At 46.0% G+C, this 141,591-nt stretch overlaps 6 protein-coding genes across 14 annotated transcripts in view; 3 read left to right on the top strand and 3 right to left on the bottom strand.

Annotated features, from left to right (window-relative positions):
* CSF2RB (colony stimulating factor 2 receptor subunit beta) overlaps positions 1-25,196 on the top strand; it is a 25,568-nt gene extending 372 nt beyond the window's left edge. Inside the window, exons 2-15 of one of the 4 annotated variants that reach the window (XM_082240223.1) lie at positions 1,784-1,893; positions 3,125-3,299; positions 5,078-5,204; positions 7,854-8,020; positions 14,801-14,958; positions 15,513-15,693; positions 17,280-17,418; positions 17,518-17,678; positions 18,264-18,406; positions 18,495-18,657; positions 19,770-19,860; positions 21,421-21,490; positions 22,331-22,410; positions 23,395-25,196. In XM_082240223.1, the coding sequence (XP_082096349.1) occupies positions 3,239-3,299; positions 5,078-5,204; positions 7,854-8,020; positions 14,801-14,958; positions 15,513-15,693; positions 17,280-17,418; positions 17,518-17,678; positions 18,264-18,406; positions 18,495-18,657; positions 19,770-19,860; positions 21,421-21,490; positions 22,331-22,410; positions 23,395-24,478 (2,625 nt within the window). In that variant the 5' untranslated portion in view covers positions 1,784-1,893; positions 3,125-3,238 and the 3' untranslated portion in view covers positions 24,479-25,196. Of the gene's footprint in view, positions 1-1,783; positions 1,894-3,124; positions 3,300-4,515; positions 5,205-7,853; positions 8,021-14,800; positions 14,959-15,512; positions 15,694-17,279; positions 17,419-17,517; positions 17,679-18,263; positions 18,407-18,494; positions 18,658-19,769; positions 19,861-21,420; positions 21,491-22,330; positions 22,411-23,394 lie in introns of those variants that run through there. The other 3 variants (XM_082240224.1, XM_082240222.1, XM_082240221.1) reach the window with 3 other exon arrangements.
* A 15,719-nt stretch (positions 25,197-40,915) lies between these two features.
* Positions 40,916-49,638, bottom strand: CIMIP4 (ciliary microtubule inner protein 4). 4 transcript variants are annotated; one of them, XM_082241376.1, is made up of 6 exons: positions 49,494-49,638; positions 46,236-46,311; positions 44,198-44,853; positions 42,753-42,903; positions 41,672-41,782; positions 40,916-41,089 (listed from the first exon to the last, which is right to left on the bottom strand). In XM_082241376.1, the coding sequence occupies exons 1-6, from the start codon at positions 49,500-49,502 to the stop codon at positions 40,998-41,000; spliced, it is 1,095 nt and encodes a 364-aa protein (XP_082097502.1). In that variant the 5' UTR covers positions 49,503-49,638; the 3' UTR covers positions 40,916-40,997. The 4 variants fall into 4 exon arrangements, with proteins under 4 accessions (XP_082097502.1, XP_082097503.1, XP_082097501.1 ...); XM_082241377.1 differs by having other exon boundaries at positions 44,198-44,850; XM_082241375.1 differs by lacking the exon at positions 49,494-49,638 and adding an exon at positions 48,775-49,485 and having other exon boundaries at positions 44,198-44,850.
* A 2,316-nt stretch (positions 49,639-51,954) lies between these two features.
* TST (thiosulfate sulfurtransferase) lies at positions 51,955-59,123 on the bottom strand (the record flags this gene model as incomplete). The annotated part of the gene is made up of 2 exons (XM_082241431.1): positions 51,955-52,451; positions 58,526-59,123. 2 exons carry the CDS (start codon positions 59,121-59,123, stop codon positions 52,153-52,155), a joined length of 897 nt encoding a protein of 298 aa, XP_082097557.1. The 3' UTR covers positions 51,955-52,152.
* Positions 59,124-59,370: 247 nt separating this feature from the next.
* Positions 59,371-66,148, top strand: MPST (mercaptopyruvate sulfurtransferase). Of its 2 annotated transcripts, none has more exons than XM_082241427.1 (3): positions 59,371-59,486; positions 63,995-64,647; positions 65,407-66,148. In XM_082241427.1, the coding sequence occupies exons 1-3, from the start codon at positions 59,470-59,472 to the stop codon at positions 65,703-65,705; spliced, it is 969 nt and encodes a 322-aa protein (XP_082097553.1). In that variant the 5' UTR covers positions 59,371-59,469; the 3' UTR covers positions 65,706-66,148. The 2 variants fall into 2 exon arrangements, with proteins under 2 accessions (XP_082097553.1, XP_082097554.1); XM_082241428.1 differs by lacking the exon at positions 59,371-59,486 and adding an exon at positions 60,309-60,692.
* Positions 66,149-71,019: 4,871 nt separating this feature from the next.
* KCTD17 (potassium channel tetramerization domain containing 17) lies at positions 71,020-103,991 on the top strand. 2 transcript variants are annotated; one of them, XM_082241433.1, is made up of 6 exons: positions 71,020-71,264; positions 74,261-74,369; positions 83,044-83,135; positions 84,986-85,081; positions 85,749-85,874; positions 103,890-103,991. In XM_082241433.1, the coding sequence occupies exons 1-6, from the start codon at positions 71,049-71,051 to the stop codon at positions 103,953-103,955; spliced, it is 705 nt and encodes a 234-aa protein (XP_082097559.1). In that variant the 5' UTR covers positions 71,020-71,048; the 3' UTR covers positions 103,956-103,991. The 2 variants fall into 2 exon arrangements, with proteins under 2 accessions (XP_082097559.1, XP_082097558.1); XM_082241432.1 differs by lacking the exon at positions 103,890-103,991 and adding an exon at positions 87,998-89,003 and having other exon boundaries at positions 71,024-71,264.
* On the bottom strand, positions 92,345-134,658 carry TMPRSS6 (transmembrane serine protease 6). Its single transcript, XM_082241419.1, has 18 exons — positions 134,616-134,658; positions 132,539-132,699; positions 128,719-128,855; positions 122,963-123,030; positions 114,317-114,501; positions 107,158-107,199; positions 105,176-105,380; positions 103,912-104,048; positions 101,945-102,057; positions 101,198-101,307; positions 99,063-99,208; positions 98,435-98,533; positions 97,322-97,435; positions 96,151-96,267; positions 95,159-95,327; positions 94,267-94,538; positions 93,615-93,751; positions 92,345-93,438 (listed from the first exon to the last, which is right to left on the bottom strand). Exons 2-18 carry the CDS (start codon positions 132,687-132,689, stop codon positions 93,277-93,279), a joined length of 2,364 nt encoding a protein of 787 aa, XP_082097545.1. The 5' UTR covers positions 132,690-132,699; positions 134,616-134,658; the 3' UTR covers positions 92,345-93,276.
* Positions 134,659-141,591: the final 6,933 nt, after the last annotated feature.

Genomic DNA, 141,591 nt, shown 5'->3' with positions numbered 1-141,591 from the left:
GATGTTTTGGACTACAACTCTCATCAGTGCCAATTGGGGAAGGCTAGGATAGCAGATCATTATACTCAGGAAAATGGAAGCTCCCTGCTTTGCTCTTTCAGGTACAGGAGACAGGGGAGGAAAAGCAGGAGAAAAACACTCTTTCCTGAGATAAAGCACAGTCTTCCTCTCTCTGAAATGGAAGCCGGAGCCTTTCATAGAAGCAACCAGCATACTTGGTCCCATTTGTTCCACCCTGAAGCCTTTCCCTTGAGCTGATGATCAGAGGCACCTGCCTGGCAGTTCTTTGCCCTTGAGAAGTGCTCCTCAGTGGGCTGCTGGTGCGGTCAGGCACAATGCACACTTTTTCAACCTTTTGTTGTGCCCTAATCTGGCAGATAGGGACGCGGGTAGCACTGTGGTCTAAAGCACTGAACCTAGGGCTTGCTGATCGAAGGTCAGCGGTTTGAATCCCCATGATGGGGTGAGCTCCCGTTGCTTGGTCCCTGCTCCTGCCAACCTAGCAGTTCGAAAGCATCTCAAAGTGCAAGTAGATAAATAGGTACCACTCTGGCGGGAAGGTAAATGGCTCTGGTTTTGGCAGAAGTGGCTTAATCATGTTGGCCACATGACCCAGAAAAACTGTCTGCAGAAGCAGACAAACGCTGGCTCCCTTGGCCTATAAAGTGAAATGAGTGCTGCAACCCCAGAGTCGTTTGCGACTGGACTTAACTGTCAGGGGTCCTTTACCTTTACCTTTATTTAATCTGGCAGATGGAAAAAGGTGTCTTTCAAAAATTATTCTTAACCCCCCCCCAAAAAAAAACACCCTTGGCTATTTTGTCTACCATGAAACATTCTTGAAACATTGCCTCTGGTTGAAGCTTGCTCTTGCACAATTCCATAGACTTTTTTTTTAAAAAAGACGCATGTGCACAGGTGAAAAATACCTGCGTACATGCCCACAATGAACCTCAAGTTTCTGGAACTCACGAAGGGGTGGGGAAGTACTAACTGAAGGTGGGGGCAACAACACGTAGTACAAATGCACCCCCTCAAGCCCTGCCTGCTAATGTGAATGTGAAGCCATGAAATTGAAAGCACTCATATGTGTACAATGGGGGGGAAATGATACACACATGCATTCCTGTGGACACAGCTATAGTCAATGGCCAGTGAATTGGTACCCTGCCCTAAAAAGAAAGGGATGGAGAAGAGACATAAAACAGCAGGGGGATGAGGCAGATGGACCAGAAGGTAGGCAGGTGGTGGTGTGTAATGTTGTGAATCCATTCATGTCATGCAGATTGCTGCAACCTTTTCCTAATAAAAGTATCATTCGCCGAATAAGGCCCATTTTACACTCCTATGGAGCATATTAGAGAAGTGTCTCTTTCCTGGTCCCTCTTTCCTTGGAACGTAACTGTGTTTTCAGAGCAATAAGCATTCATCCTGATAAGCTTGTGGGTTGTTTACATGTCTTCTCATTAGCCATTTGTTGATGCCACAACCTTGATGCACCTTCCAAGCAGCAAGAAGTCCAGTTTTCATTTGTTGTGCTAGGATGACAGAGAACTTTAATCTACTTTAATCATGCAAACTAAAATTCCTGCATGCCTTTGAATCCCCACCCCCATGCAAAATGCTGCAGACTGGAAGCATCCAGAGTTTGGAAAGTGAAGTCAAGGGTAACAAATCTCCATAAACTCACAGTTAAACTGTAGGTCTGAGACAGTAAGTCAAACAAGCCAATTGCTTGAGTTCTGAGAATGGTTTAACAAATGATCCCTCTCCCTCATCCCAGGGAACACTGGGAATTGTAGTTCCATGTGGGGAAATGGTCCCCCCCCCAACTCTGAGCACTCTTAACCAGCTACAGTTCCCGTGATTCTTCGGGGAAGCTGCTAAAGTGGTGTAAGTGTGCTTTAAATGTATGGTGCAGATACAGCTAGGCAAATAAAATGTCAGCAGGAGATGTGATCATGGGTCACCCACATCATGACTAATGTGATCTTGAGTGATCACAGGATTCTTTCCTCTCATCCCCACACATAGAAGTTTCTCCATGAGATGCGGCGAGAGTGAGAGTCCTTGTTTTAGCTCTGTAGACCAGTTTCGGTCTGACCTGAAAAGAAACTGGAGCAGTTTTTTCTGGAGGTCATAATGATGAATCAGAGCAGTTGGGGCCCAAGACATTTCAGCACCTGAGGTAAAATGCCCTGCTGCCTCCGTGATGGGGGTGCAAACTCCATAAGCAGTTCCCCCTGCCAGGCAGGCGGTACCTGCTTCCAGATCTACCCCCCACCGGTGGCAAAGCTGGGTGGCAGAATGGGGGTGATATCATTTGGGGCATGCCTCCTGAGGCAGCTGCCTCATCCAGCCTCATGGGTGAGCCGGCTCTGAATCAGTCTTACATTAGAATGTAAGAATAGCATTGCTGGACCAGGCCAGTGGCTCATCTAATCCAGCTAGCTGTTCATACAGTGGCCAACCAGGGCCTGTGGTTTCCAGCAACTGATAATGCCTCTGATAGCAGAGGAAGAACATAGGCATCATGCTTAGTAGCCCTTGATGAATGTGGTTATTGTGCCCTTTATTTGTGCTGACTTCGCTAGACGGTTTTAAAAGTCAGCGGTGGTTTGGCACCAGGGGGTTTCAGAGTGTCTTCTGGGGAATCCTAGCATTCCTTGAAAGCTGATCATGGTTTCTTGATTGAGAAGAGCAGATGAGCTTCCCTGACAGGTAACTTTCCTACCGCTTTCAAGCTTCACCTATCATACAATTACAGCAGAGGGTTCTCTGTTTGCTCAGAGAGGGCAAAACGGATGGCAAGTGCTCTACTTGGACTGGGCTGTTTGCTTATTCCAGCAGCCCTTCTCAACCTGGTGCCCTCTAAATATTTGTGAGACTACAACTCCCTTCTCTCCTGGTCATTGGCCATGCTGGCTGAGGTTGATGGGAGTTGTTGACCAAGATGCCTAGAGAGCAGCAGGTTGGTGAAGTCTGCCCCAAAACAAATAAGAGTTTGGGGCAGATATCAGACAAGGCAATGTAGGTGAGTGGGGGGTTCATTGAACATAACAGATTTGGAGTTCAGTGGGAAGAGAGAAGTATCCTTGATTTACACTTTTACTCCCACCTTCAGCAGGTAACCCAGGAAGAGCTGCAACGTGAACAGGTAGCAAGAAGTTGGGCATCAGACAGCGCTCAGCCCAAGGAGCGGGACAATTATTTAAGGATAAACAGAGACAAGAGGAACATGAGATTCTGCAGGGTGGCTTTGGCTTTGAGCCTCTTGTCTTATGTTGTTGAAGCTCAGCGTGAGTTTTGTATTCATTGTCTCACTCTTCCCTCTCTCTTTTTTCTATTCTCCTTTAATTTATTTTCTTTTTCCATGCTCCTCTGATGCCGAGTGTTCTGTTACACCCTAGTGCAAAGGTTGCAAACCTTTGGAGGCCTCTGAGAACATCTGGAATTTTGAGAGCAAAAGCTGTGAGCACCATCAACTCTGGTTGATTCTTTCCCCTTCCCATCCCCCACCAACAGATTGAAAAAGAGAAAGCACACACATAGAGAGAAAGAGAAAGAGAAAGAGAAAGAGAAAGAGAAAGAGAAGACAGAGAGAGAGAGAGAGAGAGAGAGAGAGAGAGAGAGAGAGAGAGAGAGAGAAAGTCTTTACCTTTCCATGAGATCTAGGTAAAAGTTGAAGCCAGTAGAATTAAAATGGATCTTTGTGAATTTGCATGATTTTACATAATATCCCACTGACCAACACATCAAATTTAAGCAGGGGTCACCAACTTTTGGGGGTCTTCTGGGAACATTTTCAAGCCAGAGAACCCATTGTGGTTACCACAAAACAAAGCACGTCCTCTGTAGGCACATGCACATCTGCAAGCACCATGTTGGCAACCACTGTGTTACACCAGGAGATGGAACCAGGGTGGACAAGGCTATGAAAATGAAGGGGTGGGTTTACTGAGAAAGCAGATGACGCAGTGGCTCCAATAGACTTCAGTAGACATAGGGGGCTTCTATCTGGTAGAGAGAGGAGGGAGGAGGCAAAACCCAAATCATATCTAGAGACATGGGAATCACCATGAGGAGATTTAGCTTGGACTCCTCATGTCATTCAAAGCATGCCCCTTTTTTTCTCCCATACAAGGGAATGGATGGGATTTCCTACAGAGTAGAAATATAAATCACTGAACTGAGAGAAAATTTTGCAATTAGGAAGGGAGCAGAAATTCAATGTAGCCCACATTTAAGGTCGAACCTACCAAACCCACATTTTTTGAAACAACACGCAAACTGAAACACAGCCATTCTTCAAAATCTATACTTCTCCAAATTCTGCAATTGCAATTCTCCAGGAAAGTAATGTGCACAAAAAGTGGTAAAATATGTTCAGAGACAGCTATGTGTAGGTTCTCTTCAAGGATTTCTCTGAATCAACATGCAACATGATAAGAATCCACAGTCCTGAATCAAACCTAAGATGAAAGAAATGAATTTTCTAATAAAGTGAAATTAATGGTTTTATGTTGGAGTCTCCCCTCCAGAGTTCTTGCTTTCGAAGAGGATCATCTTAAGGACAGTTACAGAGTGACCTGATACCAGGGAGATTTCTAAAAACAATCCAGGAATCCAAGTTGATTACCCATGGTCTGAATCAAGATTATGAATTTTCATCATATGGCATGTGTTAAATAGTGTACCAATGTCCAGTTGTTTGTGTTCTCAGCAGTAAAAGATCTGCTAGTCACCAATGAAACTATTTTGCTAGCCAGTTCTTCCTCCTGCTTCTCTCCATCTCTACAATCATTTAGGAATTTAGGATTATACTTCATACTTTACATGAAATTGACTCTAGTCCCTGAAAGCTCATGCCACAATAAATGTGTTGTACTTTCAAAGTGCCACAAGACCCTCCATTCTCAAGACTATGAGGCTAAGAGGAACATTTATGTTCCTTAAATCCATGAACAACCACCAAGAGATTACAGAATGTATTATTCATTAACCGTTTGTTCCCTGCTTCTTTGGTTCTTCCCCAATACCAGTTTATATTCTTATGAATTTTTCCTTTCCTTTGCAGAGAAGTCACCTATGGAAACTCTTGACTGCTTCAGTGACTATGTGTCACACACAGCCTGCACCTGGAATGAAAGCCGGGATGCAAGGAACTTTGTCAAGATGAAGCTTCTTCATAGCGACATATATCAGTGAGTGCCTAACCTCGAATCCCTGAGGATAGGGAACCTGCAGCCCTCCAGTTATTGCTGTACTCCAACTCCCATCAGCCTCAGTCAGCATGGCCAATGGCCAGGGATGATGGCAGTTGGTCCAAAAGCACCTGGGGTGGGGAACAGGTACCCACCCTTGTCTTATCCATTGCAGAATAATGAAAAAATAATGCTGGAGGCTGCTGGGCCTAAGGGTGGAGATGCTTGAGGAGCTGGATCTTTGCAAATCCCAATATGAACAGGCCTGATCTCTGCCTCCCAGACTCCCAGGTGTATGGATTCATTCACTTAGTTATCAACCAGTTGTTTTTTTTTGCACTTTCCAAGTGCTCCTGTGCAGTTCTCGGCTCAAAAACTCTTTTCAAAAATTCTATTTTGAGAGAGAAGGAGAAAGAAAGAAAGAAAGAAAGAAAGAAAGAAAGAAAGAAAGGAAGAAAGAAAGAAAGGAAGGAAGGAAGGAAGGTTTCAAAATGCGCATTTTAGATAAATCCAAACTAATGGGTTCAAATTGCAAGAAATGGGGCTGAAACTAAACACTGAGAAGGGATTTCCTTGTGGTGCTCACAGTGGAACTCCTTAGGAGTTCTAAAGGAGTGGCTGGCTGGATGCTGTGTAGCAGCAAATTCCCTGCATCAGCTGGCAGTTGGACTTGACTCCTTGAGTCCTCTTCCAACTGCAGGCTTCCAAAATACATTTTAAAATGTGTAATTCAATACATATTCTTCAAGGAAGGAAGGAAATAAGGTGTGGATGAATGCAGAATTGGGATAGGGCAGACCGATGGGTAAATACATGTGAAAATGGCATGGACCAGAAGTAGACAGATTCAACCATCCCTCAGGTTGCTTTCACAGAAAGAGCGCCTCCTCCTTGCCACAGTCTCCTGCCCTGTACCTCATTAAACAAATTGTCTGTTTAATGAGCATGCCTTTTAATGAACATGCTGAGGATGGGAGGAGAGGCAGCACATGCAATCATGCTCCCCTCTGCACATTCTTTGTAATGTGTGGAAAAGGGCTACGGTCACTTTATGGGAGAGGAAAAAATAACAAGGGGATGGTTTTGTTAGGTGTGGGGGGCACTTCTCCAGAAGATGAAGTGGTGATGTTTCTTTCCATTTTCCATCTTCCTCTTCTGTGTTCCTTTGAAAGAGGAACTGAACCTTAACTTAGCCTGACAAAGGGGAAAAAAGGAAGGAGTGGTTAAGTGTAAGAGGAGGTGGAGGCCAGCAGGATACAGAGGCATGAAAATGACAGTCAGTGTGGTGTGGTGGTTAGAGGAAAGGACTGGGACCTGGGAGACCAGAGCTCAAATCTCCACTCACCCACAAAGCTCACTGAGTGGCATGGGCGTAGCCAGGATTTATTTGGGGGAGGGGGCAGGCTTTATGCTGTAGGGGCAGAACTGAGTTATCTGTGATGCAATTGGTCAGTTAGTTAAATATTATTTACTTGATTTGGAGGGGCAGCTGCTTTCCTGCACCCCCTGGCTACATCCATGCTGAGTGCCCTTGGTTCCAGTCATTGTTGCTCAGCCTAACCTACCTCTCAAGATGGTTGGGAGGATAAAACAGGGAGGTGATGAGAGCAATGCATGACACCTTGAACTCCTTGGGCAGGCACCTTCAGTGTACTCTCTTACCAACCTTTCCCAGCTAAACAATGTTTTTCTGGCCAGATCTCACAAGCAGAGAATTGTGCCCCATGTTAATTAAGGACAGCAGCAGAGGTGTAGCGATCTGGAGTCACAGGGGTTTGAAGAACCATTACTATTTCTGCAGCAGGGGCCCTGAAAGCTCCTTGCCTTCAGGGTCCCAGAGCCACCCTATCAGCATGAAAGGGGAAGTTTTTAGTCACTGAGAAGATGTCTTCTTGTCCTTTGTGCTGATTGGAGCCAATAAGAGTGAAAGGAGGTGAATCTGCCATTGAGGATTGGCTCCTAAGGTCACTCTGGAGAAGGCGAGTAGTAGCTCTGTATGTTCGAAATACCAGTATAAAGTAAGCGGCACATAAGCGGCACACAAAACACTGGTCTACTACGAGAATTGGCAGCATAGGTTCATTTTTTCAGTACCTGTATGTTTGAAAGTCAAGGATTTAGAAACACGAAAAGCACACCATCCCTTAGTTTCAAGAGAAAGGTGTGCAAGTTTTGTTACACACAACGGAACTTCAAGCAGAACAAAACTTAAGTCTCTCTGAAATAAGATATTGGAACACTCAAAATCATTTGTAGATCTAGCTGAAAGGCAGCACATGGAGATCTGCATTGATCATTATAATGCATCCGTAATTATTATTATTATTATTGTATAATTATAAAATTGTATATCTTAGAAGGTTATATCACCTTAGAATGGGGCATGGCTGTGACTATCATGAAGGAACACTGTTCTGGGCAGGAGGAAATGCCTTTTCTATGTTTGAAACATTGGGGCAGGATGTCTATAGTCCCAAGATCCTCCCTCAGTCCTGTTAGCTTACATGGCTCGTCTTTTTTATAGAGCTGTAACAAGCATTGTGTATCATCAGACTCATTCTCTGGGACTCTGGGTTGTGAATGAATGCTTGTAGAATTAACAACTTTGCCGTTACCAGTAAATAAAATGAGGCTTTCTGGTGCTTATAGGAATAACCTCACACAGATGACATGTCATTCCAAAGAAGAAGAATCACAGATACATTGGAGCTGCCGCAAAAACCAGACAATTTTCAATGTCTGGTTGAATAATATCTTCATTTTCAAACCAGATCAGGAACTGAAAGTCCAGGTGAATGTCAGCCTCTTTGATAATGGTATGTACTCACATCTCCCAGAAATGTGAAAGGTCGACTCATGCAATTTGTCTAACAACAACAACAACAACAATTTATTTCTACCCCACCCATCTGGCTGGGTTTCCTCAGCCACTCTGGGCAGCTCTCAACAGAATATTAAAAACATGATAAAACATCAAACATTATGGTACCACTGAAAAGCACAGGGTGTAGCAACCTTGCTGAAACTAAATAGATCTGTGCCTTGATGGGAGACCACCCAAGAGCTCTGTGTATCAGGCTTAAATCCCATGGAATAAAGGTGGGAGTGCGAAATAGCATTACAACAACATTTGTTGAGCTTTTTAAAGAATTGCTCCCCACAGAAATTGTTGGGTTTAACTTACATTTACACTTAGGTGTTGAGGACACATGAGAGAACAGTGACTGTGGCCAAACGTCAAAGAAACAAGTTCTCCATTATTATTGGCATCTCCTTTCCTGGGCTGTCAACCTGTTGCCCCAGATGACCGAGACTACAACATGCAGCAGCAGCAACAACAACAGATAGCATGAGAGCTAAGGCATGATTTGATGAAGTGAACATGCATGAGGCCCGACCATTTTGCCTGGCATTCTTAGAATCATTAAAATTAAATGCAAATTTTATGCAACGATTTTATGCAAAGTTTATTGCAAATGGCATACTTTTCATTTCGTCACATGGATGACAAATCTATACAGGTGTTAAATCACTCTGCCTTTCATATCTGAAGGCCAGATGAAAAATAAATCCAGAAAGCTGAAATATATGTCAGGGACATTGTAAAGTAAGTTACAAAGCAATAAAGGTTGTCTGCCAACTTTTAAGTTCACAACATATGAACAGGAACATAACACCAGGTAGACTTGTTGTGTCCAAATATATTTATACCTGATTTAGACCACCTGGGCAGCTCCCAACAGGCCTGGGCAGGCCGGGTCTTCCTGTCATATACCTGCTGGGGTTGACAAGGCATCTGACCCTCACCTGAATCTCATAGCTCTCCTGACGAGTGCTTTGGTCTGCCCACCAGATACTAGGCACTCTACTATTCAAATTGGGCCCCAGTGTTTTTATTACAGTCCCCTTCTCAATTAAGCAATCAATTTTAATCTAGAATTTAAATTCTCAAAACGTTCTTCTTTGTTAATTCGAGCAAGTAAACTACTACTCTCACTTCATTACAAACAGTATTTCTACCTGCAACACACTTGAGCAAACCTGCTCCTCTTCCTTTCATAGATATTTTGTTGCCATTTGCAGCTGTAGCTGACTCTGATTAGTTATCATTTAACTCTTGGGGGAAATAATTAGCATCACACGTCATGTGCATGGAAGTTGCTGAACCAATTAACCAACTAGAAGGATTACTGTTAATAGCACCAGTTTTCCTATAACTTGATATTGCTGGATAGTTTTGATGGAACTTTTCTTTATTAGTGCCACTTTGTGTTGTACGATTCCTTGCAAATGAAGGAAAACAACTTTTCTGCTTGTATATGTTGATAATATAATTTTGGTTACTGAGGACAAACAAGATTGTACAAAAACGAGGTTGGGTGCAGGCCTGGCCAGGACATAGGTGTCCTGACTGTGACAAAGGTGACCTGTGTGCTTGCTTGATTAACAGCTGTTGGGAATTTCAAGGTCCCTGCTCTCCCTTCTTATGGTCTTTGTAGTGGACCTGGAGACTCCAATAGAGAGCATTCCATGTCAACAAGGAGGGCAAGTGGGCACCCTATCAAATGACAGGGTAGGAGCTACACAGCACAGGGCCTTTTCACTGGTGGTGCCCATTGTATGCCTTGCTCTTGTCAGACCTGCTCTCTTTGGGCCTGTATTTTGGAGCCTTATAATTTAGGAAGACTTTAGAAGAACTGGTTGACAAGTCTCATCAGTCACTGATGTATGAGCGGATTTTATTTGTTGCTATTCTGGGCTTCTGGTGCACCAGTGTTTACACCAGCATAATAGAGTTGGCCAGGATGCCAGAAGGGATACAATTTACGAGCTTTCTCCATTATCTGCACAGCAGGGGGGTGTTCAGTCAACAGTACAAAGGCTGAGCTGAAGCATTCCCTATTGGTTACCTGCTTTCAGCAATAGGGGTCACTGTTTGGTAGTACCCAATTGGTTAGCTGTCAGATTCTAGAGCTCCCTATTGGTTGCTCTTAGGTAACTCACAATGTACAGAGTCCATTCTTAAAACATAGTGTTAATTCATAAAGCAGTAACATAAATCTCTATTGCTACATATTTGGTGTATATTTCAGTGGTTGAATGTACAGGTTTACGGCCATGCTGTAGTGTAGTGCTTAAGCAACTGTGAATAAAAGGTGGCTGGGCTCATTGTCTCGGGGTTGGGGGGGGGGAAGAGGTGACAAAACTTATTTCCAATAAGTGTCCCCCTTTTATTTCCATAACAAGTCCTTGAGTCTGTACTCTGAATAGCGACACCAGGGACCTAGAAGGTGCAGGGCTTGTCAGTCCAACCCATGCACAGTCTCATCAGGGCTGACCTTAAGGCAGTTGGAGCAATTTGGCCAAATTGAGCCCCATGTGCCGCTCCTAAGGGGGCCCCTGCACCAGGGCAATCTAGATGGATTTTATTTATATCTATAAGATTTTGCAGACTTTGGCTGTGAACTGGGGCCCTACACACACACACACACACACACACACACACACACACACACAATCAAGTTGCACCCCACTGCTTCAAATTGGGCCCCACTGGCTAGCCCCGAGTCTCATAGTTGCTGGGCCTGAGTTGCCTTGCCTTTGCATGAAGTCTTGGGTTTACAATTTTGGGAGGGGGAGAGTGTTGCACTGGGGAGAGGGCAGGCTGGTGAAGCCCCCTAGACTTAGAGGCCCGAGTTGCCCTGCCCTTGCATGAAGTCATGGGTTTGCAATTTTTGGAGTGGGGAGACTGCCCACTGGAGAGTGGACTGGCTGGTGAGGCCCCCTAGATTTAGAGGCCTTAGGCTTCAGCCTACCTAGCCTATACATAAATATGGCACTGGGTCAAGGCGGCCGCCACCCCTCTGCCACCGCCATTGCTGCAGCATCAACACCCTGAACATGTACTGTAGTATTTATTTATTTATTTAGCCCCCCCCCCCCGCTGACCAAATTAGGCAACCCAAGGAGTGACGCAGCCCCCGGACAGGACTTTGGACATGCCTGGTCTAGGTTAATGTATGTAATGTAACCCCTCTAGCCCCACCGTAACATTCCCACATCACCATCAGGATGAAACAAAAATAGATTTGGGGGGGCTCATTTTAAATCTGAATGTGCTGAGAGCCCAAGTAGACTTTTGATGAAGACATGGCATTCTGAGTCTGTGATGAACATTGAAATCAGGGATGGAGAACCTTTAGTGGCAAGGATGTTATTGGACTCCAACTCCCATCAGCCTCAGCCAGCAAGAAAGGGGAGCTTAAATATTTCCATCCTTCTGATTCTTCTCACCCTGAATTATTTTCTCTCAGTTGTTAAGAATCCACTTCTTCCCTCTAAGTCATGCCCTCGCACTGTTTTGGAGATGTTCAGTAGAGATGCATGCTCCTAGAAGTTGATGTCAGTCTTCCCCTAAATATCCTGTACTGCAGTGTGCCAAATCTCATATGGAGGATGCGGTAGTGGGCTTAATTTAGTCCAATCTTGGTGGTCTAGGGCAGCCACTGATGGTGATGTGGAAAGGTTAGGATGGGGTCTAGAGGGGTCAGAACAAGCAGTGTCCCATCTAGGCCACAGGTAGCCAACGTAGTGCCATCCAGATGTTAGACTCCAGCTCCCATCATCCCTAGCCATTGGCTATGCTGGCTGAGGCTGATGAGACTTGGAGTCCAACAACATCTGGCAGTCACCACGTTGGCAACCTCTGAAGCAAGTGGAGTCACTTTCAGGAAATCATTTGGTTCAGGAAAGTGCAGCAGAGGGCATTCAGGTTCATGTACGGCATGTGCCCAGCCTCCCTCCCCAAACCAATAACAGGCCCACTTAGGCACAAACTCAGTGGCTTGGAAAGAGCAGAATCCAGGCCAGGTGCTATTACAAGGAAAAGGATTAGCAACAATCAGTCCAGTCCAAGAGCAAGGACCAAAGTTCAAGAGTTTGAGATTAGCAGTAGGAATTCCAAGGCTGCACGGGAGTTGCAAAGTTGTTGATAACTGAGGCAGCCTGACATTGGGAAACCAATTAATGCACATAATGTGCTAGAACATCTATGTCTTCGTTCATTATACAGGAGATAGCATTGAACCTCTCAATTTTTTTGTAATTTAGCAGTTTCACATTGTCATCTCTTTGCGATGCAAAAAATATTTGAAATATTATTAAGTTAGACTTCTATTTTTTTTTAAAACATATTTATTAAAATTTCCAATAATAACAGAATAGGAAAATAAGAAAGATAAAGGAAAGAAAGAAAAAGAGAAACTAACTTAGACCCTTCTTTTCATAACCTTCTTTCTGGGACTTCCTCCTTCCCCTCCCGATTGTATTCCCCTTTATCCAAGTTGGTTCCACAAGTTCTCATCCCCAATTAAACCTAATATATTATACTCATAAACCAATTTAAATTTACACCATCTTAGCATCACTCCTCGTCTTATAATAGAACAAAATTTTCCCCAAGATCCGCTCTCATTTCTTCCACGAGTTCCCCCTTTCTAAAAAAAAAAGAAAAAACAGAAACGTAAAGTATCAAAGTTATAAAGAATATAAGATAGAAAGTATAGAGAAATTCAAAAAGTTGGTTACAAAGCCTTTGGATTCTAAGGTTCCCCCTTCCTTCCCCGGTTTTGATTCCCCATGTCCATTTGTCTGTATGTTGTCGGCCTGGAGATCTTAAGTCCACAGCCAAATTTATCTCAGTCCATCATGCTGTTTTCTTCGGATTTGATTGTCTTAATGATGTTTAACGTCGAAAATCCAATCTAATAGAGGCCTTTAATTTTCTTTAATCTTTTGTTGCTCCTCCCATTATTCTTTCCGTGTCGTATTCAGTCATCTACTCTTTTATTTCTTGGTTTCTCAGGTTTCTGTCTTGTTCAGCTGTCAAAACATTCTTGTTCCAAAATTTAACGTCTCTACAGAGGTTTGTTATTCAGGGACACAGACTTACGTCCAGTTCCTTTCTTGCTTCAATGGAAGATTCTATTGTGTTATAGTCACCTCTGTAGACAAAATAATATTTCAGTTCTGCAGCTTTCCCAGGAGATAAGACCTTTACACATCCCAGAGTAGTTTTCCACATACGACACTTGTAATGTCCCGAATCCCCTCTAGAGGGATTACAATAACTTTGTATCCTCTAATCCAAAAGTCAATTTGTTGTTTCTTTTTCCCGACAGTTTATATCCATATTTATATCAAATTGTAACAAAATTAACCAGCAAAGAACTTGTAGCAAAGTCCTCTTTATAATTTCCAGTTTTGACAGCTCCTTTGACAGCTGTCAAAATCTCCATCTCTCTTCGCCAGGCTGTCCGAATCGCCCCGGTTCCCAGGGGGGGGGTTGCTTTTTCCTCACCCTCGACTCCTCTCCTCCAGCACAGTTCTTATAATTCACATCGTGGAGTTGGTAATTTTTATCATCAATAAGCTTCTGAATAGATCTTGGTTTCTCAGTCCTTGTTTTAGCATGTTTACAATCAGGGAGGGGACTGACTTCCTTTTTTGGATCCCCTCCCGCTCGTGCCAAATCCGGAAAAATTTTTCTTTTTTCCTCCTTTTAAACCCGGTTGCCCAATTACTCACGGGTTGTTGATCAATTGTCCGAATTTCCTTTGGAAGAAGCCAGCGCTCTCCGCCGAATGGCATGCGGCTGCGCCCGGCAGGGGAAGCGGAGGACTCAAAGCACCACGCTACTCCCCGGCGCCCGATCCGTAGCCTTTAAAAAGGCTCTTTCACAAGCCGGGAGAGCGATAACGGTGCCAGCCGAGTCACCATGTCCACGGGATCCGTTCCCGTGGTTTCTAAGGGTCCCCGCGTCGCCGGCGCGGTAGGACCCAGCCCCTGCCGAGCAGACTCCCTCCGGAGCTCGGAGGGAGTCCGCCATTCGGCGATGGCGCCAACCCGGAAGTCCAAGTTAGACTTCTAAAGCTGACACAATCAGTGTTTTGTTGGTGAAGACATCGGATCAATAGACCTTGGGCCTTGACTGAATGTCAACTAAACCATCTTTATTGCTTTCTTGAATTGATCCACAAGCTGCAATCTTAAGCACACCTCCAGGGTGGGAAATTCCACTGAAACCAATTGCCTCCTGTTCCAGTTAAGAGTGGATAGGTCCAAGGTGCAAGAAATGAAGATTTATTTGTTATACTTTGTTAGATGCTTTATAAAGCAACTTGTCTAAGCATTGTACGGATCAGTTAAAACACCTGTACAATGCTTGTAGGACAATTGCACAGTAAATCTTAAAACTCCAAGAGCCAAGCAGAAGACAGGGAATAAAATCAGGTGGTCTTAAAAGACTTGGGGAGAAGGAAAGGTTTTTAGCCTGACACTGAAAAAGTAACAACATAGATGGTAAGTGACTTTCCCTATGGGGAGTGTTCCATAGCCAGAGGGCCGCCACCAAAAAGGCCCCCCTCTGAACTTCAGATTGAAGGAATGCATAGAGAAAGACATTCTTAGATACAGTTAGCAGGAGGTAGATACAAGAAGAGGCCTTCTGTCATGTACCATGCAGGTACCATAGGCAGATCTGTACCTTTCCACCTGAGCAAAGATTAACCTGTATTTTTCTTTATTCACTCTTCCAGTACGACCTCCTACACCCCAGGTTCAAGATGTTGTTGTCACAGAGGATGGTGACTACCTATTGGCTTGGGAAGCAGGGGGTGGAACAAATAAAAGACATTGGTTGGATGGAGCCCTGGATTTTGAAGTGACCTACAAAAGACACTGGGAACTCTGGGAGGTATCTATGATCAACATAGGCATCACGTCAACATTTCTGCCTGCACTTAGTCATGCAATGAATATTATTATTATTATTAGAAAAAACCACCACAAAATATTATTCTACACAAGAAGTGTATTCGATACCATTACTAGAAGTGCTGACTGATCTTCAAAAATTAAGAGTTTTAAATGGAGTACAGAAGGTAGCACTATAGAATTCACTACCCCAAGATATAATGACCGCCACCTTGGATGGCCTTAAAATGAGTTTAAACAATTTCAAAGAGGATAAAGCTATTAGTAGCTGCTAGGCATGATGTCTCTATACTCTCTCCAGTATCAGAGGTGATAGACCTCTGAATACCAGTTGCTGGAGAGAACAAGCGTTGGGAGTGCTGCTGTGATTAGCTTCCACTTTTGGCTTCCTATAGGCCCCAAAGCTGGCCCCTGTGAGAACGGGTGGCTGGAGTATATAGAGTATATGAGATATGGTGTCCCCCCGCTCGACTATGGAAATGTATTTATCTTTCTTTCGACCCTCTATGCAAATTTCTCTCTCTCCCTTGCTAGGATTCCACCTCTATCTTGGTGCCAAACACCTCCAGATGCCTTTTCTTCCACGATGACCTTATGCCTGGGAGCCCCTATGTTGCTCGCGTTCGAAGCAAACCAAGACAAGGCAGTGGTCTTGTTGGTCATTACAGTAAATGGAGCCATGAAGTCTATTGGGAGACACCGAAAACATGGAAAGGTAATACTGCAAAGAGATGGTTTTTCCTTATGGTTATGGCTGTATGTTCTAAGGTGCTGGAAGAGCTGCATGCCAGTTGGATAAGATTTATGCTGGAAGATTAGCTCTGGATGAGTTGCACTCTGGATGCTCTTGCACATGCATATCTCATCGCTGTTCTTCTGTAGACACCCGTGGTGTTGGGCAGCCTTTCCCAACTTGGTGCCCACCATCAGCTTTGTGTTTGTGATGGCATTAAGCAGCTTGTGAAGAAGCTTCAAGTTTTTCACTGAGATGAAGCGAAGATTTGAGACACACCCAGACATTTTGATCACTCTTGGAAAGAACTCCATGATGCTGGTGATTCACCTCTAAACATGATGGGACGTCTGTTGGAGTTAATCTGTACCTGTCATGACCCCAGAGTCCAGCAGCAATCAAGACTCAAGGTCATGGGCTGCAAAGTCTACAGCTAAGGAGTCTGACCAAGTGCAGAACTCTGAATCTGCTGCTGGAGATCAGGAGATACCTGAGCCAGAAGATCATAAGTCTCCAGAAGATGCTTATAATGACTCGGTCTGCTCTCAACCTTTCTTGGAGCATGTCAGAAGCTGTAAACTCTGATCTGCCTTGTCCATGACATCCAGTATTGGACCAGGAGGTGATGGTACCTTCAGCTGCACTCATTCTAAATAGACTTAAGCCTATTGGATACAAGGCTTCCCTCACATTTACTAACCCACTTCCCATCTTATTGTTCCATGCCCCTTAATTCAACAAGTGGTGAGGACTCCAGGGATGCACTGTGTACATAGTTTCTGTTTCCGTTGGAATTAATTCATTGGTTGCTCCCTAACCTTTCGCCTTGATATCTGCGTCTGGTCTAGCAATATTTGGAGGACCCAGGCTCCCCATTTCTGATCTACTCATTGGTGGCTTCCACAACACTAATGACAGTTACCGTATTTTTCGCTTTATAACACGCACCTGACCATAACACGCACATAGTTTTGAGAGGAGGAAAACAAGAAAAAAAATATTCTAAACGAAACAGTGGATGTATGATTTTTGTGGTTCATGCTGCAGCCATAGACATGTGATCTGACGGTGAGTTTGGGGTGGCCCGATGCAAAAATCCTGAGGATCCATGTGGATCCATGCTTTGTAACCATGTTTTTTCACCATTGTGGCCCCAGGCAACAGTGGGTGTGTGATTTTTTTGGTGCAGGCTGTAGCCATGGATCCTCTGCTCATGACTGCAGCAGATCCCCCTGTCATCCGTAGGCATTCGCTCCGTAACACGCACAGACATTTCCCCTTACTTTCTAGGAGGAAGAAAGTGAGTGTTATGGTGCAAAAAATACGGTAATTTGCACTGGTGTCTTCTCTGCAGGACAACCCCTATTTCTGTTTTGATCAATAAAGTGTTTTGTGTTATATAGTTTGGTTTGTCTTCTTTGAGAAGCCTGATATTTAATGGATCCTCTTTTTCATTTCTAGTTGCACTTCTTACCAAATCCCTCCGCAATGTTCCTTCCCTGTGTTAGATTTTGCCGAGCTCTGCATGACCCTAGACAGGGCTTATTCTTTCTGGTTTCTCCCATTAGATGATGCAGAAGCTCAGCCCAAGAACCTCCGCTGTCTATTTAATGGCATTGATCAGCTAAATTGCAGCTGGGAGGTGCGTCAAGAGGTCACCAGTTCAGTCTCATTCACACTCTTCTACAAAGCCAGCCCAGAAACAGGGTGAGATGTTCTGTATGAAGCAAAAATACCTCCAAATATCCTTGCCTTTTAAAAAACGACAACCTTAACTTCCTCTTGTTGTATCTTCCTTGTTCCTAGAGAGAAGGAATGCTCTCCAGTCCTTCAAATGGAACTGCCTTCCACCCGATATGTCCTGCAAAGTTGTTTGATCAATGTCACCAACCCCAAGAGGATAAGCCAATATCTCGTGACTGTGCAGCCAAAAGAGGAAGAGAAAGTGATGGAGGCAGCAAAACACAGTAAGGCCCATTTAGAGTCCACAAAGCTTAATTCTATGGGGCACATGCAGGCTCCTATGACTTTGCTTTGATTTGTGACTTACCTGGGCAATGTCACCTGTATGCAGTCATGAAGAAGCAAATGTGAGGATAAGATAAAATCGCATGGCCGAACCCAGTGCCAGTGCCTCTTACAGGCAGACCAAGTGAGGGCCAAGACTCTGAAGGGAAAAGGTACAACAAACTTGTGGGAGCTGAGCAAGTCTAGATCTGGTCCATAGCTGAATGGAAGACCCTTGTCCCGTTACGGAGGGAACAAGGGTTATAATGACATAAAATGAACTAGCAGCCACTTGGGGTAGCACAATTCAAGAGACACTCCATAAGGAAAGAAGCACATCAGTCTGAGACTCTGAGGATGCTTTTGGTGTTGCCACTTTTCCAAGGAAGCTGGCAATGCATCCTAGTCCCTCAGTAAAGTCCTAGGGGCTCCTGGGGGTAAACTCCTGCTTTGCTTGGGCTCACCCTGACCTTACCCTCGCAAATACTCTTTAACAGGTTAACAAGAGATAGGTTTCTGTTCTTGATGCATCCTTTGTTTTCCAGTCAAGGCAGGCCCACCTTTCAAGCTGTCTGTGTCAACCCAGGCCAACCAGGAGTACAGCCTCAAATGGGAAGTTAGAAATTCGACTCTGCGAATTCCAGAGACATATCAAATCTCATACTGGAAAACCGGAAAGCCTTCGGAGGTGAGCAGTAAATAAATTGCTCCCCCATAGTTTGAGAAAAGCAAAGTGTTATCTCCTCCCTCGTTTTTCTCCTCTTATCTCTTCTCAGGACCATTTGGGCAACAGTGATGACACATGGTTCACCTTCCCCTCAGAGTTGCTGGAACAGGACACAAGTTACACAGCAAAGGCGCGGGCAAAAGTCCGTGGTTACTCATATGATGGTCCGTGGAGTGAATGGAGCAAGGAAATTGACTGGACAACACACAGGGGTAAGCCACAAATGGAGTTTCCAAACAAGGGCTCTAGTCCACCTTTCTTCTCTAGGGGAAAAGGTTCTATTGCTGTCTTCAGAAGGCGATATGATGAAGGGGTGGTATGGGCAGGCATGTGCTGAGCAGAGGCGTAGGAAAGGGGGGTGAAGTGGGTGTGGTCTGCCCCAGGTGTCATGACAAAATGGCAGGCGAGTGGGCGGCACACCTCGTGCCTGGCGGCAGCAGCTCTTCTGACCCGGCGGCAGAGAGCAGCCCTCCTCAGCCGTGGCGAGGTGCACCTGGCCGCAGTAGCTCCTGTGGAGAGCAGGAGAAAAGTGAGCAGCAGCTTCCCTGCCTCTCTCCTGTTAGAATTCCTGCTCCATGATTGCAGTCATGGGATTTTTGTCTATCACATGACTGTATATGTTTTGACTCCACAGATTGGGAAGTGACGGAAACAGGATGTTTGTGTTATTGTGTTCCGTGAAGTGGGAATATTGTCCTTTGTTCTTTTTCTCTTTGCTGTCTGATGCTAGAGAGAGAGGGAGTCATGTTGCAGTGCTCCGTGTGTGTTTATATGTAAATAAGGTAGATTAGCCAAAATGCTGAGTTGCTGAGGTCTGTTACGCAAACTGCGCAAACTCTGCAGATCCCTAAGTGTGCCAGTGTCAGTTAGCATCGGTCGCTGTGATGTTCGGGCTGCAGAAAGCTTTTGAAGCTCCCGAACAATCAACCAAAAGGCAGAAAACATGCCAGTTGAGCATGTGTCTCTGCCAGGGTCCTACTCAAGTGTATGCCGAGCTCCTGACATCTCCTACCCTTAACTGCGGCATGTGGGAGGGCACCCTCCACACCACGCCCCGCTCGGAAGCACACCCCGCCCTGGGCAGTGCATGCATATGCTCTGCCACTGATGCTGAGGGCACATTACAGTAGCTCAGTCCGGAAGTCTGCTTGGCATGCATCTAATGTTTTCCCAGGGTGTGACATCTTAAGAACACTTGAAGCAAAGGCAACGCTGCTTTGATTTCAAAGTCAGTTTTCAAATTTGAAGTGCAATTTGCTTTAACTTTCCTTTCAATTGATCTCTCAGCATTCTGATGATGTTGCAATCTTCTGTTTGGTTTCAGTTGTGCCTCCTTGGAGCATTATACTGATTGCAGCAGTCTCTGTCATTGTGATGATGGCAGGCATGTGCTTTTGCCATAGTTATCTTCTCAGGTAAGCATGTGTTGCAAATGGGTTGGGCATCTGGATACATTGGCACACAATAGTGAAGTGGAGGGTGGGAACTGGCTGCAAGGGGTTGCAGAGCTCTCAAGTGGTGGCTGTTGCCATATAGTCCATGCCACAGTCCATGGCATACAGCTGCTCGTCATGTGGACTGGGTATTGTCTTTTTACCCACACCTCTATAAATATTCCAGAACATACATTCGCATTGGTGATGCATTGCACATGGACAGCTTACAATTTGTTAACATCCACAAAGAGGAGTGTTCTGCACCCTTTCTGCATCTGAAATATGTATATACATGCAGGCTACGCTGGGTGGCATAGTGTCATGGCAGTGTTATTATTTGTCATGTACAAAGTGCATAGAATTTATTCTGTGCTGTGTGCAGATTAAAAGCATTGTGGTTCCTGCCCACAAGCATACAATCCAAAGGCATGACACAAAAGGGTTAAGGGGTGAGGAGGGAAGAGGCAAACAAGGAAACTCGGGGGTCAGTTCTAAAAGTGATATACTCATTTTTATAAGGGTTGAAGGGGGTGAGGTTATTCCAAAAATCCTTACCCTCTTTGTGCATGACAAAATGTGTGTGTGTGCGTGTGTGTTGGGGTGTTGTTGCTGCTGAACAGTCTCTGGCTAGGGTGGAATTCTCCAGCAGTTTTGGAGAAGGCTGCAAAAGAAACTTTCAGAACCTTTCTCATAAATTTCTCGTCTGTTAATGCCACTGTTTGAAGGGAGCAGTAAGCTGAAAGACAAGAAGTGGAAGGTGCAGAGGCCAAGCCCACTGTTTCTTTCGACAATATTAAAATAGCATGAAACAAAATTAAAAGTGGATCTGCAAATTGTGCCCCAAATTCTCTCTCCTATTCCCAGGATGCAAAATTGGGAGTGGGGAAGTTGGCTGACCTAAAGAAAATTTGGGTTTTCTGAGAATTTTCTTACCTCCCCCCCCCCATCAACGTAGTATTGTGGACAATTTCAGTCTCCTGTTGAAGAATGTTCAGCCAAATTTCAGTCCACATCTAATGTGCAAAATGAGTAGCTTGAATGGAAACTGTTGTGGGGAGCCAAATTGACTTGGTCTCTAACCCAAGCTAATTGAGAGGTCCTGGCTATCTCACCTCTCATTCTGCTGCTTCCAGGTGAAATGGAGGCTTTAAATGACTAAGAATCTGCTGACCACATGCTCTCAGCACTGCCAGATTTGCCTAGTTGCTTAGCTGGCAGCAACCAAATGTCATCTATTATTTTAGACATCCTCTCAACATCTGGAATAAAGACCATGCATCACCGTGGTTGAAACAGCATGTGGAAAACACTTGAAAACACTTTGGGTGGCAACAGCAGTAATGTGGAGATCCTTCTAACGTGGTGGTGCTGGTTCAAGCAGTGAACAATCCTATGGATGCCACATTGAGCAGCTTCCATTCAGAAGCTGTTTCATGTGGCATTTGTTGAAGTATAGATGGACTGATGTTTGCCAACGACAGAGAGCAAGTGGAAACTCTTCTTGGTCTGACTGACATTGCTTTAATGTCTTCATTACAGGAAGAGCAAGAATTGGAAGGAAGCCATCCCACACCCTCCCAAGACGCTTCTTCTCCCAAACCTTTTCCCGGTGAGAGAGATTTCCTTTAGACTGGAATTAGCATCTCTGCTTCTGCCTTGCAAAAGTGTACTGGGCTTCTTTGTTTGAAGGAATTCCTTCTGATACTTTTTTGTATTAAACCATCTTCCATGAGATACTTCAGCACTGTGTGTTTGGCCTTGGTCATGGTCCAAGGACATTAAGGCTCTCCCATGTGGGTGACCAATTTCAGGTCCATGTCACTTCTGACTGATTCACCCCAAGTCTGCTTCATTCCATTTCCACATAAAAAAAAATATCCACATAAACAACTGCATTTAAATCCATATTTTCAAAACCATGCATTTAAAACTCTCTTATACTACTTTAAACAGTCATGGCTTACCTCAAAGAATCTTGGGAACTCTAGTTTGATAAGGGTGCTTATAATTCTTAGGAGAAATCTCTCAGAGCTATAATTCCCAGCACCTTGAACTAACTACAGTTCCCAGGAGTCTTTGGGGGAAACCATGACTGTTAAAGTGATATATAAAAGTGCTTTCAATGTATGGTGTACATGTTGTTTTGAAAAAGGAAAGATATCTTGATTTTTTTTGAGCCAAGATCTGCACTGGAACAGTCTGGAAATGTGAAACGTAGGAAATTCCCTTCTATTAGAGTCAAACCATTGATCCACCTAACTGATATACAAGGTAGGATCTGAATGAAGATGAGACCAGCTGTGTATGGGCATTAAACCGGCACACAGGTGCCCATGAGAAAGCAGGAATATGCAGATGCCCTGTATTACTAACGCACTTGGGACATGGTCTCAGCCGCAAACACCCTGTGCTTAACTTGTATCCTCACACTGCCCTTGTATCCTTTCAGAGACTAGAGTTGCTAAATGGCTCAGAGGACAGTAGTAGCCAGAGCTCTAGGGAGGAAGTGAACAGCTGTATGTTGGAAAGGTGAGTACATCTAAAGGAAGGACACACTGCTTGTCCAAGGCATTCTCAGAAAACTAGCTGGTATGTTTCCAGGCCATGTATACACTAAGGCAGCAATCCTATACACATTTATCTGCGAGTAAGCGCTGTTTAACTCAGCGGGGTTTCCTCTGAGCAGGGGGCAAAGAATTGTACTGGTTTCTGTCACTCTAATTAGCTGCTTCCTGTTCACTAGCAAGCCAACAATGGCTCGGAAAGTGGGCACATAGAAAGAAGCCGCAGACCATTGGTCCATCTAGTTCAGTATTGTCTACACTAATTGTCAAGCAGCCCCCACCCACTTCGTTTCAGGCAGGGGACAATCTCAGCCCTACCTGGAGATGTTGGGGGCAGGGGTGGCTGCTGAGCCAAGGGGGCAAAATCTCAAAGCCTAGTAAGCAAGGTGCTAGGCTGTGGGAAGGAGGTGTTGGGCTCTGACAGGGTCTTAGAGTCTTCCCAGCTCCTTCTGAAAGCCTAGTTGGTGCTTTCCCAGCTTTGGGAAGGAGGTAGGAGGGCTCTAGGACCATGCCAGAGCCCTTACACTTCTTTCCAGAGCCACGCACTGCCTTACCCACTTTTGGGAAGACAATGCGAGGACTGGGTGTTTGTACACCAATTTTTGGTCTCGCATGGAGTGCCATAGTACCCAAGTCAGCCACTAGCTGGGGATTGAACTTGGGACCTTCTGCATGCAAAACAGATGCTCTGGCTCTGAGCTATGGCCTGATAAGACAGGTTTCCTGATCCCAGCATCTTCAGATGAATTCCTCCTCAGACTTCCCTCTCAACAGAGTTGGTGCATGGGAGGACGCTGAAGTGGGACTTGCATGTATGCCCACTCCCCACAGTTAGCCTTCACACACTCAGGCAAATGCTTGAGTAGGGGTATTGTCTTGGAGTAACCTGTTTTGGTGGGAAGATCTCTCTTTACTGACTAACATTCTCCACTTATTTCCTCTGCTGCAGCCAGAGGCTGGTTAGTCACCCAGAGCATCTTGAAGCCTCCAGTTCAGGGAAAACAACACCACATTCCACTGCCTTCCAGCATGTGAAAGGAACAGAACTTCCTGTGGCCAATGCCGGACAATTTTTGGATCAGCCTGACAAGCCTCTCTGTAGCCACAAGGCTCGGAAGTTTGATTTTGATGGCCCATACTTACTCTTCCCACCAGAGCCCTCTTCTCCTGAGAACCAGAAGGACTTGGAAGTTGCCTCTTTGGAAAAGAAGGAGACGCCTGTGGCTCTGCAATTTGTGGGACTGCCTCATTGCTCTAGTTTCCAGCAGCTTCTACCTGTGGGGAAAGAGGAAGAGCCGCCAGCGTCTCCTGTCCTTGTCCAAGAGCAGGAGAAGCAACAACTTCTTCAAAGGCAAGAAAGCCGAGTGGCAAGTGACAGGTTGGAGAAGGAGGCAAATGAAGGTTTGAGGTCACAAAGGCTTACTAGCACGAAAAACCACGGTCAAAATGAGTCCTTAGACTACATTGCCACAGAAGATCTATCACTAAGTAAAGAGAGGGACTTCTTGCTCCCCTCACCTCTGTTGACTTCAAAGGATGGAAGCCTTCTCTGTTCTGGGATGGCCACAGCTGCCTCTCAATTGACCCCAACCAGGGATGATATATCAAGCTCACAGCTGGACCAGAAGAAGGAAGCAGGTCCTGTGCACCCAGCTAATGCTCCAGTCGTGTCCCAGGACTCATTTAGTGACTATGTCACCAGCATGCCCCAAACCCCAAGATCTGTGCCAAAGGAAGGGCTTCCTTTCTCCCCAGATGAGCCTAAACACAAGGGCTTCCTTTTATTCCAACCTGGTGGCAACAGTAGCCCAGTTTTATTAAGCCAGATAGGTGAATACTGTTTCTTCCCTGGCTCCAAGACCATGGCGGAAGCCTCTAAGAGTCAAGCAGGATCTGTACACCAGCAACTATCAGAAGTTATTCAGAAAGGCACCAAGCCTCTCTGTGAGGACAAACATCTTGGGAACAAGCTGCAGACCACCCCTGCCCTCTGCCAAGACTTGAGAGTGGACATGCCTCACGGACATACATGAACACCATTCTGTTGTCTTTCCTTTTGTCACTAGTATTGAGCTTTCTTCCCATTGTGAAAAGCAGAGGGGTGTGTGCTTGTGTGTGGTCCCTTCCAAGTCTACAATTCTTTGGTTCTGTAGGAATGGCAGCAGGGACAAGAGCCCCCTCCTCTCAGAACACAGACCTGTTTGCCCTAAAAAGGGATAAATCTGTCTGTTTCAGTGTCTGCCCAGTTCTCATTTTTCCCCAGTCTTCAGTTCTCCACAGCTTCATATCAACATGTGATTTATTTAGGTATTTTTTAAATGTCATCAGGAAAATTCACCAGCATACAAATTCTCTCTCCCCCCCCAATACAGTATACACATTTTTATGCCATTTTCCCTAATACACACATTTTTGCAGAGCATTCTGTTTGTTATTTTCAGATAGATAGATAGATAGATAGATAGATAGATAGATAGATAGACAGACAGACAGACAGACAGACAGAAGGATAGCTGTATTTCAGTTTTCGTATTGTTCTGGAAAGTGTGGATTAAGTACATTTGCTTTTAAAGGTGAATTGAATTTCTCTCTTCCCCCCGCCCTGCTGCCCCATCTCCCTCTCCTTTCATGTCAGCTATTTATGTATTTATTTTTAAAAAGCAAGCCTGTCAAGGCTAAATATTAATAGTGCCATATCTAGTTTGGCGAAATATTATTGTGTGTCAGAAAATGTATAGCAGAACAAATAGTGAAGATGTCAGGGAACTGACATCGGAGGAAAGGGAGGTGGAAGGGCTCACAGAGGCTGGGAGGGAGTCAGCAGCGAAAGCAGGGACCAGCAGGGGGAGTGAGGGTACTCTGGAGGAGGGTCTCAGGAATGCTGAGAGAGACACAGCAGCCAAAGCAGGAACTAGCAGGGAAGAGGGAGGGATGAGGGACACGTCCAGCGAGAACAGCGGGGAGGTGTCAGAAGCTCCCATAGGGAGACCCATGCTTCGCCGGAAGCTGCCACGTCGTGAGTCCAGAAGACGCGTTTCCGTTAAGGAGCTTCTTTGCTGGAAGCGCTTCCGCAGACAGCCACTGTCGGAATCTACGAGTGACTAGAGCAGACATGTTTGAGGAGCTCTGTCACACACAGAGGTTTGTGGAGCTGCACAAACTCTGAGGGAGCACGATTTTACGCACAAGCAGCTAATCATCCCATCATAGCATTCCGACAGTCTCTGTACGCTGCCTGTGCAGGAGAAAGCATCATGAGCGACCCAGCCGGAACCGAAGGAGCAGGGGTTGGAGCTGGTCCAAGCTTGGAAGAAAGATACCGAGCGTTGGAAATCCAACTTGCGCTGCAGACGGCGAGGCTTGAGGAGAGAAGGGCTCAGGATGCAGACAAGAAGGGGAGAGCCACCCAGTTCCCCAGAAAGGTACCAGGATTGGTGCAGAAGTTTGGGGGGGACCCCAAGGACTACCATGCCTTTAGGACAGAGATGCAATATGCCCTTAATGTGCAGTTTGATGAGTTCCCTGATGAGGAATCGCGAGTTGCGTTCGTGATTGGGCATCTTGAGAGGGGGGCGAGGGACTGGGTTAGACCCCTGATGGCAACGCACAATGACGTCCTAAAGGACACTATGAAGTTCTTTCGTGCAATGGATATCATGTTTTCCAGCGATATTGAGGAAGGGGTGGTGCGCAGACAGCTAATGGCTTGCAAGCAGGGAAGCAGATCTGTCCGTGAGTACTGGACTGAGTTTACCATGCTGGTTCACAGATTGGGGTGGGATTTATCGGCGGCACCCATTCAGATGCTATTTGAAGAAGGTCTTTCTTCGGCTGTGAAAGACGAACTGTCCCGGAGCCCCAGGGCGGTGTCTATGGATCAGCTGACCAAATCTGCGCTGACCATAGGAGCGCGCCAGGAGGCAAGAGCCTTGGAGAGGCGGGAAGGGAAAGGGGAACGTTGGAAGGAGTTCCGCATTCCAGACATTCCTGAGCCAGCTTTCCCGCCGGCAGAGCCGATGGAAATCGGAACAGCGCGCGCGCGCGCAGTTTCAAAGCCCAGTGAGGGGGGAAAGAAGGAGGGAAAAGGCGCCCGGAAGTGCTATCTCTGCCAACAGCCAGGCCACTTTGCCAGAGTCTGCCCCCAGAGGAAGGAATGGCAAGGGATGGTGGGAGCTGTTGAGGGAGGAGAGCAGGGAGAAACGGAGCAGGTAAAAGCCAACGCCTGGTTGCCACAGTCTGGGCACAGCAGCCAGGCCAAAGAGCAGTGAAAGTGCCCGTGCCAGAAGCTCCTCAACCTGCTCTAGTGATTGAAGTGTCGCTAGAGCTGCAAAATGGACACCCCCTAAAAATAAAGGCGCTGTTGGACTCAGGCAGCTCCTGCAATTTTATGAGCAAGGAGTTTGCTGCTGAACACCAGATACAGACGATCCCTTTAAGCAACCCCCTGCAGGTGACCACGATCGATGGCAGGGAGTTGTTGGGAGGAGGAGTCAGCTTGCAGACCGTCCCAATGAGAATGAGGGTGGCAAGGCACACAGAACTGATAGCGTTTAATGTGGCCACCTTGGGAGGCGCTCCCATTATTTTGGGAATGAGCTGGCTAGCGCTACATGATCCGCTGGTGGGCTGGCATCAAAGAGTGGTTTCCTTTGGTTCAGCACATTGCTTAGAACACTGCAAAGGGGAAAAGGGTTCAGCAGGGGCTCAAGCCACCCTAGCAGGGACTGAAGTAATGGAGAAGGCGAAGGTACCACCACAGTATGCAGATCTCAGCGACGTGTTCAGCGAGAAGGAAGCCGACCAACTACCCCCGCATAGGCCCTTTGACTGTCAGATCAATTTACTCCCTGGAGCACAGCTTCCTGTAGGCAAGTTGTATGCCATGTCAGACAGAGAAATGCAGGAGTTGCGAGAGTTCATTGACAAGAACCTGAAGAGAGGCTTCATCAGAGAGTCCAAAGCAGCGGGGGGTAGCCCAGTGTTTTTTGTGGATAAAAAGCACACGGACAAGCCGAGACTTGTATGTGATTTCAGGCGGTTAAATGCAGTGACAGAACCAGTGGCTTTCCCTATGCCCAGGATTGATGATATTTTGACCAGGGTGCGGAAGGGAAAGATTTTTACAAAGCTGGATCTAAGGGGGGCGTACAACCTGATACGTATAAGGAAAGGGGATGAATGGAAAACCACCATGTTCACCCCTTTGGGGGCATTTGAATATCTCGTTATGCCTTTTGGATTACAAGCAGGCTCAGCGTGCTTTCAATCGTTTATGAACCACGTACTGGGGCCTTTGCTCTACAAGAATTGCGTGGCCTTCCTAGATGATGTGTTGGTGTATTCGGAGAATGAGGAGCAACATGTGAGAGACGTCAGAGAAGTGTTGAGCAGGCTGCAAGCCAACAGGCTGTGGGTGAAACTGGAGAAGTGTCAGTTTCATACCAAGGAGGTGGAATTCCTGGGGTACCGCCTGTCAGACAAGGGATTGGCCATGGACCCCGGCAAGGTCCAGGCAGTGCTGGAATGGAAAACACCCAAAACCAAGAAGGATGTGCAGAGGTTCCTAGGGTTTGGAAACTTTTATCGTAAGTTCATCCGAAACTTTGCCCACCTGACGGCGCCCATTACGGACTGTCTCAGCAGTAAAAAGAAGTTTGTTTGGACTGCGGAGGCGGAGCGAGCGTTTGAGGAACTGAAAAGGGCCTTCGCCTCTGAAGGACAACTTCTGCATGTGGATTTACAAAAAAAGCTGAGGGTCGAAACAGACGCATCTGACAGAGCCATAGGGGCGGTGCTTCTTCTTCTGCAGCCAGGGAAGGAGGGGTCAGAGTGGCGACCGTGTGCCTTCTTTTCGCGAAAGCTGAACAAATCCGAGAGGAACTACACGGTGTACGACCGGGAACTTCTGGCTATTCATGAGGCTTTCCGGAGATGGAGGCACCTGCTAATTGGTGCACAACATAAGGTGCAAGTGTGCACGGACCATAAGAATCTAGAGTATTGGAGAACTGCGCGAGTGCTCAACCAACGGCAGTTGAGATGGGCCCAGGAGTTTTCCAAATTTAACTTTGAGATTTGTTACGTGCCAGGCCCAGAGAACGTTAGGACGGACGCTCTCTCACGCAAACCTGAATATTTGGAGGGGGAGGGAGCACCTGAAGAGACCCATGTCATTCCAGAGGACCGCTGAGTGTGTGGGGCGGCATTGGTGGGGCAAAGGGAACTGGTAGAGGGAACGGTGCATGATGAATACGCCCAGGACAAACTCAGGGGTCTCAGGAGGGAGGGAGACAAACCCGGGGGTTTTGAGGAGAGAAACGGGGCGTTGTACTACAAGGGAGCGTTATATATACCTGAAGGTGAATTGAGGGAGAAGGTACTCAAGCAACTGCACGATAGCCCTACAGCAGGGCATTTTGGGCAACACAAAACCATGTGGCTGGTTACCAGGGAATTTTGGTGGCCCAAGGTCAGGGAAGATGTGCGGGAGTATGTGAGAGGGTGTGACCAATGCCAACGAGCCAAGGGGGAGAGGCGGGCACCGGCAGGGTTATTAGAACCACTACCCACACCTGAAAGACCATGGGAAACAGTGGCAATAGATTTCATGACTGATCTGTGGAATTTGTTTGATCTGGCGCGACCCCCGCTAATTGATTTACGATCCTCAATTAGCTCTTTACTGCCCGGCACACTTCTCCTGCCGCACGCTCTGCTCCGATCTCTCAGTCACGCCGTAGCAGAGATTACACAGCGGTGTAAAACTGTCATGTAGCTTGGCTTCCAGACAAACACACACAGTCCAGGTTTGTCTATTTACAGCTTTTATTCCAACCTTTCTCAGGAATTTCCAGGACTATTTGCAGCCATGACAAAACTGCATCCTTTCCCCACAAAGTACCGAGTGGGACTGGCATACTCTTCCCAAGCTCCTCCCAAGCTTCCAAAATTGACGTCAGAATGGTGTGGCATCATGGGAAGAACTTAACCCGTTAAGTTCCAACCTCAACACCCCCCCTTGCTGCACCTTCTGACAAGACCTTTTTTGAGCTCAACACCTTACCCTTTGCCTTGTGCTCCTTCCCAGCATCTTTCCCAGGCACCTGTTGAACCCTTTCAACACTCCCAGAATCACACTGTGCGAATCTCGCCCACGCACATGTTGCCTGGTATCTTTCAGGTGGAATGCCCTTTGTTGTGCGACTAGACCTTCTGGGCATAAACTCAGATGTTACCTCTGACTCACTGCCACCAGGAAATGTGTCCTCAGCATCACGGGATTCCCCCTCTGACTTAAAACGTTTTCGAATCCTCTCCATTACACTCACAGGAGAACTAGGCTCGCTTTTGGCCTCCCTTTTTACAACTTGTGGAGAAACTACCGATACCTCCTCCTGTTCCTGACTTTGGTCAGTTACCTGATCGTCATCATCAGACTCAGCTTCTTCTTCCTCCCCCTCATAATCTTCCTGTTCTGAATCAGAGAGACACTCTGAAAGAACATCACGCTTGACAGCAGCTTGTGTCTTTTTATCCTGCTCATAGAACTCAGCGTGTTTACTGATCAGTAACTTACTCTGATCACCTGATGGAAATGCAAATCTCCATGCACTCGCTGTTGGCTCATACCCACAGAAGATCATTTTTCGGAACTTGGATCCGTCTGGCCCCTGCAAAGCAGCAGGTACCGGCACAGACGCACGTGACCCGAACATACGCAAAAAATGAATCTGGGGTTTCCTGCCATGCAACAACCCAAACGGTGTGTCCCCTACCATGGAATTGTAGGTGCGATTCCAGGTGAAGCTTACATACTTGATTGCCTCCAGCCAAAACCTTGGAGGTAACCCAGAGTCTTCCAGCAACACCTGTGCAGTTTTAACCAGAGCCTGACACTTCAGCTCTGCCGCCCCCCACTGATTGGGTGAAGTCACTGTGTGACGTATCCCTTTCTTGCGAAAGTACTTCTGCAAAGCAGAACCTGTAAACTCAGCTCCTCTGTCACTTGTGACAGCTTGCACTTTGGTGGAAAACCTTTGTTCCACCCCCTCAATCCACCCTTTGATCAGCTGTGCTGCATCATCCTTGGATTTGAGGCCATGTATCCAGGAATTCTGAGTAAAATCCTCCTGCATCGAGAGCAGAAACCTTGACCCTCCCAGACTTGGTTCCTTTACAGGACCCCACAAATCTATGTGAATCAGTTCAAAAGGCCTTGTTGTTATCCTTTCAACCTTTGGATAACTGCATCCTTTTACCTTTGCCAGTTTGCAAGTTTCACAACTTACAGCATGTCCGCATTCTGAGATATTACAACCTTTGGAAACTTCTGGCAGCACCTGTAGTTCTTCAAGAGAACTATGAGCTGTACGTGTATGCCAAGCATGTACGCATGAATCATGATTGGGAATTGTAGCACGCAGTGCTTGTGCTTTCTCAACCTTCCCACCACCCTCCAGAGACGTTTTAAGAATGAAGAGATCATTCTGCCCCTTTTTAACCTTGGCAAGCATCCTCCCTCCTTTGGAGATTGTGCACACATCACCCTGAAAACAAACCGTAAATCCCTTTTTCAGTAAATAAGGCACAGATAAAAGACAGTGTTGCATCCCAGGAACAGTACAACACTCCAACGTTTCCTGTAAAATACAAAAATGCAAATTTACAGCATTAGTCATATTTCTTTTCTGTCCATTTGCAAACAGTACAGTTTTCCCGGCAGGAATTGCCGTGCAGTTCCACCTCTCGACAGCAGGTGTCTCTGGAATCAAATTGCGATTAGCTGCAGAGTCAATAACAAAACTTAGCTCTTGGCTTGTCCCACGGCTGTCTTCAGCCAACGCCAGACTAGCCGTGATTTGATAAGTCTCCTGACGTTGTTTTCCTCGTCCTTCTCTTGCGTTCTCACGCTGACCTCCCCTTCCAGACTGGTTCCCATGGAAACCCGACTGATTTCCATGGAAGGTGTCCTTGAAGCCTTCCTGTGCAGCTGCTCTCTGTGGGCAGTCTCTTTTGAAATGACTGTGAGATCCACACACGTAGCACCGACGAAACCCAGTGGAAAAACACTGCCTGGTGCGCCTCCCAGCTGGCCTCCTTCTCCTTCTTCCGGAAAAGCACTCCTTGCCAGATCCGCCCCCCCTGAACTGCCGCTCCATTCCAGCAGGTTCAGTGGAAAACTTTTCAAACTTGCCTTTGGAACTTTCCGCCCCCCCGACTTGCTCACTAGCACTCCTTGAGGCTAAATCATCAGGAACAGGGGCTCCAGCCATCTCTAGGCTATCAGCTTCCATCTGCTCTTGGCCTCCTGCTGAGCCTTCACACAGACGTTTCAGCACACTCCAGGCCTCACACGCAGATTCAACGCCATCCAGGTGATGTTGCAAATTAGCATGAACACCTGCTCGCAACATGCAGACCTCAGCTCTCATAGCTTTCTCCCTCTGCATTTTCTCCTCCAGAGAAACAGACTTCAGCTTTCCTGCATCTCTGTCCACCAATTGCACTGGTTCCCTCTGGGAAATGTCCCAAACTTCCGTGGCCATGGGAGGCAGTAGCAATAGATTTCATGACTGATCTGCCAAGGTCCAGAGGGAAAACAGCCATCATGGTTGTGGTAGACCTGTTAACCAAAATGGCCCACTTTATAGCCTGCTCACATGCGGTCACGGCAGAAGAAACTGCTAAATTGTTTGTAGAAAATGTGTTTAGGTTGCATGGCGCCCCCTTGAGGGTGGTTTCAGACCAAGGGAAACAATTTACTTCCAGGTTCTGGAGGAAGCTCATGAGCTTACTGCATGTAGAGGTTAATTTCTCTACTGCCCGGCATCCGGAAACCAACGGGCAAGCGGAAAGAGCTAATGGTGTCCTCCAGCAATATTTGAGGTGTTATGTGAATGACAGAGAGAATGATTGGGTGGAGAAGCTGGCGTTGGCAGAATTTGCCTACAACAATGCAGAGAACGTGTCCACGGGGATGAGCCCCTTTTTGGCTAATCACGGGTGTCATCCCCGAGCCTTCCCAGGGGGGGAAGGGGAGAACTGGAGCGTTCCAGCTGCAGAACAGTTCGTTGAAGAAATGGAAGCGATCCATCGCCAGCTCCAACTTAACTTAAACAGGGCTAAGGAGGAATATAAGAGGCAGGCAGACAAAAACAGAAGGGAAGGTGAAAGCATTAGGGTGGGGGACCAGGTGTGGCTGTCAACCCAAGGGTTACCATTCAAAGGGGGTTGTAAGAAGTTAAGACCCAAAAGGCTGGGCCCATTTGAAGTCACGCAGCAGGTCAACCCAGTGGCTTTCAGACTCCGGTTACCGAACCACATGAAGCTGCACCCAGTTTTTCACAGGTCGTTGCTGTCACCGTATAAAGGGGACAGAGAAGGGAGGGTCAATAGGGGACCAGCAATGGAGGAGAAGGAACACAGCTACCATGTAGCGGAGATCCTCGATTCCAGGTGGAAGGGAGATCAAGTAGAGTATTTGGTAATGTGGGAAGGGGAGCCGGAGTCGGAAAACACCTGGGTCATGGCAGAGGATGTAGATGACGAGGTTTTAATAGAAACTTTTCATCAGAGATTCCCACGTAAACCTCAGCCAGTGGCGAGGTTCCGGAGGGAATACTTTGCCACCACCGACGAAGAAGAAGAGTTGGAGGGGTTCTCAGATTCCGAGGAGGAGGAGGATTCAGCGAGCCGGAACGAAGACCGATGGAGGGAAATGTTCGAGACGTCTGAAGATGAAGAGGATTCTTTTCGGGGTTTTATCTCCTCACCGCCCAGAGGAGAGAGTATGGGCGGGGGGGAAGGGGGCCCTGGAGGGGAGGTGGATGTCAGGGAACTGACATCGGAGGAAAGGGAGGTGGAAGGGCTCACAGAGGCTGGGAGGGAGTCAGCAGCGAAAGCAGGGACCAGCAGGGGGAGTGAGGGTACTCTGGAGGAGGGTCTCAGGAATGCTGAGAGAGACGCAGCAGCCAAAGCAGGAACTAGCAGGGAAGAGGGAGGGATGAGGGACACGTCCAGCGAGAACAGCGGGGAGGTGTCAGAAGCTCCCATAGGGAGACCCATGCTTCGCCGGAAGCTGCCACGTCGTGAGTCCAGAAGACGCGTTTCCGTTAAGGAGCTTCTTTGCTGGAAGCGCTTCCGCAGACAGCCACTGTCGGAATCTACGAGTGACTAGAGCAGACATGTTTGAGGAGCTCTGTCACACACAGAGGTTTGTGGAGCTGCACAAACTCTGAGGGAGCACGATTTTACGCACAAGCAGCTAATCATCCCATCATAGAAGATAAACTTTCAGGGACTCGTCCTGCCCACTGAATTCCCAAACATACAAATCCCGTAGGATAGAAAATATAAAAAGTTTCTTTCTCTCTCTTCCTACCACAAACTGGAGCCTCTCTGGGGGAAATTTTTGTCTTTAATTCTGGCCGCTCGGCTTTATGTTGTTGCATGCCACCTCAACCTCTGAGTGGTGAGAGATTCCAGGGGTTCCAGGCACTATATACCCAGGGCTCAGTCTCTTTGGAATGAGGAACAGTGGAGACTGCAGTGTCTTTAGGATATATGGTTTATTTATAAATATATACAGTGCTCTCTTTTTTCAGAAAATAAGGTGCCAGTCCTCATCTGTAGGAGCATTGCTGGTTGTTCCCCAAGATGGCAAGTTAGAGCTGGCATTGCAGGACATTGGACCAGATGGGGTCTCTTCCAACTTTACAATTCTATGATCCTATGAGGCTCATTTGCCAAAAGCAAGAAACTAAGCATGTAGTGTCTTCGGCTCAGTATTGTGGCATATCTGCCCATAGAGATTCCAAAGGTGTCTACTGTTTCAACTTTTAAACACCTCCTGAAAACTTTTCTATTTCTTCTGGATTATGCAGGCAGTTAAAAGTACATCTTTCCATAATAGGGATCTGATTTCTGATTTCAATATTTTTCTGTCATTTTTATTGTATGGTTTTATGTATAATTGTTGTAAACCACTCAGGGTTTTTTTAATGAATAGTTGTATATAAATATTTTTATGAATAAATAATAAATGCTGGGCTAATTCTCTGTCATCTGCCAGAGCTAACCCTCAGTGTTACCAAACAGAACAATTAAAAGGTCCTTTGGTAAGATTGATCATGTTATTATTTCTGCCCCAAACTTCTTAATTTGGGGGGAACACCCATAAGATGTGTTGCATCCCATTACTTTCTCTCAACTTTTCTGGGGAAAATGTTGATGTCTTTCACTCGAGGGCTTCAATTTTCTTTAAAGTATTTACAAATCTAAATATGTTCAGACATACATTGCCCATCATTATAATGCTTTTTGTAATATTATTTTTAATTTGGAAGATGTAAATCATCTCCAAAGTAAAGCTTTGGAGAGATTATATCTATATCTATCTCTCTCTATATCTCTATAACAGAAATTAAATGATGCCATATTAACCATGGAATGCTTAGATAAACATTAAACCAAACATTTACTTACCCAGCTATATCAGCTATTAAATGATGCAATATGTGATTAAGCTATTAAGTGATTGAATGATCACTAATTAATCATATTTAAGTGAACATTCTGGGAAAGCAAAATAATAATCTATATTTGCTTGTAATATTTTTTGAAACAGATTACAATTTGAAAAGAAGGTTATGACTTTTGAATAAACATTCACAAACTTTTTATTGATAATAATTAGCTAAATAGTTTTAGGATCTATACAACTTTGTAACATGCAGAAAACAGCAGTCTCCAAAGACTGGAACTGAGGGAAGTCGGGGGTGGGGACGGGTGGGTTTCGTGTGGGAGGGGGGAGGGAGGAAAAATTGGGAGGGGAACAAGGATAATATGTTTTTGGATAATATGTCTTGTTTTAATTTTGAATAAAAATATTTAAAAAAAGAAAAGAAGGTTATGTGCCTGCCATAGTTAAGCACTTTAAACACATATTGAATAGACTTAAATGTGCTTCATTTTGGCTAGGTCATTTTCTGAAGCCAAGGAATATTAAGGGTTATAACAGAGGATTCTGACGGAAGCAATGTGTTGTCTTTATTGAATCCTACAATGAATCCTGGCCATCAATTTAGGTCTGGGACAGTTTTTCATACACAATCCAAGTGTTATGACCCCAATAAAGAGTATAGGAATGAGATTCCAGTATGACTCTATAAAGATGTTACACAGGGCTTTTTTCAGCCGGAAATCAATGGAACTCAGTTCTGGCACCTCTCAGGTGGATGCCATTGCCATTACGTATAAGACAACAAGGGAGGCATTCATGGTAAGTTCCAGCACCTCCCCCCCCCTAGAAAAATAGCACCAATGTTAAATATTTAAAAAAGCTCATATGGTAGATCAAACAGAAAACCCAGAATTGCCTTTCAACAGTTGTCAGAATTTACCTCAAAACACTGTGCATTTATTCTTCAAATTTTGAAACTGTTTAAAAGCAGAAGAGCTTTAGGTTCCAGTCAGTAGGACTTTCCCTTTTTATAAGGATCACATAATGATAAACATCTGTACCTTCTGATGAACGGAAATTATTTATTGACCAGTTTCATCTACTGGCAAAAGTCATCTTGGTGCTGTGAATGCAGACATGGCTGCTCATTTATTTGCTCATGTGGATATTCTGTAGATATGGTAACAACAACAACACTATTCTGTATAGTGCGGAGGTCAGCGAGAGCCAGTGTGGTGTAATGGTTAAGAGTGGTGGACTCGTAATCTGGTGAACCGGGTTCACTTCCCTGCTCCTCCACATGCAGCTGCTGGGTGACCTTGGGCCAGTCACACTTCTCTGAAGTCTCTCAGCCTCACTCACCTCATAGAGTGTTTGTTGTGGGGGAGAAGGGAAAGGAGATTGTTAGCTGCTTTCAGACTCCTTAAGGGGAGTGAAAGGCGAGATATCAAGTCCAAACTCCTCCTCCTCTTCTTCACAGGCCAGATTTGGCCTGGCAAGCCACAGGAAGTAGCCCACCAGTTCCCACAGTTATTTCCTGATGTCAGCACTGAGCTTCCTCTGCTAATACCATAGCCTCCTAAAGCTTTAGTTTGCATGCTGCACTCAGCCTCATGGAATCAAATGACTTGGCTGAGCCATAACTGGCAAGCTCTATCTAATTCAGGAATTGTAAACCTGTCCCGTCCCCCCCCAGATGCTGTTGGATTACAAGTCCCACCACCCTGATCATTGGCCATGCTGGCTGGGGTTGATGGGCCCTAGAGTCCAGCACTCTGAAAATATGCAAATAGCCAACCCGGCTAAGCACCATTGGACACTATTCAAATCACTTATGTGCCTCATTCCATGACATCCATACTTATACTCAACATAACTTTTTTTTAAATAAAATAATATTTATTAATAGTTTCAAAATTACAGAAAAAACAAAACAAAAAACAAAAAACAACACTACAATACATAAAAAAGAAAAAACGCAAAACATAAAAACCAATACAACAATTCAATAAAAAATATATATAAAAGGAATAAAAAAGGGCACAAATCCCATATAACTTCCATTTGCTTGTTTCATTGACCTCCTCACGCCTCCCTTTTTGTATTCTAGTTTAGTTAGTTATTTCAGCAAATTCTTTCCATCTTTCTCAATTTTTATTAAATAATTTATCTTAACAGTTTAACCTATTAATTAACTCGACAGATCCTTTCCATCTTTCCCCATATTCTGTTATTCAAATTACCTTAATTTATTTAACCTTATCTTACCATAAAATACCTTAAAGCTTAAAACTTAATACTCAGTTATACATAACCCCTAATATCATTTCTGCTAGAATCATATAGTTTCATTCCAACATTTTCCCTAATATTCATTAATTTTAAACTAATTCCCTAAATAAAAAGTTTTCTTTATAAATTTTTTCCAATCTTCATCCAACGTCTCTTCTTCCTGGTCTCGGGTCGTGTCAGTCTTTACTGTCCATTCCATCTAGTCCATCAACCTGGAAGCCTTATGTCCGAGGCCCTTAAGTCTCTTCCATGTCCCTTCTGCAGATCTTCTTCTTCTTGTTTATACTTGCACATTTCCTTGTCTTTTGTTGGTCTCTTTCTTAATTTCTTTCCTTTCTCATTGAGGAGTAGGTCTCTGGGGGGTTCCAACCCAAAGTTATCTCCGTCTCCATTCATCAAATCAGCCCATTCCCCACAGTCCCACTCCCCACAGTCATCAATATAATCCAAAAAATATTTACGAGCATATTTCAAAGTCTCTCCCAAGTTAAAAGCCTCCTCAGCTCCAGACTCCCCCTGGCCCACTCCAACTTCAATCTTCAAAAACAACGACTTATGCTCCTGTGGGGCCTTGGGCCTCTCCATTTGTATTATTTGAGGTGCAACCGCAGCCTCCTCCATTATCTTCTGCACTTGCCCAATCAATACAGGTTCCTGAGTTGGACCTTGGATGGTTTCTGTATCACTATTCACTAATTGTCCACAGTTATTGGTTACAACAGTCATCAAATCCATTTTCTCATTCATCAAATCCATCTTCTCATGCATCTGTTCCAACAAAGCACTTGTCTTGCATAGAGCAAGCACCAAAACTTCCTTCCAGCTCATATTTAGTCAAGGTCAAAAGGACTAATCCCACGATCTGAATCTCACAGCTGTGGCTGCAGCAACAAATTAGCAAGCTCCCTCTAGAGGAGACAATTTCTATTTGTATCCATCTTTTTAAGGCAAGTCCAACAAAGGAAAATTACTTTCATTTTTTCAAATATTTTGTTTCTTTAGAATTCAAAAGGCAACACTGGAATCAGTTTATTTCTCTTCTTTAGCTATCTGTCAAAGTATTCCATTCACAGTCAATGAACCTCTCCAACAATTTCTGTCTCTGACACCCCATTCCCAGGTTAGAAACTTATCTTTCTTCACTCCCTCTCCTGCAGGCGTTACACAAAGTCCCCCCCCTTTTCTCCTGCTTCCAAGGGGGTTTCAGTAGTTGTAAATGAAGGAAATTTAGGCTTCTTTAACGACTTTCCAGGCTTTAGTTTACAAGGTTTTTGCTTCAGTCTATATACAAAAAGCGGAAGGCGGACTTCCTGTTTTGAACCTTCCTGCTTCGATGTCAAATTAAGATATTTCTTGATCCAATTTTCCGTTTCTACTCACGGGTACTTGTTTTAGATCCAATTGTCCACAGGAAAAAGTCAGCGCTCTCCAGCGATGCCTATGCGGCTTCACTCCGTGAAAGTAGCAGTCAGTTCGCAGCACCGCGCCGCTCACCCCACTTCACTCCGGAATCCCAAAAAGGGGTTCCCCGTGAGTAGGGGGCGCTCCAGGTGCCCTGACGAACCCCACGTTCCCTGGCTTCCTCCGCCTGGGATTTCTAGCGGGTCCCCACCTTCACCGCGGCGGGAAGACCCAGTTTCCACGGAGCTAGTTCCTCCAGTCAGAGGAACTCCGCCATTCGCCGATGGCGCTAACCCGGAAGTCTATACTCAACATAACTTCACCATTACAACTCGGGTCCATCAACTGCAATCTAACATATTTGACTGCACAGCCTGCAACCTGACATATTTTACTGTTTGGGACAGTTATTCAGAAGAGGGAGGTGGCACAGCTAGTTTATTATCTAGAAGGTATTACTTGACCTAGAATCAGCAACCTTGGTCAATGGCTGCCATTGCAGACAACTCACGCTGGTGGCCAAGTGACTCCTTAATGTTCGCCATGTAATGTTGCAACTGGCATGATAGGGTGGTCCTAAATTCCCTTTTCTAGACACCTATTAAAGGTGCAGGAGCTCTGTGTTCTTTTTTCCAGCTCGAAAAGCTTGACCTGGGCTACTTCCACCACAATGCTGTAAGCAATCACCCTGAGAATCTAGAGATACTTGAAATACCAACATTTTACATGTGAATGAGGTTGCAGTCCACAAAGCACATACTTATGCCAAGATTATCCATTTATGTTAATCATTCCTGGAGAGGTTTGTTTAAACAAACAAGGTGCAATGATTATCTCAGGTTTATTGTCCTAGAACAGCAGCCACAATCTACACAAACTAGGAAGTCCAGCCTGGGTTCTTCAAGTTTAAAGGGGATCCAGGGCTGGGGAGTCAGACTCTTTGAATCTGAGTGAAAAGTCCAGGTTTGGCAAAGTTTGCTGACAGACCTGATTCTTTTGTGAAGCAGCTGATGCTCTGCTCTGAGTTCTCTACTGTGTGTGTGTGTTTACTCTGTAAGAGTACTAGGAATCAGGATATCTGCAAGGAAATGGAAGCCTTACAAGCTTGCTTCCAGTATTATGAAAACCTGTCCTCCTTCTGAAGTATTATTCTTGAGCTGACTAGTCCAAGAAAGACAGCTTAGTCATTGGCTTAATGGCATGTTTGTTGAATAGGATTCTGTAGCACCCAGATTCATCGGGAGTTATGCATGGTTGCCCATAAAACTTCCCCTGCATCCTGCTAGTCCAGAGAAGCACCGGTAATGTCCTTAGGGCACTCTTTATTCATTCAAGGTGATGGATGAGGGACCCAAAGACCTCCCCAATGCCCCACAGAACATGATAGCATTGCTCACAAATTTTAGGGTAGAGAGACACAAGTGTTTCACAGCTGATAGATGGATGCGGTAAAAGTTATATGACTATAGGAATGCAATTGGCTTAGTACATTTTATCTGCAGAACAGGGGAAAGAGACATTTTCATACCTATTCTGTCTCCATGCATCAATACTTCTCTGGTAGCCCTCCCCACTATACACAGCAAAGGTAAAGGGACCCCTGACCATTAGGTCCAGCGGTGGACGACTCTGGGGTTGCAGCACTCATCTCGCTTTATTGGCCGAGGGAGCCGGCCTACAGCTTCCGGATCATGTGGTCAGCATAACAAAGCCGCTTCTGGAGAACCAGAGCAGTGCACAGAAATGCTGCTTACCTCCCCGCCGGAGCGGTACCTATTTATCTACTTGCACTTTGACGTGCTTTCGAACTGCTAGGTTGGCAGGAGCAGGGACCGAACAACAGGAGCTCACCCCGTCGCGGGGATTCGAACCGCCAACCTTCTGATCGGCAAGTCCTAGGCTCTGTGGTTTAACCCACAGCACCACCCACGTCCCAATACACAGTAAGGTATTCCATATCCCTCCTTACTGCATTTCTGCAAAACTATTCACTTTCCTAATTTATGGTTGCTATTGTTTGAAATGGACCCATAGGAAGCTGCCTCATACCTAGCTGGACAATTGGTCTATTTAGCTTAGTATTGTTTGCAGCGTGGACTCAACACTAATTGGTGGTGGCAGCTCTCCAGAGTTTCAGGTCTTTTCCCAGCACCCTGTGGAGATGTTGGGGGATCGTGCTTTGTTCCATTCTTTGAAAAGCTGCACCTGCTCATTTCAAGTGACTATTAAAGATACACAATCAGGCCAGGCTGACTATTCCCAGGCCAGTCAGATAACCCAACGTTCTGCTTTATCTATATGCAGAGCACATCAAAAATAGAGGCTAGATGGAGGTTTATTCCACTGCTAGGGAGAGCCAGATATTTTTGCAGAAGGTCTTCATCCCTCTTCTATGCCTCTTAGGATTTGCCGCCTTTGTTCTTGTCCCCGTATTTTTGTTCCAAAGCTTTTTGAAGGTTAAGGTTTAGCGCATTTTTCTGGAACCACCTCCCTGTTGAGAAACAAATAAATACACACAGTTTGCATGTACATATCTTGTACCTTTTAGCAGGCACCAGGATTAAAGGGCTATCTTTGGGAGGGGCTGGAAAAGGGCCAGTAAAGGCAAGAGCTCATGAGGGCATGGAAAGGCTGAGGTGTCTGTGTGCAGCTGATGTACAGTATGAGCAAGCTTTCTCTACTTCTCTCCCCTCCCCTCTGTGTGTTATGTGGGTATGGACACTATGATGCTAACTAGCCACAGACATGCCCAAAGTGGCAGAGCCTTTATCACTGACAGTAATGAGAACAAGATGCCAAAAGATTCTTAGAATATGTGCTCAGTCTTGCAATGTGTGATTTGCAAGCTGTCAACTGGGGGGAAGCCAAATATTTAGATTATAATAATACTTTAGGTATTTATATATAGCTCTTTTTCTAAGTGCTCCACTAGCATAATCTCTGTAATCCTCACAAGAACCCTGTAAAACAGGCTGGCACTATTATCCCCCATATTGCAGATCTGATGGGAGATGCCTGAGGCAAGTCCTTTGTTTCTCAGCCATCTTTTCCTTAAAACCCTGGGGATTCTTACCTAGATCATCAGTTTTTCTTCCATGCCAATGTTTGGGGTCCCGAACTGCCCTCTTTATTACATCTGGGGTATAGGAATCCTTCATCAGGCTTCTGCTTTCCAATGGTCCTCCTGCAAGAAAGGAGATTCACAGAACTCTTACGCCACTTGGACCAGAGTCATCTAGGAGCTGGGTCATAGGCTAGGGGGAGCTGGCCCCTACAGGAGACAACAAAGCAGTTTTATGACTTGGGTACCTCAAATTGTGAGAGCTGTCCTGAATTAACAGTCCCATGTTTATACAGAAAGAGGTTCCCAAGGGATTTTAGCCACGCATGCCTTGCCTGAGTAGGATGGATTTGGTAGCCTGAACTGTCCAGAAAGCAGAGTGTGGGGGAAAGCCTGACTTGAACCCTTCTTGTGCTTTTAGCAGTTTTCCCCATTTTGGTGATAATACAATCACCTGCAATTTGCTGCAGATCAAAGGTAGTAGGTAATGGAGACAATAGGAAAATGGGCAATCTTACACAAAAACAAAAACCTCAAAGTGATGGAAGTTACTGACTGGATCTGTCCAAAGAATGTGAGGAAACAGCCTGGAGTTTTCCTCTGTCAAAGGTAGGTTGGGTTGGGTTGTAGTTGCGTGATGGTGTTGTGAGAACTTTGGAATAGGCTCCTTTAGCTGTGCCTTAATAGCCCTTAATCTGCAGTGATTAGCGAGTGATAATATTTATCTACCATACCATAAAGCTTTGCCTGCTGGTATCTGAATATCAGAGTTCTGTTAAAGGCACAAGAGAGACATTACTAGGTAGGTTGGGTTTCTCTCCCTGCCCGCTTCCAAGTGTTCCTCCCTCCAAGTCTTCTATGTTCTTGCTGTGCCTTCTCCTAATATCTTTCCTATTTCACGCACATACACACAAAGACTTTTCTAAGGAAACTGACCCCACAAAAGATTTGTTCGATTTTCACTGCTCATAAGTAGCACGTAAAAGTGGTGTCAACTGTGGGGGAACTGTGAACTCAGCAATCCAAAATCAGTAAATGTCATAACTGGAGTCAGAACAGGCAGTGTGGAGGTAGAGCTAGGATGCTCCTTTACCTTGGAAAATGTTGGACCTCAAGTTGTATCCTAGTTCATAATAATCAGCATAAGGTGACGATGCCATAGGATTCTCTAGAGTCTTATATGGCCAGTCACTGAGGCGCTTCTGCCCCTGGATCAGCCCAGCCTCACAGAGAGCACGACGTGCCTGGAAAATACAAGATGATGGAGTCAAATTCCACTTAAGCTTCTGAGGTATTGGCTCCACCAGCTACTGGTGGAACTTTCCCCACTCAGAGTGAGTCCTCTAATCAGGTATAAACTTGGCTAGAACTAAGGTTACCACCCATACATTTTTTTAATGGATTGCCCATACCGTGTGCTGCTCTGGTTTGCCAGAAGTGGCTTAGTCATGCTGGCCACATGACCCGGAAGCTGTACCGGCTCCCTCAGCCAATAAAGCAAGATGAGTGCCGCAATCCCAGAGTCTGACACAACGGGACCTAATGGTCAGGAGTCCCTTTACCTTTACCTTTACCATACCCTGAACCCCTTTCCATATTAAGTAGAAGATTAATTCAGGGTCTGCTATTGTCTTATGATCTTCATGTCATGATTTTTTTCCTTCATAAAAATGAAATCTCAATAAAGCACAGTCATTTTTTCCTAAATGATGAGCCACAGGTGATGCATTTGTCACTTTGACAGATTACTCTGCGGATTAATCAATATGTCCCCTGATCTATGGCATCAACCCTTGTATCTTTTAAGAAGTAGGGACAGAAGTTTTCCAAAGCTATAATTGTCACTGCGTAACCATGTTCTGTTTTTTAATTTATTGGTTAATGACTGAAATAATATCATGCATTATACTATCATTAGAATAATTCCTTTACAGCACAACCGTATTCATTTCAATTCAAGAAGTAAGCCCTATGGTCAATGGTTCTTACTCCTGGATAATTGTTTACTGAATGGCAGCTTTATATATTTTGCATTGCTGCTTATAGCTACCATGCTACTAGTAGCATTCCAATTTAGAACCATGTTACTAATAGTGCTTCTCAGGGCGTTTTTTTCAGCTGGAACTCGGTTCTGGCACCTCTCAGGTGGGTGCCATTGCTATTATAAGAGAACAAGGGACATGGTGAGTTCTGACACCTCTTTTTCTAGAGAAATAGCATTGCTGCTACTTCTCTACTGCTGAACTTACTATAGCTGCTGATATGAGAGTTACAAGTCTAATGAGTAGCATTGCTGCTGCTACTGCTACTACTGCTAATACAATGTATTACTCAACCTGTAGGTCCCCAGATGTTGTTGGACTACAACTCCCATCATCCCTGAGCTCTGGCCTTGCTAGCTAGGGGTGATGGGAGTTGTAGTTCAACAACATCTGGGGACCCACAGGTTGAGAAAGGCTGACAGATATTTCCCGTTTAAAAAAGTGTTAGGCATTCCTAGCTAACCCTCTTCAAAGACAAGACCATTGCCTTCTTTACCTGCTCCTCAGAGACCAGCTTCTCCACCATAGATGTGCCAAACTTGGCCTTGATATTAGGAGGTATTATTAGGCTGTTTTTCTTCTCCTGGAGGGCCTTTCCCTCTGCTTTGACATCTTGCCCACTTGATGCTAATGACTCTTTGGCACTCATGACATCCTGGGCTTCTTTCATGTCTTCACAGCTGCCCTTTATGTTCTTTCGGGGAGATGCGTGCAGTCGGGTCACTATAGGCCGGTACTGCCTACCTGTTAGTTCATCTGAATTACCGTGGCCATCTTCCATTTCTTCTTGGCTAGACTTAGCTGACAGCCTGGAACCTCCAGGTTTCCCCTTTGGGTGATGATGATTCCCCATTCCCTTGGAAGTGGTACCGTCCAGGCTGTCTTTTCTCCCTGCAGCCGTGTGAATGCAGAGGGCAGAGGGAGTTTTAGACCTGAGGGTCTGTTTGTTGTGGTTTCTGGTCTGGATATGCTGTGTGGATGGTGATGCCTCAGGCAGGACTGGGGGTTCGCCCATAGCTGTTCTGTTCTCAGGGTTCTTGGAGTTCATTGAGGAGGTCCTGCTGGAGCATCTTGAGGGGGGTCTTTTGTTGTTGGACTGTTCCCCAGTCAAGTTGTAGGTGGCCTGTTCCTTGTTTCCATATCCAGGCACTTCTAGAAGACAGCAAGAAAAGTATAAACCACAGCAAAATGTTGTAGCATAACCTCAGCTTCTCACAGAAGTGCTTCTCTTCTGGTTGCCAGGCAACCAGCTATGTTCTCCCCTCCCCCATTTTTATGGTTTTCCTTCCCAGCTGACACTCCACATTCTGTGACTATTCAGCATGCTCAGGTCCCATAGGGCTCGGCGGGGGTGGACTTAATCTTGGGTTTGTGTGTTCAAACCCCACATTGGGTGAAAGACTCCTGCATTGGAGGGGGTTGGACTACATGACCCTTGTGGTCCTTTCCAGCTCTACAATTCTATAATTCATATTGGTCTCTATAGCCACAGCAGGCGTTGAAACCTTCCAACAGTTTGACTTCACCCCCAAAGGTGCACTCCTCCATTGTCTCCCAAGACAGATGGTTGCCAACAAAGCCTCTCCTCCTCCAGGAGGGGAGGGGTTGTGAGCGGGAGATGATTCCCGCGTCATGCAGGGGGCTTCAACTCCAGGTCTGGCGTGCCACGCCCCTCCCCGGTTGGGCACCCAATAGGGAAGCTTGGCGGGGGCGTGGCTTGCTGCTCAAATGCGGCCGCGCCAGCCATCCCCGCCATTGCACACACATTTTCTTCTTGTGTCCATGTGTCTTTATTCCCCAAGCGGGGATCAGGTCCTCGAATCACAACAAAGTATAACAGATATAAAAGATATATAAAAAAGAGATCTGTTGGAACTAAACATAAAGGGGGGTGATTTCCATAACACAGTTGAAGATAATAAATGAATAATTATCCTGTACTTTATTACTCTAGTACATTATTAAAAGACTCCATTTCTCAATAAACACACTATCTTCTTGTCTGCCCTCTCTGGTTCTTACACCATATATGTAAGCTTAACCATGTAGACTATGTTACAGATTTTAGTTATCCGTTCTCTCAAGGATGGTATTCTCACCCCCCCCCCCATTCTGACAAATAATAATTCTGGCAGCAGTTAAGGAAAACATGAGAGCAGTGCAGAATAAAAAATACCTAGAGCAAGGACAGATAAGTTTTGGCCCTCCAGATGTTGTGGGACTCCAGTTCCCATCGGCGCCAGTTAAGGGTGATGGAACTTGTAGTCTAGCAACATTTATAAGGCCAAAGGTTCCCCATACCTGACCTAGAATCTTGCATCAGCAAAGCATCGTCCTCTAAAGGCCTGAAAACATAGGTAAGTTTTAACTTGGAAATGGAATCCCAGACCCGTGGCTGCCATATTTAGGTCCAGGAGGAGAGAATTCCTCAGGCAAGGTGTCACAATGCAGGAGGATGTGAGCCAAGCCCGTATAACAAGTTATCTATAATAGCTTGCATAAGGCATTAGAGAAGATTTCAAAGTATCTTCTACCTGTTGGACCACCGGCCATTCTGGTTTCATGGTATGCGGCGGCAGGAATTGGGAAGGCCGTCGTGTCCATGGGCACCTGTTCCAAAGAGAAGTAAAGAGTGGATTATCTCAGTAGTCTTTGCAGCAGCCTGTAATATATAATCTGTCCAGCACAAAGGGGAAATGGAGAGGGAAAGTGGATTTGGTGAAATCATGGCTAAATTGACACTAGAACAACAACATCCAACTCAATTCATTCTCTTGATCGCTACACTTTATCTGCTGTCCTGTAGATGTCTCCAGATGTACACATTGGATGTACAAATTGGATGTAACTCTAATATAATTATATCTTATGAAAATAATAGACTGTGTATAATCTGCTTCATTACATTGGCATTGTGTCTTGTTATTACATTAAATAATAATACACTGTACAAAGCTTCAGGTTTGAAAGTGGATAGAATTTGGGGTTTAGAGTTTCTTAGCCAATCTCTGTAGCTCTGCCTTTAAGGGCAGCTTGAGCTAGGGATCGATGAATTTGAATTTCCCTCTGCTTTTTTGTTTTTATAGACTTATTTTCAGTTCTCCACATTTCCAAATCAGTTTTCAGGTTTTTTTAAAAGTCCTTACAAAAATTCATCAGCATTCTAGTGCAAATTTCTCCCAATATTCACATTTTTATATGTAGCTTTGCCTTATACATGCACACATACAGTATATGTAAATAATTTCCCCAATATAATGCATTTTTGTCTATCTAGTGTATGCATTTTTTTGCGCATTACTTGGCCGGAGAACTGCACTACAAAATTCAGACAAGTGCAACTTTCAAAGGATGGCTGTGTTTTGGCTCATATAGTGTTCCGGGAAATGTAAATATGGTAGGTTTGTCTTTAAATGCAAATTGAGCCAAGTTTGTTTCTCATTCCTTGATCTGGTATTAATTTTATAGTTTAGTATTTGTTGCTCATTCCATGCTATTTGCTTCCAGTAATAATCCATTTGCAAATAACATTGAGATGTGCTCTAACCTTGTGTTATATTCTGCTATATTTTGGGAATTGGCTTTTACATCTGAAAGCTTAAATATAATGCGGAAACTCACAGTTAAGGGGAACACCAGGGAAATGGAATAAACTGCCATGTGAATGCAGCCATGGTTGCTTTGACAATTTTTAAATTTGAAAAAAGAGAGAGAGGAAATATTTGAATTTAGAAATTCTCAAGAATCTGTCAGGTATTCTTTAGCTGTAATTTGAGCACTGTAGGGGAGATTGGACTAGATGACCCTCTGGGTCCCTTCTAACTCCACAGTTCTGATGGAAGGCACTTCGCACCACTGAGGCCACCTGAGCCTCAAGCGACAGCAGAGTGTAACCCTATCAAGAGCAGGCAACCTCCCATCCATCTGCTCTAGGGAACCGCCCACTAACAGTGCCACAGTCATATCTGGCTTGAGCTTCAGTTTGTTGGCTCTCATCCAGTCCATTACAAAGGCAAGACAACTTCTACACAACTTCTTCACACTTCTCTAGGTGTGTTTATATATATGCTAGCTGCTGGTCAAAATCAGAACGTACTTATGACCTTGTCCGCAGCATCACAATCTAAAATACAATAATGTCACAAAAAGACAGGGAAACTGAAAGGGAAGAAGAAAGTGTTTGAGCAGATTTGGAAAGGAAAAATAAATTACAGAATAGAATTATTAACCTAGGAATAGAAAGAAATAGAAATTATATAGCACAGCAATACTGGAAGACATGAGATAAAAGGCTTGCTTTTAAAAATTTCTTAAGCCTGAGGCAACAAGGAGGGCAGGGAATATTTAAAGGGAGTGATTTCCCCACACATAAGTCATGAGAGGGAAAGCACAAAGATGAAATATTATACATAGAAATGGAAGTTTAATAATACCTGTTGATTTGAGATTATGAGTTTCACGTATTTGTTGCACATATATAAAGGTATTTAGTCACCTTAGTTGGCCACAAGACAGCTCTCCACAGTTCTTAACACCTTTATTGTTACCTTCATAATAATGACAGTATGATATGAAAATTAGCTGTGGCCCTCCAGCTCCTGGCTTTCCTCTGGGACTGGCAGATCCCTTGTCTCGGTGCTTAATAGATGCATCCCATTTTAAATGGTTGCATAGACCAGACTTTCTCTCCATTTTTGTTGACCTTTGGCTTCCACAACTGAACCTGTCGCAGATTCTGGACACCTAATTTTGCTGTCTGCTTTACTAGAGCATTAAACACCAAGAGTAGCAAGGCCCACAATGCTGCTTTCTGGGCCTGGAGCAAAACCCTTCTATTCCCAGTCAATCCTGAGGCTGGTCTGATTCGTTCTCTGCTCAGGTATGTACTTGCCACATTCCAATCTGATGGCATCGGAAGGTGGCAAGAGACAGCTGTGGTCCTTGAACATCCCAACCCTCCTTTCTCTCTCTCCAAATCACCACCTAGACTTCCAGAGTCATTCTTGGTTCCCAATAAAGATCCTGAGAAAGTTGTGTTAGATGAGCCTGACCAGCCCCCACATTATTTTTCACCTGAGTCACATCCTCCATTTTGCTGGCATTTCTTGGGCAGGAAGACATGAGGCTGCTGTCCCGTTGGAGCAGGTTAGTACCAATCTCCTCCAGCTGTTGTAGATACTGGAGTACAGGGCTAACTTCTTTCGACTGGTGGACTGAGGGATCAACCTTTTCCTCAAGCTGCGGAAGTTGGTGGTGCATGGCAGCAAACTCTTCAGGATGCTGTAGGTATCGTAGCACAGGGCTAACCTCCTCAGGCTCGTGTATGTAATGGAGCAAGGGACTAGCCATCTTTGGCTCCGGTTGACGCTGGAGCAAGGGGCTAACCTCCTCGAGCTCCTTCTGGCACCGTAGCAAGCCACTAGGCTCCTGAGGCTGGAGATATTGCCTGGCCAGTTTCACGAAACCTCTGGCTGGGAACAGCACAACTATTAGAATAAATGAGCTATATATGTGCCAAGCATGTCCCAGTGTGGCCAACCAGATATGGCTCCAAATCAGTTGCCAGAAGTGGCCAAGGACAGCCTCACATGCCTGCCACATGTGGCCTGGACTGGTATCAAGAAAACAGCAAGGCTCACTGCATTGACTGGTGCTTAAATACCCAAGACTCTTTGTGTAGGTCATAGGGCATCTGAACAGTGTGTGTCTCCCTGCCTGCCTGCCTGGGAGGGGTTATTGTTGTCTCTGAGGGTGCCCAGAAGTTAAGTCCTCCTCATAAACGTGTGCCTCACCTCTTCCATGATCTCAACTGAGGTGCCAAAGTAGTTCTGGTGAATCAAGCAGATCCTTGCCAAGTCTAGAAGTGTCGACAAAGAGGTGGAACTATGAGAAGTCGCCAAGGACAGTTGCTAAGAAACCATCCCCATCTGTGAGCTGTAGTTGTCATGGGAACCAAGTAAACACAGGGACCAGCTGAGAGTTATCTTCAATGCCTTAACTTACTAAGTGGGTTTGGGCCACGGTTTCTTAGCCCTTGCCATAAAATGATAACTTCTAGGAGATAATTTTGGCCTGTCTTTCCAAGGGTGGCAAGTTATTTCATGTACCTCAGTTAGCTCCTCAGGACACATCCAGATGCAATACAGACAATTGATGAATGGCTCTCATGACTTTTTGTGTGTGTGTGTGTGTGTGTGTGTATGTAAAGCAGCCATGCCAGATTGCATTAGAGCAGTGGTGTTTGGGAGAGACTTAACCTTCTCCCCACTTGAAATTGTCCCTTGCTTCTGAAGCTACCATGAGATTCCCTAAGGACAAAACATGTACAGTTATTGAGCCTGCCTTTATTCTGCAATGAGGCTTACACCAGTTTTTAGGGGAGGGGTGCTTTTCATCTGGGTTATATCCCCTGGCCCTGCCTCCCTGATCCAATTCATGAATGCTTGAAAAGGAAAGCATTAGAAGATTCAGTCACATGGGGTTTGCCCCCAATCTCAAACACACTATATCGAAGTCAAATACAGCTCCAAATCTGGTCTTCACTGGGCTGTTTTGAAGAGTTCCTTCAAGCATTCTGGTACCTCTCGAGTGTGCATGCATGGTGTCAGAATTGTGCCATTCTGGCTACATAAGCTACAGTACTGACACAGCTGAATATCAGAAATAGCCTGATATTTGATAAATCTTGAATAGATTGGACTATGGGCAACTTTATATAACTGAGATGCGTGTGTCAGATGGCCGTTGCAGTTGCCTGAGAGTAGCCAGGCAGGACTCCAACCTGTCTTTTACAGGCTTTATTTTGGTGCAACTATTTACAGTGAAGAGCCCCAAAGCTCATGTCTGGCTCAGTCACTAGCAGAATCTAGGAGTGGTCGTCTTTTGGACCTCCCCCAACGTAAGAGTTTCATTACTCCCAGTCTTCTCCTTCCCTCTTTGCGCCTTAGACTACTGCAGAGGATGGGCGATGGCAAGGGCGTGTTTCCCTCCTGTCCGGCTTGCCCAGGAGCGGTGTTAAGGCCCCCACCAGCATCCTCTGGTCCTTGCACCTCTTCCCCACTGGAGGCAGGGTTTTCCTCCTTCCCGGAAGAGGAACTGCTGCGCAAGATTTTCGGAGGCTCCCTGTAACACAACTGCCCTTCTATTTCTTGCCTCTGAGGCAATGGCAGTTCCCTGACAGCGTGTTTTTGTATCTGGAGGGGTTAGCACATATTCATTGCACTGCATGTTCACATGATGAAAAACTGCACCCTATTACAGCTCTCTGCCTCAAATATATGACAAAAGTCTATTGTAGCTCTTGAAATGTGACATTGCACATATGCAATCCTATGCATCATGCTTGGCGGCAAGTCCCACTGTTGAATTCAATAGGAATAACATGTGTGGGTTAAGAAATCCCCATTTCTCTGGCTTTTTTTAAAAAACCAACAACAACAAAGTCTTTTTATGTAGGATTATCAGTGCAATCTTCACTGAGGGAAAAAAAGTCCTGTTTAATTAGTCCATCTTGCCATTTGTATGTCTGATGCAAGATTGCATCAAGGTCTGTGTAGAAATCCACTGAACAGCTGCATTGTCTTCCAGCACGTACACTCTCTATTGCTGGCGAAATATGTACCTAGGCCCTGATTGGCTGAAGCAAAATCACCTCTCCTGTACACAACCTACTCTTCTTATAGTATAAAAACTGGTCTTTGACCTGGGTCTAACTGCCCCCATTCAGATGAAGGATTGTGAACTGCAATAGCCACATATGTATGCCTGGATGAAGCTTGCTGGTGGGGGTCTGTGCCTCTTAATAGTGTGTATTAGGGTGAGGCAAGCTAGCTTTGTTATCTTATAGACTGCACTCAAATTGCCCAAGGTGTCTTTACTTTGTTAGCCTTCCTTAACTGTCTTTATTGGTGAATGGTTCTAATGTTTACAATTTCGTTCACTTCGGTGTGGCTTATTGAAGTAAGCTTGGCTCCTTGATCGCACACTACAGTGGTACCTCGGGTTAAGTACTTAATTCGTTCTGGAGGTCCGTTCTTAAGCTGAAACTGTTCTTAACCTGAAGCACCACTTTACCTAATGGGGCCTCCTGCTGCTGCTGCACCGCCACCACGCGATTTCTGCTCTCATCCTGAAGCAAAGTTCTTAACACAAGGTGCTATTTCTGGGTTAGCGGAGTCTGTAACCTGAAGCGTCTGTAACCCGAGGTACCACTGTTCTGAGAAATAACAAAAATTCACAAAGGTAAAAGGCCACTTGACCTGAGATTCTGTTTTATTCCATTACCAATAACAAAAAAGAAATAGGAAAAAAACATAGCGTTCAATTAGAAAACTAAAAAATTTATAAAAGAATACGAACTTCACATTTCCCCAGCCCTTGATCTTTGTCAGGAATAATTAAGAACCCAAACCTCGGTGCATGAATGACCGCGGCAGACTGCTATTGCTTTGCTTATGCCTTATGGCGTTTCCACTCTGAAATTTTAAGCTCTGGCGGGGCACGCCGAAACCACTCTGACCAAGATCCATCGTAGATGGCCACATCTGGTGTGCCACACAGGTACGCCGCCAGAGCAATGTGGCAGGCCGTGACCCCCTTGCGGCATGTGGCAATCAGCGGCTTTGAGAGATCCACTTTCTTCTCCTGGAACATGCTCCGGATCTCTTCTGTGCTCTTCTCAAATCCTTCTTCAGTCAAGAAATTGAAAAAAGGCATGTTCAGAGTTTGGGGGATGTGGCCTGGTTCAAGCCCTAGAATAGAAGGAAGAGAGAAAAGAGCCTCCATTTAGATATGGTGGCAAAATAAACCAATGCAGACATCTTGATGCTTCAAAAAACTATGGAGGCAAAGTATCTCAAGAAAAGGTATGGGAATATGCTGTTAGAAAGGGTTTAAAAAGGCTATTCCGGAAGGAAGGAAGGAAGGAAGGAAGGAAGCTACCTGCAATTATATAAAATGAATTCAGTTTAAAGATCAAATGATGATGATGTAAATTAAATTAAATTATGTAAAATGAATTCAGTTTAAAGACAACAACAAGCAACAACAACAATTTATTATTTATATCCCGCCCATCTGGCTGGGTATAAACTACTTCTGATACAAAACAGTTATAACCTGGGACACATCTACAAAACTTGCATTAAGTGATGGATCAAGGTATTTAGCCAGAAATATTCACAAACAACACTGACTCAGTAAAACTGAACTGGGAGATCAAGAAAGGATCTTCAATTATTTTGTTTGGTCTAAGTGAACCAGCCTGATCTGCACTTCCTAGACTAATATGTGAACTGGAACGTTGTTACCCTTTGGTTTTTGCACTTCTCTGAATTTTGCAATGTAATTCTCAAGCAACATTGCCAAAATTGTACTTTTCTTTAATCAGTACTTGAATCAACATAAGCTACTTTGGGTTGCTTTAGGTCGCCCTGGGCAAAATAAAGGGACTAAAAATTTCAATAAATAATAATAGTAATAATAGTAATAATGATAATATCATGGACAGGACAAATTGATAACGCTAGATATTTTGAGTATGAGAAAACTGTTTTTCTCGTATTTATATTTAGAATGGAAACCACTGGTATGCAAATTTTGATAGTATGGAAATAATTTAAAAGAAAGGATATTCAGAGTTCAGAGTTTGGGTTTGCAACACTCCAGCTGTACTGGAAGTGCTCACTGTCTCACAAATTCCACACGTGTCATGGCTGGTTTTGATTACCTGATGGTAAGGAACAGGCACTCCGCACATGATCAAATGCAATGTCTTAATTGTTGTGTGAAATATCCAGTAACATAAATGTTTGTAGGCTAAGCTTCACTAAACTCTGGCTGGGATGACTGCCCAATTGCCACAGATTTAGGATGAGTTCATATGAAAAATCTGAAGAAATCACTAGGGCGGTCTGCTCATTTTGTGTATTTTTGTACGTATGATGGATAATTTATTTGACATATCCTAGGCAACCTAATTACCAAGTAGCTCACAGGCCATTTACAGGTGCTTCCACTGAGGTGATAAGCCACAATCTTGCTGTTTGGGTAGAATTATATTTCTCAAATTTGCCTTAAATAACATGCATATACTGAGCACATGTGAGGATGGTGGTTGGTAGAGAAAGCAAATTCCCTTGATTGACTCATATTGAAAAGGAGGGCTTCCTCCGTAGCATATTGAAAGTCACTGCAGGTAGAAGACACATTTGGAAACGATGTATCATGTCCCACCAAATGAAGAAAAACCCACCAGCCAAGGATGTCAACCACCATTGATCAAGCTTATTGGCTTTGCTGCCTGTCTGGGCCTGCCAGAGCCATGAGACAAGTCACACAAAATACACAGTTTGGGGTGAACTGTGTTTGGCAGGTCAGCTCAGGACATTTAACCAAGTAATCAAAACATTCACTCAATCCAGGCTTCCTTGCCACAGCTGTTCATCCGAATCTCCCCCCCCCCACTTTTGAGAAAGTTTAAATCTCATGGGTCAGGGCTTTGTGTTGTCAGTGTTGATCATGACTCAAGTGTCTTACGATGAGACAGCATTTTAGAATCCATTTGCACTCACGTAGCACCATAATGTGAAGTTGCAATAAACATTGACGTGCTTAAGGGACATGGGTGGCGCTGTGGGTTAAACCACAGAGCCTAGGACTTGCCAATCAGAAGGTCAGCAGTTCAAATCCCTGTGACAGGGTGAGCTCCCGTTGCTCGGTCCCTGCTCCTGCCAACCTAGTAGTTCAAAAGCACCTCAAAGTACAAGTAGATAAATAGGTACCGCTCCGGCGGGAAGGTAAATGGTGTTTCTGTGTGCTGCTCTGGTTCGCCAGAAGTGGCTTCCCTGCTGGCCACATGACCCAGAAGCTGTACTCTGGCTCTCTTGGCCAATAAAGTGAGATGAGCACCGCAACCCCAGAGTCGGTCACGACTGGACCTAATGGTCAGGGGTCCCTTTACCTATGGCGTACTTGGCTCCCCTCCACCCAGAAAAGCACACACACAAAGTGGAGTAGTTTAGTAATTTTAGACCCTAGATATCATGGTCTTACAGGGGGCCCACTTTTGACTCTGATTGTAATGGTCTTGTGGGGATCCTACTCTTTAGATCAGGCTTCCTCAACCTCGGCCCTCCAGATGTTTTTGGCCTACAACTCCCATGATCCCTAGATAGCAGGACCAGTGGTCAGGGATGATGGGAATTGTAGTCTCAAAACATCTGGAGGGCTGAGGTTGAGGAAGCTTGCTTTAGATTGTAATATGTGTTGCTTCAAAATGTGGTAGGCCAGATCTACTGTATTTGGGGGCCCTCCTGCTGAGCTGGTCCCTGGATTTCTGCCCTCCCTCCACCTGCCCCTGATGGCGCCACTGCATTTCTGTCCATGTGCACACACATAGCACACACACACATAGCGCGTGCACACACACTGTACACAAAGAGGAGCGACTGGAACACTGAACCTGCAGCAATTCTTTTGGAATCGTGCCACAGTTGGTCTCTCTCCACAATTCCAGATGGACATTTTTCGTCTCATTTGATTCTTGATTTGTCTCTTCTGTGCTCTGCAGGAATTGGCTCTGGAGCTCATGGCTTCCCCTGGACATTATCTCAACATTAAAGAGCTAAAAAAATATTGAACTGAGTTTTTAATAACCCACCCCCCATCTTTCCCTTTTGACTGCTATGTTTTGATTTTATAGCACATCCAATAGCTTCCTGCTACTCCATCTGCCCAAGCTTTGAAGAAAACCAGAAAAGCTACAAAATATAATAGTAAACAGATGCTCAATGTTTACTTTCTCAGTAGTATCACATAAAAGTTAGGTCCCTGGGACTCTCAGTTGGCCATGCCCCCTGCCCAGACCATAACCCTGGCTACCTCTGCTCCATGCCCTTCTCAAGTGCTTTTGCTTGGCTGAAAGGTGTCAGATGGCCAAAATGTAGCTTACTGTACATCCATCGCCCTGCACACCTTGTCTCTGGCCCACCACCAACATGTGGCCTCTGGAAGGTTGCTCCCATTTGACCTGGTGTAAGTGAAGAGTATGCAGAAAGAATCTGGGGCTCCTATCTTTACTAAATGTCCTTCATACAAGTTGCAAGAAGCATGTGTGGGATAAGAACTTCTTACAGTGAAGGATCAGGACTCGGAAAGCCAAAAAAATGTGTACTTGTCTCCCACAGAGGCTACCCCTATCCGAAATGTTGCATTTTTCAGGTCATGCAGCTGCAGTTAGTATATAAAAGGGCTTTAGCACGCAAATAGTGAGCTGCCAGAGTAAAACTTGCAAACTGACCCTTAATCTGTTCCAAGAAAGATAATAGCTGTGTGAACATAGTCATGTGATATTTTAGAGGCACTTATGTGTGTGTGGCTCTCTGAAGCAGGTTGCCTCCCATTGACGAAACACTGCATGAACCTCCAACCCCACATGCAGCTTGTCACACATCCATGCCTATGTGTACTTTACCACATGTTGTTGGCATCCGTCTGTCTTGAAAGACAATGGAGTGTGCCTCTGGGGGTGGAGTCAAACTGTTGCAATTGCAGCACCAAAGTGACCTCCCTGGGGCGCAAGCCTGGACAGTGTATATGGAGGTCCTGGGCTGCCCAGACAACAAGACCCCCCTCTTGGCCTCATTGTTGTGGTCCAAAGGAAAGCAGAACAATACATTTGGCACCAACTTGGCTGCAGGAGTTGCCAGAAAAAGGTGTACAAGGCCCCATCCAACCATCTTAGGGACTCTACTCTGGATTTGTGTAGAGTTTGCTCCTTAGCCTTTTCTTCTCCTGCAGATGTCCCACAAGGCAGTAGAGGTCTAGGATGAGAGTTTTCCTTCTCCTTGAGAAGCAACCTTCCCCAGGTGGATGAGCCCCATCTGCCCCTCACTTCCCTCTACAGAACATGCAAAAACCGACTTATGGCCGTTGGACCCACTACTGGTCTCGTCCGTTCAATCTGCTGGAGCCTGTCTTCACATGCAGGGGAAGTCCCGAACTCACCGAGGGATTGGGATCCATTGGCTACTCTCACTTGGTTTAGCCGGCCAATGGAAGCCATTTCCCAGGGTGTGGCTGCTGTCACGTGCCAACAGCTTCTAGGAGCCACAGGTGATTGCTAACTGCAGGGTGGCGACCAAAGGTTTGACAAACTGCCCCGTAAGGAGCACAAAACACATGTATGTACAGCTAAATTGTCACATGCATATTCATCTGTATTCAAAGCCAACCACAATGCTGAAGATTATGTGAGGAAAACCATCTAGCATGAAACTAATATAAGTAGATTGTGTGTAATCATAGGCTGGGCAGAAGGACTTAGTTATCACTCAACAAAACAAACCAGGGTTAGGGTCACCACCTGAAATCCCTGGACAGCCACCAAGGCCCCAGAATCTAGGAGGGGCCACCAGTGCTGATCCTCTCACTCAGTTAGCCCCCCCCATCATTCCCCATCTTGGTTTTATTTAAGGATGGGCTGTTGTGTGCTGCATGCCCACACTTTTAAATGAAAATGTCCTGGGACATTGTAGAGAATTCAAAATGGCGGGTGGATCTGAGCGGTGCCAGTACAAATGCAAGATATTACACAGTGCATAAATAAAAGGGAGGAAAAATCTAAAGAAACTGGCCGTCACCAAGTAGATTACAGGAATGAATGCAAATTCTCTTATCTATATCACCAACCTTCAATTTAAATACTCTCTTATCTTTTTTGTTGGTGCTTTTGATATATATATTTTCTTACACGGAAATGTTGCCTCTATTAGAAAAGGTGTTAAGAGCGGAGAGATCAGTCCTATAATTTTTCCGTTGGGGATAAAATGCTGGAGTGGCTGGGCATGGCGACCCTGGGGAATAAATGGTTAACTTGGTGTTTATCTCAGGATTCTGTACCATGAGGCTGCCATTCCTCTCTGACATATGCACAGATGCACACAACATTCTGCCACTCCCACCCTTTTGGCTTTTGCCCTTTGTCCAGGCTGATCAAAAGTAACAGCTCAGCAGTCTCCCATGCATTTCCAGGGAGGGGGAAGAGTATACAAGAATGTGAGCCAGTCATTTCAGACTTTTTGTTTGAACAGGCTGGTATTTGGACAATTAAGAGGCAAATACTAGTCAAGCTGGTTCTCTGAAATATATAAGGAAGAGCTGCATTTCTTGAAAGAGCTGCAGAATCATCAAGTTACCGGAGAACCTGTTTTAACTTAACATGCTTCTTATTACGTTCATGCCTCACTTTCCTCCAAGGAGATTGTGGTGCTCCCCCTCCCCATTCTATACTCGCAAAATTCTTGGAAACTGTCGGTGGCAAACATAAATGTCAAGAGTACAGCTGCTACCAATAGAGATTGTTGGAAATAGACCCAGAGCACAAAAATAAGTTCATCTGCTGCTTTTCTGGCTACCCATAGTCAATATAACTAACTGCTTTTGCCATATATAGGGGGAGGAGAGGGAATCAGAACTAAAGATATGCCAATGGACTATTTTCCGATCATTCCACTCTTCTAATAGATTGTTGGTGGGGAATCCTAAGTCTAATTGTGTCCAGACTTTTAAGGATATAAGGTTCTGCCAATATGGACTCCCTATTAGACACCCACCACGGCCCTGTGCAGGTTTACTCATAAATATCCCACTTTGTTTTTGCTTTTATGCATGCATGCATGGACAGGATTGTAGCCCAAGTGTGCAAAGGGGACTAAAGGAATGGATCTACATTAGTGGGAAATGAGTGTGGAGAGCGGGTCACATCAGAATGAACGCCAGAAAATAATCCTTTGCAGCTGAAGGTGGTTCCAGATACCGTTCCTACCTTGTGTCCCTGGCTCAGGTTCTGTTCCCCGATATCTCCCTTCAGATCTGGAATCCACCACTTGGAACCGCTTGGATTCTAGGTTCTCCAGCATATCCTCATAGGTCTTCAGGAGTGATCTGTTCAGGCTGGCTTTAAAAACGGCCGGCTCTGGTCTGGTGCTCTCTGATGTCACAGGGTGACCTTCTTTCACCCAGTTCTTGAATCCCCCATTCAGCACGGAGACAGTTCGGTGCCCAAAGACACGGAACATCCACCAGGCCCGCGGTGCGTAGAAAGTGCCCAGGTTGTCTCCATCGTACACAACAACGTGGGTCTGGTTGCTGATGCCTAGGCGGCCGACGTAGTCCGCAAAGTGCTTCTCGCTGGGAAGCATGACCTCGTAAGGGGATGACTTGTCTTTGCATTCCTCGATGTCGAAAAAGGAGGCTCCGGGGATGTGCCGCTCCCTGAATTCTTTCTGGGCATCTCTCTTGCCACCGGGTTCATACCAGGAGGCGTCCAGCACCCGCAGCTCAGGCCCAATCTTATTGGCCCGCACAGCTTCTGCTAGCCATTTGGTGGAGACCAGAGCTCTATACAGCACTTGTTGCACCATGTCAGCTAAGGTGCTTTTGGGTGGATGAAGACAGAACTCGCAAGCAGAAGGGAATATGCAGGAGAAAGGGGAGGGTCTCAAACTCACAAGCTCTGGTGTCTGGTTCCCCACCAATAAAGGAACAAGAGGCGGAGAAACTAGGACGAACTATGTCCATTTGTATGCAGACCCGTCCTTTGAGTGAACACAGGCCCTCCCCCACAACAGCTGCCAATCCCAGAAGACCTTTTCTCCCTAAACGTTTATGTTTCAAGTACCTCGAACAAGTCCTAGCAGAGAACAAAAAACCTCTCCCAGTTCCCTTCTACACCAGCTGTTACGGGACGTGCTGTAACCAGAAAAAGATATGTTTGAAGTGCTACAGTAAGTGAGGGTGCAAGAGTGTGGTGTGATTGGCTGAACCGGCAGTGGGGCAAAGGGCTAACCTGAAAGGGGAAACTTACCAATAAGCGTCCCAAGAAGGCTGAGAATGTGGGGTCGCAAAGGGCAAAGAGGAAAAGTTGAGAGAGAACTCAGGCTATGGATCTGAAACACCCTCCAGCTGTTCAGAACTCTACCCAGATCCGTTACAGGTTCACAGGCAGGCAGCCCACTGGAAACTTTTGCTGCCTATGCAGGACAAGCCTTTGGTGCGTATATAGTTGTTCCCAACGAATTTGAGAATTAACCCAGAAGTGAGAGGCAGAGCAAAAAATTAAAAATAGCAATGGGTTCCATGCAGTTCAGAGCTTGTGAGAACCCCGATTCCTTTTAAGAACAGGGTGTTGTTTACAGCAGCACACAGTAACGCTGCAAAACTCGCCCAAGTTTACAAAGGAAGCATGTGAACGAAATCCACGCGCCCAGGACCTTTAACAAGCAGAAGTGACTAATAACTATCTTTGTTCCTTCGCACGGCCTATCCCTCCGCCTTCCACGTGTTCCTCCTTCCTCCTGTCCTTGCCAATGAGAGCGAGGTAACAGGGATTACTCCCCGTTATTGGGTTTCCACAAACGCCGCTTTGTCTGCTTTCAGGAAAAGGGGTTCGATGGGGAGACAGGAGACTTTGATCCCTGGAAGATCCCTGGAACACTCCCTGCATGCTGCTTACCCCCCTTGGCCGCGCTTTAAGAAACTTGGGGCACCCCCAAAAAACATATACACGCCTCTTTCTTTTAGGTTCAGCGGCCTGTTGCTGCAGGGAGCCGGCGGGGGGAGCGCGGAGCCTGCTCTAGAGCCGAAAGAGGCTCCCGAGAGCTTCGCACTTCGCCCAGTCTCCCTCCTCTCTTTTGCCAGGGAAGGAAAGCGAGGCCGCCTCCGCGGTTCGGTCCCGAAGGGGACCCGGTCTGCTCATTGGGGCCGGAGACGTCGCGCCGGTTTCCCCTCCTTCCGTGCCCCGACTTGGTTTGCCCCGGCAAACCCCTTTCTGCTACTGGTTGGCAAAGTGGGACGTGGCCCTTGTCTCCACCCAAAATGCACGTAACGGCCTAATGGACGGGGAAGGAGGCAGCCCCGGCGGGCGGTAGCGGTGTGGGGCCCTCGGAGCGAGCGCGATCGCCCTCGGCGGGATCTGTCGGAAGGACGAAGAGGTACCTTGGTCGGGGGGAGGCGGATCCTGTCGAGGGTGGGTGGCTGAATGGGGCGTGAAGCCGTAAAGGCTTTTGCAGAGAGGGGAGGCCCGCACCATGTGCTCGGGAGACCGTCGGATTCTGCAAGCATTTCGCCTGCTCAGGAAGAGACGGGATCCGAGGAGATCGTAGATTTGTAGAGTTGGAATGGGGCCACGACGGTCATCTAGTCCAACCCCTTGCAATGAAGGACTCATTTTCCCAACGTGGGACTCGAACCCACAACCCTGAGCTTAAGAGACTCATGCTTTCCCTACCAGAGGTGCCAATTTGAATAAAATATTGGGGAGGCACACACCAGGTAAGCCCCGCCCCACATCAACAATCACATGACACGAGGCACATGATGCACACTGTTTGAATGGCACTGCCCATCAACCCTAGGAGTTGGCTTCTATGCTACCTACTGAGGTACCCCAGCTGACATCACCAGCACTATTTTGCAGCTCTTTAAGGGTGACCTTGGGCCAGGCGCATGACTTCCAGCCTACCCAGCCTCATAGGATTGTTGTCCAGTGTCAAATAGAAGAACTGTTTCTGCTGCATAAAGAGCTCTGCTGGATCAGGCGAAATCAAGGCCCACAGCCCGGCAGCCTGTTCTCGGATGCTTCTGCGGAAAGCCTGAAAGCAGAACCTTAGTGCAAGCAGTGCTCTCCCCTTGTGGATCTCCAACAACTGGTCCTCAGAGGCCTGTTGCCCTTGGCTATCTATGTAGAACACAGCCCGTGTGAGCTTCTCTTCCATTGACTTGTCTAATCCTCTTTTAAAGCTCGACCAAGTAGGTAGTCATCATTGCCTCCTGCGGGAGAGAGTTTCATAGTTGGAATATGTGTGTGTAAAGTGCTTTATTTTGCCTGCCCTGAGTCTTCCAACATTCAGAGATGGGGAAAACTCACACTTACACTTCCTCTCACCTGTTGTGCCTGGGCACACACACACACACTCATCTCATTTACCGTCTTTTCTAAGCTGCTTGAAAGAAAGGTGGGGCAGAAATAAAAGCAAACTGTTAAAGGCAGAGGGCAGTTGCTGTCTTATCACTTCCTTGTCTCATGGAAGTCAGAAGTTTCCATGTCTGCAAAAAGAGGAGCTGGGGCTCTTTCGGAAGTCAGACCTGCCCCTGCCCACATACTCTTGCCTCTAATTCTGCAAAGTCTCATGCAGCTCATTCTCTTATACAACTGTCAGTGATCAGCCACAGAGCATGCGGCTCTGAGCAAGTGCAGAGTGCATTCGTGCTGACAGCTGTAATTAGTCAGTTTCCACAGAGCTAGGAATTATGGGAGAGGGGATTGCTAGTCTGATTAGAGTTGAGTTTAGGGCTGCAAAAATATAATCAATTAGATGAATCCATTAAAAAAACACATGCCTTCTCAATTTAGGCAGTAGTTATAAAAAAAGACATACACAAATTTGATTTCACAAATTGATATGTAGATATATATAAAACCACATACATAAGAATTTTTAAAACTTGCAGTTGTTAGCAGCGGACTATAGACATACTATAGCAGCAGACTATAGACATCTTTCCACCATTGTGTGTGATGCCACTCAAAAAACTGAACAGCAGCGTAACACAAACTCCTTTAAATCAATAGTGCCTTCATAAAAAAAATATATTAATTTATACTGGGACCAAATGTGGCTTTTCTGCAATGACGGAAGGCACTCCAATCACTGTTTTTTTTTAAAAAAAAATCGATTCACATGTGCCAGATGTGAGCCCCGGTATTTGAAGTTGGTTCAATGACTAAACCCTTCTGAGCTGTGTCTCAGGTTATGCATTGGTTATTAGCAACTTGTGCCATGGGAAAACCTGGCTGTCCTAAGTCAGGAAATTGGCTTTTAATGGGGAAGATTGTACGGAGGTGTTTTTTTTTGAGCACCAGGAGAGAGAGTGTGTGTGTGTATGCGGTCACATGGCCACTTAAACTTCTGTTCAAAGCTTACAGCTTGCTGTGTTGAGGTGGATTTGTGCAACTCAACATGGTCTGCTCTCTGATAGCAACATTGAGTGTGAGACCATTCATGGTTCCTAAAAACTTAATAAACAAATAGGAAGTAGGTTAGTGAGTGTCTACTGCTGTGAACATTACCACAAGTGACAATGTTTACAGCACCAACGTAAGTTGCACACACTAAGAGTAGAAGTGTGAAACACACATACTCATTCACCTCTGACAAATAGTCTTTCTGTCTCCTGTATAAAAAACTTCCGGAGGAGAAGATGGATATGTTTTCCCTGGGCTGCATGCTCTTTTATATCAAAGAAGATGTTCAGCTTTCCCTTCCCAGCAAACCTAAATCTGCTCCCTTTCTCCTTGAACTTAATTCTTATTGACTTCCCTCTCCCAGCATATCTTGCAGACAGCAGTTCACCTAATTCTTTGAGACAACATTTTAGACTGAGCAGATAACTGAAGACTGTTGTAGTGGTCCTGAATCTTTATTTGCTCCCTGCAGCTAAACAGGGAAACATTCCCATTATTTGAGAGAGAGTCCTTTCGGTTGTCCAATCTAGCGCAAGCTTCTAACCATATTTAATCTACAAAAGAAACAATAGCTCTCTGATTCCGGTAAACACACAAGACAGTGTGCACACAAACTCATTCACCCCCTTGCCATTTTTGTTGCTTTCCACAAGTTGGCAAGTTTGTTGGATCAAGAACATTGCATCTAACTCAACCACATAATAGGCTAAATTTATCTTTCTATTTGTCTACATTGAGGCTAGGCAGCTTTTAGGCCCAATGGGCCAGTTTTTCTATCTCCACCCACCCCATGGACCCAACTTTGATAGGTGGGTGGGCCGTGCACCTGTCAATCATCTGGAGTCATGATAACATCAGGTGACTGATAGGTGGGTAGTCCCACCCACCTGTCAAAGGTTGACCCATGGAGGTGCGGCAGACATCTGTTTTGCCAGCATGTTCTCCACAGAAGCAGCACCCAGCAGGATTGAACTCAAGTGGTGGGTTCAGTTCTGCCCTCTGCAGGGATCTGCTTCCCCTGTTGGGAACATGCTGGCAAAGCAGCACCTAGAAGCATTGACACCCTACCGATCAGCTGACATCACCCAGAACTGATGGACAGGTGGGCAAGGTTTGGAGGAAAATGACTTTTTTGGCCAAATTGGAACTTCACTTGGCCCAAGATTGGCTCACGAGCTGGAGCTTCCCCACCCCTTCTCTGCATCACGGCAGGTGAACTCCTTCCTGTGGGGATGACAATGTTTGTTGCATCATCTTCTTTCACCATAGTGCGGACAGTCCAGCAGAGTCCCAGATACCTCCTGAACCCGAACAGGACTTGAGCACCATGTCTCAGCAGCTTCTCTACCGGGCTCTGGTGTCGGCCAAATGGGTCTCGGAAGCCATCAAGACCCCTCAAGCTGGGCTGGCTGTGCGGCTCCTGGACGCCTCCTGGTACCTCCCCAAAATGAAGCGCAACCCCCGGAGCGAGTTTGAGGAGCGCCACATCCCCGGAGCGTCTTTCTTCGACATCGATCAGTGCAGCGACCGCACTTCGCCATACGACCACATGCTCCCCAGCCCGGCTGCTTTTGCAGAGTACGTGAGCAAACTGGGGGTTGGCAGCGACTCCCATGTCGTGGTCTACGACGCAAGTGACCAGGGCTCTTTCTCTGCCCCTCGCGTCTGGTGGATGTTCCGGGCCTTTGGGCATGACGCCGTTTCCGTCCTAGATGGCGGGCTGAAGAACTGGCTGCGCGAGGGGCACCCCGTCAGCTCCGGGAAGAGCCGCCCTGTCCCTGCGGAATTCCATGCCTCTCTGGACAGATTGCTAGTGAAAGCCCACGAGGATGTTAAGGAGAACATTGAGGCCCAACGCTTCCAGGTGGTGGATGCTCGGTCAGCTGGGAGGTTCACTGGGACGGAGGCAGAACCTCGGGAAGGTAACACATCTCAGTAGGCCTTGAGGGCAGAAGAGTTGGCTTTCTTTAGCTCAGCAGCTGAGAAGGAAAGAAGCAAGGGAGAGGCACCAGCGCAGGATATGAAGCCTCTAGATCAGGAATAATAATAATAATAATAATAATAATAATAATAATAATAATAATAATTTTTATTTACTGTATTTTTCGCTCTATAAGACGCACCTTTTCCCCTCCAAAAATTAAGGGGAAATGTGTGTGCGTCTTATGGAGCGAATGCAGGCTTCATGGCTTCAGCGATAACAATGCAAAGCCTCCAAAGCGCAGTGGGAGCGTTCCCGCTGCGCTCCAGAGGCTTTGCGTTGCTTTTGCTGAAGCCTGGAGAGGGAGAGGGGTCGGTGCGCACTGATCGCTCTTGCTCTCCTGGCTTTGCTTCGCTGGAGAGGCACTGTGCAGCTTTCCCTCTCTGCACAGAGCCCCTTCAGTGAAGCGGGAGGAGAAATGGAAGGGGCTCCGTTTCTCCTGCCGCTTCGCTGAAGGGGCGCTGTTCAGAGAGGGAGATATTTTTTTTCCTTGTTCTCCCCCTCTAAAACAAGGTGCGTCCCAAAGTGTAGTCCCAAAACACTTGGAGGGCCGAGTCTGGGGATATCTGATTTAATGAAGGCAGTTTGAATTGCAAGGAAGAAGAAAATGAACATTGTAAATGTTCTTGAGCGTGTGGGTGTCCTAAGCGGTTGGTATAACTGTTTTTTATACTTTTTATTTTGTTTTAACTTTCTCCAGGAATTGAACCTGGTCACATCCCTGGCTCGGTGAACATCCCTTTCACTGACTTCCTGACCGAGTCTGGCCTGGAGAAGAGTCCAGAGGACATCCGCAGCTTGTTTCAGGAGAAGAAAGTGGATCTCTCCAAGCCCCTGGTGGCCACTTGTGGTTCAGGTGTCACAGCCTGCCACGTGGCTCTGGGGGCGTATCTGTGTGGCAAGGCTGACGTGGCCATTTATGATGGCGCTTGGGTGGAGTGGTTCATGCGGGCACGGCCTGAACACATCATCTCAGAAGGGAAGGGGAAGAGCCTGTGAGTTTTTGGGCCTCTCGCCTCAACAAGGGGCAGAAACATTGCCTTGTACAAGGGAAGGGCCTCCCATTCAAAAATCCTGTCTTAAGATGTTCTCGCCAATGCGTGAAGCATTTCAACAGCAAATATGAGGTTCTGCTGTCCCTTTGTTGGGCATGAATGATGTCCTTTGTTCACTGCTGCTTGTCTGGGTAGAAGAATGCACTGATCATGGTATGGCAAAATAAGGGTTTCAGGTTGCACAAAGGAGTTGTGGTGGTCCAGTCACATGGGCCAAACCACAGGAAAGGGTTACGTACGGAATCAAATTAGCACTTTGACCGTGGCATATTATCTCATCTGACTACAAAGTACCAATTGTTTCCCCCTTGTGAATTGAAATCTGGTTTACTTTTTTTAAAAAAGTGAATTCTGATTTTTTTTTTTAATTAAAAGCATCTTAAGGTACTTTAATTGTTCAGTGTGTTTGTTTGTCCTGATGTAGTGGGTTCTAAAGCATTTTGTTCAGTACATCATATGTTGTAGATCACAACTTGAGTTAACACAGTTCTGCACTTGACCACAGCAGCATAAATATCAGAAGGGCATCGCCACCCATTGAATGAAACTGTACCCGGGGAAATGCACAAGCTTCCTGGCTACACAGAGCTCTTAAATCAGGCATAGGCAAACTCTGCCCGCCAGATGTTTTGGAACTACAATTCCCATCATCCCTGACCACTGGTTCTGTTAGCTAGGGATCATGGGAGTTGTAGTCCCAAAACATCTCGGGGGTCGAGTTTGCCTATGCCTGTCTTAGATCTTTCTGTGGCCAAGGTGGGAAGGTGGTTCTTAATCGTCCATGGAAGATGTTACAGAAGGGCAGGAGCATCTTATGGTGAGGAAAAACCCTGTATGTTTCGGGTAACTTTGGATATGATCGTTAAAAGTCAATTTCCTAGTTCCACTTTTTGATGAATAATTACAGGTAAGCATGCCAAAGCCACAAATTCCTTCCCTTTAAAAAGTGGTGTACTGTTGCCCAAGGCAACAGTCTCAGTTGGGGAATGGGGTTCTGGCTCAAACGCGGGGTTAGGTTGGACACAAAGTTCAGGGATGCTGGTGTTGGCATGGAGAGGGCCAGGAGCCCAGCTGGCTAGCCCCAGCTGGGCCGTCTCCTTCCAGCCGTCCTGCTGCGAAGACCATCACCTCTGCTCCGACATAGCCAGGGCACACTCAGCAGATCGAACTGCACACACAGAATAGGCATGAGGCTTGTGGAAGCATACTACAACTACAGATTTATTAATCATAAATCAGGACAAAGAAACATGTCTCTCTCTCTTTCGTCTCAGAGAGAACATAGAAAAACAAAAACTATACACAATGGAAGTTCCCAGCAAGCTGTGCTGGAATGTAAACAGACATGTGACACGCAACAATTCCATATGTCTGCTCCTTAAGTTGGAATGGAAATGTCAACAGCTGGGGCACATATTGCTAGCACCATTCCCAGATCCAGGAAGCAAAGTTGGTCAAGTGTAGGCCAAGTCCAAGCAAGGCAAGCTCAGCCAAAGCAGAGGTTCAGTCCAGATAAACAAGGTCAGGCAAAGCAGAGATCAAAGTCCAAAAAGCAAACAACCAAGGTGGGTAGCACCCTGGATATCTCCATGTGAAGTTAGTCTGGACTCAGACAAGGCAGGGGTGAATACTTCATATAGTTATATTGCATTAAACAGGACTGCTGCTTCCTTTAAGCAGCTGGCTCTAGCCTCCAATGAGGGCCAAGCCTATTCTCTAAAAGGAGCCCAGACTATTTTAGTTGCTGTGGATTCTGGTGATGTGGAGGAGACTGTGGTTGTGCTGTTGCCTCCAACATCACAGACGGTAATGTGACAGCTTTAGGCAGGAGATGTGCAGGCATCACGGGCCCTTCTGGTCCTGGAACTTCTTATGAGGTAGGGATGTCACAGGCCAGCTCAGAGGGCAAATCTTCCCTGTCAAATATGTCCTCTGAATCCAAGAGGTTTTCCTCTGAGGATGAACAGTCGGAGCCCTTGGTCATGACACTGTTTGACTCCCCTTGATAACAGTGCTATAGCTATTATGACATATAAAAAGTAACAATTGCAAATGCGCTTTAAAAGTCATTGCTCTTTTTTGCAGTTTAATCTTTGATATATTCAAACACAGGCATTTATTAACTGCAGAGTCACTCCCCTCCACCCCCAAAAAACTGGCAAAAGAATAGATGTGAATTATACATCGGCAGCAGAAGCATATATGAGAAAATGGATTGTGCTCCTGTTAAGCTGGCAGAGTGTTGATATGATGTGCTTTTAAAATGCGAAAGCCCTTTTGGCTGATAGAAGTAGCTCAGATGTATGTATCTGAGAGCCACTCTTATCAGCATATCTCCCCTTCCAGCTCTTGTTTTCTTCAGCTGCATTGGAGGGTTTGGGTTTTTTTGATAAAGGCTTCTTCACTGAAAAGCAACAAGCCTGGAAGAAATATATAAAATGATATTTGAATTTGGCTAATTCGCTGTACTGCTGTTCAGATATGGAACTTGGATAGGAAGGTTTGAAGTGCAATATACAGGGATATTTCACAGGTAGTAATTTATGTGGCTATCCCCTCCCCGCCACCCAGCTTTCATTCTAAAACCATTGCAAAGGGTGGATGAAAGCCCATTTAACTCCCAAAGCCCTATGCCACCTGATATAAAAGGTAAAGGGAACCCTGATCGTTAAGTCCAGTCGCAGATGACTCTGGGGTTGCAGTGCTCATCTCGTTTGAGCCGGCGTTTGTCCGCAGACAGCTTCCAGGTCATGTGGCCAGCATGACTAAGCCGCTTTTGGTGAACCAGAGCAGCGCACGGAAACGCTGTTTACCTTCCCGCCGGAGCGGTACCTATTTATCTACTTGCACTTGACGTGCTTTCGAATTGCTAGGTGGGCAAGAACTGGGACCGAGCAACAGGAGCTCACCCTGTCGCGGGGATTCAAACCGCCGACCTTCCGATCAGCAAGCCCTAGGCTCAGTGGTTTAGACCACAGCGCCACCCACACCACCTGATATACATGGAGCTAAAAGCTGGGGTTAGTGTCTTGACCCTCTAACACAAGAACTTCCACCTGCAAACACTGATCACACAAATGCACTTTATATGCACACCTGAACAAATTTAAGGCTGTACACCTTTGCATGAGGCTGCACACCTGGAAATAGATCCACTGAATATAGAGCAATGCAAGGTGTGCCCATGGCAAGTGTGTTCATTTACAATGAAGTCATTCAGCATGCAAATAAGTAGCAATCAGGATCCCAGAGGATCTACTTTGTGGGGAGCACTGTAAGAGATGTCGATCTGACTGAGTGCTTGTTGAGCTAGGAACAATCATAACCATGTTCTGTATGCATTCCTCATTCAAAGGAGCTGTTAGCACAGGTGGGTGGAGGCAGGCTAGCACCTTCTGGGATCTATGATGCTTTTTAAATAGAATCCTGATTCAATTAACCAGCTGGAGCCAGGTGCAAAAATAGTGACTGGGGTGGGTGGACATTTAATGATGCTTGAAGATGTGCTCGCCGACAAATTTGTTTCCAGCACCAGAACTGGGCCGCCTTCACACCGTATATTTAAAGCACTGTGATGCCACTTTAAACAGTTGTGGCTTCCCCCAAAGAATTCTGGGAGTTGTAGTTTAAGGGCACTTACTTCTCTCACAGAGCTACAGTTCAGTTTCCTGTGAAGAGGAAGACTGATTGTTAAACTACTCTGGCTGTGAATGTGTCCTGTGGATGAGCCACCCTGGCCTCATTATCCTTTCTTAGGAAAACAGCCCTGGTTCCCTGCCCAGCCTTTGTCTCAGCAGCCTAATTTTCATTCTGGGGGTGAGCAATGGTGGTGATGGGGAAGGCTTTCATCATTCTCAGCCAGTGGTCAAGAGTGACTGGGGTTGGAATCCTAGAACATCTGGGAACCCAAGGCTGAAGAACACTGTGTTTGGCAATTGCTGAGAGTCCAGAACCTTGCTGTAAATCACCCAGAGCCTCTCCAGTGGATCTAGACCAGTGGTTTCCTGCAGCCAATCAGAAGCTGTGTTTTGGTTTTCAAACGTTTTGGAAGTCAAACGGACTTCTGGAACGGTTCTGTTTGACTTCCAAAGTACGACTCTAATTCAAGTTTGCATAAATGTGCAATTAACTGTTATTGTTTTGATTTTTGTGTGTTACTATCTTCCTTAGTGGGTCACACAAATGGCTATTCTGAATAATGCACTGGGGATAAGAGTTATAGAACCAAGGGGGCAGCGAATTGAAAAAGATTAGGAACCACTGATCTAAATTGACCTTCTGCCAACTCTTGTCCTAGTTTCTGATAACCTATTAACAACGAAAGACACGCACACAGCTCCTCCTTCAAACTGAGGCTACATATATACCATACATTTAAAGCATATCACCCCACACCAAGAATCTTGTGAGCTGTGGCTTGTTAAGGGTGCAGGGAATTGCAGCTCTGTTGGGGGGGAGCTACAGTTCCCAGGAATATTCCAGGGGGAAATGTGTGGGATAACCAGCCTCATAAAACCAACATGTATAAATCTAATTAATTCATGAAGGGGTTAATATCATGGAGTTAGCTGTCCTACTAGGCTTAGTTATGTCCACTTAAGGTAAAGAACCTTAGGAGGAACTAGTCTATCAGGCCTATCATTCTCTCTCAGTCCACCAGAGCTCAGCATGTAAAGAGCATTGAGCTGGTTGCTCCAGCTCAGACCACGTGGCTCTCATCAGCCACTCTTGAATTCCTATACTGTACCAATAATCTAGGAAGCTTCACCACTTTGTAGCTAAGCCAATTTTTATGCTTAGTGGCTAACTTTTCAGAATGGTGTATGGAAAAGCACATGAATCTGACCTTGGGCGTGTTTGTAAGTAAACCATTTCTAATGTACTAAATGTGTGGTCTTTTCTTGTGCTGGAGGAAGAGGAAAACTTTGGAAAGAACTTAGAAGTGCACCTTTTTAAAGGTCTAATAGCTTCTATTTCCATGCTTGACGTGGCTTGATAGTTTGTGATTTTGAATCTCTCACCCAGTACTTCGCCAAAACCTGGATCTTGGCATCCAGGGGATCTCCTTTTTCAAGCATACCTATTGTTTTTCCTTGAACCCATGAAACGCGCTTCGAATGCGCTCTAACTGCGCGTTGCGCTGCTCCAGCCCACTGGGAAAGCCTCCTTTGTGGTGGCGCTGCACCCGAGGAGAACTACAAGCCCCAGAATCCTCCAGGCGCTCCCACCTGCCTCCGGAGCCCCGCCTCCCCGTGGAAGTAGGAGGGAACGGCGGCGAGGAAGGGAGATGAGGATGGACCGAGGGGAGGTAACGCGAGGCGTGCGGAGGGCTCCTTGCGCGTGGGAGAGCTCCCAGCAGCCTCTGCCCCCCAGCAGCCGAGGCAAGTGGGTGAGGCTCAACGTCGGCGGCACCATCTTCCTCACCACCCGGCAAACGCTGTGCCGCGAGCAGAAATCCTTCCTCTGCCGCCTGTGCCAGGGAGAGGAGCTGCAGTCGGATCGGGTAAGAGAGCGAGCCCGGCGTGCCAGCGCAAAGGATCGCGGTGTTTTCGCGGGACACGTGCGCTCCGTGCTCCTGCCGGGGGGATCGGTTGCGCCTTCGGCCCGGGAGAACAAAGGAGACACCGGAGGAAGCGCCCTCCGCCGCTCCTGTGTCCCTCGCTCAGCCGCGCACTTTGCAAGGCGCGCTCGCTGGAAGGAGTCGGGCTTGGCTTCTTATTTTATTTTTATTTTGCAAAGTCATAAGGCTTGCATTGCAAATGTTGCTGGGCCGCTCGCTGGATTTCCATGCATGCACCCACCCCCGGTCAGTTATATACAATCCTCTCTCGCCTCCTTTCTGGCATCTGGGAGATTTGGAAGAGGCGTGCCGACGAAACGCAGCCGCTGAAGGAATCAAGTCCTGGAGGAGGAGCCTGATTGGGGAAGGAGCCTAGTCCTGAGCATACAGTACTCGCAGAATTAAAATAAAATGAAACGACGCCTGTTTACTCAGTAGCGTTTTCCCTCTGCGCGCCCGGGCAACTGCAGCACCGCCTCCCGCTTAGTTTACTTGTGTGATGATCAGTTTCCCCGGGGAGGCAATTGGGGTGTTTGGGCGCGCGCTCTGGATCTCAGATGCGCCTAATTTACAGACCGCACCCTCAGAAATACGAGCGCCCAAAGCGATGTAAGCGCCGCGTTTGCCTCTCCTCTCCCGCGTTGCTGGATTGCCCCGCCAAGCCCTCACTGGACGCTGGTCGTCAGCACAGGGAGGCGCGCCATGAAGGCTCTTTTTGGCCAGCCTTCCGGGCGGCGAATCAAAGGAGGTGTCCCAGAGTCCAAGGTGGGGCGTTCCGGCTGCAATCTGGACTCGCTTATCTGGGAGTCGTTTCCGTTGAATCCAGTGGGGAGTATTTGTGTAGAGATGAGTAGGATGTGTCCGTGTTGAAGACCAAGAGTTGATCTTGGCTCTTGATTGCTCTTGCAGTGATATAAATACTTAAAGTATCGGAGAGAGAAAGCGAATTTTTGAAGTACTGTATGTAATTTCAAGGTTTCAGCTTCCCAGTTTTAAAAGTCATAGTTGCTGAGAGCAGATGGAAGAAAGAAGTAACTCCAAACCTGCAAATTTGGCTTACAATAGCCAACATTTTCTGCCTTCCCAATCTCTCCCGATTCCTTCCTCTCAACAGCATCATCCTGTTCTGAGGTTTCCTGCCACCTTGGCTCCTGTTCTTGGCCTCCTGCCTTCCAGCCTTGCACTTTCTGGCCTCTGCATTCTGTTGCATTCAACTTCCCATATCCTTAAGCAGTTTGCGAGAAGCTTCTTTCCCATTCAAGCCAATGTTTCACTTCCTTCACAGTAGTAATGCTGACTTAAGAGTCCAGGACACCCTCTTCCTCAGTACAGTGGTATCTTGGGTTACATACGCTTCAGGTTACAGACTCCACTAACCCAGAAATAGTGCTTCAGGTTAAGAACTTTGCTTCAGGATAAGAACAGAAATCATGCTCTGGTGGCGCGGCGGCAGCAGGAGGCCCCATTAGCTAAAATGGTGCTTCAGGTTAAGAACAGTTTCAGGTTAAGAACGGACCTTCGGAACGAATTAAGTACTTAACCTGAGGTACCACTGTAGTTAGATTTATGAGCATTCTGTAACATCACAGCAACAGAGGGGACATACCATGGACTATTGACAGCTAGCCATCAGGCAGATGACTGTTGACAAATTGGATGCTGTGTTTGGACACAAGCGTCTTTGGACACTTACTACCTTTGAGATTTGGTGACCAGAGCTGTACAATATATTCCAAGGTTTGTCCAAAGTAGGGGGTGAAGAAACTCTGGCACATGGGCCTAATAAGGCCCACTAGGCACCTTCATTTTACCCACAAAGCCATTTTGGTCAAGCCATGCCCACCTGCCCTATACCTAATATAAGGTATGTGGCAGGTCATAATTATCTGGCTCAGCCAAAACTGGCCGTGCAAGACGGTGTTTTGCAAGCGTCTTCTGAAGTCCCTTGCAAAGTGCCCTGCAAGTCCCACACATGCCTAAAAAGACTCACTTGACATTGCAGTGCTGTCAGGTGACTATCAGGTGGGCAGACCTGCCCACCTATAAAACTTGGCCTATAAAGAGTGGGTGTGGAGAAGATAATGATCAAGTCCACCAGCCACTTCCAGTTCCCTACCTGTAGGCTAAAGGCATTATGCTGCTAGCAGTTTTATTTCCATCTGGTTGGTTGGTTGGATGGCCGTCGGTCCTGGTTGCTTTTGTTGAGATCCATGCATTGGTGGGGGGCTTGGGTTAGACTAGGTGACCCTTGTGGTGGCTTCCAATTCTACGATTCTATAGTGACTTGAGCTGTACTCATTATATTCCACACCATAGGTTTGTTTAAAACCATTTTAGTATTGACACTTTTGTTTTAGAGCACAAACAATCCCTAGCACATTGTTTCCACAACTTCTGCACACTGGATCAACATTTTCTTTAAGCTCTTCACCATGACTCCCAAGATCCAATTCTTGGTTGGTTACTCCCAGCTTGCCCTTCCACCTGTATAAATGCGGTTAGGATTTTCCTTCAGTGCCTCACTTTGCACTTGCTTACATTGAACTGCATTTGTCATTGTATGGCCCACTCTCCCAGTTTTGGACTGCTTTACAAACACTTCTTGTACATCCTGAATAATTTGGTATGTCGCCAGCAAACTTTGCCACCTTGCTCCACACCCCTAACTCTTGGTCCTATGCAAAACAATTAGAAAGCACCAGTCTCTATACAGATCATTGGAGGAGCCCACCTCTTCTATTGTGAGATCTGCCCATTTATTCCTCCTCTCCTTTAGTCAGGTTCTGACCCATAAGATGATCCCCCCCTTTATTTCATGAATGCTAAGTCTACACAACAATGTATATTGGATCACCCCTATCCAGATGCTTATTAACACTCTCAAGGGTGGTTCATGAGACAAGATTTATGCTTGTTTGTTGTCTGCTTCTTTTGTTTAGGATGAGACGGGTGCATATCTCATTGATCGGGATCCCACTTATTTTGGACCCATTCTGAATTTCCTCCGGCATGGGAAGCTAGTACTGGATAAAGATATGGCAGAGGAAGGTAAGTTTTCAGACCTGTGCAGTTATCACACCCAAGTACAGGACTGCCTGATGTTGCTTGGCATGGCCAGTGGAACAAACAGAGTGCATCAAGGCATGACTTAAGCTGACTGTAAGAAGTGGATGAACTAGCCTATAAACCAGTGGTAGGGAGCTTCTGATCCACGGGCCTCCCCATTTGGCCCATGAGATGCTTTGGGGGGAAAGGCTTAAACTGCAAAGTAACAGTCTTCAAGGAAATGCTTTGTTTACAGTGCTGCTAACATCCACTGTAAATAGAGTGCTGGTGCCATGGCTCTTGTTGTGCTATGACAGATCCTCTCTCTCAACTTTTTGTCCCTGCATCCATGACGTGTGTGTGAAAGGAATGTCAACATTTAACGTAGTTCCATTTACAGAGTACAGGGAATGGAGCTAATATATTGTCCTGTGTTGATAAAGTTTTGATCCTTGAGAATACACTTGTGCTTTTGTGTCCTCAATGTTTCAAGTTTTGTCCTCTTGGTACAAAGAGAGAATTTAAAGCAAAACACTTTGTTCCAGGGCCATGAAGAATAAGGTGCCAGCTCCAGGTTTAATGGGGAGGGGACCTTGGGCAGGAAGCCCTCACTGGGAGGGGGGTCCATCCCTCAGTGAGTCTGTGCCCCCATTGCCCTTGCTTTTACAGGTTGTTGCTCCTCTGCCGCCTCATTATTACCACTTGCATGCTTGCCAGACATAGTCAATAAACAAGCAGGCACTGAGAACTTCACCATCACTTGCTTTCCCTCCCTCCCTTCTGAGCCAGAGGCAAGCAGAACAGATTGCCTAAGGGATCGCATAGCACTATATATACCTGCCAGGCAACTGTGCTCCTTAGATGGTGCACTGCTAAGAGCACTATGTGTTCCAGAGGTGCACTTAGTATGCACTAGAAACCAGGCGTTTACGTTTTGCAGCTCCATTCCTTTGGAATCAGTTGGCAGCTGAAGTGAGACTTCTTATTCCAATTGCATCTCTTACTTCAATTGCATCTGTGCTATGTAAATCTTTGTGTTCCTTGCCTTGTTTTTGATTCTGGACTTGGCTTATCCACACGCTTCCATTCTTTCTATATTAATTTATGTCGTCTTCTGTGTATGTATCTAGGCAATTTACAAACATCATAGAAACAGCTAAAATAGTTTTAAAAACCATACTGAACATAACTGAAGAGAGGTTTAAAAACAATACAAAAAGAAAATCTAAGGCGGACAACTTTTCATCCGGCTGGAAAAGCCTGTTTGAACAAAAATATCTTCCACTGTTTCTGGAAAGTTCAGATAGTGGGTGCCTATCCTATCTTGACAGGAATGATGTTCCACAGAACAGCGGCAACCACATTGAAAGCCCTGTTCCAAGTTACTGTGGAGTGGGCTTCTGATATTTTAGGAACTTGAAGAGGTCGCTTTGCTGTAGAATGCTGTGGCCTACTGGGTACATAAGGAATAAGGAGGCCTCTCAAGTAACCTGGTCCTTAGTGGTATATAGGGCCCAGACCTTGAACTTGGCATAGTAGCAGATTGGCAGGTAGTGCACATCCCACAAACAAAGGTGTTGTATGCTGATGGTGCTTGGCTCCTACAGAAAAAGAATCTAGCCGCTGACCTGCCCTTCCAAACCAACTTATATTGAGTACATTGCAGTAAATCCAACTTGGAGGTTACCAGTGTGTGGGCAATTGCAGCCAAGCTGTCTTGACTAGGGCTGGGCAATGTCAGGTTTTCAACATTGTGATGTATCACCAGCCAAACATAGCGATCTGGCAGCACATTGTGATGTTAAAAGGGAGGTAGGTACAAGCTGCATTGGCCCTGGCAAGAAACCGCTGCCCCCCCCCCCATGCTGAGGAAGTTTGCGGTGGTTTCACCCCAGTAACTCGTGGGGTGGGGAAGAGGCAGCTGGATCCAGGCACCAGGAGGAAGAGGCTGCCTGCCCATGCGAAGATCGCTCTGTGGATGGAGCTTGTCAGGATTTGTCCGCAGGGCTCCCTTGCCACCTTCGCATAGGGGACGGCTTCTTTAAACTGCTCCACTGAGGGGTGCACAGCTGTCGGGGCCTCAGCGGAGAGGTTTAACGAAGCCCCCATCCTGTGCGGTGGCAGAGTGACTTGGGAGCAGTGGTGATTTCAGCCGTGATACATCTCCCAGGCTTAATCTTGAACCTGGAGCAGGTGTAGCTATCTTACCAGCTTAAGCTATATCCTAATAAACCACCTCTTTCTCAGGGGAATGGGGGTAGACAAGTCAAGAGCAAGAGTTGTCTTTGAGCTGCTCCACTTTCATTTTCTGCATCGCAAGCCAGGAGTAAACACAGTGGAAGAAATGCTTGCTCTGACAAGCAGTTATGGATGACCCTGACTGGTGGCGTGGTGCAATTTTGGTATTCTGCTTTTATCCTCACCCCATCTCTGGGGCATGGGCAGGAATCAGAAAGCTCATCAAGGTCCTCTTAAACATTGATGACTAGAACGTCTGTGGTCATGTCAAAAAAGGAAGGTCCTCTCCCTCATCTCCCACTGCCCCCTGGGATTGAAGCTTTCAGTGGCCATAGTCCTTTATTCATCTGCTTCTGCGGAAGGAAACAAAGATATTGAAAGGTCAGGGTTTGAAATAAGATGGTGTGTCTGAGCGGGTTCTGGGTAATAACAGAATGCTGGTTCCTAAGCATCCTTCTGTTTCCACTGTGGATTCATTAAGTGCCTATTGCTATTGCTAACTAGGCAGCGGAGGAGGTTGTGCATGCCTCTGGGGAGGTGATGGATGCAAATAACCAGAGATTAGCATAGCAGATGACAAATGCTTATTTGCCTATGTTGCAAGAAGCAGCATCTCATGTTAACGATCGAAAGCCAATATATATCCCTATATCTCTTACTGAGGTCACTAATTTGTCTTTCTGGAGAGGGTAGCCTTCTTCATGGGTTCAAAACTTGTTGATTAGTTGATTCTCCTTGGTTGACTAAAAGGGGTTCATTGTACAGAGACTTTATTTCCTTGAAGCTGACCTCATTTGCACCTCCCATCGTTCCATGTCCCATTTCTCTTCTGCGATAGAACATAATTTAGGAGGGGGGGGATAGTCTTTGCTCCAGCAGGGCATCAGAGAGCTCAATAATTATTTTCCATTTTTCATGATGCACAGCTTGCCCTTCTGTTTAGTACTATTCACGAGAGGCTGTTCCAGAACCCTGCTCAGGGGCGTGGAAACCATTTCACCTGCATTAATCCCAAACTGAATAATGGGACAGTTGATTTATTCCCTCCTCTCTGCTTAACCTAAATGGGTCGCCTTCATTTGAGTACCAACTCCATGTATTCATGGATTATCGTCTCCTCTATCTTTGGCACTCTGTGCTTGTATTCATTTAAAGTGTTCTCCGTACTTATTGATTTATTCATATATTTCTTCATCACCCTTAAGAGTATGCAATAGGTACAGAATTCCATCCTTATGTGAAACTGCTATCCACACACGAGGGCACAGGGCTGCCAACAGGATTGCTGGGCCCTGGTAAAGGTGTGGATTGGGCCCTCAGCTCCATTCGCAAAAGAGGAGACAAATCTGTACCACATTTTGCATATGCTCTGTGTCACATGCAAACTTGTACTATCTTTTGTGGGTGGAGTGGAGGGCCAAAAAAACAAATCTCTCTGTGTGTGCACACCCATGTAGGAAGATATCTGACTGACAAAAGGAGCTACTCCCATAATTGTGCTTTCATGCTAGGGAAGGTTTAACCTGTTGTCACACAAGTAGGATGCATCTATACTATACATTTAAAGCACTTTTCGTATCACTTTAAGCAGTCATGGCTCCACCCCCCAAAAAGAAAAGAATCCTGGGAACTGTAGTTTGTTAAGGGTGTAGCGAGTTAGGAGACACCTATTCTCCTCAAAGTGACACAATTCCCAGAGTTCTCTGGGAAGAGGGATTGATTGTTAAAGCTCACCGGAAATTGTTAGGCTATCGATACTACATTCTGTGTAATGGTAGGCGTGGCATTTTGGATTGCAGGTGGAGAAAGTTGTCAGAAGATATTTATGTCAACCAAAGTCTGGGAGCCCATGCGTTGATAATTCAAAAAGCAGTGCATTTTAATAATGCTTTTTGTTATTTAATAATTTTAATAATTTATACCTCCCTAGTAATAGATTCAGCATTTTTTTTTGTTACAGGTCGAAACAGCCACTCTCCTCCCTTGCAACTCCATCTCTATTGAGCAAAAGGATTTGAGCCTTTGGTAGGCAAATATATACCCATCTAAGTGTTTATATTTGCAGCAACAGCACATTTCCAATAATCATTCTGACCTCTGGCCAGTTGCGGCCTCTTAGCCTTCTCTACCTCACAGGGTCGGTATGTGGATTAAATGAGGAGAGAACCATGCTGGCCACCTTGAGCTGCTCGGAGAGAGGAAAAAAAGTAGGAAATAAATGCAATACGTAAATAAATAAAAACTCCCCTTCTCCCCCTATGCTGCTGCTGCTGCAGTTAACTTACTAGCTTTTTCCAGTGGCATTTCCCTAAAGCACCCTGGATAGCAACACTGCAGGATTGTCATACACAACTCTCTCAACTCTCTCTCTGAGCCCCTCTCCCAAGTGTTAGTATAGCAATATGTGAGCTATGCTTTTTCAGGCACAATGCCCCCCCCCCTGCAATATGGATAGACTAATCATAGCATTTTTTTCAGTGTTTACATAGGGGGAAATACATTCTTGCACAAAATTAATTTTGTTACAGTTTTCACCCCCAAAGACCTTTGAAATCCAGCTTTCGCATTATTAAAGGTAAATTTGCTCTAAAGGTGTTCCAGGACCTAGACTGGTATTGTCCTGAATATATGTGGACATGCTGTTTGTTTTTCAAGTGCTAGGTTCTGCTTCCAATTTAACAACTCAGATTTACAACTTCTGTCGTATGTGCCACCCAGCTTCTCGCTCTCTGTGGCTGTGCATGTGTACACTTCCCACATTTGTATACGTGTGTGTGTGTGTGTGTATATAGCGGCCATTTGCCGTTTTAGTTTTGAGCACTGTTAAAAGAGTGCTGGATTGCATTTTCAACATTAGCTGCAGCATTTTCCTTCCTTTGCTCTCATTTACGTCAAGTGCCCCTCTGGGGTTGCCATCCTTAAGGTCAACTGGGACATCTTTATAACTGTGGCATCTCTGCAAAGTCTTTTTACTTTGCAGAGGGCATAAATACCAATGGTAGAAATAAATACTATAATAAAATGATGGGCCTTTTCTGGAGTGGTTCCCCATTTGTGGGATGCTTTCCCCAAGGAGCCGCACCTGGCGCCTTTATAACATATCTGTAGGCACCAGTAAAAACATTCCTCTTCTCCCAGGCCAGGCATCCCCAAACTCGGCCCTCCAGCTGTTTTGGGACTACAGTTCCTATCATCCTTGACCACTGGTCCTGTTAGGGCTGATGGGAGTTGTAGTCCCAAAACAGCTGGAGGGCTGAGTTTGGGGATGACTGTCCCAGTCCTTTGGCTAATGAAATAACCTGACCTTTTAAACTGGGGGGGGGGGGCATAGTTTTTGTTCGTTACTACATTATGAATTTTTGTGTTTTTATATTGTAAACTGCTCTGTGATCCACAAATGAAGGGTATATAATAGTAATAATTTTTAGCATTTATTTAAACATTAGCAATAATAACATTCCCTCCCCCCCCCGCCCCTGTAGCTTTCTTTTCTCTCCGTATTTTCTTGTTAGCTTTGAATTTCCTTTCTGGTGTCCATTGTATAGCCAGAATCAACTCTGTCCGGCATTCATTAAGCCAATAGCTGTTCCTCACTACACACCCTTTGAAAAACCCCTACTTTGAACATAGTTATCAACTTATTTAGGTTTGGAATCTTTTTCTCTTGCAAGTTGTATCTTGGTGCTTGGTATGTAGACTGCAGTTACTTGTATTCTCCCTGCCTCTAGGAAATTTAGACTCATTTGACTCCACAGTGCTGTGGAAGTCTTGGCTTCAGGCAGTGTGCACAGAAACAAGCTCTAAAACTAAAAGTGTTTTCTTCATCTTCTCTTAAGAGTTCTGCCCAGCCACAATTGAACCACTATCATTTTTGAAAGAAGAGCCAGCAATCCTTTGCTTATGTTATGAAAGGTTTCTTTTCATTGCCCATTACTTTAGCTATCAGTTTAGTTCCTCTTCGCCAACCCAGTGCCCTCCGGATATTGTTGTACTACAACTCCCATCTGCCCCACTGAGCACACTGGGTGGCCTTGAGATTAATTGCTCTCAAGCCTAACAACCTGTCTCACGGGTGTGAGGATTTAAAAATAGAAGGGGTGGAGGGCAGCTTTGTATGGTGCATTGAACTTGCAGGAAACATGGGATGGCCATGTACATAACAGGATGCTTCACCCACAAAGGAAGAATGGCAAATGAAATTGATGGGGTATGCAGAATTAGCAAATCTAACAAGTAGCGTTAGAGAACAAGAAGAGGCTAGATTTAAAGAAGATTGGAAAGCATTTGTAGATTATTTGAAAAACTATTGTAAAAATGTTAAGGCACCAGTCGGTTTGGAGTAAGCTCAGCTGTTTAAAATTATGTGGAGGGAAATAATATAAATTTATTTATTTGGTTTTTCAAAGTAACATTTTACAGAGATATATCAAACAAAATTAATAAAAACAAGATCCCAAGGAATCTCCTGAACTTCCATTCTCCCCTTTGTGGGTCCTATTATTAATCATTTCCTCCCGCATCTTTTATGATAATCCAAATCTTTTACATTTCCATTGTGTCCAGAATTCAGTCTTAAACTACAAGTAATATTCCAATCCTACTAACTATATGGAGGGAAATATAGAGGTAAAATGGCTTTGCTTAAAATAGAATATGCAGCAGTAAAGCCTCTCCTCCTACAAGAGGGGAAGTGTTGTGGGCGGAACGTGATCTCTGCATCACACAGGGGGCGTTATGCCCCACTCACCTGGCTGGCGCACCACGCCCACAGGTAAGCACCCAACTGGGCAGTTTGGAGGGGGCGTGGTTTGCAGTTTAAGTTACTGCTGCGCCAGCCATTCTGCCTTATTTTCACCGTCTCGTTGTGGCAGTTAGCCACTGGAATGTGTTGTTGGTGTGTGGAAGGGCTAGGTGTGGCCATCGCCTACCCCTTCAAATTAGGGTATTCCGTTAAAGGAATCTGGTGGTCGTGGATCTTGTCCGATGCCTGTGTGGCGGGGGGCCATGGCACGACCCTCGGTGACATCAGGGGAGAGCTTATAGTTGTATTAGCATCAACAGGCTCCACCTTCTGGTGAATAAACCCCCTTTGGGCTCACCCCCTCTCTGAGTGGGTGGAGTCAATCTGTTGTGGTCCAGTGCCTAAGCCAATACCTTCTCACTTGCTGTAATCAATAAATTTGTGGCCTTTTCTTGCCCATTAACCTTATATGCTGTGTCTGTGTGCCTTCATTCCACAAAGCGGGGATCGGGTCCTCAAACCACAACTGTTAATTTAAGGAAACCATGGAAGATGGATGGGAAGTCAATTGTATTTTTTCTTTCTTTCCTGTTTTTATTTCTCTATTTGTCATGCTTGTATTTTGAAAAAATATATATAATAGGATGGCCTTGCTAGTTGGTTCTGATGTGTTTGGAGTACACATGTGATTCAGCCTACCTATGGGATCAAAGCATCCCTATGGAGCCAGCAACAAAGGAGCACATAAGAAAATAAGAACCTGCTATATCAGAGTCCATCTAGTGGAGCATCCTGTTCTCACAGTGGCAAAGCAGATGCCCATGGGAAGCCCCAAAGTAAGACCTGGGTGCAATAACACTCTCCCTTCCTGTGGTTTTGAGCAACTGGTATTCAAAAGCACGTTGCCTCAAATAATGGCGGCAGACCATACCCATCATGGCTAGTAGCCATTGAAAGCCTTTAGCTCCATGATCAAGGTAAGTATTCGATTGAGGTTGGAGAGAGACTGAGTTGAGAAATAAGACCAAGAGTACATATTGATACAGGAATGTATTAGATAAAATGTAAAGAAATATACAATAATAAGAGTACATTCATTTGAAAAAAAGGAATATACAACGGGATAGACAGGAAGTCCAAAGTGTTGGTATATATATGATTTTGGAATAGTTTTTTGCCCTTGTTTCCCCCCCATTTCTTTTAATATATAAACTTTGTATACAAGTTGAAAATTATAGTACAATAAGCCTTGTCATGTAATATAGTAATGTTTACCGATGTAACATAAGAACTTTAATAAATAAATAAAATTCAAAAAATAATAATAATGAAAGCCTGTAGCTCCACAAGGTGTGTATGTCACAATAAATCTGCTTGTCTTTCAAGTGCCCAGTTAGCTCAAGCGCCCAGTGAATTCACCCTTCCTCGCTGTACATGGACTTAGGGTATGAGCCCTGCTTCCCAGAGTCACTGTTAATAGCAGGCTGCTTTTCAAAATTTCATCTGTGTAATCTTTAAACTTCTGCGGCAATATAACTCTGGCTCAGGATCCAGAATTAACCAGCTGTCTGGTTATAGAATGACTAGATGATGGTAACAAAGGATGAGTATTTTTATCGAGAGCTGCTTGACAATGAGTCAGCTCAGTGGCTCGGTGCTCATTATTTTATCTCTTGCGCTCTCTGCCTTTATTTCTAGGGGTTCTGGAAGAAGCCGAATTCTACAACATCGGGTCTCTAATCAGGCTAATCAAGGACAGGCTGGAAGAAAAGGACTACACTATAACACAGGTGTGAACTGAATGGCCCCAGAAGGCCTTTGGCAAGAAAAGAAAAATACTAACAATAACAGGGAGCCTTCATGTATGAGATGAAAACCCGGGGGCTTTGCACCTCCCCAGAACGGCAGAAAATCTTAAATTCTACCTTCTGAGGATGCGCAAGCAGGAAATCTTGCAGAACTGGTAGAAGAAAGAAGGCCAATCTTTCATCCCCCCCAGAGGAGGAAGTGAATGAATCTGGTTGTTTTAATTTCTGAGCACTCCCTAGCCTGGATCTCAGATTACAGTTTTAATTGCAAAGTAGAAAAGGGTGGTGAATCATTGCTGGGAGGGAGACTCCTGAGATTCTGCTTCTCTGCATGGTTTGGAGATACGGGGAGGCAGGAATAGAGAGAAAATTGGAGAAAATAAATTGTTTGAGAAGCAGAGGGAGATCTGTGGATGCTCAATGGAATGGGGGCGTTCCAGACTCCTGGGCTCTTGTCCCTCATGGTAGCAGAAGGACAAGAAGCCAGCACACTTTTCAAGCAGTGTAAGAAACTCAGATATATAAGGTAATTGCCAAATGGCACCTAGAACCTAGGTTACGGTCGCCACAGCAGGACAGCTAGGCTCCATTCCCTCCACCCAATGAAATATATTATTATTTTGTTTCGTTTCCATACCACTTTACATTTTAAAGGGGGGGGGGGAATCTCAAAAGCAGTTTACAACACATTAAAACATTCAACAGAACAAATTCAGGCTCCAAGGGAAATCTCTCTGACCCTTCTCTAAGTGAAATTTTGCTTCCTCCATATTTTTTACCTGCTTAATTTATATAGCTGCTGCATAGCAGAAGCCAGTGTAGTGTAGTTGTTGGAGTGGAGGACTAGGACCTGTCCGGATTTTCACTTTTTGAAATATGGCAACCCCATCTTAACCTACTTCACAGGGTCGTTGTTGTAATTAACTGAGGAGAGGGATAAACCATGTATTCCTTGGAGGAAAAGGTGGGATATAAATAAGTGCTTCTGGTTACCTACTTAAGAAAGCTGGAGAGGAGAGGCCAGCCAGGTGGAGATGTCTGTCACCAGCTTGGCATGCAGAGGTCTCCATGTGGTTGCCATTGGACCTGCACCAGTTGCAAAATGTGTCGGGGGAATTTCTAGCACGGCTTTCAAGGAAAGGCTCTAGCAACCTGCCTTAGGGCAGGCCAGGCACTCTGCTCATCTTGCTCAGTGGTGTCTGTTTTGATTGGCAGTGGCTGGAAGGCTGAAGTCTTTTCACGTCATGGGCTGCTGAATCCTTTTAACTGGAGATGCCAGGCTTGAAACCTGGGACCTTCTGTTTGCGAACTGTGGTCTGTCTCATCCCTGTTCTGAACGCATCCAGTCTACTGACTGTTTCCCTGCCATGTGAGAGGGGCAGAGGAGGCCTTTGAGTCAGGAGCTGGCAGCCAATTGAATTGATGAGGAACGCCTCAAAGAATTATTTGCATAGGTGCATCAGAAGGGGCCTTATACCAAGCCAGTCTATTATTGGTCCAACCACCTCAGTTTTGTCTCCGCTGACCAGCAGTGGATGTCCACAGTTTTCCCCTGCTGTACCTGGAGATACCAGGGCTTGAACCTGGGCCCTTTCACAGGTAGATCATTTGATCTACTACTGAGCTTACAGCTGCTCCCCAGATGTAAATGCTCACAGCCACCAGTTGCCCCTCGCTTTGATTTTCTGCAACAAGTAGATAGTGCAGGCAAAACTATCTGATGCCCAGTGATGTTGATAGCCCCATCTGGCTTGGTCTCCTAATGAGAATCTGCATGGACAAAGGGGTCTGCTTTTACATCTCAATACTGGTGTTCCCTGCTTTTTTCCTAGGTGCCTCCGAAACACGTGTACAGGGTTCTGCAGTGTCAGGAGGAAGAACTCACACAAATGGTTTCTACTATGTCAGATGGATGGCGTTTTGAACAGGTATGCAGGAAGAGGTGGGGTTATATAAAAAGGAAATTGATTTTGCCAGGGTTTAGCTTCTGCAGAGTCTCAGACACCCAAACAAGCGCCACTTGGCTGCAACAGAGGGGAATATGGGAAGCAGATCTTACCCACTGAGAGACCAGGTATGTTGGGCTTCTCTCCCTCAACTGTTTCCATTCATGCTGGTCCTTAGCAAAGCCTTGTAACTTAAGAATTGGTGTCTATTACCCCCAACTCTCCCCATTACTTGTTTGTTTGTGTTGTGTCCTTTCTCTGTATTTAAGGGATGGGAAACCTGTGGCTATGCAGGGAGTGTTGGACCACCTCTCCCACTCCCACCCTCTGGCCATTAGCTTTGCTGTCTGGGACTGTTGGGAGTTAGACTTCAACAGCTTCCCCATCCCTGCTCTTTTTGATCATGTGTGCTTTTAAAGTGGCCACATGCCCAAATCTTTACCAACCAACAAAGACAGGAAGTGTACACATTTACTGCTTCATTTTTAGCATTTCTTCACTGCTTCTTTCAAAAACAGTTTGCTCAGAGGTGGCCTACAGAGCCTCGGAGCGTCCCATTTTTACCGAATTTTGTTTCAGAGGAGTACTGAATGTTCCTCACTTGGCTTACTTTGCAGTAAAAGTCATTCTCTCCTTTTCCACTTCTCAGCTGGTGAATATTGGGTCATCCTATAATTATGGGAATGAGGACCAGTCGGAGTTCCTGTGCGTGGTCTCCAAAGAGCTCCTCAGCTCGCCCAGTGGCCTGTGCACTGAACCCAGCCGGAAAGCCAAGGTGAGGGCAAATCACTAGCATCTCGAATTTTCACCAGTCCCATGTTTTCAGATACAGAATTATAGAATTGTAGAGTTGGGAAACAGACCCTGAGGATCATCTAATCCAACCCCCTGTAATGCAGAAATATGCAGCTGTCCCATACGGGGATCAAACCTGCAACCCTGATGTTATCAGCCCCACACTCTAACCAGCTGAGCTGCGAAGAATCTAAATGACAAGCTGGTTAAGACTACACTACTTTGGGCCATGAAACACCCTTTCACATCAGATGGAACGCACAGGGGCATCTTTCACAATGGCCAACTAGATCCCATGGGAAACTTGCAAGTAGGACATGAGCTCAGTCATCTTCTTCCACTCAAGATCCTCAGCATCTGGTACTTGGAGACCTGCATCCTCTGATACTGGAGGTAACATCTAGCCATTGTGGCTAGTGGCCGTTGATGGACGCATTGTCCATGAATTTGCCTGATTCCCCTTTAAAGCTATCTAAGTTTATGGCCATCACCACATCCCATGGCCACAAGTTCCATAGTTTTAACTATGTGCTATGTCCTTTGGTCTGTCCTGAATCTTGGACTGTTTAGCTTCATTGGGTGATGACCCTCAAATTCTTATGAGAAGGGGAGGGGAAATCAAACCAAACATAATTTCATACCCACTTTCTTTGCTGAACATGGAAATGTGGCAGATAGTGTGTCCAAAAACCCCCCACCAGAGAGCAAGCATCTCATACCTGCCTTATGTGGTCCTTTGCTTGCTATTCCAGAGCAAGTTGAATTTCCCAGCAGGCCTGACTTGAGGAATATAAGAATCCCTCATGTTTGTGTAGTGCTGTCAAGTGTCCAGAGCTTTTTGCAGGCATTACTTGTTGCAATCCTTATAGTACTCTTGTCAGGAAAATCAATATTATCCCCAATATTCCCCTTGCGAGGTTTGAAGCTGAGAGACTGTGGTTTGCTTAGGTCCATCTCATGCAGTGGTGGGAAAGCCCAGGGCTTGGGGGGGGGGCAAATACAGCCCTCCAAAGCCCTTTTACCTGGCCCTTGATTCTTAGGCCACAGCCCATCTCCCAAGTCACACCATTCCCATGTCAGTTCCAGATTTACCTCAAAAGCCTTTGCCATTCTGGTTCTGTGAAAATGCCTCTTGCTGCCTGTGTGCACAAGGGAGAGATGGCACATCTGTGCAGAATCCTGAATTTTGCATGGCAGGTTTGTGCCTAATGAATACAGACAGGAACTGGGTCTGTTGCTCAGCAACCCTAAACGTTCTCGGCCCAGTATACCTGAAGGAGCATCTCCCTCCCCCCCCCCCATTCAGCCCGGATGCTGAGGTCCAGCGCCAAGGGCCTTCTGGTGGTTCCCTCACTGCGAGAAGTGAGATTACAGAGAACCAGGCAGAGGGCCTTCTCGGTAGTGGCGCCCGCCCTGTGGAACGCCTTCTCATCAGATGTCAAAGAAATAAACAAATATCTGACTTTTAGAAGACATCTGAAGGCAGCCCTGTCTAGGGAAGTTTTTAATGTTTGATGTTTTATTGTGTTTTTAATATTCTGTTGGAAGCTGCCCAGAGTGGCTGGGGAAAACCCAGCAGATGGGCAGGGTATAAATAATGAATTATTATTATTTATTTTATTATCCAGGTTAGTAGCCATTGGTCCCTTCATCCTCTTTTACAGCCACCAGTGTTGGTGGCCTTCACTGCCTACTGTGGGAGTGAGTTCCATAGTTTAACTAGTTTCTTTTATCTGTCCCGAATCTTCCAACATTTGGCTTCTTTAGATGTCCACGTGGGTTAGGAAAAAGTGAGAAAAACTATTCTTTATCTGCTTTCTCCATGCCATGCTTAAGTTTTTTTTTATAAACTTCTATCATGCCCCCTCTTACTTGCCTGTTCTCTAAACTGAAAAGTCCCAAAGACTTCAGTCATTCCCCATAGGAGAGTCGCTCCACCCCCTTGATAATTTTGGCCGCCCTTTCCTGAACCTCTTGAGAACCCAAATCCTCTCCTACAGAGCATCTGCCTTGTGTGCAGAAAGTCACAGGTTCAATCTAGTAGCTAGACTTGCAAGTATTTGTGCTCCACCTTCCTTTTTTGTACTGCATGCTGGGATACAGAGCACAGAGGAGGACCTAGAGGAGGAAGAGCAGAAGGAAGCGGAGCTGCAGGAGGAAGAGGAAGAGGAGAAGGTGGTGGAGCAGGAGCGAGAGGAAGCCGGAGTGGAAGAAGAGGAGAAAGGTGCAGCCAACCTCTGAAGACAGCCAGGAACAAAACCAATACCGGACCTTAAAGCCGCATGCTCCCTTTTCTGGCGGGAGCAGGTGGGGGGAAGCACGGAAGGGGTGCTTCTGCAGGTGATGCTTATGCAGGGAGGAAGCAATACCTGGTGGCCAAAGGCTCAGGGAGGGAGGGGGGAGATCAGTTCATTTTGGAAGCTGCTGCATTTAGGTCTAAACCACGTGTGTGTAGTGGTGTTTTTCTTTTTCTTACTTCTGAATTTGTTGCAGATTGGAATTGTGTCTACCCCAGGATTCCTCCAATTCCCTCCCTGCCTTCTTCCCTTTTGGGTTCCTCTTCACTTTGGCTTTTTCAACTTGTGCACATTTCCCCCTGCCTTGCCAATCCTTCTTTCCTCACCTTCTTTCTTCTCTCCCTGAGCCAACAAAGATCTTTTAATATTTCCCAGCCTAGATCTCTTCCTCCTCCTCTGCCAGCCCAGCCCTGGTCTGCACTGCCAGACTTGGACGAGTGACTCCCACTCCCTTCCCTTTGCTCGGACATTTGGGTGGGCTTAGTGCACCCTTGTCCTGAATTTGTCTTCCAGGGTAGCCCTTGCAGCCCCGGAGTGGGATGAAGAAACTTGGGGCAGAAGAAAAATGCAATTCGGCCAGGGAGCAGGGGAGAGATAGCTGCCGGCAGTGAACCTCTGAAGCTGCCTTTATAGCAAGAATGTGAAACCTGTTGCCCTCCTAGCTGTTGTTAGACTCCATCATCCTGGATGATTGGCTATGCCAGCTGGGGCTGATGGGAGATGGAGTCCAATAACAGTGGGAGATTCACAGGTTCCCCACACTGCTCTGTGGTAGAGTAGGCCAATAGCCTACCCAGTCTACTGCTGTCTATTTTTTGATGGACAACAGTTCCCCAAGGTCTCTGTCTGGAGTCCAAGCGCTATTCCTTGACCCTCATAGCTGGAGAAGCCCGAGATTGAGCCTGGAGCCTTCTGTGTGCAAAACATGCTTCTCTCCATTCAGCAGCAGGGCAGGCACTTGGTGCTAAACCAGAGAAACCCACATCCTGTACTGCAGGAATCCATGTATCTGTGCTCAGAATAAATCCTTATTTCTCGTTATGGTGCTTAAGAACTATTGCGGAGGGCAAGCAGCGTGGTCTGGGAAAACTAGCAGGAGGAGAAATCAGGGCCTAGGTGCAGGATGGGGAGGGGCAGGAATTGATGCAACACATAGCAGATCTGCTCCATGTCCTCCTCCCTTCCCCTAATAGTCTTGGTTACTCGTTTTCCACAGGGGCTGCTCATTTTGGCCCATCCTCTCTCCTAGCGCATCCGCCTCCCTTCAACAAGCTCACAACCTTGAAGCCTAGAAACTGAAAATTTGGATTCGCAAGAAGCCAGATTCTGTGGCCAGGCATTGTCCACAATCCAATACAGAGTTAAGTGCTCTTAAGGATACTGATTTCAACTGAAGGTGGAAACAGAAGAGTGTAGCAATCATTTTCAGTATCTTCGTACAAGTTCTATTCCTAGAAGCAGCTATCTAATCCTTTGGAAGGGAGGTGTGGATCTTGCTGGTACTTTGCTTGCAAGTTCCCACATCTGCCTTCCTGCCGATAATTGTAAAAACTTACGTTTTCTTGGCAGGAAAAGATATTGCACTGTAGCTCCTGGTCCATGAGAAGCGTTCCCTCTTCCTCAGAATTAGAACTCAGGATTTAGCAGAAGGGCTGTCTTTTCCATTACGAAGAAGCCCTCATTGTCCTCTGCAATGAGAGCTGGAGAATTTGGTTCTAGGAGTGCAGGCTTCTCCTTTCTCCTTCTGTGCAGGAACCTCTGCAATCCACTGTGGCCTGAATATGAATATCACATCGCCCTTCAGGCTACTAGTGCTTTTATGTGCATGACCCCTGCCCTCCCTCTCCCTCTCTCTCTCCTTCCCTCCTTCCACTTGCCCCTCTTCTGCCGCCTCCTTCCTCTGTCTTAATCCAGCTTTCTCCCGTTCACTTGGCTTCTCTGGCTTTGCTTGTTCTTGTCACTTTAAGCTGTTACAAACCAGATGTCTCAGGATATGATGCTGATCAATGTTGTTGTTTTTTTAATGTTAATTTTAAAGTCTTTATTTTTGTACTGTACTTTTTTCAAAATAAAAAAAAACACAGCCGGGGGGTGCGGTGCGGGTGGAGTTAGAATAATATTGCATTGTGGACCTTTTTACACAGCATTTTACGTTTGTCACAAATTATGAGCCACTCTTACACGGATGGAAGAGGTGTGTGTTTTGCCTTCAGCAGATCTCTCCGCTCCCCTGCCCCACAAGCCCTAGGGTTGGCATTTCCTGCTGACCTGGTTCACAGCCCCCACCCCCAGCCAAACCATGGCTTAGTGCAGATGGGCGAGCACCTGGCCTCCAGGAGAGGATGCTGCTGCTGCTTCCGCTGCTTTACATTCCCCCTTTTTGTTCTGAGCTGTGCCAAGCCTAGATTTAAAGTACAGTCGTACCTTGGATCCCAAATGCCGCAAAACCGGAAGTGAGCGTTCTGGTTTGCAAACGTTCTTTGGAACCCAAACGTCCGACGGGGCTTCCGCAGCTTCCAATTGGCTGCAAATCAGAAGACACACTTTGGTTTCCAGACGTTTTGGAAGTCAAACGGATTCCGTTCGACTTTCAAAGTACAACTGTAATTTGAACCCAGGCTCATGGTTTAACATTTGCAGAGACACCATGAGCCATAAGCCACAAATCTTGGTGAGAGTTCATGGTTAGTCTGGAGAGAGGTAAATCACAAGTGTAGGTTTGGATGATAGGCTAGGCAAAGTCATGGCTTGTATCAGTGGAGCAACTGGTGAGCAAAGCAGTCACAGTCCCCTCTCCTGGAGTCTGGACCCTCATGGCTTCACTCAGCCATGGTTTGACTTAGTGTGGCATGTGAACTGGACCACAGTCACAGCGACCCCTATGGGGAACAGCAGAGCACAGCCTTACAGCTTTTTTGTCTCCCATTCCAAATTCCCATGTTTGCTCTGTAGGGAGGCAGTTTCTTGATAGGCTTGAACTCACAAATACACTCACCCCTGAATAGAACACTATATCAGAGACAGGGGATCTGTGGTCCTCCAAGGTGGTGTTGGACTCTTAACTCCCATCATTCCAGGCCACTGACCCTGCGGGCTGGGATTGATGCGAGTTGGGAGTCCCAACAACAACAACTGTAGGGCCACTGGTTCTGCTTTATTTCAATAAATGGGAATGACAGGAGGATACTTCCTGGAGTGTTAGGTCAGGAAGAGAACACCTCTAACAGAAAGCCAGTCCCATTTTACTACAGCAGGCTCTGCCGCTAATTCTGTTAAGATTGGATGGTAGCCACAAAACTGTGCCTGAGATTGCTGTGTAATAACTCCTGAATAAATTCTTGCGTCATCTCACCGTATGTGAGCTGGGTGCTCTTTTATGTATAGAACCGTTTTCTCTATAAAGGCATTTGAACTCTGCCAGCTGTCTTACGTTTTTTTTCCCTCCAGGAGGCAAAACTCCACACTCGGTTTGTGTGTTTTGGAATAGGAGTGGCTGCAGTCCTTCAGCCCAAACATGTTTATATCTTCAGGAGCATGTCACCAGTTTCTGCTTGTCATAGTATTTGAAAATGGTCATAGGATAGATAATTTCCATCGGGCTTAAAAGACAAAGGAATAGAACCTAGAGATGAAATCTAGGGCAATAAAACTTTTGTTATGAAACTTGGGACTTAACCTTCTCTGATGGGTTAAGGCAGGTATGGGTCCCCAACTCCCATCAGCCCCAGCCAGTATGGCCAACAGTCAAGGATGATGAGAGTTGTCCTCCAATGGCATATGGAGGGCTACAGGTTCTCTCATCCCTGATGTGCTGCTGTCGAGAGAGAAGCATACAGGGTCTTCATTGCTTGTTAATTGCTGCTTGCTGTCTTCTGGCAACCTTTTGGAGATACCAGAAGCAAACACCCTGCTGCTTCTGTTGTTTTCAGCTGGTCCTACCTTCTGGTTAACCTTTCTATCTCCAGCCTCGGATAACACACTGCTGCAAACTAGGAAACAAGGCACTTGCCATCTTGCCTTACTGGAGGATCAAAAGGTTTGGATGGGAACAGAATCCTGACAAAGACCCAGAAAACGAAATAGGCCACAATTGGCTACATTTGCAATATTGCTTGTACAAAGCTAAGGCATTGATCATTTCAAATTTCATAAATATGTCAAATGCTACAATTTTATATTTAAGTTATAAGATGCTGGATGCTGGTAAAGCAGTAAAAATGGGTTTGATAAGAAGCTTAGTATTGCATATATTTGGTTTCTTTTTCTCTCCCTCCACCCCCCGCCCTGCCCCAGTCCTCAAGATTTCTAGAAAGTGTACATCTCTTGTTACGGATGGTGGCAGACTGAGTCCAGCAGCAACTGGGGGCCCTCAGATTATCCCCCCCCCACTGCATTTATGTCTTTCCACAAACTCTTCGGCCACCCCCACTGATTTTTCTTTGTGGGGGGTTGCGTCCCACTCTCAGCAGAGTTCCACAGAGTTCTAGTCTTGTGAGCAGCTCCAATATGCTTTCTGCTGTTCGCTTGCTTTACTCTGGCCAAATTTAATGTTTGAAATGTAGCTAGTTAGTAATTGAGCATGTGTTGGATCAGTGCCCAAGTTTTTGGGGTGCTTAAGGTGAAGGCTTAAGCATTTCTCCAGTTCCCATCAGCTGCAGCCAACAGGAAGGATGGGAGTTGGAATCTAGCAACTGCCGAAGAGCCAAAGGTTCCCCATTCTTGTTCTTAGATTACCCATCCCTGGTTATCGTAGAAAACAAACCAATGACAGACACTGCCTTTGGTAGCACCAAAGACGCAACTGACCAAAAGGCAGGGGAGCATAACTTGCAGTTCCTCATAAGTCAGGGACACCTCACATTTTGGGTTTCATATCAGTCCCACCTCACTTGTGGTCCTTGCAGATGCTTTCTGCTACCCAGCACTGTATCTTTGACTATCAACAGTTGAATATTAAGTGGGACATGAGCTGATGTGGGATGTCCCAACAAATATAGGACATGGGAGAGAGAGGGGTGAGGCCTGCAGGTGGCTCCTCCACGCAGCCTGCATTGCCTCGAAAGAGAAAACGGGTTGGGCATTTGCTCAGCTCTTCGTGGCTTGCTTAATCCATTCCATTACACTGGTGATCCTGGTGTAGACCCCGTAGTAATTCGGACGTGCACATCCCATTCCCCAGCTCACCAGGCCAGCTAGAAACCACCTGCCGCTCGGCTCCTGACAGGCAAGGGGTCCCCCAGAGTCGCCCTAGGAAGAGAGGAGAAGGAAAAAACACCAGTCAGGTCAGGGGGAAAAAGTGGAAGAGAAGGAGACAAATGTGCTTTGAAACTGGCCATGCAATGAGTTGCATGGAAACAAGAAAGTTTGTTGACAAGGGCCTGAGAAGACCTTTCTGTGCTGTGGGATGTGGTGCACCCAGTTACCTGGCAAGAGTCCTTCTTTCCATCGTGGTAGCCAGCGCAGAGCATCTTGGACGTAACCTGGTAGTGATAGGCTTCATTGCACATGTCCTGCTGCACTAGCGGCACACTCACCCTTTGCAAAATCTTACTGCTGGGACCTGCATGTCGGGTACAAAGGTCAGCAAGATTGACTGAAGGAAAAAGAAATCCTACCTCCTCATGAAATTCTCCACAACACATATTTTATTCCACATTTGCATTTCCTGCCCATTCAGTAGGTCTTAGGCAGGAGAAGCAGTGAAAACCTCCCCATATATCCACCCCCCCCAAACAAGCTTATTGGCAAACCCGATACTTTGAAATACCATCCATACGCTTGCATGATTTTCTGGAAAGATTCGCTAGGGGGAGCTTGGGAGCATCTTGCTGCAAAGCAGGTTGCAGCGATGACATTCTGCCTTAGCTTGTCATACTACTTTATGATGGTGAGTTGGGTTTTTGACAGGACAGGACACACCTAAGCATTGTACATGCACCGTTTCTGCAAAACTCAAGAGGTGTTCTCGCAAGGTTGCTGCCAATTGCATGGCTTCGGTTAGATTCTTATTTTAAAAAGCTGCAGAAAGGGGACTCTTGGAAAGGATGTGATATATATATACATACTGCGGATTACCTCCTTCCTTAGTTGCACCCCATCCTGTGATCCAGCACAGGAGCCCTGCCTCAAAGAGATGGGAGCTGGCAGGCAGACATATAGGCTGGATGAAGGCTGAATAGATGACTGGGTGGTCGAGCTGCAGCAGCGCCACATCGTAGTCATGGCTGTCCTCTTCGTAGTACGGGTGCTGCAGGATACGAATCACCTTGAAGGAGACCTCGTTTGGGCTGCTGACATTCAGAAGCTGCTTGCCAAGGTAGACTGTCCAGACAGTGGGGGAAGCCTGCCTGGAAAGGAAAAGGACAGGGAAGGGTTTTGGCAAGATCTTTGCACGCACGCCACTCCTGTTCTCCAGCACCCAAAAGACTGCTCACGGGGACAGGGTCAAGGATCTTGCCTCACACCAGGTCACACTATTATCTACCTAGCTCAGCATTGTTACTGAGAACATAAGATGAGCCTGTTGGATCACACCAATGGCCCATCTAGTCTGGGATCCAGTTCTCACAGTGTGGACGACCAGTTCTGACTGGCAGCAGTTGATTCAAGACCATTCCCCTTACTTGCTACCTGAGCCTTTCACCTGGAGATGCCCTGGATCGAACCTGTGAACTTTGGGTCCCTTTGGGCTGCGGCCTCCTCCCTTTTCCATTAACAGTGTGCCCCCAATCTGCAGAGGTCTGCAATTACAATTCCTTAGCTGGAGAATTCTGTTGCATTCTGAACTGACTGGTTCACCCTAGGGGACGTTGGAGTCAAATAAAGGAGGCCCGGAATAACATAGTAGACGTGGACCCAAACGTCATCAGGTAGTGATGGGAGGCTTATCTGAGTGGTGGCTAATGGACTACTTGAATTGTATCATTTCTAGAGATTCCAGCTGTCCTTCCCCATCACCCCAAATCACCTGTCATCCAGGAAGCAGTGAGCGGCGGTGATCACCCAGCGATCTGCAATCAGTGTCCCACCACAAACATGATGACCCCGCACCTGGAGACTAGCTTGCCATGGCCACTCCCCTTCCACAGAATGGGCACCACCCACAATGCGGTTCAGTGCAGGTTGCAATCCACAGTCTGAGGAAAGAGGGAAACAACTTAAAACCAAGTCCTTAAAAAACAAGGACTGGAGCTCTCTGTGTTGAGCCATCCCCATCTTTTTTGGCACCTCCTGTAAATCATCACCTCAGAAGACAGACAAACATGTTCGCCTTGTGCTTATTATAAACAAATACTATTGATTCAGAAAGCCAAGGATGGTTCCTCAGCATAATGTGAACCAAGCATTTTGGATCATCTCCAAGCTGAGCATTTAACTGCAGTGCATCTGCCGCATCCCTGAAGGCCCACCCTGACAGCGCTATTAGCAAGACATCATTATTACCATCTGAGATGCTAACAGGGATGGGAAAGCTGTGTCCCTCCAGGTGTTGCTGGACTCCAGCTCTCATCAGGCCCAGTCAGCATGGCCACTGGTCAGAGATAGCGAGAGTCCTGGCACATCAACATCTGGAGGGACACAGGCTCGTCATACTTGCGTTAACAGCATAGTCCTAAGCATGTCTATTCAAATGTAAGTCCTGTTACAGGGGTGGGGGAACCTCTAGAGATAATTGGACTACAACTCCTATCAACCCCAGCCACCATGGTCAGTTGTCAGGAATGATGGGAGCTGTAGTCCAACAGTACCTGGAGAACAACAGGTTCCCCATCCCTGTCCAATTAAGTTCAATAGGACTTATTTGCAGGTTAGTGTGTATGGGCAGAGGCCCCATAGACTCAGCTCATGACAGAATCATCTTTAGAGCCCCTCTGCCAATACCACTATAAATAGAAGGGTCTCCTCTGATTTGGCTGCCCACACTAAACTAGAGCAGATCTTCTCCTATTAACATCTCACCACAGTGCATCTCATCAGAGCGATCCTTGCAGTCAGGGACTGAGTCACACTGAGGGTTGGGTTTCTTCACGCAGCTCCCATCGGCACACAGGTAAGTGAAAAGTCCACAGGGAACTCCTGGAAGGAGAGATTTGTGGAAGTAGAAAGGAATGGGAAGTGTTATTTCTACTGGGTTGTATTCAACTAAGTTTAAAACAGAGTAGACCCATTAAAATTAACGGATCTAAGTTGTGTATATAAATGCCATGGGTCTACTTTGAGTAGGCCTAGCACTGAATACCACCCACTGCTAAAACTACTTTATGCCCAAAATGCTTGCCTGGTACCAGCAGTGTGCTATACAGACTGTAGTGATTAGTATGCAGCACCACTTGCCTGACCTCCCGTCACTGCCATCATTAGGAAGGATGAAATGGTGAGGTTATGTTGGTGGAGCCTATATGGTGCTCCTGCTGCTCTGCTTACGCCATGCTGACCTCACTGCTACCTTACCCCTCCTCTTCACAACACACCATGGTAACAGCAGTGACATGAGGTCAGATAAACAGCATTGCCCCAGGCCCCTGACTGATTCTGGAAATTACATGGTCAATTGGCCCATAATATTAAATAGTGAAGTAGCCTATATTTTAGGGGGGGATGGGGTACAGCCCTCCTTGACCTTAGGCACAGGCTAACATGCCTGACTCCCCCCCCAATTTGCCCAATAAAAAATTCTCTGGCCAGAATGGGTAGCTGTAGGGGAGGGGGAGCAAAATGATGGGTGGTGTAAATACTGGAGTTGATGGGGTTGGACAAGCGATATGATGGAGACACTACAGAGACATTATGGACAATGTATGATCAAACTATATGTTATGTTATAAACTTTTTTTTTTAAAAAGCAAAACAATAAAATGCTTAGAAGTGGCTAAGCAGCTGGGAGGATCCCCCAATCCAGGAGGGAAGGGGTTAACTTGTTATCCTCATGTCATCTTCCCACTGAAACTGCTATTTATCCCAGAAGAAGCTATTTGCTGCAGAAGGATCACTATTGGCAATGCAGTGACATTGACATAACATTCAGAAGGATAAATAAAGTATCCTGTGTTAACCAGAAAGCAGTACACTCTGCCCTGTTGATGCCAAAGTTCTGGAATGGTATTTTAATGTAGGTGCCTGACTCCATTACCTTCATCGCACTGTTGCTCATCACTCCCATTGATGCAGTCCAGGTGTTTATCACAGACCTTGGAGAACTCGATACACGTGCTGTCCTCCTGACACTGGAATTTTGCAGGGCATACTGGCAAATTTCAAAACACAGGAAGAGAAGAGGGACTGAGATGGGCGTTGGGAGTCTTCAAGCTGAAGAAGGGCAGAGGTGGGGCGGACTATTATTTTATTTTGGGGCCCTCCTGTTGTGCTTTTTGTTGTGCATTCATGGTGATTTGTGCTCATGATGGCAGTTATACATGATCCCACTTTGAATACTGCTTGTGCCTGCAAAAATTCCAGCTTGGACATACGGCTACTTTTACAATCAGTGCATGTCTCATAACTTCCTGCCGAAATTCTGTAACTTTTTTATATCACAAATGTTCTTGTTTATTTTTTGTCCTGCTTTTGTTGCTCTATGGTGAAATAATGTAGTAAGTTTGGGGAAGCCTTGCAGAACAACTAATAAAGCAGAATGATGCATGGACGGTCCAGAATAAACCCACCACTATGCCACTTTGATTGCATCAATAACACATTGCAGAAACCCCAGTCTGGAGGGGCCCTTTATTAGTGTTACAATGGTTACTTGCTGTTTTTAATAATGTTCCTCCTGCTGCTCTCTGCTTCAGCTTGTATATTTTTGTGTGTGTTTTTTATTATCCGTTTTTGAAATCACTTTGCACTAGTGCTCATAGCCCCACTGAGAAGCTGAAAGTCAGGGTACTTTAGCAAGAAATAAATATTCCCCTCAAACAATAGAATGTTACACAATGAAGATTCAAGGGAATATCTCTAATGCTGATCGAATCTATGGATGAGAACAAATGACAAACAGAGGCTTTCTGAACAGAGCAGCTTAACTCATTAGAACAAATTCCTTGTGCTGACTAGGGCAGATGGAAGTTTGAGTGCAAAAGAACTGGTGAATACCAGGTTCAGGAAGGCTGCCTTAGAAACTTTCTTCCCTCCTCCAGTATTCCATCTTGGGTTTAGCTGACCAAGCATGGATTGGAGGGGCGTTTGCTAAGGAAGGGCAGCTAACAGTGTGAATGAAGGAGAATGGAAAAAGTAAATAGCCACGCACCACAGTTTCTCTCATCTAATCCATTGGGGCAATCGTTGATCCCGTCACAAGCTGGCACACAAAGCCCATTCACGGAACAAAGGAACTCTCTGGGGCATGCTTTTTAAAGCAAAATAAATGAATAAAATAAAATAATGTTAGTTCATTCAGTCTACAATACCCTACACACTTACCTGGGAAGTAAGTCAGCCCCACTGATCTTAATGGGACTACCTTCTGAGTAGAGATGCATAGGACTGTGCTGTCAGCATGCTAAGTCAGAGGTCAGTTCAAATATTTCATGCATTATTTTTCTATTTTACTGCTCCTAACCCACCTCAAGTTCCATTTGGAGGCAGGCAGAGTATAGGTTTTCAAAATCAATGTTATAAAGTTCTGGGACATGAGAAGGAAAGGTAGGATTGCAGCCTTTCTGAATTCTATCTGCATTGCGTGTTTATAGCAACAGGGTGCTCACCAAATCCTCAAAGTTGAATTATTTGTGTACCCAGCCTGGTACACAGATTGCAACACTCATTGAGCGTAAGGCATGCACACCCCTCAAGACAGCAAAGATCTAACAGCAGGGTATGATGGGATTTCTCCCTAATACTTTGATCAGTTGCTAAACTGCGTGTTTTGAACTCACGGTCTGACTGATTGTATAGGCTGTAAGCTGCTTGCACTCCAGGCCCTGTTAGGGAGTTCTGAGAAGTGAAGTTGATGGTGACCCCAGCACTGGACACAACAGGGATCCTTTCAGCATAGGCCTGCAAAGTCCGCAAGCCACACAACCTGGTTAAAATGAAAAGAAGAAGAGCAGGCAGGAGAATATCCTAAAGTCCATGGTGCTGCCTTATGACATTGGCAAAGTGGTCATTCAAGGCTGAGTTCATGTTTGAGCCTCCCACCCCAGTTAAGTTTGCTGGTCAGCAGTGGACACTGCAATGGGATGGCAGTGCTCATCTGCAGTGCTGCTGCTTACCAGGAGGTAGAGGGGAAGGGACAAAGTAGCAGCTAGGTGTCAGGGACCATGCTGAAGATGGCAGCACTGAGGGAAAATGGTGGGAGCCACCCCCTCCCCCTGATCCTGATCTTCCCAGGAGCAGGAGAACAGTATAGATTTGGAACAGTGGTTTGCAGAGGGGCATAGTTCAGAAGGCAGAAGCTGGGACGTACCAGATGGGGAACAGCTAGCAGAAGAAACACTAGAAAAGAGAACTAACAGATTCACAGTCTCTGGGTAGTATCCACCCCTCTTCTCCAAAATCACGGAGAGCTCAGAAAGTTTCAGAACAGAAAGCGCAGAGGCTACAAACTCAGATTACAGGACATAGGAATGATGTAGATTAATAGGGACGGAGAGGGGGTGACTCTTAATTGGGAGCACTGCCATTCCTGGAGATGTGTCCTTTGTTCTCTCACTGTGATTATTAAAGATTCTAACTGCTAAGGCATTCCTTTTGATTACAGTGGTACCTCAGGTTACATACGCTTCAGGTTAGACTCCACTAACCCAGAAATAGTACCTCAGGTTAAGAACTTTTCTTCAGGATGAAAACAGAAATCATGCTCCGGTGGCGTGGCGGCAGCAGGAGGCCCCATTAGCTAAAGTGGTGCTTCAGGTTAAGAACAGTTTCAGGTTAAGAACGGACCTCTAGAATGAATTAAGTTATTAACCCGAGGTACCACTGTACCTCTAATACCCAGCCACCCAGCTGGTGCAGGAGGGCAGGATGAGGTAAGGCATTAGCAGTGTTCTCTGCCAAGGCACTTGAACCCTGATTACAAGCCAAGGATGCCAGATACTGGTTGTGGCCAGTTTAACAAAAACAGGAGGTGGGTTTGAAACAAGCCCTGAAAAAAGGAGTGCCCTATGGATATTCATTGTGATGATACCTCTGAAAATATAGAAGGAAGGAATTACATGCTGGGGAGTCTAAACTCAAGTTTGGATAAAATGTCAAGCCTGGGTAACTTTTAGGACTGATCCACATGGAAGGAGTCCTCAAGTTACTTTATGCACCTACCAAAGCAAGGGAACTGGAAATGCTTGGGGTAAGTGCATCTCCTTTTTCCAGCTATGACTGCAAGTAAATTAGTAATGCAACCTTTTCTTCTGACACTTCCAGGCTCTCACACTTTTGCAAAGGCTAGTTGCTAGTATGTGCTCTTTGCACAATAAGAATGTGCCTTTATAACCCACCACAAAGAAAGCAAATACACTGCAATAGATAGCAACTGCTAAACAACGTTCTCTTGCACAACAAATCCTCTCCCACCCATCCCTTAAAAATAACTTTTTACTGTAAGAAAAGTGACCGGAAACTACAGTGGAAAATTCAAGATAACAGCCCCTTGATGGTGATTGCGTATGACTGCCATGCAAACTTTGTGAAAACAAATCAGGACGGTTGTTCAATATGCACTTCATATAGAAGCAACCAGAGGACCAGGGCTCTTAAAAGCCACACTATGGCAGAAATGCAACAAGTGATATGGAGATATTGTGGGGAAAAAGGGGGGGAGCTGCACCTCTTGAATTTCTGCCTGTCAGGTGGGTGTTCAAAGCGAAGAGCTAGAAGAAGTGAAAGCACAGAGGATATGATGTCGCAGGAGCAAGTGGAGAGAACCTTTCCCAGCAGATTCCTCTTTGAATGATGGGCAGCAGGAAGAACAAAAGCACAAGTCCGGGAGATAGCTCCAACCCAATAAAAAGTGAGCTGGAGCGTCCATGAAGAAAGGGACATAAATAGCCATACCAAAGTGTCACAATCTCCTTACTTTCTGTTCTGGATGGTCCATTGCCCTTGGGTACATGGGAGGTCATGCTTCTGTCTCCTCAGAGTGTAAGCATCAAACCAAAGGACGACTCCATATTCCAGAGATGGGACCTGCAAAGATGGAGATGTTGTCCATGTTAACCAGGGATGGGAAACTTGTTGGACTACAACTCCCATCATCCCCTACCATTTGCCATGCTGGCTGGAGCTGATGGGAGTCCAGCAGTATCTGTAGGGCCACAGCTTCCCCGTCTCTGTTGTTAACTATCGTATTTGCATAATGCTAGGTAAAGGGGCTTTGAATACAGAAATGAAAGCAGCAAAGCATGAGGGGAAGAAGGGGAGAGAGATGAGCACATGCAGACATAGTATCCTCAACAAGAGGCGCAGTAATGTGTTGTTGTTTTAAAAAGTGTGCAAAATAAGAGAACACATTAGGGTTGCAACCAGGGAGATCTGGGTTCAGATCTACATTTACCTGATGACCTTTGGCCAGCCACACTAGTTCTCAGCCTAAACAACCTCACAGGATTGTTGTGAGAATGAAATTGAGGCTGCAGGAAGAGAGCCATGCACACTCCCCTGAGTGTGATCCTTCAAGACAGGGACCCGGGTGTAAATGTAACAACAACATCAACAACAATAAGTGCATAATGCAATTCTTTTGGTACAGAATTTAAGTGATTGCTTTGGTGCAGAAGGACACACACAGCCCATCTTCATCTGGCAAAGGACAAAGAGACCTCACCGTCATGTGCCAAGTGCACTGCGTATTGGGCGCATAGTAACTGGGGTAATACGGAGTCCTGATGTTCCCTTGTATTTCCTGGCTTCCCCGTAGCGTTAGATTCATCTGGCAGGCTGAAAAGACAGAAATATTCTGAACACCAGCTGAACCACTCAAAAAATGTTGCTCATGTTTATACTTTTGACTCAGAGGAAGGGGCTGCTCACAGAAACACTGTAAAACTAGACAGTCCTTTATCTCAGGGAGAAATGAGTTATAGTTCTTCTGTTGATGCAATGATTTAACCGTTGCTAGCAAATCTGCAGTTGTGCATGGCAGACTGATCTCAGAGATGTCAAGGAGCTTCCTCATGTTTACATTGAATATATACCAAGGAAATATATGCTTGATTGTGTTTTTAGACTGCCTATAGGCACCTTGTCAATTTCCAGACCCTGATGTCCAATCCAATGAACAAGAGGAAGTGGTGAAGATTCAGACCCTGGCATCTCCTGGTAGCCCTGGGGGAAGACTCTTGTCTGATACTCTTGAGAGCCACTGCCAGTTTGTGAAGACAGTATTGAGGAACTTGGATCATTGGTTTGGACATGGTAGAAGGGAATTCTTTGGCTAACACAGTCCTTTCTGTATAGCCAGTGTGTGTGTGGTGGGGGGGAGCATGCCTGTGCATTCAACTGAGGCATTTTCACTTCCTTGCAAATCAGAAGCTATGGACCTTCAAGTCCATTTACTTTCTTTTTAGCAAATAGAGAACCACTCAGAGCAGTTTTACTTAGAACAGCCATGGACAACACCTGGCTCTCATACTGGTTGGGGCTGGTGGGAATTGGGAGTTCAACAACACCTGGAGAGCCACAAGTTCCCCACTCCATAATTTAAGAGGTTGCTGTTTGGATATCCTAATCCTAACTGTCAGGGAACTGACATCAGAGGAAAGGGAGGTGGTAAGGCTCCCAGAGGCTGGGAGGGAGTCAGCAGCTGAAGCAGGGACCAGCAGGGGGAGAGAGGGTACTCTGGAGGAGGATCTCAGGAATGCTGAGAGAGACGCAGCAGCCAAGGCAGGAACTAGCAGGGGAGAGGGAGGGGTGAGAGACACGTCCAGCGAGAACAGTGGGGAGGTGTCAGAAGCAACCATAGGGAGACCCATGCTTCGCCGGAAGCTGCCACGTCGTGAGTCCAGGAGACGCGTTTCCGTTAAGGAGCTTCTTTGCTGGAAGCGCTTCTGCAGACAGCCACTGTCAGACTCTACTAGTGACTAGAGCAGACATGTTTGAGGAGCTCTGTCACACACAGAGGTTTGTGGAGCCGCACAAACTCTGAGGGAGCACGATTTTACACACAAGCAGCTAATCATCCCATCACACTAACTTTGATAGAGAATCCCTGTGGTGATGGCGTAAACACCCAAAGCTGCCTTATGCAGAGTCAGATCACTGGGTCATGTAGCCTTGTATTGTCTATAATGACTGGCTCCTCACACAGAGACCTTCCCCAGCCCTAAAGTGAAATCACTTTAACTGGAAATGCCAGGAGATGAACCTGGAATATTTTTGCATGCGAAGGAGAAATGCTTTTCTGTGGCTCACCTGTGCTAGAACTATGTAGATGCGGTGCTAAGTATTAAGCTTTCTCCTGTCCAGAGGCCAGCATGGATAATTACTGCGCAATCTTCTGTCCCAGATTCTGGCTTTAGTATAAGGTGGAAATTTGTGTTACATCTTCTTATATAAAGGTTGCTCTTATCTTAGTGTCTAAGTCACTTTCCAAACATCAGTGAATTCTTGGGCCAAATTATTTTGCAAAGCCTCCATTCCATAATAGATAGCAATTACTCTACATCTCAGATACGGTGTTGGCTGCTGAAATTGTAATAAATATCTATATCTATGATGAGTGATGTTTGGCAAAGGAAGTGAAGGGTTTGCATCTTCTTTTTTCTTTCCAGACCTCTTGGGATCCTTGCTCACCTTCAAAGGGCACAGCCTGTGCAGAGAGTATGAAAGGATCGTAGTAGCTGTACATCCCCTTCTTCCACACCACAGACATGACGGGGCCTGAAGACAGGACCTCCACCACAGGCTCCTGGCGGCTGCAGCCATACAGCCTGGGGCAGAGGGTGAAAACAGAGGAGATGAGTGTATTGACAAGGTGGGAAAGGGCAGAGAGAAAACGAAGGGACTTCGAAGGGGGGAGATGAGGACTCATCTACATTTCCACGTGTGCTGTGGCTAGAAAGCATGGGTCTGAGCAGTTTCTCCCTTGCCTAGCTCCTTTCCAAGGGAAAACCCACTTTGGGGAAAACCCCCAATTGCTGTTTGCTCTGATTGAGCACTAAAGAGCAGCTTTCTGTGGGGGAAAGCAGTGGTACAAGAGGAAGTATGGATAAGCCCTTAATCACCAGGACGGTTAGAAACGTTTTTTAAAGAACATGCCTGTGTATGTGTTTTTTTAAAAGTGGGTTTTGTATTTGCAGAATCATAGAGATTGATGGGACCCCAAGGGGCATCTAGTTCAACCCCCTGCAATGCAGGGCTCTCAGCTAAAGCATCTATGACAGATGGCCATCTAACTTCCGCTTAAAAACCTGCAGGGAAGGAGAGTCCACAACCTCTTGTGGGAGTCTGTTCCACTGCCGAACAGCTCTTGCTGTCAGAAAGTTTTCCTGAATGCTTTCCAAAAGTTCTGGTCATATTACCCTAGTGCTAATGTGGAAACCAGGCCATGACCCTTGGCTTACTGTTATGTCTAATGCAGAAATTGTGATTCCTTTTGCTCCAAAAAAGCCATTGTTTTGGGCTTCCCAACTGTGGCATGTTTCAGCGAAACGAACCACCATTTCCCACTCAAACATTACACCAGCCAAGGGCTCATGCACACTTCTGCTTGTCCCGCTCTCAGTTCACTGCTGAATTGGAACGAATCAGTTTCTCTGTAAATTGGTGATTGTTCCGATCAGCAGTAAATAGTGAGTTTTCCTGAGGAAAGCAGTGGGACAAAAAACAAAACCAAACCCCGCTTGGATCCATGGCTAGAAAGCATCGGGCAACTGGAAAATCTCTTGGACCCATGTTTTGCAGAAGTGTGGATGAGCCCCAAGCCAAGACGGTCATGCCACGTTGCTATGTGCTCATTCAGTATAAGCCATTAAACACGGCTTTACTGTGATGCGCAAAGCAGCCCCGTGGCCCCATCTTTTGCCATTCACGCTTCTATGGCATCAAAGCTACCTACGAAGTGATGAGTCGCTTTTCCAGAGGTCCTGCTGCATCATACATGGCCAGTCGGTCTCTGCATTCGGAGAGGGTCCATTCCAGGCGCAGCTTGATCATGTGGCCTTTGGGGCCATGGAGATGCCAGAGGCAGCTAGAGGCAAGGTAGTCCGGGCCCCTCAGCTTGAGCACAGCATCTTCTCTGATGTAGCTGTACCTGTAGCAACCTACAAAGAGAAGCAAAACTGCAGAGCGTCCCACTAGACTGGGGTGGGGTGGGGAGTCTTACAGCACCACCATCAACATGCTTCCTCAGAATTAAGCCCCATTGAGTTCAATGGTGCTCCCTCTGAGGAAAGTGAGTGTTCTGTAGCATTGCAGCCTTGTGTGGCTTAAACTACTCCATATCCCTACGAGAGATCAAAGCGAAGTAACATAGGAGGGGTTTGCATTCTGCATAGGAGGGGTTTGCATTCTGCATTCCTCCAGGTTCTTTTGAAACGATCAAAATTTAGTAACCAGTCTGATTCCTCAGTGGCACCACTCTCTCTCCTTAAAGTGTTGCTAGCCATCTCAGTCCTTGTCACCCCAAAAACTGTGCTCAAGTCCTTTTGTCCCAATGGGGACAATACAATTGAAATCAATACAATTGTTATTTAAAAAATGCTTTGCTTTGACCCAATGGTGCTCTTCATTTCTGTTCATTTCTGAACTGTTTCATTACAAAACGACATTTTAAAAGTGCACTGTGAAAAGTATTTTTTAAGCATCTTAACATTTTACATTTTTTAAAGTTTAAAGCACTAATAAAACAGTCATAGGAACAGGGAGAATAAAATTACAAGATAGTAAAAGTAATAAGTAGCTATTTCAAAACATATGTATTATACTTTATGTCATTATGATGAGGTGAGGGACAGGTGAATGCTCCCACCCACCAGGCTGGGGGATTTAGGAATCTTGCCTGGCAGCTAGATCCAGTTCCCCACTCTGGAGTATAAGCACAAATGTTAAAAACCCCCAAAGACATATACATGGGCAAAGACAGCATGTGGATGTCAGCTAAACCATGGTTTAGCATGATGTTAACAAGCCTAGCCTCCTCCCAGGTTTGCATGCTCCCTCCTCCTTTGGGGAGATTTTCCTTTTAATTAACCATGGTTCTGTTGTGTCATCTGGAGTGAAACTGTGGTTAGCATTAACAATTGTTAGTTTAAAACAAGACCACTTTGAAGGGTAGTTTCTTAAGCAGGCTTGTTTAAACTAGCTATATTTATTATTAACCATGGTTCCCAGCTTGGACAACATGGTAAGTTGTGGTTCAGCAAAAGTGGAAATGAAAGCTTCTGAGCACCTTCTCTCAGTCCTGCAAAAGCTTCTGAGCACCTTCTCTCAGTCCTGCAAGAGATGGGAAGGGGAGTGAGGAGCTCACAAGCCTGGAAGAAGGCTATATCAATTTACACTACGCTAAACCATGGTTTAGTGTGACATCCAACTACCACATGCATACACACAAATGGCAAGTGCTCATAAAAATATTCTTTAAGACAATTAGACATTCCTCATTTGCTTTTTAAAAAAGGCATGTGTATTTCACACATTGCATACCCACAGCAAACTCCAAGTCTATGCTGATGTTAGAGGTATTAAAAACAGAATCAATGCATGAGGACAAGGTCCAACCACAATGATACCTTTCCCTACTGAAGGTAAACCCAAAGATGCTCAGAAGAATCAGATTAAACATCCACCCACAAAACAAAGGACAATAACAATATATAAGAATGCAACCTATGAAAATGAGGCTGAGTGCTATTCCTGCTGTTTTCAAAATATTTTTATTGTTTCATCACTTGTTTGCTACCCTGAGCTCCTTTGAGAAGAAGGGCGGGATATAAATTCAAGAGATAAAATGTCACATTGGTTTATGGATTTTTAAAAATAAACTCCTCTCACACACTTCAATGCAAGAAACATAAAATAAGGGAGAAATAAACAGCCTACCCAATGTGGATTTCAGGACTTTTATGTCTTTCACACTGGATTCTGTTAGAAAAAACACACACAAAGAAAAAAAACAAAACCACATGAGATCCTGCAAGACCGAAAACTAAAAACTTAAAAAGGCTAGACAGATCCACTCCATTCATGCCCAGCTTCCATTTTTCATGTTGCACCACACACACCATAAATGGTTCCCCCCTTCCCATTATCAATAATTGGTTGAATAGAATGCCAAACCATAGTTCAGCACAGGGCCAGATTTAGGTTTGATGAGGCCCTGAGCTACTGAAGGTAATGGGGACCTTTATATGTCCAGCTGTCCTTTGTCAACAAAAAAATTGTCACTGTTTTTTGTGTTGAATATATGCTATATGGACCTAATAGGTATCTAAAGCCATTTGCACATAAAAAACATGTATTTTATCAAAGTAATTATTGAACTGAAATACAATTAAAAGGAAGTATATTAATAGTGAAATACAATTAAGAAGAAGTATATTTTTTGGGGGGCCCCCAAGAGAGTGGGCCCCTAAGGTATAGCTTGTTTAGCGTATACGTAAATCTGGCACTGGTTCAGCACTATATGTATGAGCCTGCCTGCTCAAGCACCCCCTTTTTCTCTCCTCCTGCATGCACCAGAAAAGGAGATTCAAGGCTTCTGGTTCCAACCCAATGGCATGGGGCAGGCAGGGAGGCAAGGAGCAAAATGTCCTCCCCTCCCCCAAATGCACCTGGGGCCACTGTCCCGCCTGGAAACGCTACTGATTGTTTACATTGACTAGCAGCAGCTTTCCAGGGCTTCAGGCAAAGGTCTATCCCAGTCCTACATAGAGACACCAGGGATTGAACCTGGGACCTTGTGCATGCAAAGCTCTGCCACTGAGCTATAGACATTTCCTGAATCAGGGCTAAATGGTATCAAAATTGGGGTGGGTGTGGGTGGGGATGCTGTCATTCAAAGGGATCAGTCATCAAGAGGACGCTTTAAGCTATCAAATGCCTTTTTCAGAAATCTCTACTACAAGTATTCCCACTGAACTGAATGAGCATAAGGTATTGAAACAAGAGGCGGGGAGGATGTGGGAAGAAAAGCATGCTGGGGTGAGTGATGTACAATGGAAGAGACACTGAGCTGTTCTTTAATGTCAGATGGCTTTGACAAGGGAAAACAAAGCAAAAGACAATTAAGTTGTTGGGTTTTGTTTCCCCCCTTTACAGCTTTGTAAGAATAGAGATGAGTCAAAATAAGTGGAGTGGTGGGTGGGAATACACCCAGATATCAGTCTTTAGAGGGGAGGAAATGGAGAGGAAATATTATTGCACTTTGTAGGTGCTTCCAGTGTGGTGTAGCGGTTAAGAGCGGTAGTCTCGTAATCTGGGGAACCAGGTTCGCGTCTCCGCTCCTCCACATGCAGCTGCTGGATGACCTTGGGCCAGTCACACTTCTTTGAAGTCTCTCAGCCCCACTCACCTCACAGAGTGTTTGTTGTGGGGGAGGAAGGGAAAGGAGAATGTTAGCCACTTTGAGACTCCTGAAGGGGAGTGAAAGGCAGGATATTAAATCCAAACTCTTCTTCTTCTTCCAGACTAGAGCAATTTAGCAATGCTGAATTATTCCACTTGTGCAAAGAAGTGGAAGTGGAACGGCCATTGTGATCCTGCATTGCACCCAACACAGTGCTTTATCCTAATTGCAGTCTCACAACGCTCCATTTCCATATGAAAGGCAAAAGGATTACAGAGCTGGGATTGGCAGTCCTAAATATATTAGTTATTCATTCTATTCAATCAAACCTACACCCACAAAAGTGCACTTTAAACTGGTAGCCTTCAATCTAGGGTTAGATGGAGCTGACTAATTTCAGTCCAAGTCACTTTCACATGTGTTCCATCCCATTTGCACATTAAACTGATGAAAATAATTTTTTAAAAAAACTGGGATAAATCAGATTCATGTAACCAACATGCTTAACTCTAATAAACACATTAAGGGCTTAAGACCATATAGCAAGCTGTCTGCCAGGCTCAGCTAGTTCACAACCCCTCGCCTTGGGAGCAAGGGTTACCAAACACTTTGTTCTTTTTTCTTCCACCATGATGTGAACTCTACCAGTAAAGGAGTTCTAAGCTGGATGCTCCATCCATCTTTGTGTTTTTTTACAAATAATTTAGAAACTATTTTGAAACTAAGTTAAACTGCCTTTCTTTTCTTGCTGCTGTATGGGAAAGCACATGAATCTGACCTTTGAAGGTTTTGTAAGTAAACCATTCTTAACTTATCAAGCGTGAGGTCTCTTTCTATGATAAGGGAAGTGGGGAACTTTGGAAGCAACTTAAAAGGGGATATTTTAAAAGTCTAAGCCTACATTTCCACTTTTGCTGCATGTTTCATTATTTTAAATCTTTGCTGGGGCTCTCTCAGCAAAGAGTAAAGGTAAAGGGACCCCTGACCATTAGGTCCAGTCATGACTGACTCTAGGGTTGAGGTGCTCATCTCGCTTTATTGGCTGAGGGAGCCGGTGTACAGCTTCTGGGTCATGTGGCCAGCATGACTAAGCCACTTCTGGCGAACCAGAGCAGCACACGGGCACACTGTTTACCTTCCCGCCAGAGCGGTACCTATTTATCTACTTGCACTTTGATGTGCTTTCAAGCTGCTAGGTTGGCAGGAGCAGGGACCGAGCAACGGGTGCTCATCCCGTTGCGGGGATTCAAACCGCCGACCTTCTGATCGGCAAGTCCTAGGCTCTGTGGTTTAACCCACAGCGCCACCTGCGTCCCCCAGCAAAGAGTACTTGCCTCAAACATGGATCTGGGCATTCAGAGAATTCATTTATCTTATCTAAAGTAATTCTCTCCTTAAACCAAACACAAAATAAATAGCAACAATAAGTCTACAAAACTTTGCACTTAAATATATATTTCTGAATCTATTTCCTTTTAATAGGTTCATTCCTAAACCTATTTTGTCTCAAAGATATTTTTTTGAACCAACATTTATATGGCTAGAATTTATTTCAGAACCTCGTTAGTATTTTTTTTAAAAGATAATCTGTTCTTGATTTTTAACAAATCAAACAAAATACGGAGAGTTAATGCAGGACAAATCCCTCCAGTAAGAAGCTCTTAAAGCTTTAAAAGAATTTGTCACCATACCATGTAATACGACAATTATCATAGCGAGGCTTCCTTCTGAGGTACAAAAGTCTTTACAGTTACCCATTAAATAATGAATCACGCCTCTCTGCACTTAGCATGGAAGGAAAGCAATGATTATCTCCAATTAGAGGGAAGTATTATTGTTGTTATTTATACAGTACCACCAGTGTGCACGGCACCAAGCAAACTGATGATCTTAATACAGGTAGCAAAGCAGAAAAAGACTGTATACACCATGAATTTAAGGTACACACCCCAAGAATCCTGGAAATTGTAGTTTATTAAAGGTTATGGGAATCGCAGCTCTGTGAGGGGTAAACCACAGCTCCCATGATTCTTTAAGGGGTGGGGAATGTGCTTTATAAGTACCGTATTGGCCTGATTTTTTTCCAAATTCTGTCTGTGAAAAGTTAAAGCACGGCTTAAATTTGTGACCTTACCTAAAGTGGCTTTTACAATATCGCTGCTGAAATAGACATATGGTAAAACGAAACAGGTGTGAGTGCCTGCAGAATTTTAAGGGAGCGGCTTGTATTTGGATATTGTCTTCTTTTCTCTCCCCCCCCCCCGAATTTTAAAGCTGTGGCTTATATTCAGGTGCAGCTTATATTCGGCCCAATACGGTAAGCTGTATACTCTGAAAGTGGAAATATATAAAAGAATTAAAAAGAATTGTCCAGTAGCACCTTAGGGACCAACTACGTTTGTTCTTGGTAGAAGCTTCTGTGTTCATGCACACATGGCTACCTACCTGACTCTGAAAGTATGGGTTGCCAGCACCCAGGGTGGGGCAAGTGTTATGCCCCTCTGGTGGACTGGGAAGCTGGGGTGGAGGCATGGCGGTGGAGGAGCCAGTGTGGAGGGAAGGGCGAGCTGGTCTAACCTCATTGGCCAGCCCAGGAGGAGGTCGCAAGTGAGAGTCCCTTGACTGGCCATGTGGAGAAGGAGGCACCACCCCAGGCCGGGTGTGGCTTGCCTTCCCATGGCTCTGGAAGGCGGTAGGAGCTCAGCCTGGTTGTATGCCTCTCAGAATTTTGTGCCCAGGGCCCCCGCCCCTCTGCCCCCTCTCCACGCTACACCGATGTGAGTATCAGTTGCTGGAAACCACTGGAAGGGAGAGCATGCTTGGCCCCTGCTTGTGGACTTCCCATAGGGATCCAGTTTGCCACTGTGAGAACAGGAAACTAGATGGGCTGAAACGGCAGGCATCTTCACGTGTTCTTACGATAGAGAGAACAGAGGGAAGCAGCTTAGGTAGAAGGCTGACATGTTCAGCCTTGAACATATCGCATTCTCAGCAGCACTGAAACATCCAAGTGGCTTGCATGGGATTCTTATGTAAAAGCCACAGACATACGGAACAAAGGAAAGTACATCTATTTCTCACTCACTTAGACATCTGCTTTTATAACAAGCTGGATTGAAGCACTTGAAAAGAAAGATATAAAGAACGAGTATAACGAATGCAGAAACATACTGTCAGGCAAAAGATGCAGGGTAATTTGGCTTTAAAGGCTTTATTTATAAGGTTCATCCTAAGAGTGTTGCGGAGTGGGGGGCATTACAGCCTTATGCATTTTCTGTTGCCCGTGCGCAATTATTTTGCCTCACTTTTTAATATAAAACATTTTGTGTTCAGTGTATTGTGCAAAATGGATGCACCAGTAACTCTGAGCCCAATATGGCTACCTATGTGATGGAAACTGAAGATTATTCAGAAGCTCCAGATAACATAATCTATTGTAATCCCACCGAGATTTGACAGTGGGTTTGAGACTTGATGATGCCAGGGCATAGCCTTTGTCACTTAGATAGGTTGAAATGTATCCTTCCGCTCTTTGCTAAGTGTGATTTGCAAAATTATAATACACAAATTACTTAGAGCTGAGCAGCGTCACGCAGAATGCCTCAGGAATGGAAAAAAACTGTAAATAAAAGGTAATGATGAATGATGGCAATTTCTTAGCAGGGAGATTTTCGGAAGCATATAGAGTTGGTCTCATTTAACGTTTTTGCCAGCGGTGAGGTAGAGAAATTAGAAACCAAAATCCATTCATTGACATGTTTGATGGCAAAAGGGGCAAGCATCTAATATACAAAGAGCTAATAATAAGGCCAGTTTTATGGGCAGGCACAATGCACTGAAATAGGAAAGACTGTAAAAACAGGCAAATATTAGAGTTGTAGTGCAAATGCATCAGCTTTATCTCATTTAACTGTTTGTCATGGGCTTTTGTTTTGTTTTTGCAAACAAGCCAAGTTTTAATTCAAGATGATTCCGAGAATATTTTGTTCAAATCCCAACTCTTCCCACCGCTAAATACTAAAACTCCCTGGAATTTTCTGCGTTCTCTGAAAAGAGGGAATAAGTGTTTCACCAGCAGTGTAGACGTGAGAGTGAATAAACACATACTGGAAAAACACAGCCAACTTTTCCACAGGGAACATTGCAAGGTATACTGTAACAAGAGGAAGGCAAAACTGTTGAAAGAGAGTTTGAGATGTAAGTTTGCTGTCAGGTGCAATGCAATGCAGTGGGGGCGGGGGAAGGTTTATGGGGATGTTTAAAGTCTATCTGCCAGCAAGTGCGATTTAGTCTTGGAAACAGGTTTCCATTGTGGGTGGTACTTGTTCTTTTTAATTGCTACATCTAGCAAGCTGATCTGCACCTGCCATTATCCATGATAGATTAGGTCCAGTGCATATCCTCTAAGTAACAGAACTTGTGGCTTTCCAGATGTTGTTGAGCTACAGCTCCCAACATCCCTGCGGACTGTCCCTGTTGCCTGGGTCTGATGGGATTTGGAATCCGACTGCATCTGGAGGGCTATAGGTTTCCTACTCATGCCTCTAAAAGATGGCTGATCAGATGTGACAGCCAGCTGATCACTGAGATGCAGACAATGCTGACCATCTGTTTGGAGGGTGAGTGAGCATGTTAAGATTTTAGCATGCAAAGATCTGGGAATGGGATACTATCTCCAGCAAAGAGAGGATACTTCTGCTGGATAAGGTATGAAATATATAGTACATCTTCATTTTTCCGAGTGGCCCAGGATGCAGCCAGATAATCAGCTGTTCAGATAAAGAAGGAAAACTTACATAACTTTGCCACTAGGGTCAATGGAACTTTGAAGAGTCATTTTTGGCTGGAATGTATACTATTAGTTTTAAGCACTGTGACACCATTGGTGGTGGTTGTTATAAAAATTAGGACTTCTATCACATGCTTTTTTTTGAGGAAGATTTATAAATCTTCAGAAAGCATTCCTTTCAAAAAGGGGAGACATTGGGTTGGATGTAGACTCAGTTATGCTTAGATGAGAAATTGAAGAATTTGTCAAATCTGCTTTCTCATATTTCCAGTTTTAAGTTCAGTTTTGCCACATTTCCACATCCATTTGCAAATTTGTTAAGAATCCTCACGGAAGTCCACCAGCATTTTAGTGTGCATATCTCCTACGATACAAATTTGCAAGCATTTCCCCTTCATATAATGCTTTTTTGGTACATTTTAATTCACACTCCCCCCCCCCCCCGCATACACATACACATTATTGCTCACAGTTATTTGGTTGGAGAAGTACAAAGCCAAATTTGGAAAAGTGGAAACTTTGACGGATAGTTGTGTTTCCGGTCAAGCATTGTTTTGGGAAGTGCACATTCGATAGGACTACATTAAAATACAAACTGAATTTCTCCCTCATCCCTAGAGTAGACCCACTGAAATAAATGGGATTTAAGTTAGTCATGATTTCATCTGCTCTAATCCAAGCATGACTAAGTCTGGATCCATCTCACTGCATCTTTCCTTTCTTGGTCTTATATTGTCAGCATCCTACCCTGCTGACAGACACACTCACTCCACCCTGTGTTTCCTCTCATCTTTTTCTTTTGCGGAGTCAGGCAATCTTTTTTTCAGACTATATAGGTATCATAGGCAGCTCTTCCTTCTTGGGAGTACAAACTGCACATATGCGATAGTACACATAGTACTCACCTAGCAAAACCAAGGATTCTGGGTCAACCTTGTATTCCGTCTGGTATGAGAGGTGTCCTGTTCCTTCGGTGCTGCCAAGAAGCTCTTTGTAGAGCGTGGCATTCACTTTCTCTGCAGTCATCTCCTTGTGCTGCCCTTTGGGGACTTGAAGGGCGAACCAGAAGAAACATGTCAGAGATCCCTCCCTAGCAAATGGAGAAAACAAATGGATTTTTAATTTATTTTAATTCATTTAACAAAATTTATATAAGGCTTGAGGTCAATAAAGGGGACGTGGGTGGCGCTGTGGTCTAAACCACAGAGCCTAGGGCTTGCTGATCGGAAGGTTGGCAGTTCGAATCCCCGCAATGGGGTAAGCTCCTGTTGCTCGGTCCCAGCTCCAGCCAACCTAGCAGTTCGAAAGCACATCAAAGTGCAAGTAGATAAATAGGTACCACTCGGGTGAGAAGGTAAACAGCATTTCCATGCACTGCTCTGGTTGCCAGAAGCAGGTTAGTCATGCTGGCCACATGACCCGGAAGCTGTCTGTGGACAAACGTCGGCTCCCTCGGCCTATAGAGTGAGATGAGTGCGCAACCCCAGAATCATCCATGACTGGACCTAATGGTCAGGGGTACCTTAACCTTTACCTGAGTGCAATAAAGCCTCTATGTGGTTTACAGGAAGTATTAAAAGCATTGATACCCCCCCCCCCGCAAAGCGTGTTCTCACTAAGGGAGAGCACGTGTTGCGGCTGGGGCCAGGCAAAGCACCCTTTAGTTGCCAGGCAGAATCGTGGGAAGGCATTTGGCCAGGATTGGTGTTGGTGTTGCTGGGGCAAATAGTATGTTGCCAATTTGGGGGTGGAGATCAGAGGATATTTAAGCAAGGCCCACAGAGAGTGGCTTTCTCTTTTGCTGTGGGCATCGGATCAGAACACAGCGAAGGACTGGTTGTATAAGCCTAATTCCTATTCTTCCCTTTATTTACCCTCTTCATTTCCTTATAGTTTTTCTCAATTTCCTTTTAATTTCCTGGTTCTTTGCTTCTTAGTATTTTATTTATCCCTGCCTTCTGCCCGGGGCCTCGGACTTGGGGGCCGGGGGGGGGGGCGCCAGGCCCGAGCCTCGCGGCCTGATCCGCGGCTGAGGCTTTCAAAGGTGGGCACTCGCCCTGCCCGCTGTTGCGGGTGCCGCTGACCTTGCTCCCGGGCACCGGTTGGCCTCGGGAGGCTGGTAGGGCAGTTTATTTAATTTGATTTTATTTTGGGGCCGACAGGGGCCCTTTCCTCCCCCCCCGCTCTTTTCCTTTTGTTTCGTCACTGTACCTGCTCGATCCCTGACTGTGCCGCTTGGGTGTGTCCGAGGCCCCGTCGTCGCTCTCTTGGCGACGGCCTTTCCCTGCGCGCCCGGCACGTCCTGCTCGGCAGGGCGGCCTGGGTAGGGGAGGGGTGCCGCGCGGGCGCCTTCCGAGCCGCCAATTGGCGCTTTCGCGCTCGGGCCTTGGGGCCTGCTGGTTCCGTGGGAGGGGGTTTTGCCGTGGTTCCCCCCCCCGACGGTTGCGAGGCGGCCGGCGTGTCGGCCTTGTTCCCGGGGCGGCCGTTGGGGCGCCGCGGCCACTGCGCTTCCCCTCCCCCCCCATAGCGGGCGGAGCAGCGGGGGCGCTGTGGGCACGAGGCGCGGCCTTAGCCAGGCCATCCACGGTAGGGCGAGCGGCGTGGGCGGAGCTGCGGTGGCTGACGGCGCTTAGCGCGGCCGCTGGCCTTGTCGGCCTTTTTGTGGGCCGGTTTTGGCCTAATTCAGGCCTAGTGGGGAGAGGTAGGCCTTGGTGAGGTGGTGTAGGCCTTTAAGCATATTTGGCGGGAGCGCCATTTTATTGGCCGTTTCTTCGAAGGGTGCTGGCCTCTAGTGGCCGTGTATCGTAACTGCAGCTGATACTCAGCCTGCTCGGCTGGGGGTGCCACCTGCTGGTGAGCGGCTGAAGTGCACCCCCACTCAGGATATTGAAGTCATTTAACGGTTTTAGCTTATTTGCTGGGGAAAACCATTGTTTGTTGCTTGCAATTAATTTACTGATTGTCTTTCTTGGTAGTAGGTATGGCTCCTAAGAAGCAGGCAGCAAAGAGGCCCGGACCCGCGTCTTCAGCGAAGCGGCCCATAAAAGGCCCTTCTCAGGCTCTTCGATCGCCTGAACCAAGTCAACCGCTTAGACGCCTTCAATCTATGGTCACTGGTTTGGCTAGTGACCCGGTCGCATTGGCACGTGTGGAGGCCGAGATGGACGGCCTAATTCAACGCTGTTCAACTCCAGCATCTTCCTCTGCGAGTCTGGCTCCCCCTGTTGGTGCTTCTTCTCCGGCTTCATCATCTAGCGAAGATGAGGGGGGGAACTTGTCGGCTGAGGGGGATTTACTTAATACCCAATTGACCCAGTCACCGGTTCTACCTGTGTCTCGGGCTGCTGCGCCAAGGGTGCGGGGGCGTGCCAGGCATCCAAAGGGACGTAGGGCTTCTGTAAGGTTACGGGCGGCTCGGGGTTCAGTGGTACAGGCTGCAACTGTAGTAGGGTCGGACACAGGTCACTCACAAGTTGTCTCTTTCCAGTCAGTCCCAGGTGCTGTCCGGCATGGTGATGGGATGCTGCAGGGCGATGGATCTGAGTCCTCTGTGGAGGACAGCCTTCCTCCACCGCCGAAGTCTTCTTCTGGCGGGCTACGTCGCCGAAAAAAGAAGTCTAAGAGGCGTGCCAAGAGGAGTCGGAGGGACACTTCGTCGTCTTCCGCAGGTACTTCGTCTCAAACCTCCAGTAGCGATGAGGAATCTTCGCTTAAGCTGTACTGGGGCTTTGGGGAGACCTCGGGCCTCCCGAAGTGGGCTTGGGAGCGGAGGGCAAACTCCCACAGGGCGAAGTATGGGGCGGTTCAGGATTGTCGGGATGGGGTCCTGATGCCTGATGTGAAAGTATCCACCAACTCGGCTAGGGACATTATTCCCGGGGCCCACTTGCCCACAAAACTCCGATCCAGGATCCTGGATGGCCGTTATATTGATATATTTAGTTTGGCACCCCCTCAGGAGAGCCAGGACGCACAGGATAAGGGTGTGGCAGCCTCAAAGAGGAGGGTGGTTGTGCAGAAGGCGGAAAGGACCTTCGAGCGATGGTTGGATAGTTTCCAGGTGTTCGCTGGAGTGGTGGCAGCGGCTTACCCGCGGAGATCCATGCACCTTTGGGTTTATTTGTCCATAGTACGTTCAGCATTCACGATGGCTGGAGCGTCCGCTGCGATTTCCTATGATGAGAATTTCAGACGCAGGGCCGCTAAGATTCCCACTGCCCGCTGGGATCGTAAGGATTTAGATGTCTGGACTACTTATGTGGCACCACGCATCGATAATAAGGTCCCCGAAGTGCAGAAACCAAAGGCAGTGCCAGCTAAGACGGGTCGCAGGTTCTTTTGTTGGGATTTTAACAAGGGTACCTGTCAGCGCCAGTTCTGCAGGTATTCTCATAGTTGTGAGAAGTGTTCAGGGAACCATCCGGCATCTTCTTGTGCAGGGGTTCGACGGCCCTTTCGAAAAGGGGGGGGCTCTCAGCAGCCCCCAAAGGCCGCACCTCAGGCGACAGTCTCTGGGGCAGGAAAATAGTGTTCTTTCCTCTTTAGCTTATACCCCGGTTAAGCTACAGCCGTTGTTGTCATGGTTACAGTTATACCCTCTGCAGGAAGCAGCGTCTTATTTGCGCGATGGTTTTTCTCTGGGTTTTCGAATCCCAGTGGCGTCAACTCCTGTAGCTAGGAACCCTTCAAACCAGAAGTCTGTGAGGGAAATGCCCGAGGTTGCGCGTAGGAAAATTAGGAAAGAATTGGCGTTGCGACGTATGGCCGGCCCTTTCGCTGAGCCCCCCTTTCCCAATCTTCATATTTCACCCTTAGGCATAGTTCCTAAAAAAGCTCCGGGGGAATTTCGCCTGATCCACAACCTTTCTCATCCTAGAGGCACATCAGTAAATGATGTTATCCCCTCGGAGCTTTGCTCTGTACAGTATGCATCGCTTGATCAAGCGATCAAGATGATAAGGAAGTACGGGCAGGGTGCCCTGCTAGCCAAATGCGACATTGAGTCAGCATTTCGGCTGCTGCCTATTCATCCGGATGACTTCTGGCTGTTGGGATTTCAGTTTGAGGGGGAATTTTACTTCGACAAGGCCATGCCCATGGGCTGCTCAGTAGCCTGTGCTGCCTTTGAGTGTTTTAGTTCCTTTCTGGACTGGGCCCTGCGGAAAAGAACCGGTTTGGGCGGGGTCACTCATTATCTTGATGATTATTTATTGGCCTCTGCTAGTGATACTGGTGACTGTGTGGTGTTGCTGGAGGCCTTCAGGGCCTTAACTGGGGAACTGGGCGTACCATTAGCTGCGGAGAAGACTGAAGGTCCTTCTACGCAGCTGACTTACCTGGGTATTCTCTTGGATACGGTGGCGCAAACTTCAAGTTTGCCGGCAGATAAGATCCTCACGCTGAGAAGCATCATTTCTGACCTCATTCCCTTGAAAAAGGTTACCCTGCGACAACTGCAGTCGTTGCTGGGCCACCTGAATTTTGCTTGCAGGGTGGTCGCTCCGGGGCGACCTTTCTGTTCACGTTTGGCCAGACTAATGTCTGGTTTGAGGTCCCCGAGGCATAGAGTGCGCCTGTCAGCCCAAGTGCGTGCTGATCTTCGTATTTGGTTGGAATTCCTGGAGGAATTCAACGGGGTGTCACTTTGGCAGGACACCTTGAATCTGCGTAATGATTTTCAGGTGCACTCTGATGCGGCAGGGTCATTGGGCTTTGGTTTGTATTGGGACGGCAGGTGGTGTGCTGAGCGTTGGCCTCCGGCCTGGCGTGGGGGAGCTGTAACTCGAGACCTAACTTTTCTCGAGTTTTTTCCTATTGTAGTCGCGGTCCATTTATGGGTCGAGCATTTCAGGGACCGGCGTGTATGTTTTTGGACGGATAACATGGCGGTGGTGAACGTGCTTGCCAAGCAGTCTTCACGATCGCTTAGGGTGTCAGCACTGCTGAGGGGTTTTGTTTTGCATTGCTTGCGTTTTAATATTGTATTTTCAGCTCGTTTTGTACCTGGAGTATCTAACGAGATTGCCGATGCTCTGTCCCGTTTTCAGATGGAGCGGTTCAGGTCCCTGGCGCCAGTGGCTCGAGACCGTCCGGAATTTTTCCCGGATCATCTCTGGAACCTTGGCAGCACTTAGTTTTACAGGGAGTAGCTGCATCTGTTGCCCCCTCCACTATGCGGTCCTATAAGAAGGCTTGGACCGATTTTTTGCACTTTACTGGGCGGTCAGTGGTAGGGGAAACGCGCACATCTCATTCCTCCGCACAAGTGCTCCAATATTTGGCACATTTGTTTCAGATGCGGCGGGCGCCCAGGACCCTGAGGCTGCATGCAGCCGCAATATCCTTCTTCAGCAAGGTTTATTTTAATAATGATCCTTGTGGGAAGTTTGTGGTGCGCAAGGCTTTGGAAGGTTGGGGGCGTCTTCGCCCTTCCAGGCCAGCCACAAGGAGGCCTATAACGTTTAGTTTGTTGACCAAGATGCGAAGTAAATTGAAAGGCATCTGTTGGTCCAGGTTTGAGGCTCGGTTGTTTTCCGCAGCCTATTCGCTAGCCTTTTTTGGGGCCCTAAGAGTTGGGGAGGTGGTGTTTGAACCTAAACAGGATGGAGGTTCTAGAGGCTTGTTGCTACAGGATGTGAGCCTGTCTCAGTCGGAACTGCAGGTCCATGTCAGGAGTTCCAAGACTGATCAGCTGGGTAGGGGAGCAGTTCTTCGGCTCCCGGCAACTGGGATGGGGGGCCCTTGCCCAGTTAAGGATCTCCAGAAATATATGGCTTTGCGACCCCCAGGAGGGGGGCCCTTGCTCATTCACGAAGATGGGCGGCCGCTGGCGCGCCATCAGTTCGCCGGTGTTTTGAGAAAGGTCGTGGCTGCCTGTGGCCATGCAGCATCTGAATTTGCTCCGCATTCCTTTAGGATTGGGGCGGCAACGACAGCTGCCCATTGGGGCTTGTCGGTGAAACGGATAAAGGACCTGGGGCGTTGGAAGTCGGGCGCATACAGGGGTTATGTGCGGAAATAATGCTGACTTCATGTACTCACATATGTTGTTTTACCCTAGGTCTACCCACCATCCGGGTCTGGATAGTGGGGCACAGTATTGTGCATTGGGCTGCTTGCAGAGCTCGGCAATCCGAATTGGGAGCTGGCCTTGGCCTTCCTCAGCACGTGCAAGTGTCTTGGATCGCCAGAAGGGGGATGCTGTGGAAGGAATTCTTACCGCTCATGCAGAGGCGGGTTCTGCTGGAGGGCCCCCCAACAGGGATTGTGGTGCAGCTGGGGGAAAATGATATGGTTTCCTCGTCATGTTATGTTTTACGTGCTATTATTTTGCAGGATTTGAGGGACTTGGCAGCCTTGGTGCCTGCTACTAAGATTATTTGGTCCCAGTTGCTTCAGCGTTGCATCTGGAGGGGTAGTCCCTGCCCTGTGGCCACCGAAAGGGTGCGAAAGCGTATAAATTCAGCTGCGAGCAAGCTGGTGTCTGATATGGGTGGGCTTGTGATTCCCCACCCAGATATCAATGTTAAAGCCACTGATTGCTATAGGTCAGATGGGGTTCATCTTACCTCAGTTGGGAATGATGTATGGTTGAGGTCAGTGGTGGCTAAGTTGCGGGAGTGTTTAAGTTTGTGAGTGGTTGGCGGCGAGCGTAAGGGCTCGGGTGGCGGTTAGGCATTGGTTTAAATTGGTTGGTGGAGGGGTATGGATTGGCTGTGCCTGCCCCTCAAGTGATGCTGCTGCACGGAAATTCCGTTAAAGGAATTCAGGGGCTTACCATCCTTTTGTCCAAACCCCTGGAATCGGGTTTGGGCCGCGTAAGCCCCTGGGAGCATGTGGGGAGAAGCTGAGGGTCTGTGTCGCAGCTCCAGTTATCCCGGAACTTGTTCCTCCACACTGGCTTCCGCTGGAATCCGGAAGTCAGTCCTGTCCCCAAGGCGGGGGGACAGATAGTCTTAACCAATGCCTAAGCAACCACTCACAGTTTATGTATGATAATAAAGTTGTGGCCAAAATTATGCCAAAAACCTTAAACAAAAATTATGTGTGAAGTGTGAGTTATTGGGGATGGGGTGTTTTGGGGGACCTCAGCACGCAAAAGCATTAAACATAATTAAAATTAACAATAGAAGAAATTAAAATGTGGAAACATCTACATGCCTGGATAGGCTTGCTAAACAAAAATATAATTTAAGCAGGTGCTGAAAAATGTTCAGTGAAGGGCCTGCCTGATTTCAATTTGGCAGGGAGTTCCAAGTGCAGGTGCTTCCACACTAAAATATCAGTTTCTTACAACTGCAGAACGAGTTCTGTAGATCAAAGCGGTCAAATGGGCACATGTAGGGTGAAGTCTTCCTGCAAGTAAACTGTTCCCAATACATTAAAGGCGTTACATAGCAATGGTAACATCCTGAACTTGACACAGTCAGTAGTGGAGAAAGGTAGGGGTGGTGGAGGCAGTGGGGGTGGTCCTCCCTGGGTGCCATGGGGGGGTGACATTGCCACGGGCGCCCCCCGGGACACGCACCGTCACTGGGGCACCCCCCTAGGATGCTCCCCGCTGCCAGCACAACCCCTGGGACTTGTGCCGCTGCAGATGCACCTCCGTGGGCGGCTAGCCCTGCCCCCATGGGCTGCTCTGGGTGCCAGAGCAGCTAGCTCCACCTCTGGACCCAGTAGCATATCAGCAGCCAGTGCAGATCTCTGAACAGAGGTGTTACATGCTGACAAAGCCTCCCTTCTGCCAGCAATCATGCTGCAGCATTTTTCACTAACTGCTGTTTCTGGGTCAAGTTCAAGGGAAGCCCACATAAAGTGCACTGCAGTCATCCAGTCTTGATGTCACCAATGCCTGACTATTGTAGCCAGCCTCTCCTGTGTTAGGACAAAGTTCAGGCACAGCTGGAAAAGACACTTCTAGCAACTATGGCTACCTTGCCCAAACAGCTCCTTCACAGGAAGCGCAACCCCATCCAGGGCAGGCAGTGGACCAGTTAGGATTCAAGCCCCATTTATTTTCCCTCATCCATCCCACTGCTCTGTCCAGACACATGTCAGGGGTCTACACAGCATTTCTTGATTCAGATGTTATGGAGAAATGGAGCTGAATGTTACCAACATATTGAGGGCACCTTGCCCCAGAACTCCCAATGAGCTCTCTCCACAGCTTCAATTAAATATTAAATAGCAATGAGAATAAAGCTTCTCCCTTTCCATTTGCGCATCTTAAATTCATAGAGTTAGATGGGACCACAAGAGTCATCTAGTCCAATGCAATGCAGGTATCCTTTTGACCAACATGGGGCTCAAACCCATGACCCTGAGGTTAAGAGTCACTTGCTTTACCAGCTGAGCTATCCCAGCTTCAATAGTGGCAATCATGCCACTGCTACTGCAGCTAGCTAAACATTTCCAGCTTTAAGGTGTATTGACCCAAAGTCACGACCGATAATCATTTGGGGGCAAGTATGGCAGATTCTTCATCTCTGTAAAATAAACACACTGCAGCTTCTAAGGGCAGCTTTCAAACAGGCTAATAATGCTTCACTCACCCAAAGGCATAGACAGTGCTGGAGTTGTAGTAAGGAGCCAAATCGGTGGCATGAATGAGGTCTTTCAGCTGTAAAAGAATGCTCTCTAGTCATTACCAGACAATGGTGTCATCAGAAAATAATACCCAGTCTCTCTCACAATATAATTCACCTATCATTCAGCATTCAGGCATGAACCAGTATTGCCATATTTATTTTTACAATCTCTGCTCTAGGGTGCTGCTTCTGAATTGCCCCAAATGCATCATGAAAAAGAAACACATCATGAAAAAGAAACAATTGCTATAATGTAAGCAGCAATGCAATGCATTTTACCATAGCAGGGAAGATTGTGACCAGGTGAGCTGTGTGCCTGGCCTGCTCATTCTGCTGTTTAGGTGCTAACCATGTCAATAGGCCATGTCTGCTACTTTCCCTTCTTATGGGTCTTTATCTGTAAACTGGGCTTCGGTGTTCAAATAGAAGACACCTTAAAATAGAGGACTGTCCTCTGTAAAGTAGGGTGCTTGGCTCCCTATGGCTGCTTTGTTGGTTTCTGCTCTCTTCACTGTGCAGCAAAGTGCTTGTCACAAGACAATGTTTACATTCCACAGTCAGAGTACTGTTGGGTTTTCCCACGGGAATGGGAAGCTGGATGTGACGTACACTGGTTTCCTGTTTTTCACTGATCTCTCGGTGTTCGTTATTCCGAGGAGAAGGAGAGTTGCTTCTCTGCTCCAGCAGAGGCAAGATGCATGTTTGTATATTCTCCACTTTGAACTGAAAATAAAGCAACTTTAAGCATGTGGCACGTACTGTTCGTCATTCCGTTGTGCAAAGGACTCTGCAATATCAACATTTTGGTTCCGGGCCCAGAAAGACGTAAATCAAACTGAGGATTAAAGACTCCAGCAGTCGAGTCGGAATGCCGGCAGAGGTACAGAGGAACGGATCGCGTTATCTGCTCTGCGCGTCAAGTTTGATTGATGAAGGTATGTGCTCATGCTCCGAGCAGCCTGCCAGTTTCTAATTTATGGCTTCATGGCTGGACTTTGTACTTTTAAAGCCGTTTTTGCCGCGATACAGATAAAGGCACAAGCTCACAGGCTTGGATGACTGGTAAAGCGAAAGTACTTTTTAAAAGTGCTTTTAGAAGAAGCTGCAGTACTGTGACACAGCTTGTTTAAAGCAGCAATGATGGCTGAAGCAAAGCTGGCTGATGCTTTTGGGATTCCTAAGCTCAATAAGAAAAATTACACGGAGTGGGTACTTTATGCAGAGGCAATTCTGCGGAGAGAGGGTCTGTTTAATGTTATTACAGACAACCCCCCAGCTCCAATTACAGCTCAATGGGCTACTAAGGATTCCAAAGCACGGGGAACGCTTACGTTGATAGTATCCCCAGAAGAGCTCTGTTTGTTGCGTGGCAAGACCACAGCCAAGGAAATTTGGAACTCTTTAAGAGAAGCGCACTTGAGGACAGAAGCTGGTTCCTCAATGTACTACTATGCCAAGCTGCATGGTATGGCTCTTGCTGAAGGTGGAGATGTGCGTACACATCTGATGGAGATGCAGAATCTGAGACACGAGCTGCAACAGAGAGGACTCAACTTTCCAGAGGCTGTGTATTCCTTTATGGTACTACATTCTTTGGGTCCAAGTTGGGAATCCGTTGCCACTCAGATTGCTGTTCAACCAACTGCTCAGCTCACAGTAGCCTATGTTACTGCCGTGATCCAGAATGAAGCAGATCGCCGGGGTGCTAGCTGCATGGATAAGGGGGAGTCTTCACAGACGTCATCCCAGAGTGCAGTGGAACCACCAGAGGGCGCCAAAGCTTTGAAGGCAGTGAAATGCTACTCGTGTGGACGTCTAGGCCATATGAAGAGGGAATGCAGATATCCCAGGGCCAAGACAGAGCAGCGCAGCGGAAGCTCATCGCGTGGAAAAGGCCAAAGCAAAAGCAAAGGTCCGGTGTCCAGGACAACGCAGCACAAGGCAATGGTCTCACGCTTCACTCCAAAGGTTGCAAAGGTCCAGAAGACGTCTAGATCTTTCTTCGTTGTTGATTCAGCAGCTACCCACCACATGTGCAACGATAAGAGACTGTTCGTGTCTTTTACACCGCAGGAAGGTGCGATTCACCAGGCGGATGACCACACGATCCCCAGTCAAGGCTACGGAACTGTTGTTCTTCACAGTTTGGACTTAGAAATACAGGATGTACTGTATGTTCCAGATGCCACACACAATCTTCTAAGTGTGATGCAGCTGAATGAACGGAACATTGACGTTTCCTTCAAGAACAAGAAATGCACCATCACAAAGAAAGACGATTATGTATTGCATGCTGAATGTGTTGATCGTTTGTTTGTTTTGTATTATGATGATGTTGTGCAGAATGATACTTGTTGCATTGCAGGTTCTAACAAAAGTTTGCATGCAGGATGTATTCATGATTTTCACAGGAAATTTGGTCATTTGCATTTTGAGGCAGTATCTAAAATGCCTGCCTTGGTTGAAGGTATGACTATTAAACCCTGCAGGTACCACATGAAGTGCAAGGCATGCGCAGCAAACAAGGTGAAAATGGCTGCGAAAGGTAAGGTGTCTAGTAGGAAAGCTACAGAACCATACCAGATTGTTCATGCTGATTTAGTTGGTCCACTATCGCCCTCTTTGGGTGAAAATAGGTTCTTCATGGTTCTCATTGATGCATTTTCCAGGTATATTTATGTGTACAATCTCAAGCAGAAATCAGAGGCTTTTCCAAGGTTCAAGGAATTCTGTGCTTGGTTGGAAAATGTGCATGGTAAGATGATATAAATTCTTTTCACAGATCGCGGGGGAGAATTCACTTCTCAGCAGTTTGAAGCTTTTCTGACTGAGAAAGGAATTCAACACGATTTGTCCAGTCCTCGCTCGCCATGGCAGAATGGACTTTGCGAAAGGGCAAATCAGACATTGCTTCAAGGGTTAAAAACCTTGCTGCATGATGCAAATCTTCCAGAGAGTTATTGGGCCGAAGCTCTCTCGTGTTTTATTTACAGTTACAATCGCAGGTTATCTTCAGCGATTGGTTGTACCCCGTATGAGAAGATGTTTGGCAAGAAACCATACATCAAACACATGAAAATTTTTGGTTCTGACATGTGGATTCACTCACCACAAAGCTCCAAGTTAGGCAAACGTGGATTGCATGGTATCTTTCTAGGTTATCAGAAAGGTTCTTACAGAATAATGATGACTGACTCTAAGGCAATTAAGCTCACAAGAAGTGTTGAGTACAATGCCAAGTGGGGGGAGAACGTGGGAATTTTCCAATGTTATCCTGATGACAGTGATGAGACTGAGGATAAGCAACAACAACCCACACCCACTGATGAAGGTTCTGATTCTGAGTCTGAAACTGAATCGGATACTTCAGAGGATTTCAAGAGTGCGAAAGCCTCTATGCGACCCTCTGAAAGCTCTGATCAGGAATTGGAAGAACCATTGTTCACAATAGGTCACTTTTCTCCTAAGAAGGAAGAGGAGAGTGTTGAAGACCAAAGGCTGATTCGCAGGTCACAAAGAGCCACAAAAGGCAGACCTCCAAAGAGATTTGCTGATGAATTTGCTAAGACAGCAGTAGCAGCTGTTAAAAGTTCCAAGAAGGTATTTGAACCTTCAAGTTTCCAAGAAATCCAGGATTTGGATTCTAAGGAAGCTGAGCCATGGTTAAATGCCATGAAGGCTGAGCTTGATTCCTTAGAAAGGAACAAAACTTGGGAGCTAGTTCCAGTAGTTCCAGGAATGAAACTGCTTGGAAGCAAATGGGTCTTCAAAGCGAAGACTGATCAAAATGGCAAGATAGTCAGACACAAAGCCAGATTGGTAGCCAGAGGTTTTGCACAGGTACCAGGTGAAGACTATCACGAGACCTACTCACCCACGGTGAGATATGAGAGCATTAGGCTGATGCTCAAGCTAGCTGCAGAGGAGAATCTACACATTAGTCACCACGATGTGAATACAGCATTTTTGTACGGATCTCTAGGTGAATCACTTTATATGCTTCCACCTGATGGCGTACAGGTAAAACAGGGATTTGTTTGTGCTCTGAAAAAGTCCCTTTATGGTCTCAAACAAAGTGCACGGTGTTGGCACACTAAACTCACTGAAGCATTGTTTTCTCTAGGTTTTCAACAAGGGAAAGCTGATCCATGTGTATTTGTCAAAGAGGAGGGGCAAAAGAAACTATATTGTTTGTTTTATGTTGATGATATTTTATTCTTTTGGAAAGATGTTACAATGTACAATAATGCCCTAGCTCAACTGAAAGAGCACTTTGACATGAAAGATCTTGGTGAGGTAAACAACTACCTATCTCTGGAAATAGAGAAAGATCAAAGTGGTAACATTCTAGTACACCAGTCAAGGAAAATTGCTGATGTGTTAAGCAAACTAAACCTGATGGATGCTAACCCTGTAGACACACCGATGACAACAGGTTATCAGGTAGAAGACACTGAAGAAGCATTTTCTGACACTACACTGTACAGAAGTGTGCTAGGCAAGCTAAACTTCATTGCCAGATGTTCAAGACCTGACATTGCTGTTAGCTGTAATTTGCTAAGCAGACAAGTTAACAATCCTACTGTTAAGGATTGGAAAGCTCTGAAACGCATAGCACGCTATTTGAAAGGCACTATGCATTACAGACTGAGATTTAACAATCAGAAGTCTGGTGGTCTTGAGATTTTTGCAGATGCAAGTTTTGGAAGTGACACTACAGACAGGAAAAGTACGTCTGGAGTTTGCTACATGTACAATCAGGGTCTTTTTGATTGGTCATGCAAGAAGCAAACAACAATTAGCTTAAGTACTTGTGAAGCTGAACTGAATGCACTGTCTTATTCACTTAAGGATTGTGAATGGTTGTTACAATTGTGCAAAGACATGAAAATTCCTGTCAAATGTCCAATCCAGGTTTACCAGGACAACAAAGCATGTTTGGCTTTGCTGAATTCGGAAGGTTGTAAGCAAAGCACGAAGCACTTGCAGTTGAAGGTGCAACATGCTAGGGAACATATTCAGAAGGGACTCGTAACGGTGTCCTATATGCCAGGTAATGAAATTCCTGCTGATGTATTGTCCAAGATTGTATCAAGGGATCAACACTGTACCTATGTACAGAAGTTGGGTTTGTACTGATATTGTACGAACACGCTGCCCAGTGATGTTCACAGAAAGGGGGAGGATGTTGGTTTCTGCTCTCTTCACTGTGCAGCAAAGTGCTTGTCACAAGACAATGTTTACATTCCACAGTCAGAGTACTGTTGGGTTTTCCCACGGGAATGGGAAGCTGGATGTGACGTACACTGGTTTCCTGTTTTTCACTGATCTCTCGGTGTTCATTATTCCGAGGAGAAGGAGAGTTGCTTCTCTGCTCCAGCAGAGGCAAGATGCATGTTTGTATATTCTCCACTTTGAACTGAAAATAAAGCAACTTTAAGCATGTGGCACGTACTGTTCGTCATTCCGTTGTGCAAAGGACTCTGCAATATCAACATGCTTATGTGCCTTTTGTTGCAGATTGAAATGTATAAATTTAGCACACGAGGCTTTTCCTGCTGGGGAAACCCAATAATGACTCAGGGGAAGTCACAACTTAAACTGCTTTGAAAGATACTGGAGGAGGACCCATAGAGAAGCTGGCAATTCTGCACACTAATAACCTCTGTACTAATGCCTCACACTAACACCGTTTGTAGCTCATGAAGTCATGCCCCTACCATCTTCTGAGTCTTTGTTGTCTCTGTCCAGAAGCCTCTGGATTCCATCCGCCCGTGATCCAGGGAAAACTGTCGATTAAGGATCCTTAGGCTGCCTGAGTAGAAGTGCAGGGATGCTGTGTGGCGTGGTCTGTAGTCTGCCAGGAAGATGAGACACATGGATGAGTTCCATACAGTGGAACCAAGATACCACAGGGGCTCTCACTGCACCACACTTAAAATGGGTAGACTTCACTCAGACAACTCCGTCAAAGATCTTCAATAAGTCCTTACACCAGTCTATTGTCCCACCCTGCCTGAAGTCGTCAACTATTGTCCCTCTGCCTAAAAAATCCACAATCAGTAGTTTGAATGACTATAGACCAGTTGCACTGACTCCAATCATCATGAAGTGTTTTGAGAAACTGGTGCGCCGTCACATTATCTCCTGTCTTCCATCAACTTTTGACAACTACCAGTTTGCATACAGAGCAAATAGATCCACAGAAGACGCCATCAATACCACTCTCCATGCTGCTCTGTCCCATCTGGAGCAGCCGGGGAGTTATGTGAGGCTGCTGTTTGTGGATTTTAGCTCTGCTTTTAACACTATCCTCCCCCATAGACTGGTGTCCAAGCTAGAGGCGATTGGACTCTCCAACTCCACCTGTCTCTGGGTTTTGGATTTTTTGTCAGAACGTTCCCAGAGGGTTAGAGTAGGGTCACACATGTCCACAGCCCTTAGCCTTAACACCGGCTCACCACAGGGTTGTGTGTTGAGTCCCCTGCTCTACACTATCTATACGTATGACTGTACAGCCATCTATTCCAGCAACAAAATCATCAAGTTTGCTGATGACACTACGGTGGTAGGGCTCATTTCAGGAGGGGATGAGTCCGCCTATCGGGACGAGGTGGAGCGGCTCTGTGTTTGGTGTGGAGAGAACAATCTGGCTCTTAATACGGCTAAGACCAAGGAATTGGTGGTGGATTACAGGAAAAAAAAGGCGGACATTCAGCCCTTGTATATCAACGGGGAACGGGTGGAGAGGGTGGCGGAATTCAGGTTTTTGGGAGTAGCTATCGATCAGGGCATGACTTGGAGCGCACATACCACTGCTCTGGTGAAGAAGGCCCAGCAGAGAATTTATTTCCTCAGACTTTTAAAGAAGAACAATCTGAGTGAGAGACTGCTGGTGTCCTTCTACCGAGGCTCCATAGAGAGCATTCTTACATACTGTATTTGTGCTTGGTTCTCCAGTTGTACAGCTAGGGAGAGGAAGGTGCTCCAGAAGGTCATAACCACAGCCCAAAGGATTATTGGTCATCCTCTCCCATCTTTGGAAGAACTGTACGGTTCCCGTTGTCTTAGGAAAGCAAATAACATCCTGCAGGATTCATCTCACCCGGGACACTGTCTGTTTGCACTACTGCCTTCTGGCAGAAGATATAGAAACATCAAGTCAAAGACAAATAGACTGAAAAACAGTTTCTATCCAAGAGCTGTGGCCCTTTTGAATGCTGTAACTCGTTAGTGTGACCTGGGAGTTTGATGGGTGTGGTGTGGGTGTGGCTGGAATGTGGTTTGTTTGGTTGTTGTTGTTGTCTTGCTTTTGTTGTTTTAAGGGATGGCATCCAATTTCGTTGCACTTTGTGCAATGTTGCACTTGTGTAATGACAATAAAGAATCTATCTATCTATCTATCTATCAAAGGAGCCAGGCTGGTGGGGAAGGGTGAGATCCAAGTAAAATAAATAAATGGCAGGCCCTCATCTGCAAAGCAGGATGTATGGCCACCGTAATGAAACCTGCAGAATGAAGTAGTATTAGAATGGACAGTACCACTTCAGACTGTAGGTGGGGGAGTGGCGCATCAGGTCCCCTGCCACATTCTAAGCTGGGCTGGCTTGCGTTGGCCAGGGTGCTAAATTGAGCAGGTGGGGGGGGGGAGAAAGCCAATCCTTCCTTCCTTCCTTCCTTCCTTCCTTCCTTCCTCCCTCCCTCCCTCCCTCCCTCCCTCCCTCCCTCCCTCTCTCCCTCCCTCCCTCCCTTCGTGTTACACCTCCTGCCTGGTGAATAGCTAAGGGGCTGTGGGGCTTTTGAACCAGTGGATCCAAAGAATCTGGTGCCCAGCCCATTCTTGTTGCAGGGCTTCCTGCACACTATGGTGCAACAGGATCCTCTGCTGGGAAGGAGAAACGAGAGGAAAAATGAATGCCAAGGAGGATGAAAAACAGATGAAGAGAAAGCCAAGGAAGGAAGGCACATTTTTTTTTATCCCCATGCATTTCAAGAACATTAATCTGTTTATCAAGGTTTTTTTTAAATCAAAAATACAAAATTATATACTCAGTAAATGCCGGATTATGAAATTCTATAGCGAGCATAGGAACACAGGTAGCTGCCTCATACTGAGACAGACTCCTTGCCTAACTCTGTATTGTCTACACCAATAATGGGGAACCGTTGCCCTGTAAGCAACCTTAGGCCCATGTTGGCCCTTGGAGCCACCCTATACCTGACATCAGGTGAAGGACAGGTAAGGACATGGCTAGGCCAAAAGGGAATTTGCAGGCACTGCTCATCAGCTGATTGTTGGGGCTTGCAAAGCACTGCACCAGGGTTTTGCAAATACCACCAATCAGCAGTGACTTTCCAGGGTTTCAGGCAGGGGGCACTCCCAGCCCTACCTGCAGATGATGGGGATTAAGAATGGGACATTCTCCATGCAAGCCAGATGCTCTAGCACCAAGTCTTGTCCCCCCCCCACTCTAAAAAGTCAGCCCCCATCATTACTGTGCTATACTGAACAAATTCTGCAGTACTTAGCCACAATATAAATAAGACTTCAGCATACTGTATTTAATTAAACCACATGTAACTGTTTAATTCCTGAAATCTTTAAACTAATTGTCATAATATGTCAAGTGTAACTTACTTAGAATCTCCCTTCTTTCATGTATAATAAAATTCAAAACTTGTATCTTTCAGTGCTTCTTGAGAAAAATGCTTGGGGCAACTTCTCTTGTTGCTTACCTAAGCGAATTAAAATGTAGCCATCCCAACAGGATATCTATCAGATTCTTCCTCTAGCCAGCTATCTATAATTAAGTTAAATTAGCATATTTTGTGATAATGCTGGACCTAGATGCTTCCATGATGGTGCGGTGGACTGATTGTGTGACTGCTTCAACCTTCCCATGAAGCTGACCTGCATCTCAGCTGCAGATTCTCCCTCAAACCATTTTAAGTGACATACAATCACTTCCCCATTCAGCCACATGAAAGAGGAGTTGACTTCACCATGTCAAAAGTGAGCAGCAAACAGGAGGGCTTAAGCCAGGTCAGGAACAGATGGAAGTGTTTTTGAGACACTTGAACTGGCCTCATTCCCCCACTATGCTGCATCAGTAACATGGATGTGATTTTTCTCTCTCAGTTTCCTATTTTCCCATTCTTACGTTCAGTTCTCCACATTAGTGGAATTCAGTTCTCCACATTTGTGTGTGTGTGTTGTTGTTTTTTACAGCCCTCACGAAAATTTGTTAAGAGTTTTGTGTGAAGTCCTACTATACACAATCTTGCATGTTATTTGCACTAAGACATGCATTTAGATGCACACTTCAGTTTATGTGTTTTTTCATACATTGCTTGGCTGGAGAGATGCAAAATTCAGATAAGTGTGAATTTCGAAAGATCATTGTGTTTACTTCCTGAATTGTTTTAGAAAGTGTGAATCAGGCAAATTCACATTTAAATGTGAACCGAATGGGATTTCTCCCCCCCATCCCCGATCACCAACCATCCCAGAGAAGAACAACGAAAGACTCAAACAGTTACCTATGAAATACCAAGTTAGCGCTCCAGCACAGCCCAGCAGCACCAAGACTACCCAGAGTGGGATGCACTGCTGGCAGTTACAGAGTCCACGCTTGTGTGAGGCTTGGTGAGGCTGCACCTCTGAATGGTCCTCCTGCTCCTCTCCCTCCATTGTGGACAACCTACCAAACAAGCAAAGCAAGTATCAGCCTCCTCTCCTTTCTCCATAGCTGAGGTTCAGAATCATCACAATAAAACCATGATAACTTAGTGGAAAGGTGGGTTCAAAGCTTCCTCTATTTTATGTCATCTCCATAAGTTCACAGCTGTATATCCCACACATTCCCATCCCAATCTGCAGCCACCACTAGACTGAGTGCATTTTTAAATAATTTTAATAGTCATACATCTTGCCACAGTGGGGAAGACTGTGATCAGGGGACCTGTGCTCCTGCCCAGTCTGCTGCCCAGGTCTAACTGCTGATGGGTGACTTCAGGCCCCTGCTGTCCCCTTCCTAGGCCATTTATCTTTAAATTGGACTTGGACCCAACAGCCATTCAAATAGGTAAAGGGACCCCTGATCATTAGGTCCAGTCATGGCCGACTCTGGGGTTGCGGCGCTCATCTCGCTTTATTGGCCAAGGGAGCTGGCGTACAGCTTCCGGGTCATGTGGCCAGCATGACTAAGCCGCTTCTGGTGAACCAGAGCAGTGCACGGAAACGCCGTTTACCTTCCCGCCAGAGCGGTACCTATTTATCTACTTGCGCTTGACGTGCTTTCGAACTGCTAGGTTGGCAGGAGCAGGGACCAAGCAACAGGAGCTCATCCCATCATGGGGATTCGAACCGCTGACCTTCTGATTGGCAAGCCCTAGGCTCTGTGGTTTAACCCACAGCGCCACCTGAGAACCCCTTAATATAGCCTCTGCGAAACAAGATACGTGGCCTTTTGTTGGACTAAAATCCTGCTCCGATCCAATCAGGAGGTAACTGTCACAAGTGTCACTAATAAGCACGTAAGATGTCAGTGAGGCAAAACAGCAACATCTGACCTCCATTTGAGGCTTCTCAGGGATGGCCCAATACATTTTGTAGCCTGTACAGAAAATGTCCTCCATCCCACCAGAGGGCAGCAGGCTAGATTAGGGGATGCATATGGCATGCACAATTCTTCTGTCCGGCTCCCTGCCCCCTAGTATCTGTCGCCTGAGGCGTCTGTCTCATTCTCCCCAATGACAAAACCAGCCTTGAGTTTAGAATTAAATGTGGCAGACCGAGGGTGAAAAGAAGCAACAGAACACAAATATATGTGCATACCAGCCCCTCCCCAACCCGGTGACTTCCATATGGCTTTGATTATGACTCCCACCAGGCCTAGCTGGCACAACCATTGGTCGGCAGATAATGGGAGCTGTGGTCTAAAACATCTGGAAAGCACCTGATCGGGGAAGTCCAATGTGTCGCCTTTCAGATGTTGTGGACCACAACTCCCATCACAGCATAGCCAATGATAATGTTGTTGTCCACATTGCCTACCTCTGCCAAAGGGCATAGAACAAGGCTATAAACCTATTTCTGACACAATAATGCAGTTGTTCCTGATAAATCACAGCACTAATCACTCCTCACATTCATGGCCAGCAAAGTCAGAATAAAAAGAATGGATATCCATGGAGGCAAGGGGGCAATTGCTCCCCAATAATGAACCATAGCCTCCAAATTCCCAGCTTTCATTTTAAAAGTAAGAGTACCGGTAAGTTTCTAGCAATTGTAGGGCCTGAGATATGTGACAAAATGTCCAGACTCTATTCTTATCACTTTTTGATAGAAACTAGCCTCTTTCCTCCTTTCTGTGCTTTTACTTTGCCAATTGCCACATTCCCCCAGAAAAATTCCTATGAACAGCCCTTATGTGAAGCCTCATGTTTTGCCTCTGTAGTTTTTTCCCAGAGGCCCTGCACCAACACATCCATAAGGAGAAGGCTTGGGCTGCACTCTATAGCCACCTGTAACCCAGCATCAGAACTCCAAGCCTCTTCTTCCTCACTGGGAAGAGAAATTCTAAATACCAGTGTGACCCCAAAGTGACAGGCCTACCTTTGCAGCTTCCCGTTGTGGTTGTGGCCTGGTGCGGTCTCATCTGAAATATCACACACACACACACACACACGCACACACACACACACAAATGTAAATACTGAGCAGGATTGAATATTTACTTAAGCCCAAGGTCTTCCTTGTGACCGGTCTGTCGTCCAATGCTTTTTGTCCTCTGTTTTCGGCCTTTGCCCTATTCCAGATCAGCACTGAAAGCTGTGCTTAAATGTTCTCATGCCACATCATTCTTCCTCACAAAGTCGTTCAATAGCTTATGTGAAGCTAGTGCCCTAAAGAACCTCTTGGGTGTTAAGAATGGCAGTGGGGAGGCCTTCTTGGTAGTTTCACCACCCTGGGAAATTCAGCAGTGTGGCATCTCGGCAGAAGACATTCTCTGTGGCAGCCCCTAAATCTGGCATCTTGGCTGGATAGCTTTCATTACATGCTGAAGACATACCTCTTTACCTGGGCTTTTGACACCTGTGCAAGATGTTTTGGGACCTACTATAGACTTTTGATTGTAAATTGTGTTTGTGTGTGTGTGAGTGTTTGCAAATATGACTTTGTGGTGGAGGACAGTTAAAAAATCTTAATAATAATAATAATAACAATAACAACAATGTTTTTCCCAATGAAAAGTCATCCCCTTACCTATTTGATAACTTTCATTCCATGAGAATCTTGTAGCAATTCTTCTTACCAAAAGCAGAAGACATTGTAGCTTTTCAAATGGGGGAGTGCCAGAGGAGACCACTTGGGGAGGGTGGGGAAGGGCAGTTTGGAGCACAAAAGCTTGCAAGATGTGGAATGAATGATGCTCTGAAGAGCCAAGGTAACACACTGCTTGCTCCCAACCATCTCCTCCTCCTCCCTCTGGTCCCCCCTCTAGAGGGCTGCTGAATAGTTGCCTGGCAACTTTTCCCTGTCTTAGTTACACTCATTCGCTCCAAGGGGATAAAGTCCAAATATGGCTGAATGGGGGGGGGAGCCTTCTGCTAGGACTAATGCCTATATGTCCATCTTAGGGCTGGTATGTTCCTTCCCCCTTGGAAGAGTTTTGCACTTTCAACAGCTGTGCAACAGACACAAATCAAACAGGTGCAGCCTCCTCCCTCAAGAACATGCTGGAGTGTGTTCTTTGTTCCTTAAATATCTGCACCTTGCACAGCTGGTAAAAGGCACAGGCAGGGGTGAGTAGAGGACTGCTCTGCAGGCAAATCTCTGCTGCCTTGCTAGAGGACTGTCAGCAGAGTGGATAAAGGGGGGGAAGTGAGTAGCAGAGAGAGTGATGAAATGGGCTCAGCAGCGATAGGCTGGCAGAGTCCTAGCCAAACAGACAGCACTGATAAGCTCAAGCAAAAGTCTGTCTCTGACAACCAGCCCTGACATTCTGAACCCCTTTGAGTCTCTGCTTCCCTCATCCTCACTTTCTGTTTTGAAGACAAAATCACATTTACTCATTATAGCCCTGTATGAGGCTGGTGTTTGTTTCTCGTTCCTTATTTGCAGTTCCTGATGCATTACTCATTCAAAAGGTACTGACTGAAAAAGGAACTAGGCTATAAGCAAACGTTCATCCAAAAATAACCTTCGGATCACCCCAAATAATTTCTCTAGCAAACTGGATGTCTGCCCCCTGTGAGCCACTATGGCTATATGCTGATGCCTGGTCCATAGGTCCACCAACCAACTTAAATACAGAATGCCTACTGGGTGCAATTATTTTGGAGCCCTGTGAAAATTCCCCGAGGTTCGTAACTAGAGTTGCCAACATTTATTTTTCCCTGACAGAAATCCAACAAGTGAATCTTTTCCCCTTTGTGCATCTGCAGGCCATGCCAATTGCATTTCTGCGTGCCACACGGCTGATAAATTCCTCTTTTGATCATTCTTTCTTTAATGCATTTTTTTAATTGTGTATACCTTAACCCCAGCTTTCAGGATAACATCTATGCAAAGTGGCTTGCAAAAATAATTTAAAACAATGAAAGAGCCATTGAAACACAACGACAGGTAAAAACAGCAGGAAGTCAGTGTAGAAACAGTCACTGGTGACCTACATAGAAGAAATAAGCTTTCAGGACCTGTTCAAACACAGGCAAAGAGGGAGGATGGCCATGTGTCCTACTTTGCAAATGACATTCATCTATCTGCATGTGTCCTTTATTTGAAGGGCTATCCAGTAAGTCTGGCTTAAAGATGAAGAACTCTTAGGAGAGCTGCAGATGAACTGAAGTTGCCCATCAGCAGTTAGCACCTGGAGAGAAGACTGAGCAGGCACACAGATCAAACACTGCAGTGACACATACTGTATTTCTAATTAAGGTGTAATCATAGTTTTAAAATGTGTGTCTGTTCATATACATTGGCGTCTGCAAATCTAGGGCTATTTTCAGTTGTTCAAGGGAGACCCATTGTTATTAATGGACCTAAGTGAATCACATCCATTAACTTCAGCAGGTAGGACTAGCATTGAGTGCCATCTTTTCTACAGATCTGTGTCCTGTTTTTCTTTGGTGGGGTGTGATGCATTTCCTCCTTTTGGGGGATGCATAAGTTGCCATCCCCTTTGGCTGACTGAAGAGTGGCCCATAAGGGCAAATGTGGCACTGCCCCATCAACCTCAATTTGCCCTCGGGAGAACAAAACCAGAATGAATGGGCCCTGTGTCCTGGCTCCCTCTGGACAAAGGACTCAGACTACATTTCCTGCCAAAAACTTTTAATACTCAAATAAGCATGGTACTTCAGCAAAGTACAGTGGTACCTTGGTTCTCAAACTTAATCCGTTCCAGAAGTCTGTTCTGAAACCAAAGTGTTCCAAAACCAAGGCGCGCTTTCCCATAGAAAGTAATGGAAAACAGATTAATCCGTTCCAGACTTTCAAAAACAACCCCTAAAACAGCATTTTAAAATGAATTTTATTATCTAACAAGACCATCGATCCACAAAATGAAAGCAATTCACAAGCAATCCACACAGTCACAAAAACAAAAAGAGACGCAAAAAGAAAAACGCAAAATAAATAGCAAAAACGGACAGACCTCAGTGTAACACTCAAATCAGAAGCTTAACACTCAAAACAGAGCACATTCAGATTCCGAAAACAGTTCGCCAGCCAGAACACTTAATTCCGTGTTTGGGTTCCAAGTTGTTTGAGTACCAAGGTGTTTGAGAACCAAGGTACCACTGTACCAGGAGTGCAGCAGGTGCAAGGCATGACTACACAAGCTAAGACATTGAACCAATGGTCAATATTGCCCCTAGGTTCCCCTTATATAGGAGTGGGTATGACTTTAGTATGGCAAGCGTGATGTCCAGGGTCATAAACTGATAACTCCATCTGTTCCTTTCATCCCTCATCTTGATCTGACCAGCCCCTCCAAGAGGTCTCATTGGGACTCATGACACACTCTGTCGTTGGCTTTTGTGGTTTCTTTCTTGATCTCATTTGTAGGTGGCACATAGAGAACAAACACAGATGATAATCTCACTGTCTGGATAGGTTCATGTGAAGAGAAGTGGTCCTTTACAGGGAGAAGCACTGCCCAGAGCAATTTGGATGACTAGTGAAACAAAAAATGCCATTGATAATATTTTGTGGGCTGGGGGAAGCCTAACCCTAACTGCAGCAACTAGTTGGAACGATTGAGGAAATGACATTAAGTTTTAAATAAGCTTAGGTGCTTTGTGGATAGAATAAGATGGATGATGATAATGATGCACATCAAGCAATAGCTAGGGTAAAATTTTAAGAATATTCTGTTGCTGAAAATGATTCATAGTCCAGAGGATGCAGTTTGCCATCCCTGGCATTAACTACCAAAATGAGATTTTAAAAAACTTATCCTGGGGAGTAGAAAAAGATCTAGATTCCCTTGACACCAGGCTTGCATGCCAGCCACTGCAAAACTTCGTGCTCTTATGGAATGCATTCTTCTTGGGCCTTTGATCATCAAAGAAAAATGAAGGAAATGTGAATCTATGCAGACGTTCATAGCTTGCTCATCGCCATGGTATCCAAATGTCTGAATAAGACAAGGACACAGCAAGCCAAAATTAGACCCGGTTGCAAAGGAATTGTACCCACCCACCGGAGCTGAATTTGCTTCTCGACAGCCATGTTTCCATGGGAATGTTGTGCGTCACTGGATACACCACAAGCGAAGGGCACGCTGGCAAGGATGTCAAGGTGTTGCTGAATGGGAATGCCGAACCGCCCCTGCCCATGCTGCACCTGCTCCGCAAGATAAACAAGAAGATGAGAACATCAAAAGAGCCTTGCTTACAGAAGCCCCTCTAGTCTAGCATCCTGTTCTCACAGTGGCTAACCAGACACTGATGGGAAGCTTGAAAGCAGGAGCCAAAGGCAACAGCACTCTCCCATACTTGTGAGTCTTGTAAACTGGGCCTACTGCCTTTAACCATGGAAAAAGAACATAGACCTTGTGGCTAGTAGCCATGAAAATAAAAGGAGTTTTGTGACAAGGTTAAAAGTATGCATGATGCTAACATTGATTGTCTTTTCACAGATGACAAGCCAGTCTTTCTTTTACAGGATTTCCAGAGGTTCCTGGATGGAAAAGGGATAAGACACAAACTTGCTACTTCCGAAGAAGCATGGAAGAAATGTGTCTGTGTTAGGGTGAACAAAGAATTGCAAAAGGGGATGCATGCGCAATTGCTAAGTTCACATTTACCACATGATTATTGGGCCGAATCTTTAGCGTCCTATCTTCATGTGTGGTTGAGGAAAGTCTCAACAGAGTTGGGATGTTCTCCTTTTGAGAAGCTGTTTAATAGAAAACCTTCTGTTGCCTATTTTAAGGTTTTCGGGTCTCATGTGAGAACAGAAGCTCCAAGTGGGGTAAAGAATGCCAGAGGCATCTTTGTGGGTTATGAAAAAGGTCTCTACAGAGTAATTTTGTCTGAATCTGGTCAGGTGATTCTCACAAAGTTTCTAGAGAGTGTTCCTGAAAAGGAAAGAGTGATAGTTCAAACTTTTTCCACAGATGATTCTGATGATGATGATGATGAGTTTGATCTTATTGAGTTCAGTGGTACTGATGATGAAGACACTGATAGCTCAGACAGCTCAGTTGTCACAGTCATTGAGAGGAAATCTCAAATAATGACTAGACCCTCAGAAAAGGAGGATAAACCACTGATAAAGCTTAGTACTGGTTCTCCAGAGAGTTCAAAGGCTGAACCAGAAAGCAGAGAAGAGCAGCAGCTCTTACGTAGGTCTGAGAGAGCAACGAAGGGTGTACCACCCAAGAGGTATTCAGAGGAGTTTGCTAACCTTGCATATGTTGCTGTTGTAAACGATCAAGGACAGATTGAAGCTGTGTCTGAGTCAGAGACAAAGGCACAACAGAGAGTTGTTAACCAAGGAAATGTGAAGTCACACAACCAGAGAGGTACATTGGTAAAACCAGTGGCAGGTAGTTCCAAGGGTGGAACTGAAACAACAGGGGAATGTTATAAGTATAACAACTGTTTGTTTTCTTCTCTGGATGACGCTTTGCTCGCAGCATGCATTGATACTTTAGGGGGAGTATGTTACCATAAAGCACCAATGCTGCAGCAAGCAAAGGCTCCAGCAGCTCAGTCAGCTGCTTGTGGCTGGAAAGCCAGACAGGATGTTTGTGGCTGTTGCCATGGAAACAAAGGGGCAGTCCATTCTGTACTGAGCACCGGATGTTAGCTCAGTGTGTGTGTCATATGACCTGTACTGGAAGTACATGGGTGGAGTTTCTTCTTGCTGTTGTCGAGTGCAGACATGTTTCTCTGTACTGATATGAGAGACAGAAATAAAAGATGTAAATAGTTTTCTGTCTGCTTTTTTCCCCTCCTGGGGGACACCAAAGGGGAGAGAGGATGAACGGTGTGTTCCTCTCACACATCTGAGATGAATCGCCGAGACCTCGCCTGCTTATCAGCAGAGTGGAGACGCGGGGAGGTTGACAGGAATATCTGCCGGTGCCTACGCTGTGGCACATTCCTCTGACCCAGGCAGAATTCCAACAGAAAATGCCTCCTCTCTGTTATGGCTGGTGAGGCGCTGTGCTCTGTCAACTTCTCTTTGCAGCTTTGCTTATGTTATTTGCACAGCAAGGCCCCACGACCACCCTATTCCCTAAGGTGCAAATAACTAGACAACATACAGGATATTGGGCTGTGGGGATCAAATAAGGCCACAACTTTATCAGTTACAGATGTGAAAGGTTTGATCACAGTCATCAAGGTAAGCAACTGGGAGTGTTGCTAAGGGTGAAGCCAGCTTGGGGCGGGGGATGCCCTATGACCTACATCAAATCAGGGCATCCCCCAAGTGGTCCACATTGGAGGAGTGGTGTGCCCCTACGTGGGCATCAGACAGGAGCCACTCCTCCTGGATCCTTTTAACAGGATACCCTTACCTGTGGAGGGGCAGGCAGAGACTACAACCTCCCCTCCAACCAAGACTTGGCTTACCCAATACCTTAACACCAATCAAGGCATTATTGGCTCGCTGCCAAAGCACTCACACCTGCAACTAACACTCAGTGCCCTCCACTATATTGCATAGCCAGATATTATTGTCAGCATCTGAGAGGTGGACCCCACCTCGGTGGAAAAGCACCTCCTGATTAACATTGATGTCTGGGTGATGAATTAGAACGCTCCATCCTGCGACCAATAGCACGATTGGCCTGCTTCTATGCCTGATTCAAGCTAGCAGGGCTCCAACAATGTCTCCAAAAGGCCCTGCCAACCGGGTATTTATCCTTCCTCTGGACACGATGCCGAGCGCTGCTACAGATCAGTTGGCACCATGCCCAGGGGAACGCCCCGTAGATTCCTGCTGCCATTGGCCAATTTGGCGGCAGGAGTATGTTTGGGCCAGCAATAGGCCAGTTCACAGAGGAGATGCAGTGCTCACCCGCAAAGCCGCCCACCCAAGGAGGGCAAATGGACATTCTGCAAACACTCCT

Source organism: Podarcis vaucheri, assembly GCF_965113315.1.
Source record: "Podarcis vaucheri genome assembly, chromosome: 10".
In the NCBI taxonomy this organism is placed as follows: Eukaryota; Metazoa; Chordata; class Lepidosauria; order Squamata; family Lacertidae; genus Podarcis; species Podarcis vaucheri.
Note: the sequence above shows the minus strand (reverse complement) of the source record. Positions and strands in the feature narration are given on the sequence as shown.

Excerpts from the sequence above, each read along its gene's own strand:
- TMPRSS6 (XM_082241419.1), bottom strand. The coding sequence starts at position 132,689 with ATGGAGGGAGAGGAGCAGGAGGACCATTCAGAGGTGCAGCCTCACCAA. Across the intron at positions 123,031-128,718 it reads CAACAAAGACTCAGAAGATG|CTGAAAGACCTCATTCATGC; the intron begins GTAGGGGCATGA and ends ATTCTTTTACAG. Across the intron at positions 93,752-94,266 it reads GGGTGCAACTAAGGAAGGAG|GTCCCAGCAGTAAGATTTTG; the intron begins GTAATCCGCAGT and ends CCCGACATGCAG.
- KCTD17 (XM_082241432.1), top strand. The coding sequence starts at position 71,049 with ATGAGGATGGACCGAGGGGAGGTAACGCGAGGCGTGCGGAGGGCTCCT. Across the intron at positions 71,265-74,260 it reads AGGAGCTGCAGTCGGATCGG|GATGAGACGGGTGCATATCT; the intron begins GTAAGAGAGCGA and ends TCTTTTGTTTAG. Across the intron at positions 83,136-84,985 it reads AGGACTACACTATAACACAG|GTGCCTCCGAAACACGTGTA; the intron begins GTGTGAACTGAA and ends CTTTTTTCCTAG.
- CIMIP4 (XM_082241374.1), bottom strand. The coding sequence starts at position 49,386 with ATGACCTACACAAAGAGTCTTGGGTATTTAAGCACCAGTCAATGCAGT. Across the intron at positions 44,854-46,235 it reads AATGGCCGGTGGTCCAACAG|AAGTGCCTGGATATGGAAAC; the intron begins GTAGAAGATACT and ends GCTGTCTTCTAG. Across the intron at positions 42,904-44,197 it reads AGCTGGTCTCTGAGGAGCAG|GCACGTCGTGCTCTCTGTGA; the intron begins GTAAAGAAGGCA and ends TGTATTTTCCAG.
- MPST (XM_082241427.1), top strand. Across the intron at positions 64,648-65,406 it reads GGAGGCAGAACCTCGGGAAG|GAATTGAACCTGGTCACATC; the intron begins GTAACACATCTC and ends AACTTTCTCCAG.